The sequence below is a fragment of the Stomoxys calcitrans genome, chromosome 4 (genome assembly GCF_963082655.1).
Source record: "Stomoxys calcitrans chromosome 4, idStoCalc2.1, whole genome shotgun sequence".
Taxonomy (NCBI): domain Eukaryota; kingdom Metazoa; phylum Arthropoda; class Insecta; order Diptera; family Muscidae; genus Stomoxys; species Stomoxys calcitrans.
In genome coordinates, this window is record NC_081555.1 from 183,520,045 (window position 1) to 183,656,156 (window position 136,112).

The window sequence follows — 136,112 nt, forward strand, 5'->3', positions numbered from 1 at the left end:
ACATTGAGCAGGCACAAAAAAATTCATTGAAATGTTGGCTTAAAAAAAATTCGAGGTATGTCTAAAACTGGGTAAAAGTTTGTTCTTAGAGAATTTTTCACTAAAATTTAGCCTAAAAAAATCATTAAAATGTAGTTTTTGGAAAAATTTTATTGAATTTTTATCGTTAGAAAATAAATTTTTAAGATTTTGATTAAAAATTTTTTATTAAAATTATGTTTTTTGAAAAAATTTTCATGAAATTTTGTTTTAAAAATAATAAGATGGGAGCGGCCGTGGTTGCAGTTTTGTCGTTGGAGAATGTTACACTGAAATTTTTCAAAATTAGTTTAGAAAAAAATTTATTAAATTTTCATGTTTATTCAGAACCAGCTGAATCGGGCCAGCTCGGCTGCGCCTTCATTTACTTTATATGGAACAAAACTATCTATCCAAAATCGCACCACACATCTCTGAAATCTGGCGTTTCTTAAAGTTGGGGTAAGGGGGAGAGTCCGCGCAAACACGCTAACTTTCGAAGAAGTAAAGCTACCCACTTGAAATTTTCCACAAATACTTCTTATTAGTGTAGGTCGACTGGTATTGTAAATGGGCCATATCAGTCCTTGTTTTGATATAGCTGCCATTTAAACCGATCTGGGATCTTAACTTCTTGAGCCACTAGAGGACGCAATTCTTATCCGATTTGGCTGAAATTTTGCATGAAGTGTTTTGTTATGATTTCCAGCAACTGTTTTGAGTATGGTTCAAATCGCTACATAAACTGATAAAGCTGTCATATAAACCTATCCGGGGTCTTGACTTCTTGAGCCTCTAGAGGGCGGAATTCAACAATGGAGCCTCTAGAGGAGGGCACAATTCCCATCCGATTTGGCTGAAATTTGGCATGACATGTTTTGTTATGACTTTCATCGACTGAGTATGTATCAAATCGGTCCATAACCTGATATAGCTATCATATAAACCGATCTGGGATCTTGACTTCTTGAGCCTCTAGAGGGCGCAATTCCTATACGATTTTGGTTAAATTTTGCATGACGTGTTTCGGCATGACTTCCAACAACTGTGCCAAGTATGGTCATATAAACCGATCTTGAATCTGGATTTCTTTACCCACTAGAGGGCCCAATTTCTATCCGATTTGGCTGAAATTTTGCACGAGTTGTTTTGTTATGACTTCCAACAACTGTGCCAAATGTGGTTCAAATCGGTCTATATCCTGATATAGCTGCCATATAAACCGATCTTGGCTGAAATTTTGTACAACGGCTTCTTCAATGACCTCCAACGTACGTGTCAAATATGGTATGAATTGGTCTTTAGCCTGTTATATTGTAGCTCCCCTATAAACCGATCTCCCTATTTTACTTCTTGAGCTCCTAAAAGGCCCAATTCTTATTCGATTTGCCTGAAATATTACACATGTACTTCAAACTGTGGTCATTCATTCTTTCCTTTTATCCTTTGTTTATCTAAAAAAAGATGCCAGGAAAGAACTCGACAAATGCAATCCATGGTGGAGGGTATATAAGATTCGTCGCGGCCGAACTTAGTACGCTTTAACTTGTTATATATGAGATTTCATTACAATTTGTCCTTAAGAAAAATAATTTTGAGGCGGCTCTCTCAACTATCGCTAAACCAATAAGAAGTTATTTTTGTGATCTGGCGACAAGCGACTATTTAACGCCTTGGCTGTTAAAAAAATTTTCAATTCTTTCTTTCTATTTGGCTGACTACAGTTTTCTGTTGCTATTCAAATTAAATAATGTAACATTATCGTTAATAAGAGTTCATAAAAATATCTGGTGCTTTCTAGGTTTTCCGTTCACCCCTTGAATTAACATTTTATTATCACGAAAATGATGTGTAAGAATTTCATACGTTTTTTATCATAAGATTTCTTACATAAACCAAAGACATTTTTCACCACAACAAATTAAATTTGGTTTCTTGTTTATGGGATAATCGGGTGTGTTCTGCGGTTTCACTTTCGCTTTTCCCCTCAAATCAATTAACTATAGTCACGGAAATAAAAAAAAACAAAATTAGTTGTTTGTGGTACAATACTTTCTTGATTTTATTTAGGAATGCTTATGATGAAATTTAATGAAAATTGTACACCTTATTTGCGTGATACGAGGGTTTCCTTTTTTATTTCGGGATTGGACAACCCTTGTGTTGCAATCTGCCAACTGACAGCTCTATTGTAAAGCTTGACATTTTTGAGGTTATACGTACTCAGAACGTTTTGACATATGAGCGTTATTTGTGTGGTTTACAGTAACTCAAAATATTCATCTCCCTCCAAAAATGGTATGGTGACTTTAACCGAGGTCGAACTTCAATCCAAGACGAATTTCATGAAGGTCGTCCAAAATCAGTTGTTGTTCCAAAAACCATTGATGCTGTGACCTATCGTGAGATTGAGACAACCTTAGGCATTAGTGGAACCAGCGTACATTCAATTTGTCAATCGTTCAAAAAAAGGATGGTGTCGATTGATCGAAAGAAATGCTCCAAAAATACGAAACAACTGCATTTTTGAGCACTCAAAACATCAACATGAGTCATCCGCCGAATAGTCCTGACTTGGCACCGAAAGACTTCTTATTATTCCTGTACGTCAAAAAAATAAGTTTTTCGACACCTAAAGAGGTGGTTGATGCAAAAGTGCATAGATCTTTATGGGGAATAATTTGAAAAACAATAAAGCGATTTTCGATGATTAATACTTGTTTTTGTGTTCTCTAATCCCGAAATATAAAAGGCACCCCACGTAATAACAAATTGATTTCAGGCGAAAAGATTCGAACAAGATTTTTTAGGGCTAAAGTGAAAGTGGACCCAGAACACACCAGTATATCAAACCTTGGCAATTGAGTTTCTATTTTTGTTTCTTTTGTATTGAACTTAATTTCATGATTTTAGCTTCTGCTCTATCTTTCCTTCCAAAAACTGGGCTGGAAACATTTTCAGTTATTTCCATTCGGTACAACCTAATATACAATTGATTGTGTAGGTGTATTGTTTTGGGGCAAAACACACTCACGCATACATATATCCAAAACAAATACAGATTCAATCTACATTCTTACTGCCAGAAGATGAAACGATTTGAAAGTTTTCGAAAATATTTGCCATGGAGAAAAAGCAAAGGAGCCAAAGAAGAAGAAAAAAATCATCCCAAAAACGAAAACGAAAACGACAATGAAGATGGAAATGGAAATTCCTTTGTTAACCTTTAAAAGTTTACATATTTTTCATAAATTTGTTCGGGCAAAAGTTTTTCATTCAAATTTGATCTTTTTTCTTACTTAAATGGCAACGTCGGCAACGACTAGCAAAAGTTACGTCTTTTAGTCAAACGACCGAAAACCCATCAACAGTAGCCAATTTATTTTGTTTGCCTTTGGGGCAATTGACCAACCAGCCCGGCCACTTCAGAGTTCAACAATCAAAGTGTCTATATTCTAAGTGGCAATTTAAGACTTGTTTAAAGTCCCTTTACCACAATCAATAGAAATAGGAATTCCTCTGACAAAGCCAGCTTTTCTCCACCACCAGCCTAGCGGGTGGTGCTCGAATTTGGGGGGGGTGGGTGGTCATGACGTCGTATTCTTGGTCTAAGGAATGCGAAATAAATTATGTGCCTACGTAAAAGTGAACGAGCAAAATGGAGCAGCAGAACTTGTTGTGGGCACAATGCATGGAATGTGAATTGTTTCTGGTGTAACCTGGACAATGCAAAGCTTTCTGGGGCAAGTTTGAAAGTCGGCAGGATAAGTACATAACGGCCTGATGGCAGGATGGAGAATTGAGTTAACATTCCTAGACACACACGCAGCACACCGTTGCGAAAGAGGAATAGGCAATGAGTGACTACTGGATTACAGTCCACCTCCTTTACCTTCTGTCTCCGTAGTCAAAACGTCTGACTGGCACCGAGTTATTTTGTCATTTGTTGTTTAATGACTTGGAAGGTGCTTTGCACCATTGATGCTACATGAGTGGGTGCTTTGCAATATGGAAAAGATACCCATACCTTTGCAACATCTGGCAGGCGTAAAGTAGCTAGTTGGGGACCACGGTCTTTTCTGCGTATTCTCCAAGTTATTGTCTGATGTGACGTTGATTTTCATGAGAATGAAATGCAAAACATGTCTTTACATGCCATTTAATATTAACTTCGTTATGTGTAAACGCAGGTCTGTTTGAATGCAAATTGACCGTAAGAGACAGTGTAACAGCCAAAGACTCAAAACACTGTGTAACAACATTAAAAAAAGCAAGTAAGAATGGGACAAAGTTGGGCGAAGCCAACATTTTGATACCCTACACCACATATTTATGGCAGCTATATCAAAACTGCACAAATTTCTATGAAATTCGTCAGTCATCAGAAGTGTTATAAGAGAAACCTTCGTGCCAAATTTTGTGCAGATCTGTTAAAAAATTACTAAATTTTTGAGTGTTATTCAAAATCGGACGAAAATATATATATATATATATATATGGGATCTATATCTTAATCTGAACCGATTTCTATTAAATGCAATAGCAATACCGGGAGTCATAAGGGAATCCTTTGTGTCAATTTTCGTATGAATTGGTTAACAAATGACCAAATTATTGCAATATTAGTCCACATAGAACGAATATATATATGGGAGCTATATCTAAATCTGAACCGATTTCTATGAAATTCACTAATAATGTCGAGACTTATGAGAGAATCCTTCGTGCAATATTTCGTGAGAATCGGTTTACAAGTGACGATGTAATTGCAATTTTAGTGCAAATCGGAGGAACATATATATGGGAGCTTTATCTAAATCTGGGCCGATTTCTTTGATATTCATCAATAATGTCAAGACTTATAATAGAACCCTTAGTGCAACATTTCGTGAGAATCGGTTTACAAGTGACGATATAATTGCTATTTTAGTCCAAATCGGACGAACATATATATGGCAGCTATATTCAAATCTGAACCGATTTTTTCCAATTTCAATAGGCTTCGTCTCTAGGCCCAAGAAAATGCTTGTGCCAAATTTGAAGACGATCGGATGAAAATTGCGACCTGAACTTTGTACACAAATTAACATGGCCATGTCCTTCTGTCTGTCCGTCTGTACTGACAGAAGGACATAGCTAAATCGGATCGGAAATTGATTCTGGGTCGATCGGTATACTTATCAATGGGTCTGTCTCTCTTCCATTTGGGAGTTACAAACAAATTCACTAAGTTATAATACCCTGTACCACAGTAGTGGTGTGGGGTATAAAAACAGTAGAAAAAGGCTAAAGTCAAGCGGAGCCGAATACTCCCACCCTGTTGATGGAAATCTGAAGCGACTTTGGCGAACATGTATGGACGTGTTTACATGTATATGAGAGCTATATCTAACTCTGAACCGATTTTTACCGAAATCAATAGCATTCGTCCTTGGGTCAAAAATGTGGCATGTGCAAAATTTTGGGACGATTGGACTTGATAACAAAAATACATGGACTAACAGTAGAGGTGGGCTAAATCGAATTACAAGGTCATTCTGAGTTGATCGGTATACTTAAAGGTATGTCTCTCACCTCTCCTTCTAAGCGTTGCAAACAAATGCACAAGTTTTAATACCCTGTATCACGGTGGTGGTGTAGGGTATAAAAAACAAGTAAAAGCGTGCTAAGTTCGGCCGGGCTGAATCTTGGAAACACACCACCATGGATTATGCTAAAAATTTATACAAAATAAATTTAGTTCAAGGGCATAATTTTATTATACATACCAAACTTCTGTTAAACCAGCAAAAACTAAAGCTTCTAGGAACCGAACAACGAGAGATCGGTTCACATGGGAGCTATGTCAGGTTATAGACCGATTCGGACCGTACTTGGCACAATTGTTGGAAATCATAAGGGAACACCGCATGCAAAATTGCGGGTTAGGTATATAAATCGGGAGAGAGGTTTATATATCTAAATCTGAGCCGTTATGGCCCATTTGCAATCCCCACCGACCTACATCAATATTAAGTATCTGTGGAAAATTTCAAGCGGCTAGCTTTAGGCGTTCGACCGCTATCGTGAATTCGACAGACGGACGGACATGGCTAGGTCGACTCAGAACGTCGAGACAATCAAGAATATATATACTTTATGGGGTCTTAGATAAATATTTCGATGTGTTAAAAACGGAATGACTAGAATAGTATACCCGCATCCCATGGTGGTGGGTACAAAAATAAGTAAAATCTGCTAAATCCTGCCCGGTCGATCACACAATTTGAATTTTCAAGAGAGGGCAAAAATTGTCCAAATCGGATCTTAATTGAATTTGGCTGGCCACTGTACTATGGGGTGAACACGGGGATTAACTTTTACCTTTAAAAAATTTTTTACTATCACGTGGATGTTGATTTGCGTGAATATGTAGGCTATGGGGAATTCGGGTCTATTCCTCCTCTAATAGGACCCACGTGTTTAATTGACTTCAAATTAAAATCTTTCACACAATACCTGCAATTTTGTATTCGAAGGAAATCTGTTCCCCTGTAGTTGGCACCTCCTGTTTTATCTCATTTTTGTGCAATGGTCATAAAATGCGAAGTTTCCAATTATCGGGTATCCGATCATCCAGCCAGATTGCGGAATGACTGAACCCATCCGGTATTAAATAGCTTAGCTAGCAACTCGTCGGATCCTGTTGCTTTATTATTCTGTAGTCTTGGTATTATTCTGATCGTGGTGAGCTTATATTTCTTTATTTATGCAGCATTTTACCCAAATATTTTGGGGTGCTACTAATCCAGTTGAATAATTGTGTTACCTAGTGTAAATGGAGAAGTACGAAGGAGAGCAAAATGATGATGATGATGACGACTACTACGACGTTGTCACATCAAAAAAAATCTCTATTGTCTTTGGCACACTCAGTGGCACATGGCATTCACTCATTCACTCAGTGTGCTACAGGGACATGCACACTGGAACATACTTAAATACGAATGTACGTACGAATTTGCATAGGAGACACAATTACATCAAAAGTGGCGATGGATGATGACACAATGCCACATGGATTTTGTTGCCGGTTCCGGGCCAACACCTGTTACCAGTTCCATGCGACATCATAAAATAACCGGAAGCAGCTAGGGCATGGGAAAGGGGAAGATTTGAAAGAAGTCTTGCTGCCAACAACACATAACACCTACACACAACCTTACCCATACACACACACACACACAGTAAAGTGAAGTTATAATCCAGAACAACTTTGGGATAATTTCAATGTGCTACCTCATGCATGACAATGAATGTCGACTTTTGCATGGAATGTGAATTCTAAAGCAAATAAATTCCAAATTGTTCTTTAGCTCTTCTTGGCTTGGCTTTTATGTTTTCGAAAAACTTTTGAAATGCGTTTTTGTTGTTAGAATAACATTCATCCCACACTCGGGATGCACATGTGTACAATGGGGTGTACCGAAACGAAATGTGAAATGTACATTTGATTAAGAACCATCTTACTGTAACAGAAGGGGCAAGATCTGGGCCAAAATGAGGCTATAAAGTCAGTCGTTCTCCAATTTACTGTTTTCCAAATAATTTTGTAACCTGTCTTGCAACATGTGACCGAATGTTGTCATAATGGAAGATTATGGTCTCGTGTCTGTTATTCCTGTCGTATTTGGTATACATCTCTTGCGATCGTCCGACCCCATTTTTCTCCTAAAATACCTATTTGAGGTATTTTAGGAGAAAAAGCGCCACCTAGACTTGAACGCAAATTTTAATGTCATATTGTAATCTACTCCCAAATACCTTTCATTTGAGTCTCATATAGCCATGGTCGGCTAATATGTCCATTTGGAGGTATTTGGGGGTGGGGCGACTTCCCATTACTTGAACCTAAAGTTTTATGCCATATTTGTAATATACTGCCTAATACTTTTCATTCGAGTTCCATATTGACATGAACTTCGAATATATCTGTTTAGAGTACTTTTTGGATTGGGGCGGCCGGCTGGGTACTTGGACCAAAATTTTAATACGATATTCGTTTTCTAGTCTCCAACACCTTTGATTTGATAACCATATTGTGCCTATCGGTCCACTTTTGGTTTTGGTTGGCGTTTTGGTGGTAAGGGGGTGGGACCGCCCCATCCGATGTCTAAAAATTATAAAGCCTATGTTTCCTTCCAGACTAACATACACAATCTGTTAAAATTTTAAGAAAATCGGTTCAACCTTTTTTGATTCTACGGAACAAAAAAAAAAAACGAGTCCCATATAGTCATTATGGGTCATATGCCCATTTAAGGCATTTTTGGGAGGTATGGTGACCCCATATACTTCAAACTGATTTTCTATGCCAGATTCGTAATCTATTCCTGAATACCTTTCATTTGAGGCCCAAATTGACATGAACGTCCAATATGTCTTTTTGAGGGTATTTCGGGGTTGGGTCGGCCCGATGGGTACTTAGACCAAAATTTTAATACCATATTCGTATTTATTTTTCCAATATCTTTGATTTGATATCCATATCGTCCTGCTCGGCCCACTTTTGATTTTGGGTGGTGTTTTTGGGTAACGGGGGAGGGCCCGTTGTTTTCCGAAATCAACAAATTATAAAGCATATTTCTCCTTTCTGCCCATATTCGCAATCTACTCTCGACCACCTTTCATTTGAGTCCCATATTGTCATAATTGTCCAAAAAACCTATTTTTAGTGGTTTTGGTGTTACTTGGACCCAATTTTTAATATGAAATTCGTACTCTACTCCCGAACACCTTTCATTTGAGTCCCATATTGTCCCGATCGGTCCACTTTTATTTTTGGGTAGTACTTTTGGGGTAAAAATAAAAAATGGTAAAAAATGGATTTGACACGAAAATCCGGTTTATTGACATAAACCATGAGAGATTAATGCCATATGTTGTCCAAATCAATTTTTTTTTAGTTGTATAGCCAATATGATAGGGTAGGTTAGATTGAAATGATGGTGCAAATATTAATCCGCCCTATGCCACTATTGACATACACCTAAGCCGGTGAACGGCTCATTGTGGGGTCCAAATACTGAAAAAGTAACGTCCATTCTAAGTTGGTTAGAGTCTGGTATTATGTTCCCACTTAAGTGTCGGTCTCTGTTAGCCGCTACAGCCGAACAATGAAATAGGGAGTGCTTTAACATGGAATCCTAAAAGGTGTTCGATCGATTTACACCATACTTGATAGTCATAACAGAACTCTCTGTGTGTAAAAATATCAGCCAAATACAGGCGGATGCAGACTTGTTCTAAGGAAAGCGTACTTTCGACAAATGGACGGATATGGGTAGATGTTCTGACGAAGAAGTATGTATTCATAATTTTTTGTAGCAAATGGAATGATGATTTTAGAGTTTACGCTATCCAACGGCTGAGGTCACATTTTATGAGTAAATAATAATATACAGTTATGTGCGAAAAAATAGGGACAGTGGCTCGATAGACAAATAATGGATTCTAAAGCGCGTAAAATAAGAGCAAGAAGAATGGTTTATAACAATGTTTGTATGTAGACTGCAAAAACAATTTCCGTTACGAAAAGGTCAAACATGTGCGGTTTTTTTACTTGTTTGTCATTTTATGTATAATATCATCATTTAACGTGTGAACGTGTGAAAAATAATAGGGACACTTCTGGTTTTTCAAAGAAAATAAAACGTTGTCGATGTATGTGAACCAAATACAATTGAAGCTAGAAAAAAGCTAACCATTTGAAAAAATTAAATCACATATAGATAAATATTGGGTTGCCCAAAAAGTAATTGCGGATTTTTTAAAAGAAAGTAAATGCATTTTTAATGAAACTTAGAATGAACTTTAATTAAATATACTTCTTTTACACTTTTTTTCTAAAGCAAGCTAAAAGTAACAGCTGATAACTGACAGAAGAAAGAATGCAATTACAGAGTCACAAGCTGTGAAAAAATTTGTCAACGCCGACTATTTGAAAAATCCGCAATTACTTTTTGGGCAACCCAATATAATCGATATTGACACATAAAGACATAAATCGAGCGGCTGCTGGAATTAACTTGTGGTAGGCAAACTCTTTTAAAATCCAATATACCGTTTTCTTTTGGATTTAAGTTTGACGCTAAAAATTAGCAGGCTATGAACTGTAGGCCCGACAGACGGGAGTTTAGAGAGCAACACTACTATACTGTAGCAATCCCATGGCAGCCGGTTGTCCGTACCGGATTGACCCGATGGAATCATTTATCGGCTAGGGCAGCCGGCCCACACTGCTACAACAACAACAACTGTAATGAAGATAGCATTTGCCACGCTAGAAACGTATACTGAAGGCGTGTCTTTTAATCCATCTGTTTTGTGATAACTTCACTTCAGTAATCAATTGAATCCTTCAGTTTTTGGTAATATTCATTCATTAGCTCTACTCACTCCCCTTTGAGAGAAATAATGTAAAGAAAAATTGCAAAATTAGAAAAAGAAAGGTAAGTTTTAAGTTACTAGCTAGTAACCAATTAGTTATTTATCGGTCTCTTGTGCTCAAAAAGGGCTTGAATCACCCTAGACATAGAGTTGGGTTAGTTCTGGCGAATCGAAACTGATATAACTATCTACGAAGCTAAAATGAGCAACCAAAATTTATCTGAGTTGGACAAACGTAATCCTCAAAGTTGATTTTTAACGATATTCCACAGATTTTCAATCAAATTATGTTTTGAAACTTTTGGGCCACTCCTGGACAGACATTTTATTGATACTTTACCAAGTTTGTCTGTATTGAGAAGTGCGTTTTAAGCTGTTATCCTGTTGGAAAATTTATCGCATTTCTTCAGATAATGTAAGGATACAATTCTGTTAAATATTAACTAGAGCTTTAACCCATCTCATTACATGATATTATCCCCTACATGAACTATTAAACAAAATATTTTTATTGATATTCCATTGCAGGATATTGTCCGGCTTTAGATCATTGTTTAATGCTTTCTATTCAAAGAATAGTATAACAAAAAACATTTAAAGGTCAGCAAAAAGTGTGTGACCTACACCAATGCGACATGCCTTTCGTTGGGTTTGCCTTAGGCTGAGCTCTTAGCTACCATTTGACGTTTAAATTGTTCGATTATATATATGATGTGTGCAACGAACTTTGCGACTGTCTTCTTGATTCAATATATTGGGTCGATGTGAGCAAAATTCCTTCATCTCTTTGTGGTGCGAATAAAACTGTAACACCTAATTCAACGACATATTTGTGTTCCATTGTGGCGTATACGCATTATTTTAGAAAAGTCACATTCATTATTCGACAATTGTACCAAGCATTGTATGACGATCACTTAGAGTAATATGTCGTTGAATTAGGTGTTACAGTTTTATTGTTTGAATATTTGAAAGGGTGTTACACCTTGTAGGTGCATGGTTATGGGAAAAAACGGTTTTAAGGTACCTAGATGGAATAAAAAGTTGTTTTTATCAATCGGAGAATATTTTGTCGCTATTTTTAAGGTGTAATATATCTTAAAACTACTAACCCAAAAAAAAATATTTTTAAACTTACAGTGGCAAAGATAAGTCCACATACCCTTTCGTTAATGGCATCTACGTAAATTGATAGTTACGTATAATTGATATGAGTGAGTTTACCCAATAAATTGTAACTAATTATAAAACTAGAAACCATGGGGAACAACTTTAGCAACATTCGATATTTGGTATACCAACTATTTCGTACAAAAAAGTCGTTTTGTAAAAAGTGTTTTTTAAAGTGGGTATGTAGACTTTTCTTTACCACTGTATATCTATACCATATAGACCAATCTTCCGATGTAGTGCTTTGGGCACAAAAAGACATATTTTTCATTCGATTTCGATGAAATTCGAAAGAGTAAATAATATAAGGGCCCTTTACATCCTTGCTGCTGAGTATGGTTTAGGTTGGACCATATTTGGATACGGTTGCCTACGGACAGTTCTCCCCATTTAAGATCTTGAGCCGAAAAAAACGCATTTTTCATCCGCTTTTTCTGAATTTTGAAATAGTGGCCATATTCGCATATATTGGGTTGCCATAGTCGGCGTTGACAAATTTTTTCACAGCTTGTGACTCTGTAATTGCATTCTTTCTTCTGTCAGTTATCAGCTGTTACTTTTAGCTTGCTTTAGAAAAAAAGTGTGAAAAAAGTATATTTGATTAAAGTTTATTCTAAGTTTTATTAAAAATGCATTTACTTTCTTTTAAAAAATCCGCAATTACTTTTTGGGCAACCCAATAGATGTCATAAAGAGTGATGTCCAGATTTCAAGTCTTGAGCCGTCAAAAAGTACATTTCTCAGCAGATTTCGCTGAAATTTGGAAGAGTATGTGTCATTAGGGGCCTACTTATTCTTGCTTAGTATGGTTCAGATCGGAACATAATTCGATACGACTGCCATTTAGACCGGTCTCCCAATTGGAGGTCTTAAACTTAACATCCGATTTCGGTGAAATTTGGAAGAATGTGTTAGACCCCTCGACATCCGCGTTGAGGTTGGATCTGGATAATTAATTGAGGCGAATGCGAGGCACTGCAGCCATGGGCACAGTTTTGGATTGACAGATCCCTAGTATTGCCCTTTCAAAGCTAGAGGACAGAGTGGGCCTGGGGGTCTACATTGAGAATCCAGGGGCTGAGATCTGTTTTAGACTGCCTGACCATAATACGGTCCTGAAGGCGGAAATCCGGGCGATCACGGAATGCGTGAAGTGGCAAGGACGTCGAGTGTGAACATCTTTACCGCCAATAAAATTGCCCTCACGAATAGTCTTGCAGTGTAAGAAGGAGATTTACGCCTTCTCTGAGTATGGCAAAATCCGCATCGTTTGGGTGCCGGGCCATGAAGGTGTAAGGGAAAATGAAAAGACAGACGATTTGGCGGTGAAGGCCAGAGGACTGCCGGAAACAAACTTGATTAACACGAAGACTTTCATATCGACGCAGTCTGAGTTAAGGGAGTGGGTGACGAATGCGCATGCAACATTGAGGTCGGTAGAACGGTGAAAATATTATGGGGGGGATCCAGATCGTGAGAAGACGAGGCTATTACCGAAAGGAAGCAAGAAGGAGATCTGTATAGCTATTGGTATCATAACGGGACACATAGGGCTACGAGCTCACTTATGCGGCAAGTGATAGCATGTGTAGGGCATGCGGGGAAGATGATGAGACGTTGGAGCATTTCCTTTGCCATTGCACGGCTTTCGCGTCTAACAGATACCGTTACTTAGGTGGAGACACAATACCAGACATGAACCAACTTAGGGGAGTGGTATTGAAAACAATTAAGGATTTTGTCAGTAGAACGTAATGCCTAACTTAAAATTTTTTTAGAGGTTACTTTATAGTTTTTAGAGCGCACTACAAACCGATTACTGGCTTAGGTGTATGTCCATAGTGGCATAGGGCGAATTAATATCTGCAACCTCTTTTCAACCTAACCTTACCTAATTGAGCATAGATCGGACCATATTTGAATATAGCTGTCATATAGAGTGATGTCCCAATTTATGGACTTGAAACGATAAAAGGCGTATTTCTCATCCGATTCTGTTGAATCTTTGAACAGTGAATCGATATCCAGCTGAAAATTGTTTAGATCGGCCCATATTTAGCTGCATTTTAAAAGCACCTCAAAATTCGACATGCTCGGGGTGACCAAGTTTAACGCTCCATGAGTCAGCCCCCGGGGGCCACTAGGGTCAACAAACTTTGCACACTGAAAATCTCAACATTGACTATGGTAAGTTTCGAGTTGATAACTCTATCCGCTTAAAAGTTCTATATTTTAAATGTTTTTTACATCTACTACTCTAGATGTCATTCATGGGCCACCATTATATCATTCAAAAGGTGGCATATTTAAGACGGCGGGGAGATTTTTATCATTGTGGATGAAATAAATTAAAAAAAAGTATTTCGTTTTGGCGCTTCTCTTTATTTTGATCACAATTCCAGCAACAACAAAAAATGTTATAACTAAAAAGTTTCCATAATTTGTTTCAGAAACATCACCACCTGCGCATCCTGTAACTTTTTAATTAATGTATTTTCTAAAAGCTTTACGTTTTGTTTTTACTATGTAGGCTGTGTAAGCAAACTATTTGTTGCATAACTGAAAAAGAAATTTTCACCTTTCATATCGGTATAAATTGCTTTAATGACCCAAATTGTTAGAATCAGCATTGATTTTTTCATGGAATAACTAAATAGAGAAAAAGCCTCCGAAATGCATTCGCAAATAAATACCTAAATGCCAATGAACACACATATTCTAAATAATTTATTACAATAATTGTTTATTTATTATTTTTGGTAGCGGAGCAATTTACCTTCAGTGGACAGTGGCCGCAATTTCAAATGCAATAAAAACACAAACAGCAGGCCATAAATATTTTCTATAAAAATTAGTTGGTTTTTATTTGTATCTGTTTTACACAATTTATGAAGTTTAGCACAAATACACATGGATACGGAAGGGTACATGGGAGGCTGTGTCTGTGTGTGTGTGCTGTGTGTTGGGTGGGCAACATACAATGGGTTTGGTTGTTTGATGATAATTAGCATAATTCATATCATGGCATTTTTCGATTTATTTCCATTTTAATATTTTATTTTATTAAATTTATTTTTAATTTTAATTAAATTTCTATATCTATGGCACAGCTTTGGCGGTGAAGAGAACTTTAACACATTTCAATCTACCCATCTCTCTGTGTGTCTCTCTCTCTCTCTCGTTACAAAAGTGATTGCTTTTGATTTGGGCCCGATGGGCGTATGTATGGTTGATCGTTGCTGCAAAAGTTCCTTTCAGTTGCCAAACATTTTGCGGTTAATTTTTTCACCGGTTTTACACAGTTCTCCATTCATCATTTGCATTCCTTTTATGTGCTTGAAGAGGAAGAAACTTTTTGCAATAAATTTCCATTTCCGCTGTGTGCTTGCCCCATTTTCCTTTTCCACGGCAGAATCACTTAACGCCAATGAAATTAATGCAATGAGTGAGTGATGCAGCCGCCTCACTGTTGTGCGAACAAACGGCTGCTAAGACCCTAATGCAAAGGAGGAGCGAAGACTGTGTAAGCCGGCTTATGTACGTACAACAATTGTGCCTAGGATGGAAATGATGGACAGATGAGTTAATTTTTCGGATTCGTGTTGGGAGCATTGTTGTGCAAAGGAAAGGATTTGGTATCATTTTAAGCATAAAAAGCATTTACGTTTTAATCTCTCCATTTACAGATGTGAATGTCTATTATTAAAAGTTTTCGCTTCGTATTTTTATTGTCAGCAGGTTTCGGTATTCATTCGTATTCACATTTTCATCTCCTTTTCCTTGTGTTTGGTTTGCATCTGTTTTTATTCTTTCTTTGTTTTTGTTTTCGTTTTTTTTCTTTTTTGCAAATTAACAAAATGTGATGGTGTTGTTTTTGAAGCTTAACTGTACAACAATGTCGTTCGATAGAAATGCGTTTGTATTGCCAATAAAACTGTAAAACAATAAGTTTGTATAGTGTATGTGTGTGTGTGTGTGTGTGTCTGTTTGAGTGGGTTTGTGTGTACATACAACTGCCAGTATATTTGTCAGCTTGGCTCTGTGTAAATGTGTTGGTGTGGTGTGTTACATCGCTAAAAACACTGTCAACACTGCTTTTTTTTATTTCATTCTTGCTATGGGGGCATGCATGCTCCGCTGCAGCGGCACGAGGGACACATTTTAGGATTGGAAAACGATGACAGCGCAAATTGCGATTCTAATCGCTTTGAGTGAGTATTATGGAAATAGCATTTTTTACACATTTGCTATAGGTCTAGTTGAAAGGTTGAAAAACTTATATACATGTTAGGGATCGAGTCCAAGGGAGGCCGCCCCAACCCCAAACGGACATTCTGTTCGATCGGGACAATATGGGATTCAAACGAACGGTACTTCGGAGTAGAATCTGAAACTTATATAAAAATTGGAGTCTATTGCCCTTACCCAAAATTATGCCCCAAATGGACATGTATACCAAGCGGGACAATATGGGTTTCTAATGAAATGTATTTCAGAGTTAAATACGAATATAAATTATTTTCAAATTTGCAACATGACCAAGGGGGCCGCAAACACCAACGGCCTTAGCTAGTTTATTTATAAAATTTTAAGCTAATAAAAAATGTTCGGCATTATTCGAAGGGTAAAACAAATGTCTAAACTGATTTTAATGAAGTTTATCGTAGGCTTTGGCTAGTTGGCTAATAAAATATTCCATAACAAATTTCGTGCAAATCGATTCAAAAATTGTAATAACTACGACCTTATAGGTGTAAATCGGGCGATACATATACTTGGAAGCTATATCTAAATCTGAACCGATTATTATACCCTGCACCATGGGATGGGGGTATACTAATTTCGTCATTCTGTTTGTAACTCCTCGAAATCTTCGTCTAAGACCCCATAAAGTATATTCTTGATCGTCGTGACATTTTATGTCGATCTAGCCATGTTCGATTGTCCGTCCGTCCGTCTGTCTGTCGAAAGCACGCTAACTTTCGAAGGAGTAAAGCTAGCCGCTTGAAATTTTGCACAAATACTTTTTATTTGTGTAGGTCGTTTGGGATTGTAAATGGACCATATCAGTCCATGATATAGCTGCCATATAAACCGATCTGGGATCTTGACTTCTTGGGCCCCAAGAGGGCGTAATTATTATCCGATTTGGCTGAAATTTTGTACAACGGCTTCTCCCATGACCTTCAATATACGTGGCAAATATGGTCTGAATCAGTCTTCAGCCTGATACAGCTCCCTTATAAACCGAACTCCCTATTTTACTTTTTGAGCCCCTAAAAGGCCTAATACTTATTCGATTTCGTTGAAATTTTACACATAGACTTCTACGGTGGTCTCCAACACTCAATTCAATTGTTTTATCCTTTGTTTGTCTAAAAAGAAATACTAGGGTATATAAGATTCGGCCCTGACCGAACTTAGCATGCTTTTAATTGTTACTTAAATTCACAGCGTTCGCCGTTGAACTAAAAAAAGTCTTGAGTGGAATACCCTGTACCACAGTAGTGGTATTTTAACTTAGTGCATTTGTTTGTAACACCCAAAAGGAAGAGAGATAGACCCATTGATAAGTATCCCGATCGACTCAGAATAATTTCTGATTCGATTTAGCTATGTCCGTATGTCCATGTTAATTTGTGTACAGAGTACAGGTCGCAATTTTCTCCGATCGTCTTCAAATTTGGTATGGGCATTTTTTTCGGCCTAGAGACGAAGCCTATTGAAATTGCTCGATATTGCTGGTAAATTTCATAGAAATCGGTTCAGATTTAGATATAGCTCCCATATATATGTTCGCCCGATTTGCAGAAATACAGCAATAAAATGGTCATTTGTAAACCGATTCTCTAGAAATTTGGCGGGAACGATTTTCTTATGACTCTCGATATTACTGGCGAATTTCATAGAAATCGGTTCAGATTTAGATATAGGTCTCATATATATATATCGTCCGATTTTCGCTCCTAGACCCACTGCATGCGCATTTAGTGACTAATCTTCCCAAAATTTTGTACAACGGTTTCCTCGACGACAATATCCATAAAGTTTGGTCGAAATCGGTGTAGATTTAGGTATAGCTCATATATATATGTTCGTCAGATTTTGGATAATTTTTTTGTCATTTGTCAACCGTAGTTATAATATTTTGAACATATTTGCTTTGTTCGAAATTTGATACAGGAATTTTAATAATCAATTTGTATACATCCGCCGAGGTCCATCAAAATTGGTTCAGAATTAGATGTAGCGCCCTTTTGTTTTTATAGGGCAGTAGTAGGGTATTATAAAGTCGGAACCGCCCGCCTTTTGCCTTTCCTTACTGTTTTTTTAATTTTTTCCGTAGAGCTGCTTGCTTGGAAGAAAAATAAAATAATTACCAACACATTTGTGGTCAAATTTCAATCCTCTTTGCATATTGTCCAATTGACATTTAAATTATGTTCTCATTGTCTAATAAAATTTCGTACCTTAAACACGTGTGTTAGAAAGTTAATACTCTTCCACAATTGTAAACCTGCAATAATAATATATGAAGCGTCAACAGCAAGGGTCAAGGGAGATATGTGAGAAGGTTAGCCCATACTCCATGGGATCTTTAATTTCAAAATTAAGGGTGAATAAGGTGATTCAGAAAAATGGATGAAATCTTTATTTGAATCGATAGTACGTACCGTCCATACAATTTAATGTAAGATTATTTCATGACAATGTTGACTGTGACTGCGCCTCAAATGATCCATCCGCTTAGTCCAGTTTTGGCATACTCTTTTCAATATTTCGGCCTGTATCTCACGATACCAATGCGTCAAATGAAGCGGGCTTTTCTTAGACATCATGAGCCTTAACATAGCCCCATAAAAAAGTCTAAAGGCGTTAAATCTCACGGTCTAGGCGGCCAATTGACCGGTCCTGAATGCGAAATAAAATGTTCACCGAACACCCTTCTCAATAAGTTACACGTGATGTGTGGCATGTAGCACCGTCTTGTTGAAACCACATGTCATGCAAATCAAGCTCTTGCATTTTGGGAAAAAAAAATGTTGGATATCATCTCACGGAAGCGCTCACCATTCACAGTTACGTTACGATTCGCATCATCTTTGAAGAAGTACGGTTCAATGATGCCACCAGCCCATGAACCGCACCAAAGTGTGACTTTTTCTGGATGCATTGGTAGCTCTTGCAATGTTTCTGCCTGATCTTCACTCCAAAATCGACAATTCTGCTTATTTACGTACCCATTGAGCCAAAAAAGAGCTCAGTCGCTCAATGAAAGAAGGACGCGATGAACTTTCTTAACAAACCAGGCATTTTTATAATAAAATTCAATAGATTGCAAGCGTACAATTATAGACCAAACTAAAAATGTTTGAGAGTGAAACAAAGCGTACGTGAGCTGTTCAAACCAGTGTTGCCAAAAAAGATAATAGCTAAAAAATCACCTATATTAAGTATGCGAATTGCATACTTTTCTTCTTCTTTTACTTACTTTTTCTGTTTTTGAAAATGTTCGCTACGAAAGCAAAATCCATCACGATTTTATACCAACGAGTCCATTAAGCATTATCCAAATCCACATAGCCAAAGCAGCTTGGTTTATGACATTATTTTACCGAACTGAACATTCTACCCCCATACTTGCGTTTAATTTTACATGCATTTCCATAGTTGACGACTATTTTGTATGCGTGTTGGTTTTTGTTTGTTTGTTTGTTTTTTATTCATTCTGTGTTTATTTATTTATTTATACACAATCAGTCACATTATTTTGTAAAATAAATTTACCTAACTATACACTGTACAGAGGAGAGGGTGGAGGTGTGGCGTGTGTTTACACAATTGTTGGTTGTATTTCTTTTTCACTCTCAATTATTCAGAAGAAGAACTCGTATTTGTTTTGTTTAAAAACAATTTTGTATACATGTTTTGTTTTGTTTTGTTGTTTTTTTTTCATACTATAAATAAATATTAAAATATTATTAAAAGCTCATTAGAGGTGTTATCATATACATGTAGGCGTTCTCTTTTTTTTTGTTTGTTTGTGTGGGTATTGGTGTATGTTGTAGTAGTCGAAGTAGTAATAGTAGTATGCCTTTCTATGTATAAATGGGTATGGGTAGGTTGGTTATTACATTATACTTATTTATGCTCGTATTTTAATATTTGCTTTGCAAATGTTTTTTTTTGTTTTGTTTTGTTTTGCTTCTAATTTTGTTTTAATTTTGTAGTAGTCAACGCTTTTCAATATCTAGGGAGGGGGAGGGAAAACGCAAATAACTTAAACTAAACGTTCCATATATATTGTTTTTATAACTATTTTATTATGGTATATGTACAAAACAAACAATCAAATGACTGACTAACTAACTTAACTAATTTAACTAACTTTTCATTCTGTACAGGGACTTGGGGAGGGAGGAGAGGTTCTTAACTCATTTCGAAAATAATATAAAAAAGAACTTATGCTACTCTTAGAATTAAATTCTATGGAAATAAAAGATATCTTACTTAAACAAATATCGGCATTTTCAAACACGCCCTTGTATATAACTGCATATAAATATATCTATTTTTATTTATTTAGTTTAGTATGAATAACCCTGGCTTTTGCGTACTTTCATTACTATCGGAAGCCTTTCAATGAAAAATGATTCGATAATGTGTCAGGGTAGTAAAATTGAAAGAGCATGAAATAAATGAAAAATCTACATATTGATGGACCCTTTTTAAATGCCACACACTGTATTCGCAACTGTGTTTGTGTCTCGAAAGTCTCGAAACAATTTGTTTAAAAATGCTGTGCAATATTTGTTGGCTGGGAACTCCATTGAGTTTATATTTCGAGTTGAATATGTTTTGCATAAATTTGAAACAAGTGTACCATACCACTCGAAAGCCCTTTTGCCCTTCTAAGAACTGCGAAATATACGAAGAGATCTTTAGCGCCAAAATCATTGCCAAATTCAGACATGGATGTTATGATTTTCAACAAGTTCCCCTTGGATGAGGCCAAATTACCGCACACGTGGTCTAGAGTGCTTTCGTATCAGACGAAACTTTATCTCCCATTAAATGTCATACCACTTCTAAAGACATTTTCATGTCAAATTAAAAAAATATATATATAATCGATTCAAACGTTCGCGTTCTTGACTTTCAAAAATTCTGGTTCAATGAAGAAATGCAGAATTCAAAATTGGGAGATTTTACGGTTTAAAGAAAGCGATAATTCGGCCCAAATGAATACAAACTTAAAATTTCCCACGAAAATCTCATAGACAAAAAGTTGAATTTCCTTATGTCAATGCGCCAAATTCAAAATTTAGTTTATCGAATTGTAGAGCGACATTATTTAATGAAGTGTTTAGTAAGATTAGTCGACGTTGTTTTTAAGGTCCTCGACTGAATTCGAACTCTGGCTTCAGAGTCTTCAAAAACTTGGAAGGAAATTTTAGCGGGATATTGTCCCACTGGTGAGCATAAGCAACGGTTTATACACAAAATTGTCACCGGAGACGAGAAGTAGTTTGTCTGTGTCAATATAACAGATTCCTATGCCAAGGTCTAAGCAAAATCTGTATACAAAAAAAGTAAAACTTTATGCAAAAATAACGGTAGTCAAACCAATACAGCACAGTAAAAGAGGATATAAAGCAGAAATGTATCCCTTACAACAGGTCCATACGCAAGCGCACAAAAACCCCAACACAAGGTACCAGGTAATCCTTCTTCTAGCTTGCAACGGTGCTTACACCCTCCAGAATCTCAAATGGAATGCTGTTTAGCCAAACACTAGAGACCTATGTATCCTCAACCGGCACAGGATAGCTGTGAGCATCACACAGGCCGGAACATTGAGTTCCGATTTGTATGGTTTTCATTGCTATCACGAGAAGCTTAGCTGTAAGCTAGCGTCCACAGGTTGCGGATAGTGGAATGCTCCATACGGAGCGGAGAGTCTCGGTGAGAGGTCGAGCGGCACCGGCTCTTGTACAAATGCTGAGTGCCTATGATGCTCGATATGACAAGGCGAGTTATTGGCGCGTTTAAATAACCAATGGCCACCCTGTTCCCGAGGCGATCGGTCCTTTGGACCGAAACGAGATTGCAGAGGATCGCCACCTCCACATGAAAATGTGGTTACAATAACAATTAGAGACCTCGCGCCTATGGATCCTCAATTTTTTCGCTCGTTGTCTAACGAAAGGCGCAAGTTTCGACACAAAGTATTTAGGATTTTAAAATGGCCTGCCAATTTCTGTTTCAGACTGATGTTCGGCTAGGTTAGGTTAGGTTTACAAGCCAGTATTAGGATTGTTGAACGCTGAATGCTACTCACATTATCCTTAACCTTCTTTTAATCGAATGATGCTAAGTCAGTTCAAGTCTGATATCATATCAACATTTAAGTGTCGGTATTTTATAAGCCCCGAAAGCCGAGCAATGGCATAGGAAAAGCTTCAACGTCTCGTCTTCTACTACATATACGCACGCAATCCATATACGCACGCAATCGCTGCAACCATTCTGCATAAATGCGGTCCCATAATAATGCCGAAATCCATGCCGATCCGTCTTCCTACCACTTAGTATTAGATTTGCTTTCTGGTGCTCAGCATTGGCAAAAACCCAAAAAAAACAAAACGATGTCCTTTTGTTATTTAAGGCAAATTTACCCATGAACATTCCATTAAGGGGAGAAGCTTTTACATGGCAAAGTAACTCACAAACTTTGACAGTATTAAAAGGGAATAACCCCTTCCATTAAGAACAGAGGCAAACTTCTCACATATCAATGAGTACTGATCGATTCAAGTTTGAGATCAATGACAAGGTGCCTCTATTTCACAGCCGAGTCCGAATGCCGTGGCACAGTGCCACACCTCTTGAGAGAGAAGTTTTTACATGGCAAGGTAACTCACAAATTTTGAGAGTATTAGAAGGCGATAACCATCGCAGAAAATGTTTTATGGTCTTCTCGCCAGGAATAGTCATTGGTGATTGTAATTTTTTCGGCAGCAATGAAATAGTTCAATTGCAGTGATCAGCTAGAAGATAATCTTGGCCAGCTGTTATACTCATTGAAATTACACACCTTAACAATTATTGGGTAGGTATTTTGGATAGATACTTAACTTACTTTGGAGGCCACCGTAGCGCAGAGGTAAGCATATCCGCCTATGACGCTGAACGCCTGGGTTCGATTCCTGGCGAGACCATCAGAAAAATTTTCAGCGGTGGTTTTTCACTCACAATGCTGGCAACATTTGTGAGGTACTATGCCATGTAAAACTTCTCTCCAAAGAGGTGTCGCACTGCGGCACTCCGTTCGGACTCGGCTATACAAAGGATGTCCCTTATCACTGAGCTTAAACTTGAATCGAACTGCACTCATTGATATGTGAAAAGTTCGCCCCTGTTCCTTAGTGGAATGTTCATGGGCAAAATTTGCATTTTTACTTAACTTTAGACTCCTTCATTGTGGGTACCATTTAAAAGTTAAATCTAAAAATAAAACTTTATTACAGCAATTTATATTATGCTCCCTTTATTCTAATGCAAATTGAATACCTTGAGGAATTAACGTTAAGCACTCAATTTTGTGGAATTTAAATTGATAAAATATGGCCCTCTGCACATTATCGAATTTATGCTCTTTATATGTTTTTAGCTTATTAAGCACAATAAAAGATCCTAGCTTAGTACGCACACATACATACATACACTCAAACATATACAGGGCATATGCTTGTGTGTCTCTCGGCCTGTCGGTCGATGGGCCCACATATTTGTAGGTAAAACAGTACAAAACACCCAGTAGGCAAATTAAATAAAATGTTAACGACATCAACTGTCATATTCACGCATATGTCGAGTAAATGTGTGTTGTAAGAGCTTTTCTGTGTATGTGTGTGTATGCGAATTTGGGTGGGTGAAATTGTTTAGGTTTTTTACTTTGTCTTTTATTGTTTCAATGGTTTAATATATTTTATTTTATTTGGTTTGGTTTGGTTTCTGTTCTATATCAGCTTTATCGATTTATTTAAATTGCCACTTTCGCAGCCAAACAGGAGTTGTAGTAGAAGTAGATGTGATCAATGTGCACATGGTGGATGCGTACGATACGTACTCGTATTGTTCTAGTACATGGCTTTATATGAACATAGCGATACACATACATTGGGGTAGTCACTTTTTGAGACAAACAAAAAGAAGAGAAATACACTAACAGCAACAGCAAGATGGATTATTCAAGGAATAATGAATTGGAGATAATTCAGCTTGTAGTGATGGAAACAAATGAAAAATGTGTTGATAGTTTTCCACAATATTGTGTCTTAGTTCATCAACTTTCCATGAAAATTTAAAAGGAGTACATGAATCAGCGTCTGCTTATTAGTTGCATATTCCAGCAAAATCGAATCATTAACAAATGTAATGTAAAATCATGCAATCATGTAGAATTGGGTTATATCCTCCCTAAGATTACAGAGGTTAAAAGACTCAAATATAAGGTGACAACCGTATTTGGAGATCCTCTACCAATGTCAATAATCTTTTGTATTGCTCAAATCAATAGATGTAAAAGATAGACATCGTTAAGTCATCAACACCAATAAAATATACTCCGTAGGTTGGGCAATCGATATTTTGATGTTTTGCAAACGGAATGACAAATTGAATATACACTCCACCCAGTATGGCGATGGGTATACTAGATTTGTTGGTTGAATATCTAGCAACAACAATATGTTTTTAGTGGAGATTTTTGACAATGTTTAAGAAAAAAACTAAAACTCGGTGCCCAAAGGGTCTTTTACAGCCCCAGCACAATTTTTGCAGCCTCAAAGTTAGTCACATCAACTTTGAGGGCCTACCAATAGGTTTCTGAAAATTTTGCTCAATATCTCGTTCAAGACTTGGCAATAAATTTGAAATTACTAAAAGATATATCTCTAATTTAAACAAGTAAAAAGGCATTAAGTTCGGCCGGGCCGAACTTTGGATACCCACCACCTCGGGTATATAAGTAAACCCCATATCATCACAATCCGGTGAAAATTGGATAACTTGAGCACCCAAATTCGGCACGGACGTTGAGTGGTCTAATAAATATAAGTCACTATTCAATTTTGTAGAACAAAATATTGGTCTTTTTGGCAGATATGTCCAATTATAAACCGATCTGTACCATGTTAAGGTCGGGTACCGTGAAAAACTCACTGTTTAAAATTTCAGCGAAATCGGGTAATAAATAAAGCTTTTATGAGCTTCAGACCCCCTTATCGGCAGATCGGTCTATATGGCAGCTATATCAAAATATAGTCCGATCAGAACCATATTTAGGTCGGATGTTGGAAGGTCTTAACCTACTCACTGTTTCAAATTTCAGCAAAATCGGATAAAGTTTTTATGGGCATTAGACCCTTTATCGGAAAATCGGTCTATATAGCAGCTATATACAAAGATGGTCCGCTTTGACCCGTTCAAGAACTTAACCATCGTGCATCAAAAAGACGTATCTGTGCCAAATTTTAGCTCAATATCTCAATTTGTGGAGGCTGTACAATGATTACAACAGACGAACGGACAGACACATGGACGTCGTTAAATCGTCTTTGAATTTTACGATGATCCGAAATATATATACTTTGTAGGGTCGGAAATTGATATTTCGATGTTTTGCAAATGGAATAATCCTACGGTGGTGGGTATAAAAATGGACTTTTCTATCACCATGTTAGGCGAAAACGCAAAATGAAGCGAATACATCTTTGACTTTACAAAGAACTAATTTTCAACGCTCTGAAGTTTGGGAAAGTGCTTTTCGTGGAAGTGAGCCAATTCAAATGTCCCGGCAGCGACCGGAAAAGCTTTTCAAAAAATGGGTAACCCCAATGTACATGTGCGTGTATGTATCATTGTGTAATGTAACATAGTATGTGTTAGTGTGTTTGTGAAATCACGTATCGAGCACAATAAATGTGGATTGTTTAATCATTGCAATAGATATACTACCCCTCCCCCCACCTAAAGCTTGTTTCCATCACTTACATCTCTCCCACATGGTAGATACAACATCCGTTTCCCTATTGCATTTCCGGCATTATTCTAGTTAGTATCTGATGTGGAAAATTTTACAACAATGAAACACTTTGTGTTGTCATCTCGACATCGTTGCGAATGTTCATTCGTTCTTGTACATGTCTGTTGGTGGGGGAGGGGTTGCGTAAGTAAATGCATTTGTCTAGGCAAATACACACTCACTCGCCTTACCATCATTCGTTAGAACAAAAGTTGGCCAGGTAGGTTGGATTATGATGATGTTCTTAATGATGATGGTGATGAGGGCTTTCTGTTCTACTCAACGATCGATGGATGGTTCGCTTCATTAAACATATCGGTAGAAGGTCTAAAGGGTTTGGTGGTTGTTGAAATTGGTGGTGGCATCGACATCGGCGGTGGTGGCTGAGTTGGTAGTTTTAGTTTGTGGTGGTGAAAGTCGTAGTGTCTTCTTATCATCATCACATGCTCTTCCAAGCATTATGACAACTTGAATGCTGCTCGCTCTTCTGTCATCTGCATTTGTGAATGCATTTATTATTATTATACGCTTTCTTTGTTCAACTGTTTTATCGTGGCGGCAGCATTCAAAGTTTCCTTTCGACGTTTCGCGCTGTTCGGGGCTCCTAGCTCGTTCTGTTGTTGCTGTTGGTGTAACACATTGTTGCTGTCGGTTTCCTCTGCTTCCTCTTCTTCTTCTTCGGCGTAACGCATCATGTTATTGTGACGATCCATGGAGTGACGTTGATGGCGTTGCAATTGCATTTGTCCTTGTTGTTGCTGTTTAGGTTGGTGGTGTTGCTGTTGTTGCTGTTGCATGGATGTTCCATCGTCATCCTCCTCCTCATTATGGTTATTCTTGTCCTTATTGTTATGCTTGAATTGATAGTTGTTGTTGTTGTTGTTGCTGTTCATGTTATTGTTATTACTGCTGATTATGTTGGAAATTCCTGGAGCGAATGTCTCATTGATATTATCCTCTTCCTCTTCGGCATTGGCATTCTGCAGCTGATGGGGTGACATTTTCAACACTTCCTTTGCTTTATTTTCCCATAGCCTTCGATTGGCTTTTAGCTGTGCAATTGATGAGGATTTTCGTCATTTATTATGTGAGTTTGAGTATGTGTGTGTGAACGTTCGTTCATCATTTTGCATCCATGTCCATGCCAATCGGGGGAAAAAATTGATTTCAGAAATACATAAAAGAATAAGAAAATCATTAATGAAATTAAATTCGACATTGGAGCGACGAGAAGTGCGGCTACAAACATTGGCGCATTTATATATGTACATCGATATAAAGCAACAACACAAATTCCCCACATATGAATGCACATACATACATGTGTATATGTATAAGAAATAATAAAACTACATATGTACATACATACCAGCAAGGAATGAAATAATAAAAACATAATAAATAAATTAAAGAAGGCCTCTATCGTATGCGTGTGTTGGTGTGAGTGTGCGGCATTTCATTCGGCATCTCCCTGGCTTTCATCAGAATCTCGTTCTCGTACTTAACAACCCATGACTGGGCCAATTAAAGAAACGCCATTTATCTATTCGAGCACTCAAAGGATAATTTGCGTATGTGTCAATAATACATGCATACATACATATATTCACACACACACACACACACTATCGCTCAATTTACACGCCACAATTCCATTTGCGTAAAATGCATTACCTCAATTAATTTAAATCATTTATGATGTTCGCATCTGCAGCTGTTCGCTTTGGGGAGTTTCAGAGCAGCTATTGAATTCGCTGTTTGCAATTAAATTTAAAAAAGTTTTAAACGGTTTCAGTTTATTATAGCCACGCTGAAATGTGTAATAATGGACAGGGAAGAAAAAACGATCTCGCCGAATATTAAAGTGCAGTGGAACATACCACTTGAAGTTTCACGACCATTGTAGAATTTTCTGAAATTTAAGATATAAAATATTCATACGCATCTCCTGGTGTCAATATAAAAACTCCAAAAAACTTCACGTAGATGACTCAGAAATATCTAAAAAGTTCACGAAGATGATGAATGCAGTACCAACGCTATTTATATCGAAACGCCCAACCGATTCGATAGAGTAACTGTTCTTAAAAAAATCCGACAATAGTGGCATGTGCATCGATATTTCTTCTTTAGTGTCAGAAAAAATTTAAACTTCGTTACACTCAAACAATTTTGTTGGTAAAAGCAGCAGAAATGTTTGTTTGTAAAGAAATCTGATCTGGCGTACATTACAGTTTCCTGCTGTATGTACTACACTACAGGGCAAAGTGAAAAGATTCTGAAATTTGAATTACTTCCACACATTTTTGCCTTTTAAATGACTAGAAAAATATTTTCACACAAAAAAATGTGGCCGTTTTGAATTGGTAGCACTTTGTGATACCCTGTATATATACAACTAAAAACGCAATAAGTTCGGCTGAACTTTGCATACCCATCATCATGGATCTTCTGTGAAGCTTTTATTGCTGCCGAGTCAGAGGAAGGCATAAAAGCTACATACCATACTTTTCAACTATTCATAGCGCAGTTGTTGAAAGTCATAACAAAACACGTCGTGCAAAATTTCAGGCAAATCGGATAATAATTGCGCCCTCTAGTGGCTGAAGAAGTCAAGACCCCAGGTAGGTTTATATGACAGCTATATCAGGTTATTGACCGATTTGAGCACAGTTGTTGGAAGTCATAATAAAACACCTAATGCAAAATGTCAGCCAAATCGGTTAAGAATTGTGTTCTCTAACGGCTCAAGAAGTCAAGATTACAGATCGGTTTATATGGCAGCTATATCAAAATGTGGAATGATATAGCCCATTTACAATCCCAACCAACCTTCACTAATAAGAAATATTTGTGCAAAATTGCAAGCGTCCAGTTTTACTCCTTTGAAAGTTAGCGTGCTTTCGACAGACCGACGGACGGACATGGCTAGATCGACTTAAAATGTCATGACGATCAAGAATAGGTATAAATTAGGGGGTCTAAAACGAATATTTCAAGAAGTTAAACACAGAATGACGAAATTAGTACACCCCCATCCTATGGTGGAGGGTATAAAAAGATTAGTAGAGGAGAAAAGTACCGACCGACTGTAGTTAGCTTAAACGCTGAAGGGACTACTTCTCCCAAGCCCCATTGGAGAATTTTCAACTGCTGTGCATTAGAATGGATTTCTGAAATTGGATAGCACGACGTCCGCTTTGCATACCATCACCGCACATATTACCAAAAGTTTTACGCTTCGAAGATTTTCGATATGGTCAGCTCCGCTTTTTGACAATATCTAGCAAAACGTCCCTCCAGCCGCACATGAAACGCTGTATTAAGTCTACTAAAAAAAATTAAGAGTGGAAACAAGGTTCTTTAATTGCTTGCCGGTAGTATTTACTATGCAGATGAAGAAGTGTTTATGTATTTAATCCATACCACTACTATAATATAGGGTATGGAAACTTTGTGCATTTGTTGGTAACACCCAAAAGGAAGAGAGCTAGACCCATTGAAACCGATTGACTCAGAATCACTTTATAATTCGACTTAGCTATGTCTATCTGTCCATGTTAATTTGTGTGCAAAGCATAGGTCACAATTTTGATCCGATCGTCCGATTGGCACATACATTTTTTGGCCTAGAAACAAAGCCTTTTGGAAAAAGGCTCAGATTTGGATATAGCTTTCATATATATGTTCGTTTGGTTTTGACTACAAAACAAAAAACAAATTTTGCCCATGAACATTCCACTAAGGAACAGGAGCAAACTTCTCACATATCAATGAGTGCAATCCGATTCAAGTTTAAGTTCAATGATAAGGGTCCTCCTTTTTTTAGCCGAGTCCGAACGGCGTGCCGCAGTGCGATACCTCTTTGGAGAGAAGTTTTACATGGCATAGTACCTCACAAATGTTGCCAGCATTAGGAGGGGAAAACCAACGCCGAACTTTTTTTCCGGATATTCTCGCCAGGATTCGAACCCAGGCGTTCAGCGTCATAGGCGGACATGCTAACCTCTAGCGCTACGGTGGCCTCCACAACTCACTTTCCTAAATTTTGGCGAAATCGGAAAATAAATGCGCCTTTTATGGCCCCAAAACCTTAAATCGAAGATCGGACTACATGGCAGCTATATCCAAATCTGGACCGATCTGAGCCAAATTCAAGAAGAATATCGAAGGGCTTAATTTAACTCACTGTTCAAAATTTCGGCGATATCGGACAATCAAAGCGCCTTTTACGGTCCCAAAACCTTAAATCGAGAGATCGGCAGCTATATTCAAATCTGGACCGATTTGAGCCAAGTTTAAGAAAAATTTCGAAGGTCCTAACAGAACTCACTGTTCCAAATATTGTCGACATCGGACAATAAATGCGCCTTTTATGGGCCCAAAACTTTAAATCGAGAGATCGGTCTATATGGCAGCTATATGCAAATCTGCACCGATCTGTGCCATATATCGAAAGTATGTCGAGGGGCTTAACTTAACTCACTTTCCCAAATTTCGGCGAAATCGGACAATAAATGCGCCTTTTATGGGCGCAAGACCTTAAATCGAGAGATCGGTCTATTTGGCAGCTTTATCCAAATCGGGACCGATCTGGGCCAAATTGAAGAAAGATGTCCAGTTGCCTAACACAACTAACACACTGTCAAAAATTTCAGCAAAATCGGATAATAAATGTGGCTTTTATGGGCCTGAGACCCAAAATCGGCGGATCGGTCTATATGGCTGCTATATCCAAATCTTGGCCGATCTGGGCCAAATTGAAGAAGGATGTCACTGTCCCAAATTTCAGCAAAATCGGACAATAAACGTGGCTTTTATGGACCTAAGACCCCAAATCGGCGGATCGATCTATATGGGGGCTATATCAAGATATTGTCCGATAATCCATCTTCGAACTTAACCTGCTAATGGACAAAAAAAGAATCTGTGCAAAATTTCAGCTCAATATCTCTATTTTGAAAGACTGTAGCATGATTTCAACAGACAGACGGACAGACAGACGTACGAACATGGCTAGATCGTCTTAGATTTTTACGCTGAACAAGAATATATGTACTTTATAGGGTCGGAAATGGATATTTCGATGTGTTGCAAACGGAATGACAAAATGAATATACCTCCATCCTTCGTTGGTGGGTATAAAAATATCACTACGTATGAACTATTATGCTCTGTGATTATTACACTTCCGACCGCAAAAAAAAAAAAAATAGCACACCTTATACCAATTTAACAACAGTCCATAATGAACAGTGTAGCATAATTTAATATAATAGGCTTCTATTCAATTTCATTTATCATTTGGGCAGCGTAGTTCTGTGTGACTGGAATCAATTTTCAATTTTTCTATTTTTTTTTTTCTCCTTTTTTGAATCCTCATAATAATCGCTTTTACGCCACACATGCGAGTTAAACAAATAGGCATTTACCATAATTTATTTAAATACAAATTGCGTATTGTTGTAGTGGTGACGATGCTGATGCTACGTCACAGCTCATAGAACTGGGGCTAGAAGTGTTTATTTTGTTTTATTGATTGGCCAATTACAACGCCGGGGAAACACCTATATGCCTATGCGAGGATGTAGATGTGTGTGTGCCTTTTGTGTAGAAGAGCCTAGAAAGGGGGAATCTAAGCCTACATATTAGATTGCCAAGGAGTGTTGGGGGCATTAAAGCTAGGGAGGGGGATGATTTAATTTGTGAATCCGCCATAAACACCAACGCACAGCCAAAACCACAATCAACCACAGTGCGGCGATACAGGAGCAAATGGCACCCAACCATTTAACAGCGGTGGCACCAGAAGAGGCCGTGGAGGCAGCCGCAGCAACATAAAAACAACCCGCAGACATTATTGATTTAATATTGCCCACCCACCGCCTAACCGCCGCTCTTAATGGTATTTGTTTGTATTAATTAAAATTATGTATTTTTATTACAATGCTTAATTGTGTATTAACACATTGAGTTAACAGGTCACGAGGGGCTGCCATCCTGGCTACAAGTCCTTTGTCGGAAAATGTGAAAGCATCAGACAAAGGCAGGGGAGTGCGTGTTTATTGGCCAACGGCGCATGAATGTTAACTCAATTTGAGCATTACGCAAGGAATAATTGCTTATTAACCACTCGATCTCCTTAATGACAACAAAGGGGCATAACTTTCAACAAAAAGCAAAAGGTATCATCATTAACATATTATGCCCGTATAAGTCCTTAAAATGCCTGACATATGATTGTGATAAAAGCTAAAGGCACATTAAACGATATAATGATCAGATTGCTGAATGAAGACATTTTCACTCATACTCGGATGGTGCTATAGTCTGAGGAAAGAGTTCATTGGGAACATTTATCAAACATACTTTAATACACTGACAAATTTTGTGCTCCTATTTAATGATTCGATCCAAAGATCAGGCATTTTAGTTTAAAGATGATCAACTTTCCAACGTTTTAAGGAAACAATCCATTTGGTGAAACATATTTTCCTTCATATTAAGAAGAGTTTTTGCTAGGTAAATAAATCCTTAACTTTGCGTCTTGTTATTAAAGACAAAAAATCTAAAATAAAGGTCAAAATATCGTTGAGAGTTAGGAAATTGACCTTGGGACAAAACAAAAGTTAACCCCAGTTAGAGACGCAAAATAGCTTTACAAATAGTAGCGTCTTTAAATTTTTAACTTTTTTTGGTTAAGATGCTTAGTTTAAAAAAAGAATTTTTCAAAACGTAATAGTTGGACAGTCATCTATGAAGTAAAATAAAAATCAATTAGCAATCAAAATTTGAAACGGGTGGTCATGTCAGTTAGTAAATAGGAAATTAAATTTAAAGATATCATCTTTGTTTTAAAGTTTTGGTTCTTTGGCTCGTTTTCATTGCTATAATCCTTCAAATAAGAAAACAACTAAAATTTGAGGCCAACTATTTTTCCCTTTCAGTGCAGGTTTGAAAACATCATTGATATGGACTTTTTATGTAGTTTATCAGATTTTTTTTTTTTTTTGCTTTTACTAGATTAACGTATTTTTTTTAAGAATTTAATGAATGCTATTTTGCCAACAATTATTGACTTTCGAATGAGAATTAAAATTAAATTTGCTTCATCGCAGAATTTAGATTTATAAATGAAGTGACCAGGTGGATAAGAAGAATTGGTCACGGCTGATCCAATTTGTTTTTTTTTATGCAGAGCACGTTTGGTGTTATGGCAGATGCAATAAACACTACTTTGGGTGTTAATTAACTTCTGAGTTAGTTAATCGAAAGCATGAAAACACAATTTTCATTTATTTAATTGGCTGTTTGTGCATCGCCACATTCTAAATAGGTTTTCACAAAATGGTACAAAAAATTAAGTACGCAAAAGAGAAGTAAGTGCGGTCTAAAATCGGGCAAAGCCAACCTTTTCATATCCTACACTAATTTGGGTGTAATTCCAAAAATGCTTCAAAGGAGTCCGTGGTGTATAATTTATCAATATGTGGGTTGGAAATATATAAAAGTGACAGTTCTTCACATACTCACTTTATAGTCCAATGGTATAACACAGTGGACGCAAAGGCACAGTTGTCGGAAGTGATACTAAAACACCACGAGCAAAATTTCAGTCAAATCGGATAAGAATTTCGGCCTCTAGTCTAGTCTAAGTCTAATCGGGAGATCTGGTTATATGGCGGCTATATCACGTTATGGACTGATTTAGACTATACCAGTTGTAGGAAGTCATACCAAAACACCACGTGCCAAATCGGATAAAAATTGCGCCCTCTAGAAGCTCAAGAAGTCAAGACCCAAGGTCCGTTCACATGGCAGCTATATCAGGTTATCAACCGATTTCGACCATACCCGACACAGTTGTCGGAAGTCATACTAGAACACCACGAGTCAAATTTTAGTCAAATCAAATAAGAGTTGCGCCCTCTTGAAGCTCAAGAAGTCAAGACCCAAGATCGGTTTATATGGCAGCTATATCAAAACATGGACCGATTCGGCCCATTTACAATCCCAACCGACCTACAGTAATACAAAGTATTTGTGCAAAATTTCAAGCGCCTAGCTTTACTCCTTCGAATATAAGCATGCTTTCGACAGACGGACGGACATGACTAGATCGACTTAGAATCTCGAAACGCTGAAGAATGTAAATACTTCATGGGGTTAAATGCATATTTCGAGGTGTTATAAACGGAATGACGAAATTAGTATACCCCCATCCTATGGTGGAGCGTATAATTAGCTATTTCGTACTATTTTACACTTGTTGGTATCAACATGTACAAATTTCCAACTACATATATTGGCGAATTTCAGAGCTCTAGCTCAAATTATAAAGAAAGTACAAAAGGGTATTAATTGTGGCACAAATTAAAAATTTTCTACCGTTTTCACTACTTATTTTCAAATTTTTCTTTCAACACCAATTATTTCGAAACATCAATCATTGATGCCAAATTTGGAGGTTTTCAATTCATTCGCCAAGTGCGATACACACTTAATTCGTACTACTTTGTACTTTGTAGGAGGCCACCGTAGCGTAGAAGTTAGCATGTCCGCCTATGACGCTGAACGCCTGGGTTCGAATCCTGGCGAGACCATCCAAAAATATTTTCAGCGGTGGTTTTTTTTTTCTCCTAATGCTGGCAGCATTTGTGAGGTACTATGCCATGTAAAACTTCTCTCCAAAGAGGTGTCGCACTGCGGCACGCCGTTCGGACTTCGGGCTTTAAAAAGGAGGCCCCTTATCATTAAGCTTAAATTTGAATCGGACTGCACTCATTGATATGTGAAAAGTTCGCCCCTGTTCCTTAGTAGAATGTTCATGGGTAAAATTTGCATTTGCACTTTTTGGTACCAAAATTTTGAAAAACCATTATGTCACCCTGCTTGCCTAATTTCAGAGATTTAGCTGAATCCGCAAAGAAAGCACAGGTACTATTACCTGTTATAGTACTTAAAGTATTTGTTACCGCATATCATTTTTAGCAAATTTTTAACTATTTTGTATTTTTTTTTTTGCACTAAAATGTACGAATTTCGAACAAAAACACTATCTAGTCATCCAATATATTTATATATCCTAGATGTATTTGGATGCCAAATTTGAGAGCTCTATATCAATTCGTTAAAAATAGCAACAAATGGAGCCAACTACAGTTCACTTCTGGTACGATATTTGAAACTTTTTTTTTTATTTTGAGACGCTGTTTATTTTGAGTCAAATTTCATTATTCTAGCCCTTTCCGTTCACGCTACTATTTAGTACGTCTGAGTACCTACACGTATGAGCAGGGCAATAATCAATCAGTCAGCCATCCAGTTAATTGCGTCTACATTTTTTATATAGAGAAGAAGATTTGTGGATCAGCAGTAGAGATTTCTAAACAGTTTTCACGAAAATTGTTTAGTTAAAAAGCGATAACAGAAAAGTTAACGATATGCTATTCAGTATCAGTATCAATCATACTTGATTTTCATAATATAAAACCAGTAAGGAAAGGCAAAAGTCGGGCAGTGCCGACTGTATAATGGCCTCCACCTACCCTATAATTACAATGTGGGAGCTATATCCCATTCTGAACCGATTTTGATGGACCTCGGCGGTCAAATATGTTCAAACTGTAATAACTAACCAAAATCTGACGAACATATGGGAGGTATATCTAATTCTTAACCGATTTCAAGGAAACTTCTCAGAAAATGTGGTAGTCGTCGAGGTGCAGCGTAGTGCAAAATGTTGGCAAGATTGGTAAAATAATGCGCTTGCAGCGGCTCTTGGGGTGAAAATCTGGCGATATACATGTATGACAGCTATATCTAAATCTAAGCCGATTTCTATGAAATTTGTCAGTAATATCGGAGTCTTAAGAAAATGCTTCCTAACAAATTTCAAGAGAATCGGTTAACAAATAAACATTTTATTGCATTATTACTGCAAATCGGACGAACATATATATGGCAGCTATATCCAAATCTGAACCGATTTCTATGAAATTCACCGGTAATGTCGAGAGTCATAAGAAAATCCTTCCTGCCAAATTTCGGGAGAATCGGTTAACAAACGACCATTTTATTGCAGTATTACTGCAAATCGGACGAATATATATATGAGAGCTTTACCAAATCTGAACCGATTTTTTCCAATATCAATGGGCTTCGTCTCTAGACCGAAAAACATGCCCATATCAAATTTGAAGACGATCGGATGAAAACTGCGACCTGTACTTTGTACACAAACATGGACAGACGGACGGAAGGACAGACAGACAGACGGCATAGCTAAATCCAATCAGAAAGTGATTCTGAGTCTATCGGTATACTTATCAATGGGTCTATCTCTCTTCCTTTTGGGTGTTACAAGCAAATGCACTAAGTTATAATACCCTGTACCACGATAATGGTGTTGGGTATAAAAACATGAACAAAAAGTTTTATTTGAATAAATTGGTATTGATAACACTTTTCCTCCATGCGATTAAAACAATTGTTCACATATTTTATAGCATCCTCTTTGTGATTTTCGCTTTTTTGAGTGGAGTTGTCATAGAAAAACAAAAGATAACGATTTGTGATGACGAGAAATTAGAGAATAGCATAATCGTTAGTGCACACGATTTTCTTTTTGTCGAAAATTTAACCAAACAATTTTCATTATAACCTACAAAATCGCAATACAGGTCTATATGCTACAAATACCGTTTCATTTTTATACAACTGGCCTAAAATTTTGCATAAGAAGGTAGTTAGTTATGCCCATAATTACTAAAAATAACACTGCGCTTGAGCTTTGTCCCCCTCAATGGTGCGCACACAAAAACCGAAATATTTTATTCTGTTTTCACATTGTCTGTCTCAAATATCCCACGTCATGATTATTTTATGTCATGCTGGGATCTATAGACAAAGAAACCAAACGAAAATATGACGGGAGAGCGGGGGGGCACGTTCATAAATTTGAACATTTCAAAAGTCATTAGAACACTGAAAGGCAACATCAACAAAACTCAATTGACTATCATATTCCCTCGTACCAGTAACGCAGCAGAAGTTGGACTGCACTTTCACCAATATTCGCCACCCGCCCGGGCGTCCGAGAGGAAAACCCAAAACTCATGGAAAAGCAAAGGAGCACAACCGCGGAAGAGAAATGAACATGGGAGATTACTTTAAACTACATAATGTCGTTAGGTTGAACATCACTGAGGCACAGCAGCAGAAGTAGCTGCAACAAAAGCGCCGCCAACACAACACAATGTCAACATTTGTTGGGAAAAACTTTTTCCTTCGTTCCTCAACAGTCAGGGGAGACGAAGAAGAAGAGGAAGCAGACAAACAAGAAACAATGCAAAAGAAAAGGAAAGTTGAAATTAAATGAAACATAATGGAACATAATATGAAAATAAAAGAAATGGATGGCTGAATGGCACAACACGTAGAACAAACAAAAGGAAGCAACATTCATAAAGGACCAATCGCAAGGATTATGGGGGGGGCTAGGAGAGGGCGAGGCGAGGGCGTCAAGCACAACACAATGGGGATTTCGGGAGAACACACGGACCGAACTCAGTAATTGAACACACATACAACAAAGTGAACCAAACTAAATGGAGCAAATCACAAAACAAGCGCACAACAACAAAACAAATCAAGAAACCAACAAATGAACCAACGAAAGAACGAACGAACGAACGAATGAGCAGAAAAAAACAACAACAAGAATTAGATTTATTGTAAAAGCCACTCGCACACACACGCACACGTACCTTCGATGTATTGTCTTCCACCCAGGCGTCTGGCTTACCGTAATCCGGCGGATTGGCAAAGGGATCATAGCCCAGCACCGACAGCATGGGCGCAATGTCGGCCATATCGCGCACCACATCTTCGGGTATATTGCCCACCCACTTAGACAGAGCTTCTAAGTTTACAGGTTTAATCACCTGGTCCGATGAACGTTCCACTCTGCAAGAGAGAAAAAAAAAACACACACACATACAAACATATAACAACAATAAAAAACAGGTGAAAAATAGGAGACAAAAAGTTAATTGCTTCGTTAGCCATTTCGCTTGGAGACACCATGAATTGGTGGCCCGTACCTGTAACATTTCAGTTTCGCCAAGCGCAAACACAGACACAACCACAACCGCCAACAGAGACCTATCTCGCCGGGCTAGTCTGGTTCGGCTCGGCACTCGTCGATTTGAACTTTTTCTTCTATTTCTGTTTCTGCTTCTTGTCCTTGGCCATCAAGAGCACACTCGCAACCCGTGCCGAGAGTCATAATTGTAAATTATGGCAGAAGTTAGTTAATGATATTAAAATACTGAAAGGTTCGCAGCACCAAATGCAAGATGACTTAAAAGCCCACGAACCAACGCAAGCTAGCGACGACATGGCCATGGCCATAGTGGGATGAATAGCGCTGCCTTTTGGCAAAGGACATACACTTCGCACAAAAACAAAAAAAATGTGCCGAACGTTGTAATTGCTCTGTATAGAAATTAATATGGAGACTTTAAGTCACATTGCTACGCACAATTATGCATAGCTAAGTATCCACCTCAAGTGCTTCTACCCCAAGCACTATTGAAATATTTGCCTGTGCTAACTTACTACTTTACTGTTATTTAACCTTCGCAAGCCCAAAACCCACCCGGGTGGGATCTTCAATTTTCAAACATCGTAAACTCGGCGAAGTTTTGTTAAATCGAAAATCGCTTTGAACTCAGTGGCTAAATTTGTTTTCTCTACGAGAAAATAAAAAAATAATGTAGAACCTGGTTGGAGTGGATGTTGTATTTTGCGGTCTCCTTCAATCTTTCTTTCCACAAGTATGAAATTTTGGGATTTATATTACAGTTTCCTCCAAATAAAATAGTTGATCCACTCGAGTTGGTTTTGGACCACGACGTACACTAAAATCTTTGAACCTGCGAGGTCTAAACTATTGGATTGCCCAAAAAGTAATTGCGGATTTTTCATATAGTCGGCGTTGACAAATTTTTTCACAGCTTGTGACTCTGTAATTGCATTCTTTCTTCCGTCAGTTATCAGCTGTTACTTTTAGCTTGCTTTAGAAAAAAAGTGTAAAAAAAGTATATTTGATTAAAGTTCATTCTAAGGTTTATTAAAAATGCATTTATTTTCTTTTAAAAAATCCGCAATTACTTTTTGGGCAACCCAATAATATTCAACATAAACACCACGGCGAAGCAGCATGAGGTTCATTATTCGATTCCCACCAAATATTTCATCAGCCGCTAGAAAAACATAAATGCGGTTTTAAAATTGCTTTAAAATAGTCTGATCGCGAACAAAACTAAAATGTTCACCATTTTCCTATCACAATTATCAGAATGCTAGGATATGTAAGTCTAAACTGAAGTCGACCGTGGGTGTTTGTGTTACGAGTTACGTTCAATGAATTCTCTCTTTTTAACTCAATCATTTTCTGCCTCCTTTTTAGCAATACAATGGTGTCGCTACTTACTTTGAGAGCGGAACTCCATTCGGTTTATTAATGAACTCCTCATGATGTAGAACAGAATCATTCCAAGGGACATCAAGAAACTCTAATATTTTACGCATCCATTCTTCAGGATGTAATACCAGTTGCTCATAGTAAACCTGAAAGAAGATAAAAAAATGTCAAGAGATTAATAGAATTTGTAATGTACAGTTGAACCTCGATTATGCGGTGTTACACTGTAAGATATAGCAACTGTCCACAAAGCTGTATTGATATTCAAAGACTTGGCGAAATCATGTCTGCTATCTGAAGCCAAACGTTAATTTACGATAATTGAAGCTTCGGAATGCCCCTTGAACCAAAGTCGGATTTAAGCATGTGCAATTCGGTGGAAGAAATGTCACTGTAACTTTTTCAGTTATCAGAAAATTTACATTTGAGTATGCTTACACTTATCTAGAATTAAAAGCACTTTGCACTTCTCATCCAAGCCAATGGTTTGTAGATTTTGATTTACTTCATGAGGCATATGATAAAATTGATTTATTATTTTTTATTACATGTCTTTTCTTTGCCTACATGATAGTTTTGATTTCTGATAACAAACCAATGGACTGTAATCTATAATCAGTTCTAATTTTTGCTAAATTGAAAAACTTTTCGTGCTCTTTTTTCTCTTTTGTTATTGGAGTCATTTACTCAACTTTGACTCCTCAAAGTTCCCAATACCACTGTGCGGCGCTCGCTTTCAGGCGTCAAAGTCGAAAACGTTTTAACTTGTCCGCGTTGCTTTTTGGAAAACAAAGCTCACCGCGCTCATTCTGTTTTGGCCTTTATAGTTTGATTGTGTTATACTTGGTTGGAAAATGACAAACGGCTATTGTTGGCGAACTCAAACACCTCAAAATAAAAAAAATAATTATGTATTGGACCATATTAATTCGTTATAATGATACTGGTAGCGTTACCAAACGCCATGGTGGTGGACCCTGCAAAAACACCTAGTGGTTCGGCGGGAATTAAATGAAACCCATGCTGTTGTGGCAGTCAGTTGCTCAGAGATCTGAAAATATCCCGTGGAAGGATGCCACATATATTGACACACGAGCACATGGTAAATCTTCAATGTTCCAAAAGGTATACGATCTTACACCAAAGCAAAATAATGTTAGACTTCAAAGAGCAAAGGAGTAGCTGACAGCATACACTCGGATAATAATTGCAGATTCTATAGGCTCAAGAACATATCGAAGGCCTACTTTATATGGAGCTAAATCCAAAACTGATTCGATATGGCTAATTTGCAATCTCAAACGACTTACATCAATAAAGAAGTATGTGTTGAAAATTTTGAGTGGCTACATTTGCCAGTTCGACTGCTATCGTGATTTCCACAGACGTACGGATATGGCTAGATCGAGTTAGAATGTCAAGACAATCAAGCATATACGTATATACTTTAGGGGTCGTAGATAAATATACACCCATCTAATGGTGGTCGGTATAAAAATAAGGCGGAATGGATGCTCTTAAGAAAACTATTACACGGGAATGACCCATAATACATGCGGATTATAGTCCTGCAAGCTGCATCTCGGTTTATGACCGACTCACAGCAATAGTCAAGCAAAACCGTGGTCATATCTAGCAAAAGTTAATTGTTTCTGAAATTTTTATTACATCCACATATTTTTGCCTTTTTAATCAACAAAAAATGTTTTCACAATATGTAAGCTACCCTTGTCAGCTACCCTTGTGCCAAACCAAGGGTTATATCCAAAAATTTATTAATCTAATCAAACCCCAAATCATGTTGTTTGCGGAGGCAATTAATGAAAAATAAAGAAAATGATAACACAGAATTTTAGAAATGATAACACAGAATTTTGAAAATAATAATAAAAAGAAGTTTATTAAAATATTGTTTCAAAAGTCAATAACTTTTGACAATTCAGATTGTTAGCTTGGGGCCGCAATAGCGCAGAGGTTAGCATGTCCACCTATGACGCTGAATGCCTGGGTTCGAATCCTGGCGAGACCATTAGAAAAAAATTTCAGCGGTGGTTTTCCCCTCCTAATGCTAGCGACATTTGTGAGGTACTGTGCCATGTAAAACTTCTCTCCAAAGAGGTGTTGCAATGCGGAAAGCCGTTCGGACTCAGCTATAAAAAGGAAGCCCCTTATCATTGAGCTTAAATTTGAATCGGACTACACTCATTGATATGTGAGAAGTTTGCTCCTGTTCCTCAGTGGAATGTTCATAGCCAAAATTTGCATTTTTTATTGTTGGCTCGGGTGGACGAAAAATGTAATTATCATGTCCGCCTACGACGCTGAACGCCTGTGTTCGAATCCTGGCGGGAACATCAGAAAATTTTTAAGCAGTGATTATCCCCTCCTAATGCTGGCGACAGTTGTGAGGTACTTTTCCATGTAAAAACTTCTTCCCAAAGAGGTGTCGCTCTGCGGCACGCCTGGCTATAAAAAGGAGGTCCCTTACCATAGAGTTTAAACTTTAATCGGACAGCGCTCATTGATATGTGAGAATTTTGCCCCAGTTATTCCATCATGGGCAAATTTGCACTATAATTACCTAATGTAACGAGTTACAATACAGGGCTTATTTTGTCATTCGTGGGAATTTGACAACCGATCATTCCCACATAAACCGATCCCTAGACAGCTTCTTATCCTGTACACGTCATTGAGACATCGCGTGGCATTAGTTTCTTTATAAATTTATGATAATGATAAGAGGCTTGGATTTTAAAGTGTTATCGCATTTCTATTTCAATCAATTCAATTTGGTTTCCACTTAAGCTTAGTGTCACTCCTAATGATAATTGTAAGCCGGCTGCGTCACTGCCTTCAGCCCTCAATTGCAAGATGGCCGGGGTATATTTTTGCTTATCATCTACCAAAAAGACATTTTATTAATTTAAAACCAAATCAAGAACGGAAAATCTTCGCCGACAGGAAGGCTATCACCATCATCAACATCATCGTCATCATTCACAATGAATTTAGTTCCGCCTAAGCACTCCTTGTGCTCATCATAAATCATTGGTGATTTAAAGAAATTTATTATCTACTCCAAAAGAAACGGAAAGAAAGCAGCCAAGGAAGTTGTTATGCCAAATATTTATTTGTCGTTGTTGTGGGTATATTTTATTCGGTTTTGCAATAAAAGTCTACAGCTAATTGTTTCATTCTGAACTGCGTCATGTGTGCCAAATTCCACAATAACCAAATTCATGCTAAAACTAAAGACTGCAAAATACCGCCGTACACAGTTATTGGTATGGATTCCACAAAAATTCAAGATATCGATCCATAACACCATGCAATAAATCGTATTGAAATTACATGTCGGCTGTATATGTAAATAATGTTAATTTAACAATGGTTTAAACTTGAACTAATTCAATATAATCTCCTTGAAATGTCGAACTCTTGCATTTGAATACCCTTCACCATAAGATGGGGGTATACTATATTTGTCAGTCTGTTTGTAACACCTCGAAATATGCGTCTGAGACCCCATAAAGTATATATATTCTTGATCGTCATGTCATTTTAAGTTGACCTAAATGGACCAAATCGGTCCATGTTTTGATATAGCTGCCAAATAAACCGATCTTGGGTCTTGACTTCTTGAGCCTCTAGAGGGCGCAATTCTCGTCCGATTTGATTTTAAATTTAGCACGAAGTGTTTTGGTATCACTTCCAACAACTGCGCTAAGTACGATTCAAATCGGTTTATAATCTGGTATAGCTGTCATATAAACCGATCTTGGAACTTGACTTCTTGAGCTTCTAGAGGGCGCAATTCTTATCCGATTTGACTGAAATATCTCACGTGGTGTTTGGGTATCATTTGCAACTACTTTGCTAAGTATGGTTCAAATCGGTTCATAATCTGTATAGCTGTTATTTAAACCGATCTTGGATCTTGACTTCCTATCGCCCGATTTCGCTTCTTGAGCCCCTTCAAGGCGCAATTCATATCCGAATTAACTGAAATATTACCCAATGACTTCTAATATGGCCTTCAACATTCAATTTACTTATAGTCCGAATAAGAAGGACCGCTCCTAAATTATACTTAAACATCTTTCGCTTAATTACCATATTGGATAAGTGGAACCGAGGGTAATTCTAGTAGGTTTATATAAAAAGTATGGCACATTTTTAACGTTCGCGTTCTCCGTTTATTTCATATTCGATTGTATTGTTGCGTTATGTTTGTAGTCATATCCTTTATTGAATTGAAAATTGGAAATATTTAATTGGACCAACTTTTTTTTGGCTGCAGATGAAAAACCAGTAAAGGCAAAAGTCGGGCGGAGCCGATTGTATAATACCCTACACCTATAAATTGGGGCAATAGATATATGTATATCAGAGCTATATCTAAATTTGAACCGACTTTTTTCACATAAGTGCGAATGCGGTGATAAATATATATGGGAGCTATATCCAAATCTGAACCAATATTAATGAAATCTTGCAAATAGGTTAAGATCAGTATTAAAACTATCCGTGCCAAATTTTGTGTACTACGGTCATTTAAGTCCAAATCGGCGAAACATATATATGGGAGCGAAAACCAAATCTGGACCGGTTAGGTCAATGTTAGCAACAAAACAATCCGTGCCATATTTTGGGCAGATCAGTTGAAAATTGTAGTTATTACGGCCATAAAAGTGCAAATCGGGCGATATATATATATGGGAGCTATATCTAAATCTGAACCGATGTTGGTGAAATTTTGGGGATATGTTAAGATCAGTAACAAAACAATCCATACCAAATTTTGTGCAGATCGGTTGAAAATTTTAGTTACCACCGCTATTAAAGTGTAAATCGGTCGATACATATATATAGGAGCTATATCTAAATCTGAACCGATTTCGATGAAATATTGCTCAAATGTTAACATCAGTAACAAAACAAGCCGTGCCAAATTTTATGCAGATGGGTTGAAAATTGATACATATATATGGGAGCTTGATCTAAATCTGAACCGATTTTTACCAAAATCAATAGCGTTCGTCCTTGGGCCAAGAAAGTGACATGTGCAAAATATAGTGAAGATTGGACAACAAACACGAGCTGTTCCTTGATAACAAGAATACATGGACTCACCGACGGACGGACAGAAGGACATGGCTAAATCGAATCAGAACGTGATTCGGAGTCATTCGCTATATCTATCAATGGGTCTAGCTCTTCTCCTTCTTAGCGTTGCAAACAAAAACACAAACTAAAATACCCTGTACCACAGTGGTAATGTAGGGTATAACAAAGATTACTTATTTGAAGGCTATGTCGCATAAAAGTCCAATACTCCCATATCGCATAGGAGTTAGTTAACCCCCATCCTATCTGCTGGACCAGGACAATACTACAGGGTAGCTGACGCAAGTACTACCTTTTTTTTGTGAAAATCTTTTTTATTGACTCAAATGACAAAAATGTGGGGAAGTAATTAAAATTTCAGAATTTATGAAAGTTTTGTGCGATATGGCCATCTCTTGCCTCGACTATGTTCGGTCAAAAAACTAGTTGCAGTTTTCATACTTTTTAGTCCTTATCTTTCATTTCATTTATTTATTTATTTTTTTAACAACATTAAATCTAATAGGTATAGTACAGCCTTATAATAACACTCATATATCCTTCTTGCCCTCTAAAATATCGAATGGCACCTGACTAATTTGATAGACACTGTGTGAACGGAATAAAGTGCGCAACATGCTTTTGTTTCCATTCTGGTTTGCACGTGCTTTATGTAACGGTGTCAAGTCTTGTTGTTGTCTCCGACCGAAATGCTTGCGTGCTCACGGCTTCAAAGCATGTTCCAAATTGTTTTCCCGATTATAAGTCGTATTTTTTAGGTGCCCCGGTAGCCATGTTGATAGTGTGTTTGGTTTGCCAGTGCGGGGGTTGTGAGTTCGATTCCCACCGGAGACCTTGGTCTGTCGCTACTATGGTGTGATAATGGACTAAAAATTGTCTTAGTGAGTGTACTATGACGCCCGGCTCGATGAAAACTATTTGAGAGTGGACATCGGCCGTCACAACTGCCCATACAATCACTTAAAATGGAACATTACTTCTGGTGGTCTTTCATAGACTCGATCAGTTAACGTATTGCTCAATAGGGAAATTTTTCTCGTCAGAGATCACAATGTTTGGAAATTCATCACATTCCTGTAAACACAGTAACTCTTTTTGTTACAACAACAACAAAAAGGAGTTTGTTGTACACTGAGACGGAAGCCTTTGCCGACGAACGACTTCATCGGGTCAATCCGGTTGGTACAACCAGCTGCCATGGAATTGCGTTTAGTTCATTGCTTGGTGTAAGATCGTATGCCTTATGGAACTTGTAAGGCTTTACCTTGAGCTCGTTTTCGAATATTTTTCTAAAATGTTGGATCTTCGCCAAAATATTTTCACATCTTTAGCCGTTTGATTGCCACTACGATCATGTATTTCATGGATCACCGACCACCTTCATGTATTTCATGGATCACCTACAGTACCGTTATAACGATTTACTGTGTGTCGTTATAACGATTTACTGTGACGTGCTTGAGTTCGCCAACAATAGCCGGTTGTGATTTTCCGGCCAGATATATAACACAACCCCACTTTTAGACTTGAAATCCATCCCGAATATCTTTTAGTTTAAATAAATTCATAACCAATTGCTTTGGGCATGTAATTGCCGTTTTCCAGTGTGAATTTGGTAACACTTCGTATCACCTATCCTGTAGTATAAATGGCGGACAAAATTCTACTGAAAGGCGGATAGGAGCAATTGCATAATTTAGATTATATTGCAATTACATATAGGCTTTCTTTTCTTTTGAAACGTTTGTACTCTTTCATAGTTTAAAATTTGTTGCGTTGGGACGGTGGCTCATTTGCCAGGTGCCATTTAAAAGCAAAGTCTTCATGATACTTAAAATCATTGCATGAAATTGCAGCAGTATCAACCCAATTGTTATATTTAAAAGTGATGCCAACATATTTCAAATTGGAGACAATTTAAAGGCCGCTGATTTAAATTAGCATTGCGCCATGTATACACAATTCTGGATGCAAATATATTCGAAAACATTAAAACATTTTTCAGCGTTAAGAATCCCTTAACCAATACCGGTAACATTAAGCGACATTTTACCAAGTATAACAAATGAGCTATGGAAAACTATTTTTTATCCTCCACCATAGGAGGGGGTATACTAACAATGTCATTGTGCTTGTAACACCTAGAAATGTCGGTCTAAAACAACGTTAGGTATATATATTCCAAATCGTTATAACAGTTTAAGTCCCATATAAACCCATCTTCCGATTTTACTCCTTGAGCCTCTAGAAAGCACATTTTTATCCGATGATTTATGCTGTCTATGGGGATTTTTTTAATTTCTGTCCATAAAGAGAAATCGTGTAAAGAACTTAACAAATGTGATCCATGATGGAGTGTATATAAGATTCGGCCCAGCCGAACTTAGCATGCTACTGCTAGTTTATAGAAAAGTTGAAAAATGTAGATTTGTATGTCGCATAGTTATCATTGTTTGTTTGCTACGCAGTTAACTTTGATTTGGTGTCTTCTAAGAAAACTAAACAAGGACAAAACTGCCACAACTTGAAGTAAAAAAAAATGTCACTCAACTATTTGAATAGAACATAAAGTTGTATTAAGATACATCTCATGGGTCCTGAAATTGCTTCTTAGGTATTTCCCAAGTTATTTGCTTGCTTACTTGCTATCCAGTGAGACATTTACTTTCCTTGAAAAATAAACACTTTAGCTCAAGTGTCTACAAACTCAAATCTAGTCGAAGCCATGGACTTTAGGGCTATAGAAAATTTACAAATATAATTTATAATTTCAAATAAATTTTACATTTTAATAATGCTGTTGCATTTGCAATTTGTAAATGCTGCTGCTTGAGCCGATTCCAGTGCAGGCAGCGTTAAATTGGGTTTAAAGAGCTTTAAATATTTGCCAGGCTTTTTTGCATTTCCGATCTGGAAAATTGTCCGGAAGATTGAACAATGGCAGCAGACATCTGCTTCTGCTGTGGCTTGCTTCAGGCGTTACTGTTGCTGCTGCTGCTGCAAATGTACGCAATATAAAATACTTAATTAAATGTTAATTAAGTTCAAATATACGGAACAATTGACGGCATAATTAATTGGCAACTCCTGCTACTGAAATTGACAAACTTACTTACTTTTCTCTGCAAGCCTTTAGCAAGGCTGATAGCCATGCTGGTGATGGAGGTGGTCGCATGGCTGTTAAAGTCCAACTACAAGTTTGCATAAAATGATAGTTATCTACAAGGCACAAACACATACACATAGACTTGGAACATAACAAAACACATACATACACATTTACTAGCCGCACCATGTTGTACACAAAGTAGTAGAAATATTCATGGATTGCTGTATGTACTGCATGTCTAGCTCCTATGCCCTTCCGTGCGAGGCTAATAGCAATGCTTGCTAGGATATTAAGGTCATTTTGTTAACAATTTCCGCACAAAAGAAATTAATCGCTTTAAAACTACGCTGCATTTAATTCTCAATCAAAATATTACACAGGACCCCGAGAGCACACAACACACAGATACTAGGTTTGGTTTGCTATGAGCGCGAAAGGGGTGACAAGGCGCTGATGCACAAGCATTTTAAAAAATGTTCATAGCAGGACAACAGACAGTATGGTGCCCGACAAACATACTGGATCGATAGAGCAATAACAAACACTAGATACAGTCAGCACCAATCTACGCATAGACACACACATACACTGGAGGTCAAAATATTGGGTTGCCCAAAAAGTAATTGCGGATTTTTTAAAAGAAAGTAAATGCATTTTTAATAAAACTTAGAATGAACTTTAATCAAATATACTTTTTTTACACTTTTTTTCTAAAGCAAGCTAAAAGTAACAGCTGATAACTGACAGAAGAAAGAATGCAATTACAGAGTCACAAGCTGTGAAAAAATTTGTCAACGCCGACTATATGAAAAATCCGCAATTACTTTTTGGGCAACCCAATAGTACATAATGAACAACTGTGGTACCAGTTATTGTAATGCTAATTGGCGCAGTACTTCGCAACACCCCAAAAAATTCCTAGATTGTGATAACTTTTAGGATTTGTTACACTCAATTTAAAGAACTCATAAAAGGCTTTTTTTTAACCCAATTTTATCGAAATTTGGGACAGGGATTTGCCCCTTGACACTCGTGCTAATATTAAAAAAAATAAAAATTTACGCATGAACATTATATTGAGGAAGCGCGGGGTAACTTCTCTCATATCAATGAGGGCTGTCTGAACGACTTGCAGCAAAACGACACGAATTAATTACACGGCTGTGTATCTAAGGTAAATACCTTCCAAGTGTCGCCAGCACTGTGAGATGATAACCAGCGTCGAAAAATGTTCAGATGTTTCTGCCGGGATTTAAAGCCAAGCATTCAGCGTCAAAGGTGGACATGCCAATCTCTGAGCTACGGTGGCCCCTATAGTAATATACAGTTGCCATTTAAACCTATCTCTTGCTTGAACTTAGGAAGCGCAGATAGGTCTGGTCAAACCAATTTTGAATTTTATGACTTCCCCTACAATGCAGTTAGTATTTTTATTAAATGTATAAGTAAAAAGAAGGGTTCTAAGTAAATTAAAAAAGGAAAATATTTCGACACTAGATGCTAATGGAATCGACATTATATGCTAATGGAATTAATACCTACGGATTTGAGCGTACATGGCTACACCACAACATACGTTTCGCAATTCTGGTACTGTCCGCAGATTTTAAACATTTATTTACATTTTTTGGCTAAAAACAAAGCTAACTTAATTTGAAAGTATGAAATTTATTGATTGACGGAAATATTTTATTCTTATTTATGTATGTTTTTGTACCCACCTCCATGGGATGGTGGAAGTGTCACTAACGGCCAAACGAATAAAAATATCCACTTGAAATTTTGCACAGGCACTTCTTGTTGATGTAGGGATTGCTTTATCATTTCAGGTTTGGATATAGTTTCCATATAAACCGATCTCCCAATCTGAGTTCTTGAGCCTCTAGAAGCGGCCGTTGTTGTCCGATTTGGCTGAAATTTTGCACGAAATGTTCTTTTGGTGCGGTCCAAATCGGTCATCAACCTGATATAGCTTCCACATAAATTGATTTCCCGATTTTGTATCTCAAGTCCCCTGGAAACCGCAATTATTTCCCGATTTGGGTGAAATTTTGCATGGAATGTATGAATAAGACTTCCAACATCCACACTCAATAAAATTTTTATTCGAAACAACAAAAATGTTTGCTAAAACAGCAGTTTTTATCTGATGAAAATGGAAAAGCAGACATTACTGTTGTTTCAGCAAACATAGGGCTGCTGTATTAGCAAACATTTCTTACGGCTATTTCAACTAACAAAAAGTGCAGTTTTGAGTACACAAGTGGTTGCCTGTTACTTGTTTAGGCATATTTTAGAAATTTTGTTGGAAGAGATGATTTTAATTTGTGAAATGTTACTGTAAAGAAGCTACCTGATCCATCCATTGGTATACATTTCGAAATGTGGCTGAGCTAGATCGCATTTTTTGTTATTGCTCTACTAGTGTGCGCCAAAACTGGCCAAAACTGGCATGGCCTTTTGTTTCTAAATTTAAAGAAAAAAGGTTATGGAAAGTATACATTCATCCACTGAAAAACACATTTACATATGTGCTCTAATTTGATACCCTCCATCATAGGATGGGGGTATACTAACTTCGTCATTCTGTTTGTAACACCTCGAAATATGCGTCTAAGACCCCATATAGTATATATATGCCATGTCCGTCCGTCTGTCTGTCGAAAGCACACTAACATTTGAAGGAGTAAAGCTAGCCGCTTGAAATTTTGCACAAGTACTTCTCATAAGTGTAGATCGGTTGGGATTGTAAATGGGTCAAATCTGTCCATGTTTTGATATAGCTGCCATATAAACCGATCTTGGGTCTTCTTGAGCCTCTAGAACGCGCAATTCTTATCCGATTTGACTGAAATTTTGCACATATTGTTTTGATATCACTTCCAAAAACTGTGCTAATTATGGTTCAAATCGGTTAAAATCTGATATAGCTGCCATATAAACCGATCTCGGGGCATAGTTGGATATAACTGCCATGTAGACTTATGCATGTCATAATTTAAGGTCTCGGGCCCATTACATTCGTTGGCAATGAATGGTTCAGCACTGGTCCACTTCGTCTACCAAACTGTGTCGATTGGACAATAATTTGATATATCAGAATATACAGGGTAGCTGACTCGAAGTGTCACCAAGTTCACACTGCTTTTGACAGACGAAGTGACATGGCTAAATCGACTTAGAATGTCAAGGTTGTCAAAAATATGTGCTATCTATGGTCTCAGTTCAATATTTCGAACGGAATGACGAGGTTGTAAAAAATGTCTTTCGTGATTGAGTTCAAGCGTAATAAAGTGATTGTGCTATATTTGGCTGGAAAATCCTAACCGGCTATTGTTGGCGTACTCAAACACATCAATGTGAACAAAAAGATTGGGTATTGCAAAATAAATTTTTATAATGATACGACATGGTGGTGGGCAATGAAGGCTCGAATACAATGGTTAAAATCTTAAAATATCCCATAAACAAAACATATACAAATTAAAAAACGAGCCAATGTAAAACCTTGCGAGTTCCAAAAGCCACACGATCTTACACCGAAGCAAAAAAAAGTTAGACTCGAACGTGGTGCGTTTGCACGAACGTGGTGAATTTTCGAATATCAAGTTCTCTGATGAGAAAAAATTCCCAATTGGGCGACGATGACGCTTTCCAATGGTAAAGGTAATACTGGCGTCAAAGTAAATGCGACTCATCCGGAAAACTTTTGGAAGCTGCTTTGAAGCCGCGGGCACTAAAATATTTCGATCAAAGATCGAGAACGTACCAACAAGACTCGGATCCGTGTGACATTAAACACCAGTGAACCAAGAATGACCAAAAAATTTTCCAATTCGCCAAATGCCGATCCTATGAACTTTTCTATCTGGGCCATTTAGGAGATCAAGGTAAGCTCAATAAGCCATGGCAGTATGGATGCACTGAAGAAAGCCATTATAAGGGAATGGGCCAAAATACCGAAATACCAGCGGATTACATTGTGCAGCTTGTAACTCGTTTTTTGATCGACTCAGAGCAATAGTCAAGTAAAAGATGGTCACATCGAGCAAACGTTAATGGATTCTAAAATTGAGATTACTTCCACATAATTTTGTCATTTGAATTAATAGAAAATATTTTCACACAAAAAAAAAAAATGTGGTCGTTTGAATTGGTTACTGATCGTGTCAACAACCTTACAAAAAAACGTCTTTGTTTCATACTCGTATAGGCTTAGTTTTCTTATGATTGCAATAGGTTAGATGCATATCCTTAGAGGTGGGTATCTCAAACATATTTATTTAATATTCCTTTATTCAATATTCCTCATTGTCTGGCATATGATATTTATATTACAGTTTTATAGGATTCACTTGAAACAACTAAATTCCGTTAAGTTCATCTCGTAGAGGAATATCTAGTTTTTACACGCATATTTATGTTAGACAAGTTTGTACTTGACTGTTCGAATGCAAATGTCTGTAGGCAGCTGTGAATATTTCGTTTGGAAATTATGTTGCAGTGAATTACACTCAAGAGGAAGCAATTTAATTTACACAGCGAATTCGACTTAAAAAAAAAAAACTGAAAACTTAATTGATTAAAAAACTGTTCTTGATTAATTATTTGGGGAGCAACTATTTGAATTTTTCACAATGAATTTTCATTCTCGTGCCGCGAAAGTTTTACGGGATGTTCAACGAAATTACTGCACATGAAATGGGAGGGTACTAACAACCGCACACAACTTACCATCATACAACGTTCCCTGCCAATTTCTCGACATTGGTCATGCATGACCTCGATGGCATGGTTCCATTTCTGCATACACTGCCGATAGCTGGTTAAGTCAAAACCAGTGATTGTCACCTTGCGTGAAATTATCGAATGAACTGTGGCTCGCCCATCCCGTACCATAAACAGGAATTTGGCCTAAAACCAAGAAGTGGAATAGAAGCACAAAAAAAAATACAAACAAATTAAGAGATTTCACCACATGTGTGTAAGGAGGGTGAGTTAGGTGGAACTTACATTGGGAAAGAGCTCTATCACATAGGTGCCCATTTTTAGGGTCAATGGGTCTTTGTTACAAAGCCGTGGTGCGGGATCGCCATGCTTTGCTATGATCTCTAAGCAGAATTGAGCAATGGCACTGTTCATGACTTCTTTGGTTATGCCTGCTTCTACCAGTCGCAACGACTCCTTCTCTGACTTAAGCCAATGCGAGCGGAGTTGTAGTATTCTAGGAATCACACGAGTTTCCTGGCCACATCTGGAAAAGAGAAAACCAAGTATAGGTCGTTTAATAAGAATGCGAATAAGAATATATTAATGATAACAAAAATGCAATTGGTAGACATTTTCCAAAGAACTACATATATCAGACGCAGACTATTGATAAGGTGAACTTGAAAAATGTTTGTCCTAAATCAAAAGATTCGTTGTTTTCCAGTTTATGTCTGTCAAATATGAAAAGAGCACATATTCGTATTCCTCATGTACAATATTTGTCATATTTGTTGCCCACTCATTGCCCACATATTAGCAAACATTGTCTGCTCTTTGGAAGTAGGTAATTTTGTTGCCATTAAAACTGCATTTCTAGTGTTATAACAAAAGGTTTGTAATTACTGAATAGCAAGCTAACTGTTAAAAAGTGTGTTGTTTGCTAAAAATATTACTCAACAGAAGAATCTATGACAATTGTTTGGCACAGAATACCTGCCTGTTGAAAGTAAATACACACATGCATGGAGACTGAATGGTTATGTACACTTGAGAACAAGACGAATGCACCGATTTACCAATAGCTGCTGTAGGTTAGATACACATGGAATAAAGTCGCCCGTTCTGGCTTGGCTTCTTCTCATAAATTGAAGTGGACTTTTGTAAACATATGAACACTAGTTAAAGTAATAGCTTGACAATGAAAGTGTTTAATAAAGTGAATATAAAATTTGTAATTTATTTATTTACACCCGCCCAACAAGAATATAAGTGCGGGTAATATTGGGTTGCCCAAAAAGTAATTGTCGGTAATATAGTAGTAATATAGTCGGCGTTGACAAATTTTTTCAACGGCTTGTGACTCTGGAATTGCATTCTTTCTTCTGTCAGTTATCAGCTGTTACTTTTAGCTTGCTTTAGAAAAAAGTGCGCGAAATTTTGTTTACATTTGTTTGTTTGGCGTCAATTTTAATATGGGTACCACATGTATTGAAAGAAATTCATTTAACAAACCGAATCAACGCTTGTGATATGCACCTTAAACGCAATGAATTCGATCCGTTTTTAAAACGAATCATAACTGGAGATGAAAAATGGATTGTTTACAACAACGTTAGTCGAAAACGATCATGGTCCAAGCATGGTGAACCAGCTCAAACCACTTCAAAGGCTGATATCCACCAAAAGAAGGTTATGCTGTCTGTTTGGTGGGATTGGAAGGGTGTGGTGTATTTTGAGCTGCTTCCAAGGAACCAAACGATTAATTCGGATGTTTACTGTCAACAATTGGACAAATTGAATACAGCCATCAAGAAGAAGCGACTAGAATTGGTCAATCGTAAAGGTGTCATATTCCACCAGGACAACGCTAGACCGCACACATCTTTGGTCACTCGCCAAAAACTCAGTGAGCTTGGCTGGGAACTTTTGATGCATCCACCATATAGCCCTGACCTTGCACTATCAGACTACCATTTATTTCGATCTTTGCAGAACTCCTTAAATGACAAAACTTTCGGCAATGATGAGGCTATAAAATCGCACTTGGTTCAGTTTTTTGCAGATAAAGGCCAGAAGTCCTATGAGCGTGGAATACTAAATTTGCCAGGAAGATGGCAAAAGGTTATCGCACAAAATGGCAATTATATATTTGATTAAAGTTCATTTTAAGTTTTATTAAAAATTCATTTACTTTCTTTTAAAAAATCCGCAATTACTTTTTAGGCAACCCAATATCTCCAACAATTGTACATAGTAAACACTTAAAACTAAGAATCTATAGCTATACAATACATCACAGATTTTGAATAAATAATTTACTAACGGTAAAAACTAACATTTGTGGCTTTGGAGATTTGAATATAAAAGAAAAAACAAAAATTACTTTATCAATTAAAGAGGAATTAATAGACTTATTTGATCCGAAAAAGAAATTAAGGTAAGTATATAAGAATAAAAATAAACAGATGAGTCATAAAATTCATCAACCTAATGCAGTAAAATGTTTCCAAAGTCTGGTTTTAAATGTTGTCGTGTTACTGAGTATTTGCAGATCGTTATGAAGTGAGTTCCAGAGACGTACAGCGAATATGAACGTATGCCATTCAGAAACAAGCCTCTGATGAATTTTGGTAATGATTTTTTCACCTCTAATAGATCTGGCGAAATTAATGAATCCATACAGATATTGTGGTGCCTGCGTGTAGATCAGTTTATGCAGGCAAGTTAGCGACCTCAGGTACAACAAGTGCTGTAAGGAGACGCATATAGGGATAAAGAGTATTCAGGGATGGAGTGGCGCCGTCTCAAGCCAAATATATAACGAATAACGCTATTAAAAAAGGTGTTTAGCTTACGTCTACTTACCGAGTCGCAATTAGCTTTAGAGAATGCCAAGAAAAAGATAAGTCTTTGCCAAAAGAGACCTAACCCGCAGCGGAGTAACCCAGAATATCCCTACCCAACGAATGAATATCCCTAACCAACGACAGAGATATGATTACTCCAAGTCAGAATGCTATTAAAAACCACGCCCAAGTTCTTTGCATGAGGAACGATTTCCAATCTAGCGTCGTTAATGAGTATACCGACATTACATGAAAAACGAAAAAACAACACACTTGGACTTAACAGCGTTGAGACACAGGCCATTGGCTTTCGCCCACGTGCTGACTCTTGACAGATCATGAATAAGCAAACGTATATTTTCAGCAATCTCATCCCTCGGACTGCCGATATATATCTATACATCGCCAGCGTACATTTGTACCTCACAATAATACAATTGACTCGCCAAGTCGTTAGTGTACAATGAAAAGAGAACAGGACTCAGAATTGATCGTTGAGGAATACTTTTTAAAACAAGCAGAGGCGACGATACAGAAGACTTATAACTGACGGACTGAGTGCGGTGTGACAGGTACAACAAAATAAGACGAACGAAAGATGTCTCATCTTATCACATAACAAGGAATGATCCACAGTGTCAAATGCCTTAGAATGGTCAAGAAGAACAAGGAAATTTATCTTGTTATTCTCCAAATTGACCCTGATCCTCTCAGTAACCTCTGCCAAGGCAGCTACGCAGCTGTGGTTAGGACGAAACCCGGACTGTCTCACATATAACAAAGAGTTTTCGTAGACTAAGGACGACATTTGCAAATATAGCAATTTCCCAAAGACCTTTGACAAGTAACAAAGAATCGCAATTGGTCTATATGCCTTGGAAATAAAATCCTTTTGAAAACATAGGTTACTTGACTAATAATAAGGGGGAGCAAGAGTCTTACAAATCTAGGATCAATGCCATCAGATCTGACAACATCTGAATTATACTTTCATCAGATCAGATCAAAAAATAACTGTTATTATAATTTTTTTAAAAAGAATTTATTTATTCATCCATAACTTTTTTGTTCCCTTCAAATTATTACTAGCATCGTCCTGTAACTCACCGAAGTAATGATCTCAGATCCATCAAAGTATACGAGGTATGATAAAAAAAAACCTTAATTTAAAATTTTTCAAAAAATATTTATTTGGTCAGCAATAACTATCTTGTCCACTTCACAGTAATTCACTCAGATATTTGTTCCAACTTTTCCCATTTTTCCAATCCTTTAAACACATCTGAAACGAGCTTTTTGGTTACACAGTTGTAGTTTCTTTGATCCATTTTTTTCGAATAGTAAAAAAACGAAGAGCACACCGAAACACGACTAACCTCGAAAACAAACTGACAATCCAAAATGTCTGATATTACCAACATATATAATATACACCAACAATACAGAAAAAAATGGGAAAATCGAACATACGTAACTCACGAAATTTGAAAATAACGCCTATTTTTCTGATCAGATCTCGTACACGTATGTTAGCTAAAAAAATGCCTGCACTCCTAGCAGACCAATATGTTAGTTATTGTAGCAATTATGTTTCATCAGTTCAGCGGTAACATGTATCCGTTATTTTAGAAGCTTTTGTAGTTGAAATAGAAGATTTTGTTAGCTAAAATAGCCGAACGAATTGATTGCTATAACAAAAGCCATATGTTTGCTAAAAATGCAGTCATGTCTGCTTTCCAAATTTCAGCAGATGAAAACTGCTATCTCAACAAACTTGTTTTGCTATTTTAAATAATAAATTTCATTGTGTGCACTTTTTTATCCACTTTTCTTTTTTTACCTTACAGAAAAAATGTCATACTCAAACCTACATCCGGGTTTCATTTAAAATTTTATATGTATCAGACGGTTGGTACAATTCCTTTAGAAATGGAATATTTGAAAGTAATACAAGAGATACTTGACGTCTGATAGCATCTTTAAACTTTGGTAAGGATATCCAATTTTACAATTTGTTATAGTGAAGGATTTATTGCTTGAAATAAAAGAATTTTCATTATAAATGGTAGTACATTAGCTCCTCAACTTCGATTCTTACTATGAAATCATCTGGGGACTCATAAAAGCTAAACTGAAGATTTGTTTATCTGGCCCGATTCCCACCAGTGGCATGAAAATGGATTACAAATTGCCAAAGTGAATCTGTAACGGGTTGCCACTAAAACGTTACGTTACGTATGTATGTGTATCCTCAAAGCTCCAAGTGTTCAAAGTGAAATAAAATAAGAAATAAATCTCGGAAGCCACATTACATAGTTTTTTAGTGTGGTTCACAGTTTCTTTCAACTTGATAACATTTAAAACAAACACAAATCAATTAAATCTAAAAACTAAATTTTCGTAGAACGTGGCTTTTTCAGATGAAAGATATCTATTTTAGAAAATGTTAAATGAAATTATGGCAGGTATGCCAAATTAACCTGGAAGGAATAATTGAATCTTTGGGCTGGCGTACAGATGCTATTGTTCAACAATGAAATTCCAATTTAATTTGTGTTCGAATGTGACAATCAAAACCAACCGTGGTGCTCTCCATTCGAGTCGATGGTATTGGAAAACAGAAATGAACTGAAGCGCATATCATCAAAGGTATTGACCACATTCCAACGCGAAAGGCTGAAACGCCAGAGAGGTGCAAGAAAAGTCGTCATTCTTTGGTAGATGGTAAACTTTGGCTCTTGCCGTTTGCTTTAGCTGATGATTTGTTTTGGAGCAAAGAATATGCTGTCTTGGGAACAATAGACCTTAAACAAGCATTCACGGGGGATTTTGGAGAACAGACGTTCCTTTGCTAAATGTAGAAGTGAATAGAAAGAAATATGCTGAAAGGCGCACCAAAGACAGCAAATAAACATAGCAATGAACAAGGCTCAGCAGCATCAACCTAAAGCGAAAAGAGCCATTTCCGTTGTCTATCCTTGCACGCTTCCCTCATCTCCTTTCACTTACTCATACAATGGCATAGAGTAAATAGAGTACCCCAGGAACTCAGGCAGGCAGGCTGTGCTTCCATTCAAGTTCTAATGCAAAGCAAGACAAGAGCATTCAGACTTGCACGGGAAAGATGGTGACAGAACAGCAACAGCACAGAACATTCCGAGAAAATAAAGCCAACAAGAAAACAGAAAAAAAAAGAATAACACAGAGCACAACACAAAACAGGAATCCTTTCAATTGAATGGCACAGCAGCTGAGCTCAATGTGTTTTAATGGTCTGTTTGGATGCTTCTCCTGCTCCTGTTCCGTGCGGCTGCTGGCGCTTCCCTTCTCGTTATTTTCACACAATCACACGCTCTTGAAAATAATAGGGCAGCTCGTTTATAAAAAAAAAAATCAAAAATACACGACCTAATATATATATTTTTTTGAATTTCAATTTATCCTTCGTCGCATACTCATACCATCATAGAATTTCTTTGATCCATCTAAAAATTAAATTGAAAAATATTAATTTTTCTTTAGTGTTTTGTTACGCAATCCACACTAATATACACTGACATCATTTATGGAATTTTTATCCGCATTTATCCAGCTATAAATATACCCTACTCTGGGTAATCATAAATGTTATTTATTGCCGATATTATAAGCAGGCCAGCAAAATGTTTATAAATATTGTCAAATATTTCATGAATGCTCGCATCTTTCTTCTTCTGTTTTCTTTTTTGTTTTGAAAGGCTTCGTTGCACATTTTTTATTACCAGGTCATTAATGTGACATATGGGAAAAATCGCAACTCCCTATCAAAGACCACAACACCACTCACAATTTATTCCATTGCGTACATTGATGCATAACATAGAAAAAAAAAAATGTGAAGCAAAGTAAAATATAGAAACCATCAAGAGAAGGACATAGGGAATGCCCTACATCAATAGATAGAGCCACACAAAATAAGAAAAATATATTTGAATTGAAATCGGTATGTTGAACGGTAACAACCTTATTTTACCATACAAATGATTTCAAATTCTGTATTTTTCGAAAAATCTTATAACTGAATCCAGTAGCACCTCGAATTATTCATCGACAGCTTCATAAAGTCGTAAAATCATGTCCGTCCGTCCATCAAAAGCACGCTTACTCTCAAAGGAGTAAAGTTAGACGCTTAAAAGTTTACACAAATACTTCATATTAATGAAGTTGCAAATGGGCCAACTCAGTCCATGTTTAGACACCAAAGCATTATCATTTCTTTTCATTTTCACAAGGCTCTCCAGATTTGAGTTCGTGCGATTTCTTTTTATGGGGTTTAGATCTGGTTTATCGACCACGGACCGCATACCACATCCCAAGAACAATAGTCGAGACGCCACACTATGGGCGAAATGATAGATTTAACGCCTCAAAACTTGTGGCACTAAGGGTAATTTATGTTTCGTTCTGCTAATAATTTTGTTTTTGATTTTGATAAAATTTTCAATTTTTTTTTATTTTTGGGTTTTTGTGAAAGTTGCAAGAATTTTTCATATTTTGAAAGATGCTTTTATACATATCGCCATTTATACATAGTCATTCTAGTCTAGTTATTCCGTTTACACCACCTTGAAAAATGTCGTAGAATCTATAAAATGCATATATTCTTGATCGTCTTGATATTTTGAGTAGATCTGGCCATGTCCTTCCGCTCAAGCATTCCAATAGTTCAAAAATAAGTACTTATGCCTAGACAAGTTGTCAAAAAATAATGACATATGATCTTAGCTGAATGTTGCTTAAAAATAACTACTTAAATTCAAACATGTTCGCGCCTTTCCCCACCACCATGTTCTCAATGCTCAGTTTCTTTAAAGAAGACAAACTTTACCTTCAATGCAGCCGAGACTTGAACCAAGAAATTCTATTTATAGATTATTCTAACACATGGGAGTGATTTTAGAAGTTTTGTCACACAGAGAGGAGATTAGAAGATTTACAATGCAAAGGTCCCGAGTTCGAATTTTGGACCAGCAAAATGATTTTGAAATTTTTAATTTATTTAAAATTACGCCCACAGCATGCGGAACAATCAACAGATTTGTGGGGAGGTAGAAAAGATAAAAAATATTTTTATACCCACCACTATAGGATGGCGGTATACTAATCTAGTCATTCCGTTTGTAACACGAATTTTTGATTTCGACCCCATAAAGTATATATATTGTGGATCGTCTCGACATTCTGATTTGATTTAGCCATGTGCGTCCGTCCGTCTATCGAAATCACGATAGCGGTTGAGCGAGTAATGCTAAACGCTTGAAATTTTGCACAGATACTTCTAATTGATGTAGGTTGTTGGGGATTGCAAATGGGCCATATCGGTTCAGATTTGGATATAGCTCCCATATAAACCTATCTCCCGATTTGACATCTTGAGCCCTAACAAGCCGCAATTTGTGTCCGATTTGGATGAAATTTTGCATGTGGTGTTATGTTATGACTTCCAAAAACTGTTCCAAGTACGGTCTAAATCGGTCCATAACTTGATATAGCTTTCACGTAAACCGAGCTCCCGATCATCCTTGTTCGATTCCTAGAAGAATGTAGAAAAAAATAAAATTATGCCCTTCAACTAAATTTATTTTGTATAAATTTATAGCAGAATCCATGGTCGTGGGTTCCGAAGATTCGGCTCGGCTGAACATGTAGTGTCGCTTTGCGTATTCCTGTTGATAACTCGTTATATATATCAGCAGCTAGTAAATCTAAGGATAATGAGTTATCCATTATTTAACATGCCAAAAATAATGACATGTACTTACCAAGTGATATTAAAAATATAGATCAACAACGCTATTTTCCCGAAAGCCTATGGTCTCCTCTGGAAATGCCTAGAAAATTGTTTACCGCTCAGATCAAAAGTTAAAAAGTAATTCAAAATATTTTATTTTTTGCATGTAGATCCCGAATCCCTAGAATGCGCATGTTTTATCTGATTTGGCTGAAAAATTGCACATGGGGTTTAGTAATGAGTTCCAATATCCGTTCTAAGTATGGTCAAAATCTGTATAGCTCCCTTACCAAATGCAAGTCATGGTATAAAATTCGGCCTAGTGTAGCATATGCAATGCAAATTTTGCCCATGAACATTCCATTAAGGAACAGGAGCAAACTTCTCACATATCAATGAATGCAGTCCGATTCAAGTTTAAGCCCAATGATAGGGGGCTTCCTTTTTAAAGCCGAGTCCGAAAGGCGTGCCGCTGTGCGACACCTCTTTGGAGAGAAGTTTTACATGGCATAGTACCTCACAAATGTTGCCAGCATTGGGAGGGGAAAACCAGCGCTGAAAATTTTTTCTGATGGTCTCGCCAGGATTCGAAACCAGGCGTTCGGCGCTATAGGCGGACATGATAACCTCTGCGCTACGGTGGCCTCCAATTTTGTAATATGTAAGTTACCAAATCAAAGTCCAGCGCCCATAACTTTAACTTAGCTGCTTAATTTCAGTTCCTTGAAAATGGTTGAAATCTTTTTTTTTTTTTGAAATTATGTGAAAAATTATTGAATTAAATTTCAATGGTTATGTTTAAGAAATAAATGGTAATCGTGAACCCGACTTTTATTTATTTTTTTTTCTTAAAGAGTAAGACAGCCTTCGTTCTAAGTCGCATGCTTGAATCCTAATCAAAACAAAATGCGAAAAGTTTTAAATAAAATAGACTAACCAGAAAATGCTCACCCTTTCATTAGCCAGTTTTAATGCTTTATCATTATGGAGCTCTAAAAAACAACTGTGCTATAACATGATCTAATCTTTTGTATATGTACTGCGGAACTTCATTCAAAGATGTATGGAGTTTCCAACAAATCATGTGTGTGTGTGTGCGTGCATCCCTGACTTGTCACACAGGCTGGATATTATTTTTACTCTCCAGAAAAATAAAAAAAAAAGAATTACAGCGGTCAAAAAAAGTATTCATCATTCAATGTTTTTTTTTTAATAAGTCTGCAAAAGACAATTGGAATAAAAACATATTAAACTAATGATGCAGTAGTGCTTGTGTGATATATATGTACACAATTTCATTGTTTTTAAAGAAAAAAATAGTATTTATTGGAACAAAAAGGGCCATTTTACAGCTGAACACAAAAAATTAAACAAAAAAAGTATTCATCATTGCAAAAAAACAAAAAAATAAATAACATAATTTAAAAAAATTAATACTTTGTTATTCGACCACCGCGTCTTATAACTTCTTTTAAACGGTTTGACATCGATTGGACTAATTTAGCGGTTATATTTTGGTCTATATTAGTCCATTCCTCCATTATCACCTGTTGCATTTGACTCTTGCTCGAAAAATTGCGCGTTCTCAATTTGCGTTCGAGATGTTCCCAAAGATGTTCAATTGGGTTCAAGTCGGGACTTTGAGGAGGAGTTTTAATGACTTTGGGGCAGTTATACAGCATCCACATCTTGGTATTTAAAGCAGAATGTTTGGGGTCATTATCTTGATAATATTGAAAGTTATTACCAAGCCCAAGTTTTACAGCACTATCTTTTAAATTCCTCTTTAAAATGTCAATGTAATACTTATGATCCATTACTCCATTAATAATTTCAAGATTTCCCGCTCCTGAAGCCGCCATACACCCCCAAACCATTAAACCACCTCCACCATGTTTTACAGTAGCAACTGTGTTTCGTTCTTCAAGCTCTGTATTTGGTTTTCTGTACACTATGACCTTTCCATCGCACCCAAAAAGATTAAACTTGCTCTCGTCTGCAAAAATGACTGTTTTCCAAAATGATTCGGGCTGTTTTACATACATTTTTGCGAAGTTTAGCCTTTTCACTCGGTTTATTTTATTTATAAAGGGCTTCTTACGTGCAGTTCTTCCTCTGTAACTATGCCTTTTGAGTGTATTTCGAATTGTTTGTGTAGTAACTTCCTTCCCTAAATATTCCATAGTGTTTTTACGAAGAATGGTCGCATTTGTCTTCGGAGTTTTCTGAACTTGCCGCACTAGCCAACGCACATCTCCAACTGAAAGTGCTTTTGGTCGACCAGATCTTGGTTTATTGTCAACAGATTTCGTTTCTGTCCACTTTCTGATGATGGATTGTATAGTAGATCGTGGTCTATTTAATATTTCACTGATAGTTTTTTGAGTTAAACCATTCCTGTGGTGTTTTATTATCAAAACTTTTACCTCATCAGAAACCTCGTTTTGCTTACGACCCATTTTGACAAAAACTATATTTTCAATGAAATTAAATATTTGCTGTCAAGGGCAAAGCCTCCTTTACTAAATAAAACAGAAAAGGGGGATTCCCAAATAATATTTGAATTTGACTTTGATGATAACACATCAATGATGAATACTTTTTTTGTTCTGTTTTTGGTGTTATTATATAAAATTGCATTTTTTGCGCTAATTAAATTTATTTTTTGAATTTATTTTAAAACATATTACGAAAAATAAACTATTGCATAAAACTGCATTATTTGTTTACTTTAAATTTTCTTCAATTACCCAAAATAAGTGAATTTATTATCAATTTTGCTAATGATGAATACTTTTTTTGACCGCTGTATGTATTTCTTTATGTCTAGATTTATCTATGAATGGGTTGAAGTCTACTTCCTGATAGCATCAATAGGCCCGTCCACCGCCGCCGCCGCCACAAAGGATACGGTGCTCTTGCTGTCGTTTAAGACTAACTGCCATTTTCCCCCTCTTTTTCCGGTATTTACTCAGCGTTAACAGAGAGTGACACTTTTATTAGATTTTGTTTATCTTTCGCACACCCACACCCACATCTATCCGGCATTGAAGCATATGTATGCATATACTTACATATCATCTCAAATGTGCTAATGTATGTATGTTTTAGTAGGTGGCGTGGCATGGTGTGGTGTGGTGTAATATGGTGGTGTCGCATGGAGACACTCTCCCACTCATTCATACGCACATACATACATATGAATATATGACATTTCATAAAAGTGCTTTCATCATTCGCCTTTATTAGATTTACAATCCATATTTACACACTTTGTTTTAACTTCGATGTTTCTTTTTGCGCTGCTGCTGCTGCTTTTGTTTTCTTTTTTTTTCTTTTTCTTTTTGTTTGTTGATGTGTCTCTTTTTATTTTTGCCCCTTTCAATTCATAATCTTCGCTGAGACAGGGTTGGATTTCAAATGCTTTTAAGGACATTTTGAATGGCGAAAGCATTCAGTGGCAACCGGAGATGGCGGCAAATACTTTCTGGAATAAATTTACAGTTAAGGCGATAATACGTAAACTCTAATGCATTTATCCCTTCGGAAATGTATGTTATCCTTTAAATACATTTTCTGTTCATAAGAGAAATCTCCGGAGATAATCGAGAATATTCTGAATTCATGCAACCAAATATATTTTTGAAGACAAAAAATTTAACAAGCTTAATGGAACTTAATTGGTATTGTATAAACATTTCACTAGTGTTATATAAAACATTTTCTGCTGTTTTCATATGCTACATGTTATAAATACTTTGAGATGTTGTATATTTCACCTTATATTTGAATTTTTTTGAGTTTCAAAAAGCATTTATGTCAAATTTTCTAAAACACAATAATTAGTAAAATCATATATATGCTTTTAAATCAAAAATATGTGTGTAAAATTGTCACAAATGTACATAGACATGTAGGAAATATGTTAACAATTGTTTAGAAGTTCAAAAAATTTAAACATTTTCCTGCAATGTTAAAAAAAATTTATTATGAAAACAGCAAAAAGTGCTTGCTGATATCAGAAAACTTCATTCTTATAATTTTTATAGCTAATCGTAATCCACTCCTCTAATTCCCATTCTATTGATAGTTTATCTAAAATGTTTATATCTTCACTTTTAAATGACTTTAATTAAAACAAAAATGTTATGATCGAGTTAAAAGTCCGTTTATTAGTATTTTAAGAAAAGACTTGACTTTATATGGCCAATGTCAATTCGTACTCTACTCCTAAAACCCCTTTATTTGATACCAAGATTGACGGCACTTGATATACTTGGTCCAAAAAGTTGGATATCAATTCGTACGCTGCTCTGAAATATCTTGAATGTGAACCTCATATTGTCTAATTAGGTTACATGTGCATTAAGTCCTTTTGGGGTTTAGGCTTTCCGTAAGATGAATCCATATTTTAATGTCTGGTTGATACCATACTTCTAAATCCCCCTCAATTGAGTCCAATCTTATCATGATCGTTGGTTTTAGAGGCTGGGATGACCCCCAGGCACATGACGTTATATTTATATGTCAGATTCGCGATACCTTCCATTTGAGACACCACATTGCTTTGATCACGCCTTTCGTCGCATTACCTCGAACAACCCCAAAGCGGACATGTACTTTTTCGGTATATTCGTGGAAAGGCGACCTACCACGTATCCTGTTTTTTCATCACAGAATCTTTATTCACTGCGAACATTTGCAGAAAATAGATTACGTTGTCTATATGGACATACAAACAAAAAGAAATATTTTTTTACATAATAAAGACATGAGCCCATCACATATTGCAAAATACTGCATCCTCTCCCCTACTTCTTTAAACTGTCCACCAATTATTTCATTCATTGAGTACATAGTATTGCCACACAATTAATCACTTTGACTGAGCAGAATCATTTATAATTGGCTATCTTTTTATTTTCACTTTTATGTTTAAATAAAATAAGTGACATCCATAATAAAATAGGAGGCCACCGTAGCGCAGAGGTTAGCATGTCCTCCTATGACGCTGAACGTCTGGTTTGAATCCTGGCGAGACCATCAGAAAAAATTTTCAACGGCGGTTTTTCCCTCCTAATGCTGGCAACATTTGTGAGGTACTATGCCATGTAAAACATCTCTCCAAAGAGATGTCGCACTGCGGCACTCCGTTCGGACTCGGCTATAAAAAGGAGGCCCCCTTATCGTTGATCTTAAAACTTGAATCGGACTGCACTCATTTATATGTGAGAAGTTTGCCCCTGTTCCTTAGTGGAATTTTCATGGGCAAAATTTGCAAGTGACACCCATCCACTTACTGCATACGACCTGTACTGTGCTCACAAAATGTTTTGTCTTGTTGTGTAGGCTCCCAATAGATATACATACAAACAACAACAAATTGCAAATGCCACACAAAGCCGAGTCTTTAAAAATTGGCTGACCAACATGCCGAGTACGGCTACGCACATCGCACTCTCACAACACACTCACCGACTATAAATAGTGATACTTTTTCTCTCGCACGATTTTTTTTTCTCTCACCACTTATACTCCCACCGATGGGTTTGCATTCCAACCCATAACAAAAGCATTAGAAAAAAAACCAACAACAATTTCTTCTTCTTCTATTGAAAATTAATTTTTCATTTTAATGGCTTTTCTTTAAGAAAAAATTATTTTCTTACATATTCGGCGCTTCTCTGGAAAAATATCTTTCGATTGATGCCCAATTCATTAAAATTCATTTAGCCGTTTGGGATTAATACGTATCACAAAATCGACTTTAGGGTGGGTGATTTTTAGCTATTATCTTTTCGGCAACACTGGTTTAAACAGCTCACACACGTTTCGTGTTTTGTTTCACTATCAAACATCTTCAGTTTGGTCTATAATTTAATAATAAATCGTCTTACAAACGAACAACGCTTGCAAATTACGGAATTTTTTATCAAAATGCGTGCTCTGTTAAGAAATTTCATCGCGCGCTTCTTCCATTCCATCGACGATGCTCATTTTTGTCTCAATGGGTACGTAAATAAGCAGAATTGTCGATTCTAGAGTGAAGATCAGCCAGAAGCATTGCAAGAACTACCAATGCATCCAGAAAAAAGTCACAGTTTGGTGCGGTTTATGGGCTGGTGGTATCATTGGACCGTACTTCTTCAAAGTTGATGCTAATTGTAACGCAACTGTGAATGGTGAGCGCTTTTTATTTTTTATATTTCAAATCAAATCAATAATATCTTGTGATGTAAAGCTTTATTTAGTGTATTACACACCTTTTTAATTGCATACCCTCAAAGCAATTCCACTCTTTTTGTTTGCTCATCTTTAACATAAAATGCGTAAACATTCTCTAAAACTTTTTACATTTATAAGCAAACACCATTTTAAGCCTACACATAAATAATAATGCCAAAATAAAAACTCCCATATCTTTGAAATACTAAGAGACTACTTTTATGAGCTCGAACCTGTCAAAACTTTTTCAAATGTTCCATTCACAAACAGTGAATAAACTCTTATGCATGAGACACCTCTCATTAAATTGAAAAATGGCTTTCGTGTTTTCCTTTCATTGTGACATTTTTCCTGCATATTTTCTGAAAACACAAAATATATGCAATTAAAAATGCTTAAAAATGAAACCATTCAAAAAATACTTCAACTTAGGATTCTCCTACGTATATGGCACACTATGCCACGAAAGGAAACCAAGGCAATGATATTTTAGGCCTATGGCTTTTGAATGAAATTTAATTTGGGACCCTGTGAGGGGACGTGAACTTTGCATTGTGGAGCAGTTTAAAGTCTATACAAATATTCACTCCTTTGCTCGTAACTCGTTACTTTTGTGACACTATTAAAGGTTTATGATGTTTATTCAGTTTCTAAACTCTTTCTTTGGCAGGCGGGTCTTTTTTTCTGGTGTCTCTTCTTCTCTATTCCTTTGGTATTTTGCTAAGATTGCAGTGATTTTAGAGTGAAGATCAGCCAGAAGCATTGCAAGAACTACCAATGCATCCAGAAAAAGTCACAGTTTGGTGCGGTTTATGGGATGGTGGTATCATTGGACCGTACTTCTTTAAAGTTGATGCTAATTGTAACGCAACTGTGAATGGTGAGCGCTTTTTATTTTTTATATTTCAAATCAAATCAATAATATCTTGTGATGTAAAGCTTTATTTAGTGTATTACACACCTTTTTAATTTCATACCCTCGAAGCAATTCCACTCTTTTTGTTTGCTCATCTTTAACATAAAATGCGTAAACATTCTCTAAAACTTTTTACATTTATAAGCAAACACCTTTTTAAGCCTACACATAAATAATAATGCCAAAATAAAAACTCCCATATCTTTGAAATACTAAGAGACTACTTTTATGAGCTCGAACCTGTCAAAACTTTTTCAAATGTTCCATTCACAAACAGTGAATAAACTCTTATGCATGAGACACCTCTCATTAAATTGAAAAATGGCTTTCGTGTTTTCCTTTCATTGTGGCATTTTTCCTGCATATTTTCTGAAAACACAAAATATGTGCAATTAAAAATGCTTAAAAATGAAACCATTCAAAAAATACTTCAACTTAGGATTCTCCTACGTATATGGCACACTATGCCACGAAAGGAAACCAAGGCAATGATATTTTAGGCCTATGGCTTTTGAATGAAATTTAATTTGGGACCCTGTGAGGGGACGTGAACTTTGCATTGTGGAGCAGTTTAAAGCCTATACAAATATTCACTCCTTTGCTCGTAACTCGTTACTTTTGTGACACTATTAAAGGTTTATGATGTTTATTCAGTTTCTAAACTCTTTCTTTGGCAGGCGGGTCTTTTTTTCTGGTGGCTCTTCTTCTCTATTCCTTTGGTATTTTGCTAAGATTGCAGTGTTTATAAAATATATAACGTCCCTCTCTCCATCTCGCCATCCTTTATGCAAATGATATACACCTACACAGCTGAATGGCAACATGCATAGCGATGTGTAGGCCAGGCAGCATACATCCGCACCCCCCAGCCCAGATGCCTTTGTATTAGGGTGAGTGTAATGAATATTTCAGTTGGAATTCGTGTCTTAAAACTCATATAAAAGCAATTGGGAAATCTTTGTAAAAGGCACACATCGAATGAATTTCGATAACAGAAAAGGATCAACATGTTTATGTTAAATGAAAGAAAAAAATTAATTTTGTGACTTGTAGCAAAGTTTTCCATGGCTGACTGGAAAACTTAACCCTAGGATGGGCAAACATTTTTGTCTACGTTGTTAAGCGGATATGATCTGACCAGACTACAACGTTAAAAGCGCTATAAAATGTTAATGAATATTTTGAAATTTTTGTTTTTGCTTTCAAAATGTTACTTATTTTATTTATTTTTTAATTTCGATTGTTTAGAAGATAACAAAGGACAAGCAAACGAAATTATGGAGATATAGTAAAGAAAACAACAGAATTCTGCCAAAGAGTAGTCGGGATATGGAAACTATATCAGCTTATAGACCAATTTAGAAAGTACTTGTCATGGGTATTCAAAGTCATAACAACACACTCCGTACAAACTTTCAGCCAAATTGGATAGCAATTGCGATTTCCAGGAGCTAAAAATACCAAATCGGGAGATATGAGAGCTATATCAGGTTGATGACCTATTTGGACCGCAATTGGCACGATTATTAGAAGTCCCAAAAGAACATTCCGTGCAAAATTTCAGCCAATGGGGCAACAACGGCGGCTTCTAGAGGTCAATGATACCAAATCGAGAGATCGTTTTATATGGGAACTATATCCAAATCTGAACCTACAAAAAGTCTATTTGCAAAATTTCAAGCGGATATATTTATTCGTTCGGCAGTTATCGTAACTCCCACAATCCAATGGTGGTGTGTATAGAAACAAATCAATAAGCTAAAAAAAATGTAAATAAATGTTTAAAATTTGTTGGCAGTACCAGAATTTACTAAATGTACGTTTTGGTCCAGTCAGGCCATGTCCGCTCAAATCCATGGATATTTATTAGCATATAGTGTCCAAAATAATTCAATATTTTCTCTTTTCATAAAAATAATTTATGAATTATTGGCAAGCCATAAAAGTCAAAATGGGTCTGGCAAGACCAATCTGCGCTACCAAAGGGTTAAGAAGGCAACAATCACCGCTTCGGATTATTGTTTGGCATCTCAGGATATTCCAGTCGACTCGGAAACCAGCTTGGATTATAAGAGCTTTTGGATCGGATACACTTGACGAGTCACCATGGTGCAGATGACGCTGAACGCCTAAAGAGAATTTCACAAAAATATTTGTTCAACGAAATATTCAATATTGTAAAAATTTTCTCCTAAGAACGGCTCGCCGGATAGCGACACCACTTAGTAGAGTTGCTTACCGATTACCTAAGGTAAATACCTCAAAAGTGTCGTCAGAGTTAGTAGGCGATAACAGCCGCCGACAATTATTTCTGATTTTCTCGGCGGGATTTGAACACAGGCATTCAGTGCCAAAGGCGGGCATGTTAACCACTAAGCTACGGTAGAAATACGAAGTATCAGTACATACATTGACCCTAACAACCCGCAAAAATAACTTATAAGGAAAAAACTATGGTCACTAATTAAAATCACACAAAATTTCACAATCTCATGACAGACGGTTGTACGTAACGGATTGACCCGATGGAGTCATACGTAGGCAAGGGCTGCCGCCTTAATCTACAACACACTGCTATAACAACAACAACATACAAAATTTTAAGTTGATATCTTTACACGTCCGACTGCTATCGTCATTTTTACAAACGGACGGACGGACGTTGTATACTTTTTGGGGTCGCAGATCAATACTTTGATATAATGCACCATTAATACACCAATCGCAGGTGGTGGGGCGTAGCGATATCTCACCCAAAACGACAAATGTCATATCACCCAATTTCTTCCAATGTTGATTGCTTTTGTACACTTTTGGACAATATGACCGACTTTTGGGCGCAATGACATTTTCTGATAAAAATTTGGGTTTGTAATAGAATTGGATATGACATAACACCCAACTAACTGAAAAATAATTAATGTCATAACACCCCATTAAAATTTGTCCAAAATAAACAAATGACATTAAACCCAAAAATCGGTTGTATAACAAAACTTCAAGTACATATCTACTTATTCACATGAATATTTTCTTTGCCAATTTTTATGAAATTTCAGTCCACGTTGACACTTCGTGCAAAATTTCAGTCAAATCGGACGAGAACCGCGCCCTCTAGAGGCTCAAGAAGTCAAGACCCAAGATCGGTTTATATGGCAGCTATATCAAAATATGGACCGATTTGGCCCATTAACAATCCCAACCGACCTATACTAATAAAAAGTATTTGTGCAAATTTCAAGCGGCTAGCTTTACTCCTTTGAAAGTTAACGTGATTTCGACAGACAGACGGACGGACGGACGGACAATGGCTAGATCGACTTAAAATGACATGACGATCAAGAATATATTGGGTTGCCCAAAAAGTAATTGCGGATTTTTTAAAAGAAAGTAAATGCATTTTTAATAAAACTTAGAATGAACTTTAATCAAATATACTTTTTTTACACTTTTTTTCTAAAGCAAGCTAAAAGTAACAGCTGATAACTGACTGAAGAAAGAATGCAATTACAGAGTCACAAGCTGTGAAAAAAATTTTCAACGCAGACATTATGAAAAAACCGCAATTACTTTTATTATTTTATAGTTACTTCAACAAATTGCTATTTTTTGGGTTTAGTTTTAAACATTCTGTATGGGATATCAAAACTCTGGTTAATATAATTAAAACCAGAAGTAACCATGGGGTTTTGCAGCAAATAAATCCAAAGAAGCAATTATATATCCATTTTAGGTAAATTATATTTTAATTATTTTATATTTAGCTAAAATAATTATTTTTTTGTTCTGTTTTCATTTTAGAGATTCTAGAAGAAGATTGCCTAGAACAATGAAAAAAAAAACGATTTCAAGGATACGAATAATAACTCATCTTAAAAACAAATAAATGTTTCAGATAATTTATTCATAAATACGAATGAAAAGTGAAGTACAAGTGTTATTAAGCAATTAAATTTGTATTTTTAGTTTTATTGAAACTTGAGCTCCTATGTATCCTGCTATGATACCGAAAACTTCACTGACCTCCTGCTTGCTTCCTCGTCTTCTCACAATCCGGATCTCCCCATTAGATTTTCGTCATCCTGCCGACCGTTTCGCTGTTCCACAATGTTACATGCTTGTTCGTAGCTCACGCTCGTAACTCCGACTGCGTCGACCCGAAAGGCTTAGGGTTAACAAAGTTTGCTGAAACTGAGTTCAGATATCCCAACTTCTTGAAAATTTTAACTTGGTTTTATTGCACTCGCATATACCTAAACTAAGGAATTGCGTATACAAATGGGACAATAAAAATCTTAAGCGCAAATCATGGTTAAATTTTCTTCCCCCTTTTCAATTTTTATTCATTTGAGGTTCACTTTTTTTGATTGTATAGCATCCAGCGTAAAAAAATACACTTCCATTATCTTATGAAAAAAATTCTAAGGCCTGCAATGATGAAAAACTCCAATGATTAATCCTATTGTGCAGTCTTATCAGCTGAGTTTTTAATTATGACTTTGTTCAGAATGTATGACCTTCCATTTCACAGGTTGTTACTTAAATTGAAACAAAGAAACGTTGCTCAAAGCAAATTTTCACGTTTTCGAGGTTCTTTGTTGATTTCCGAGAATTATATCTAAAGAGGATATTTTTGTTGTTTCACTCTAATGTCACCAACGTATGTATGTATGTGGATTTTTGTACTTGACTCGTTTCTATGGGATTGTTGTTAAGTTTCTAGGACACTGTGTGCTACAGCAGCAGGAGCAACGGCAACAGCAGAGACAGAGATGGAGATGGAGGCATCAGCAGCAGATGATAATACGACTTCCTTTGAGCCTCCATTACAAAGTAAAATATTGTTCCATGAATGGCTGGCATGTGCTTTGTGGTTTATGCCAGGAATCGCTCTATCGCTCGCTCTCTCTCTCTTCTTGCTCCCTCTTTATCCACATATATGCTTGCACAAATTTGCAAACGAAAGTATGGGTGTGTGTGTGTGTGTGGTAAAGAAAGAGGCATTCAGGCCTGGCAGTAAAATGAGATTATGCGAATGCAACGAATGCAGACTCTCAAGTACAATGGCGTACATGATGTGCCCCCATAGGTGGGGGCTCCCAAAACCACATCAAATTGTTGCCAATGCGGTGGGTAGACGAAAGATAGACAATCGCTTTAATGTGTTGGTGAGCTGGAACATGAAACAGACAGAATTCCTTTTGATTAATCCGCTAGTGGCATATTTGTATCCAATTGCGACCATCCCCCATTGCGTCAATTCCAGATAATAGTTGGCAAATGCACACATTGCGATTGCGACTGCCACTCCTCCTGGAGGGTACTTCAAAGAATATTTAAGTATTAATTGCCATATCTTTTTTTGTTGTTTTTTTACTTCTGAATCCTTTGCCTGGATTCTGTTCTTCCTACAAAACAATTTTTTGGTACTTGTGTAAAGCGAATGATACGACGATATCTTTGGCCTCTCGACCCAATTGCATCAATGCGGCTAAAGTTGGCAATTGCGCGCTTCGTTGGTCAGTTTTATGTGCTTGCTTTCGGCCACAACAAAGGACAACACATGAAATGCGGACCCCATACAAACACACAGCTTATTGGAAGGCTGAGATATGGTACACAACATTTGAATTGGATAGTCCTTTTTGTGTACGAGCACATCCCGAATAGCAAATATCCGCCGGAGTCTGATTCGGGGGGCATGCTACGCGCCATGGTCAAAGTTGAAGAGCATGGCCCAAAACTTTGACCAGAAGCAGGAAATGGCATGGTTACTAGGCGAAACGTATATATTAACAAAATAAAATGTATTTGACTTGTGCCGTCCTTATGTAAGGACAATGCCTTTTTGTCTGTCCCTCGCAGCAATGTTGAAAATACAAAGTTTTCAAATTGACGATGGATGTGCACAATTTAAAGCATAAACTTTCTCTGTACATTTGTGTCCAATTTATAACTAAACGTTTGCCATTCAACTAACCAAAGTGATGTGGGTAGGGGTTGAGAAAAAAAACGCACTATCCATAATGTTTATGTCCGGTTCGATTAGGTGAGTTTCAAGCATTGTATGGATTTCGCTGAAGATCAAAGTTCGACAAGCCCAAAAACTAAAAAGACAACATTCAATATCATAACAGGGAGAGTGCATACAAGCGTGAAGCAAAAAGTTTTATTTTTACCCTGAGAAAATATTTTGGACAATAGCCGTCCACCGTTAAGTCTTGTTTTCATTTTGAATTTAGAAATAATAAGGCAGCGTAATGTGCTGTTGCTTTGCACTTGGACAGATTAAAGCCGTCAGGAGAAACAACTTAAGGGATTAAAGTCTCACTTTTCACTACTCCTTATTTATGCAACAATAGTGATGACACAAAGTTTAAGAGCAACGTCTCAAATAACTATCCAAGAAAAGAGCTAAAAATCACAAAACATTTTCGATGTTTTTGACAGATAAAAAAGGTTAGTGGTGTTTTGGTGTTGTCTTCGATTTTTTACTCTTCGAAAAAATGGATCAAAGAAACTGTTATAAGTTTTGTGTGTGGATTGGAAAAAACCGAAAAAGTATCTGAGAGGGATTAATTTGAAGGGGACAAGATACTTATTGATGAATACTTTTTTAAACATTTTAAAATAACGGTTATTTTCTTATCAGACCTTGCATACTTTGTTGGGTTTCAGATCGTTACTAAATTTCCCATGAACATTCCATTAAGGAACAGGGGATACCTTTCCCATATCAATGAGTGCTGTCCGATTAAAGTTTAACCTCAATGATAAGGGGCCTCCTTTTTTATGCCGAGTCCGAACGGCGTGCCCCAAAGCGACACCACTAGGTAGATAACATGGCAGGATACCTTACAAATGTGGGATTAGTTGGGCGATAACCACCGCTGAAAATTTTGTTGATGTTCACGCCGGGATTTGAACCCAGGCGTTCGGCGTCATAGGCGGACATGCAAACCTCTGCGCCACGGTGGCCTCCTATAAGATCATGAGTTCGATGAATTACAAACGGAATGACGATGCTAGTATAACTTTGAAGGAGACACGATAGTTACTAATGAATAAATAAATAATTTTCAAAAATAAAAATAATAATAATAACAGTTATTTGCGTACTTCTCACATATTAATCAGTGATGTCCGTTTAAAGCTTAAGCTCTATGATAAGGGGCCACCTTTTTTTATGCCGAGTCCGAACGGTGTGCCGATACCACACAAATGAGCCAGCATTTGTTAGGGGGATTACCACCGCTGAGCATTTTTCTAATTTCTGATGTTTACGACGAAATTTGAGCACAGGCGTTCGGTGTCATTGGCGGATATGCTAACCTCTGCGCCAGGGTGGCTTACAAAAAATTTACGAATACAACATTTATTCAAAGAAAAAACCAACTAAAAATGCTCATTGTGTAAACTTTCCTAATATTACTCTTTCCACTCTGTTGAATCACATATTCATCCAGTCAAACCGTACAAAAACCTTTAGATTTATCAGGAGTAACTTGGAGAATGACGAATTGAATTTGCTTGTTCTCCTCGACCATTCAAAGGCATTCGATACGGTCGATCACACTATGTTGGCAGCAAAATTAAAAAACCTGTTTCATTTCTCGTCTTCGTCTGTTCGTTTAATCATGTCATATCTCTCCAATCGTACCCAATCCGTGGTTTCGAAGTCATCAGTTTCTAGTCCCTTGCCTGTTATTCGAGGAGTGCCCCAGGGTTCAATCTTGGGTCCTATTCTATTTTCTTTATATAGCAACGACCTGCCAGACCAGCTCTCATTTTGTAAGACCCACATGTATGCTGATGATGTGCAGGTCTATATAAGTAGCACGAAGGAATGCTTAGACGACCATGTCAGGATGCTGAACCATGACCTGTCCAGAATTTATGAATGGGCAAATGCTAATGGCTTGTGCCTTAATCCTCTCAAGTCGAAGTGCATGGTTATTAAGAAAAGGGTTTCACGTTTCACTTGCGATCCTGTTGTTGTTGTTGCTAATGAGAGGTTAGAGATCGTGGCTCGTGCAAAGAACCTGGGGGTGACTTTCAACAGTACCTTGTCGTGGACAGACCATATTAATGCTGCTGTTGGTCAAGGGTATTCAAAGCTTCGCTCGCTTTGGTCCACTCAACAACTTACTCCTCTTTGGGTAAGAATACTTTTGGCAAAGTCATATATTATACCTAGCCTACTCTACGGTTGTGAGCTATTTGCAAACTGTGATTCTCGAAGCAGTCGTAAGATCGATACTTTCTTCAACAGTGTGGTACGCTATGTATATGGTCTTCGTCGACGAGACTCCACTTTCCGTTTCTCCAGATCCTTATATGGTGTATCATTTCGTGATGTTTTGCTCATGAGGTCATTGACCTTTTTACATAGGATAATATATACACAGGCACCATCTCATTTATTTGAGAGAATCAGATTTGCAAGGTCGAACCGAGGAAACAAATTGATTCCAATGATACACCGTAGCTTAGTCTCTCAATGGCATCTATTTATATTCGCCGTTCAGCTCTGGAACTCTCTCCCGCACGACCTTCAAACCATCAGTAACGTTGTAACATTTAAAGGTAAATTACTAGATCACTTTAGGGATTCTAGATAAGTCTTGTTAAAAATAAATATGCCAAGTGTTAATTTTGATTTGTGAGCGGTAAATAATTGTATACCAATATTTCTCTTATTTTTGATTTATTACTCAAATTAACATCCTATTTATATTTTGTTAGTTTCAAGCTTATTATATTTGATTTTTTTTTTTTCTTTTTTTTTACATTTATTTATTTATACTTTGTCTAACATTGTAACTTTAAAAGGATTAATTTCCCGTACTATAATCATAAGAACATGCGTTCTTGTTGTGCGGGTGTCAATAAATTACAAATTACAAAAAAAAAGATGCCACTTTTTTTTGCGCCCTAATATCTATGAAAGTAAGAAAATCTGGAAAAACAAATCAAAACAGAATACGTATTCAACCCACTTCTCAATACGTTTTCACTTTTTTGCAGAACTTTTGAAGATTTACGAGGGTTGCCTTTTATATTTCGGGCTTGGATAACCTTGTGTTGCAATCTGCCAACTGACAGCTAAACCGTAAACCTTGACATTTTTGAGGATATACGTACTTAGAACGTTTTAACATACGACCGCTATTTGTGCTGTTTATAGTAACTTAAAGGATTCATCTCGCCTAAAAAATGGAATTCAATAGTGAACATTTCGTGCGATTATTTTTTACAACTTTCAACGTGGATTAACTCAACAACAGTGCATCGCTGAACTTAATTTAATATTTGGCGATGAAGCACCATCAAGGACCAGTGTTTATCGATGGTATGGTGAATTCAACCGAGGTCGTAGTTCACTCCAAGACGAACTTCGTGAAGGTCGTCCAAAATCAGTTGTTGTTCCAAAAAAAACCAATGATGCTGTGCGCCAACTGATAATGCAAGACCGTCATGTGACCTATCGTGATATAAAGACAACCTTAGGCATTCGTATACATTCAACATTTCATGAATATTTGACCGTCAAAAAATTTTTTTCGCGTTGAATCCCACACAATTTATCAATCGCTCAAAAAAAAGGCTCTTGTGAATTGGTCAAAAGAAATACTCCAAAAATACGATCGCGGTGCTTCAAAACACGTCTGTGATATGATGACAGGTGATGAATAGTGGATTTCGCGTATGACTTCGAAAGTAGACAGCAGTCGACTGTATGGGTGTTTCAAAATGAGCCAAATCCAACAAAACTTGTTCAAAAAAAAACTGGATATGTCGCAATCGTACCACTAGTAAAACGCAGAACAGTCATTTCTGAGTGGTACACAACCAATTGTTTGCCAGTTGTCTTCCAAGAAATCAGGAAAACCAACCACCGAAGACGAATTACACTTCACCACCACAATGCGAGCTCTCACACATCGGCTCAAACAACTGCATTTTTAAGCACTCAAAACATCGATTTGATGAGTCATTCGACGCAAAGTCCTGACTTGGCACCGAATGACTACTTTTTATTCCCGTACGAAAAAAATTAAAATGAGAGGTCAACGTTTTTCGACACCTGAATTTGACATCAATTTTCCAACTTTTAAGAAAACATTTCCTTTAGTGGAAAATACATTCTTTGATATTAAAGATTTTATATTTCAAATGGTTATTTGAAAGGTCCTTAACTTTGCGTCTTATTATCAAAGATAAATATTTATAAAAAGTATTGTACCACTATTGCTTAAATAACCAATTGGGAATACGATGTCCCTTGTTTATGCTTTCGGGTGTACTATGAAGAACTAGGACTGTTTATATTGAGAATATTGCAAATAAAGAAGTGGTGGAATATGTTAGATGGAATGTCATAAATATCTTCTCCGACAGCCAATAAATCACTGTGAAAAATGTTTCTGAATTTAAAAACCGCCCTCGACTGTAATGTGGTCTAATCTAGACATGAAGAGGTCTGCCGCTTTGCTGTCGCTGGCTAGAATAGACAGCTCAGTCATTGTGTCCGTCATGACAGGCCACTATCTGATCGGTAAACATGCTGACTTACTGAAGGTTACAAGTAACGACTTCTGCAGAAGCTGTAAGGACGCTTAGGAAGAAGCGAACATCTGCTGTGTGCGTGTCCCGGACTAGCAGTCAGAAAGCGTTCCACTTAGGTTCTCATTTATTTGAGAAGTTGTCTGATTTAACGGATAATGTGAACATTCGCAAGCGATCTGGATGGGTCAATGGTAGGAACTCGAAGGCATCTTCGTTCTCCTATTCCTGTGGTGTCACAATGGTTGAAAACATCAAATTGAGTCTGAAGACAGACCTAACCTAAGACCTATTAGAGATAAAAAAAGGTGAAAATAACGTTGAAATTCACTAAATTGATTTTGGGACAAGACAACCGTGCACCTTAGTATGGCAACCTACTGTTCAAATTTTAAATGAATTTATTTCGAACCAATGAGGTTAAGTATTTCCCTAGTGCCAGCCCAAATTTTTTTGTTCTATTTCTTCTATGGCCCTGAAAAGGAAGCAAGTTCTGCGGCTATGACAAACTTTTCCATGTGGTTATCAAACAACACGTTCGCCATTAACAATCGCTGCAAAAACCCAATATCCACTTTTTGGTGTCCATTAAATGCTTCTTGGCGCCCTTTGTTGCATCCCGCCCGGTGCTTGAATCCATCCATCCACCCACTGTCGGAATACACGTTGATCTATAATTTTTACTTCCCATTAAAATGTCATCGTTAAAGCTGCCTGTATTGTCTGTCGTCTCCGTTCATATCCTCTGGCCCAACTAGCGCCTGATGGTGGTTGTGCCTCAAAACCAAGAGCAATTGTTGGCGCTGCCGTTGGAGCAGTTACAATCAATTTAAGCCAAGCAATGACTATGCTGCTCGCAATTGAAGACGAAAGAAAAAAAAACACTGTGTGATTTTTTTTTTATTCATGATGCCCCATTATTTCCCGATTTTTCCCCGGGAAAGTAGATTATGTTGTTGTTGGATTAGAGTTCTTTATCGGTGCAATGGCTTTGTTGTCATCGAAGCAAAAGTGCAATGGATGACAAAAAACATCGTTCCGAAACTGATGGCGATGGAAATGGTGGGTTCGTGGTGGTGGTGATGTAAGTGGAAGTGGTGCCAGTGGCATTGGCGGTGACGCTAGTGCTTGTGCACATTTGTATTGAGGAGTTAACACGACAAACATCCTTTTGTTCCTTTTGGGCAAAAGCACTTTGTCTGTGTGCATGTGTGAGGGTGAGTGTGGCATGAAAACAATTTCGAGCATTTGACATTATATCCTTCGATGTATGTAAATAAAAGTCCATTTATATCTCAATTGAAGAAGTCAACGAAAACACATCTGGGGATTTAACTTTGCCAGGATATGAAGGAATTTTATTTAAAGGTTGGCACAGATGCCAACTTTCATGCGATTTAAAATGAATTCATTCAAAATAAGCCATAAAAGAAATGAATTTAAGATGAAGAAACAGAGTGGAAATATTAATTGTAGGAAAAATGGATGGGATATGTATTAAATAACACTGGCCTTTATGAAAAGATTGGAAGACAATTTTGTTAATGGACTAGAACTTCTTTGTTACACCCCATAGGAAGCGAGATAGACCCATTGATAAGTATACCGATCGACTCAGAATCACTCTCTAATTCGATTAAGCTATGTCTGTCCGACTGTCTGTCTTCCCATTTTAATTTGTGTACAAACTACAGGTCGCAGTTTTCTTCCGATGGTCTTCAAAATTGGTACAGGCATGTTTTTTGGCATAGAGACGAAGCCTATTGAAATTGGAAAAAATCGTTTCAGAAATAGATAAAGCTCCCATATATATACAAATTCGTCCGATTTGCAGTAATAATGCAATCAAATGATCATTTGTAAACCGATTCTCTCGATAATTGGTAGGACGGATTTTCTTATGACTCTCCACATTAATGGTGAATTTCATAGAATTCGGTACAGACTTAGATATAGCTCCCATATATGTATTTCGCCCGATTTTCACTTCCAGGGTCACTGCAAGCGCATTTATTGACCAATCTAACTAAAATTTTGCACAACGCTTTCCTCGACGACTACCTCAATATCTAAAAAATTTGGTCAAAATCGGTTCAGATTTAGATGTAGCTCCCATATATGTTCGTCAGATTTTGGCTAATTTGCAATAATGTTGTCATTTGGCAACCGAAGTTATTACAGTTCGAACATATTTGCTCGAAATTTGATACGGATTGTTTAATAATCCAACTGAAAACATCCGTGGAGGTAAATTAAAATTGGCTCAGATTCAGATATTGCTCCAACTTGGTACCTTACTGGTTTTAATTTACAAAATCCGATATTTCAATAACAAAATTCGGTAATATATTGAAAACACATATTACTGATGAACCCACAAACAACATTTGCTATGAAAGCAAACAAAATATTTTGATATACAAACGGACATTGAATGTTACCGTTGCAATTTTTTGAAAAAGGTAAAAAAAGAGATTTTTTTTGAAAAAGGGTATTTTTTCAAAAAAGGATCAAACCCTTTTTTATTTCTACCATATTGTTTGACCCATATACACTGAAGTTGAAGGCCAACGTAGCAAGAGTTTAGCTTGTCCGCCTTGATTGGGTCTGGCAGGGTGCACTTTTATCAAAGCTTGTCGCTTTTGGTGTCGGTAATAACTTCGTTCGATTTATATCGAGCTTTCTCAGAGATCGCACTATACGTGTTGTTGTACATGGTGCGCCACAATGCTGTCCTATCCCCTTCCCTTTTTTTATTTTCATTAACGATCTATTGGGTCAAACTTCGAATCCAGTCTACTCATTTGCCGATGATAGAAGTCTGTGTCATTCATATTCATTCGACCATAGGCCCAGTCCTCAAGAAATTGTGGACAGTAGGCGCATTATGGATGAGGCGCTCTCCCAGGATTTGTTGGCCATTTCCTAGTGAGGTAGAATGAACAGAATAGACTTTAACGCACAGAAGACGCAGTGTTGTTTCTTGTCTCACACAGCGATTCACTGACCCACTTCAACTAGATATTGAACAGTCACATGCTCTTGATGTTCTGGGTATGAAGGTACAATGTGATGTTCTTTGGTCAAAACACGTATTTGAAGTGTCGAAAGATGCATTCAAGTGTTTGGGCCTTCTTAAGCGGTGCAAGAAATATTTCACCTCTTCCGATCTTCTCAATATCTATACTACTTACATCAGGCCGAGGATGGAATATAACTCTCATATATGGGTAGGAGCTCCAAAATCATCCTTGGAGCTACTTGACTGGGTTCAACGGAGAGCGATGGTGTTGATTGGGGACAGTAGAGTATCCAAATCTATAGCTTCTCTTGAACATCGTCGGAATGTGGGTAGCGTTGTATTACTCTATCGTTATTTTCATGGCGTGTATTCCAGGGATATTCGTCTTCTTATCCCTGACGTTAGGATGTTCACCAGGAATACAAGACTTGCCAGGAACTCACACCCGTTTGCAATTCATTGGCCAGTCGACCGAACGATACATTACCGAGAAAATTTTTCGCCCGAACCATTCGTATGTGGAATCGACTTCCGACTTCCGGCTAATATCTTTCCCACTGACATTAACGTTCAGAAATTTAAGACTAATATCAAAAAACACTTTCCCCCCTCCAACCCTTAACTTTCCTAATTGCCAACGCAATGCACTGCATATGTGTTTTTTCTTTATAAAATTAACTGATATCGATAAATTAGCGAACGAATCGAATACGAACATGTTATTAGATTTGATGGTGAAACTTAATAGACAACACTACATCGTTACAAGGCATAAGAAGAGTAAACCAAGAAGAATTAAAGCATAAATTAAAAAAGGTCACAAGAAGGATCCAAATTACCCTTTGGGGTCACAACGGTGACGCTGATTGTAACTTTTATGTGATTTGATCCCACTGGCCATCTTTTGTTTGGGTTGCATGAAGCAAAAGGTATCGTTAAAAGCCACGTAGAATTTTTAAGCTCAAATATACGATAATTCGGCACATTAACGACATTGAGAAGATGTGGACTATCGGAAAATGCTATCTCATTGAATCTGTGGTGAGCATTTGGCCGGTACTATATTTTAGAATAAAATAAATATTGGAAAAAAAATACTAGAATTGTAAACATTTTACTAAAACAGCTGAATTGCTACTGGGATGGCAGCAGAATTAATAGCGAACATTTAGCAAACAGTTTTTGCTATTACGAGCAGACTCTGTTTTATTTATTTATTTATTATGTTTGCTCAAATATTAGCCAAGTCATAAGACCTTATTTGACAAATAGACTGCATTTACGGAGGCCACCATAGCGCAGAGGTTCGATTGTCCGCCTGGGTTCGAATCTTGGCGAGAACATCAGAAAACTTTTTGGCGGTGGTTATCCTCTCCTAATGCGGGCGACATTTGTGAGCAGCCTTGTCGCACTGCGGCACACCGTTTGGACACAATAAAAAGGAGGCCCATTATCAGTGAGCTTAAACATGAATCGGACACCACTCATTGATATGTGAGAAGTTTGCCCCTGTTCCTTAGAGGAATGTTCGTGGGCTTTGTCTTTAAGTATAAATATTTAAAAATGGATGAATAACTTCTCAGGCGAGACAGCTTTAATGAAAAATAAATAAAATTATTAATAATAAATTATATGTAACACAATATGAATTAAAATAAAACAATGAATGAATTGATGAATGATTGACTGCTCGTTTTCTATTAGCGTCATGAGAGATTAAAGTTACAGTTTTTGTGAGCTTAATTTAAAGCGGTGATTGTGTTAGTGATTGCGGCAGATGATAATAATTTTGTTTATAAATTATGAACTTATAGAAAATTAGAAAAATTTTAATCGTTATTAAGGAGTTTATGATATTTTTAGGCTACAGGCAACTACTTGTCATCTAAACACAGCAGAAAATGTTTGCTGTCTCAGCAAAAAAAATTGCTGCTGTTTAAAATTTGACGAGGACAGCACTTTTAGATAAGAGGAAATTGTCCCAGCCGTTACCAAGTGAAATGTTCGAGAGAAAATGTTAATAACTTGCAATCTAAATGAATTGTTCTTTTTATACCATTCCGGCCACAACGTTTTATTCCACATTTTAGTATCGGAGCCAAACATAGCTAGTAACAGAAGATTTGGTCAGGTAGACCCCATAGGCATAAAGGATGTCAAAATGTGCCGATTAAAAGTGACTCAAATGGGAGAATGATTTAAAAAGACATCCTCAATGGCAAGTTCTGTCAAATATTTCAAAAATTAAATGTCGGCTGATCGCTTGACACACCATATAAGTGAATTCTGGGAGCCAAATTAGATTTATTAAATTTTTAGTGTACTATTTTTAGGTTGGTGTCGTATATTTAGTTCCACTGGGCGTAATGTTATCGCCATGCTTTTCGGTAGCTGGTTGAAAATCATTGCATTATTAAAAACAGCGATTATTACTCGCATTCTTCCTCATGTTATTAAATAAACATCAACGGAAAATGTTGCAAACTATGTTCAGATATATGGCATGGAATTTTTTTTAATGGAATTTACATTTTACCAAAACTCTCTCTTTGCCACCAGTGCCACATTCCGTTTGGTGCAGCGCAAATATTCATTTAAAATGACCAACTTAACCCGCAAAAATTTCCAATGTAGGAATGTGTGTGTCTGACTGGTTAGATATATGGGTCACCATAAAAGTACCAAAAAACCAAGTAGGGGAAGGCAATAGTCGGGCGGGCGGTGCTGAATGTACATGTAAGAACCTACACTATAGGCGCCCCGGTAGCGGAGCTGATAGCGTGCTCGGATTGCCAGAGTGGGGTTCGATATGGGTTCGATTCCTACCAGAGGCTTTAGTCTTGCGCTACTGTGGTATTATAATGGACTTAAAATTTTTTAAGTGAGTCTGTAAAGGACTGACACAGTTTCTTTCTAAAGCTTAATTTCTAATCATATTTTGTGATAATTATTTCCCTCATTTCATTGAAATTTTATATTTGTATACCCTACAAACCTACTGTGGTACAGAGTATTATAGATTTATGCATTTGTTTGCAACGCTAAGAAGGAGAAGAGCTAGACCCATTGATAAGCATACCGATCGGCTCAAAATCACTTTCTGATTCGATTTAGCCATGTCCCTCTGTGAGTCCATGTATTATTGTAATCAAATTGTCCAATAGTCACAAAATTTTGCACATGTCACTTTTTTGGCCCAAGAACAAACGCTATTGATTTTGAAAAAAAATCGGTTCAGATTTAGATATAGCTCCCATATATATCTTTCATACGATATGGCTTTTTAAGGCTGTAGAAGCCACAATTTACGTCCGATCTTTACAAAATTTGGCATTGGGTATTTTATTTGAGGTCTATATATGTGTGCAAAATTTCATAAAAATCGATTCAGATTTAGATATAGCTCCCATATATATATTTCATCCGATTTGAACTATTAAGGCTGTAGAAGCCACAGTTTTGGTAAGATCTTCACCAAATTTGGCGTGGAGTCGTTTTTGCGAAGTCTCAATGTATGTTGCAAAATTTAATAAAAATGGGTTCAGATTTAGATTTAAACTTGCCAAATTCGATCGGGTTTTTCTTGGGTACCAACCAACATGGATTCTGCTAAAAGGGAAATAAATCATGTAAAAATTGTGGCATGTAGGCGCTCAAGATCAGTTAAGCCAAATGAGCATCCCATTTCTTAATTAAGGGCTATACGAAGCCTAAATCACAACCACAGACGATGTTAATTCAATTTATTTGTTTTTGTTTTAATTGTGGAAATGCCCATATGTAAGTGTTCGAAATGAAACTAACGACCACTACAGCGGATAGTGATTTAATTAGTCCTGCGTAGTGATAAGACCTATTCCATGCCATTTTATTTTTTTGTTTAAACGCAAGTTTTATTGATGTGTGTGTGTGTGCGTGTGTGGGAGTGTTTGCACTTGACGTTGTTTTTAAGGCACCATTCGTTATTGTCCACAGACCCATTGTGATTGCGATGCCAATGTCAGTGGCCGCCATGGCGATGAGGACAAAGGGGACGGCAGTATTGGATGGCAACACAAATCCGCACAATGCTCGACTGTTAACTGTTGATAAAAATTAAAGAGATAACTGAGTGACTGCGAGTGTATACTCGTCGTTTGGTGTTTGTTTACTGCCTGCTCTTTAACGTTGGCCAAGTGCCCACAATCTGAATCGAAGATCCTTGCTTGTCGCCACAGTTCCCCAACTCCTCAACTACTCGCAATTCGCCTACTTAAAAACCCACCATGCACCACACAACAAACAAAAAAACAAAAAAAATTATAAACAGCGAGAAAACATCAACACATTTGTAGGGGAAGTTTGTATTGTTCTTTGGATTTTCGTGCTCTCCACATACAAATTTACACTCCAAACGCACATTTCCACATACCCCCATGCACCCCAAAGTCCCCTTGGTTAGTTGGCGGCAGTTAAGACTTGTGTCGTTGCGCTGGGTGATGTAAGGTCCCCAGAGATTCAATGGATGGTGGCTACAATGGCGTTTAAATGCCAGTCAAAGTCGCAGTACGAGTGTGAGCCGAATGTTTGGTGTAACGCTTCTGTTTTTTTTTTTTTGTTTTGTTCCATGCCTTGGCCTCTTCTCGTGTTCCCTCAACCAACAAAGTGTTTTTCCACTCTGTGTTTGTGTGTTGTTGTGTTTGCGTTTAATACCCACTCGTACATGGCTTTCAACAAACCAACAAACGAGCGTCTTAATTAAAAGAGAGGGAAACATAATGAAGTCATGGCATGCATTTAAAGAGCGGTTTTGAGTCGCCAAAACACATACCAAAACTCTGGTGCTCACACACACACACACACTCACAAACAGCCAGCTGCTACACATATGCACAATCGTACACAGCCAGAAGTATTTACGTTTGCGAACAAAATGTGTGAAGATTTTTTTTTTTTTTGTTATGCCGGAAACGAAATGTTTGTTTGTCATAAAAACGCTGTGAGTGAGTGAACAAACGTTGCATGCTTTTAGGGGTTCGCGAAAAAGTTCAACTACTCGTTATTAGTAATTGTGGTAAAACAAAAACGGCACAAGCACCAACATCACAACAATTACAGCAGTAGCAACAACCACAAAAAGTAAAAACGAATAAAGGGAACAAGAACACGTCGTTATTACTGCCACCCAATAATTCCTCATGTCAGATGGGATTTCGCCTTGTTTTTTTTTTGTTTTTGATTTGGCTCCCAATCAGAGCTGATGATGCCTGCTTAAGGAATGGAATTGGATTTTTTGTTTGCAACGCTCTTTGGTTGTTTTTCTTTGAAATTCGTGTCGCGTTTCAAACCTGCGATATTGTATTCAATACAGTCAACACGTTTACATTAATAAAACCAAATTAAATGAACATAACGACATTTGGATGTCAGCGATAGAATTGCGCTGTAATACAGCTTTCAAATTGGAATATAACCAATTTAACCTAAAAAACATTCAAAAACCATATATGTATGCCTGCTTATGTGGGGTAGTTTTATTATCTTACAATATTCAATAATATTGACAGAACAACATGCAGGTTGTGTAAAACAATAACAGACAATAACAAATAAAAATAGGCCACACATTGCAAATGTAAATACGGCTCATTGAACAAATACATTATCAATTTTTCACTGAAAATAAACAAAAACACAAAAATGTTCAAATTTCAGTGGGGAATGTTGCACAACACTGGCTAGTATCCATTCAGTTAAATGAAAAGTTGTAGTTGTATTAAACACAGATCGATGCTTGAAATATTTGAAACGAATTAGGGAAATGTAAGCAATGCGCTTTGTGCAGCATGACCAAGCATGGGTCCACCACCATTGGAAAGCATTTCTCATGATTTACAAAGAATTTTACAGCATGTTTCATATTTAAACCATCTGCCGGAATTATATTATTTATAAATACACGAAAAAAATAAAACGTTTGGGATATTTTTACGACAAATAAAATACTTTATTACGAAGTTTTTCTCTTATTGTAACCGAATAAAGTTTCCCTTCAATATATCAAACGTTGGCCACAAACGTACCATTTTTGAACGTAACTAACTTTGATTGTTGTAAACCCTTTAGCAGCTTCCCCTACGGTAAAATTATCCTTTTTTTGGTAAAACTCTTTAATTGCAAAAGTTCCTTGATAGCCGCAAACGATTATTCCAGTGTTCTCTTGTGTCTTTCTTACTCTCAGAGAAAGCATGGGTATTTGATCGTATAGACCAACGATTGGTAAAAATGTACTATTGCGCATTACACAAGAACGCAATCCCAAGTAGACCCATGGGCTTGCAAATAATTGCAATTGTATGCTTTGTATTTTTAACCTTTTTTGTTTTGACTGAGTAAAGAGCAGTCAGTATATCGGACACCTAGGTAAACCCGGAAAGTGGCAATTTTTAAAGTTTTGCCTTAGGTTACGTTCATAAGAGGATGCAGATATTAATCTGCCCCATGCCACTATAGACATACACCTAAGCCAGTAATCGGCTAGTTTCGCTTTAAGTACAAAATGCTGGTATGTGCAATGTGCAATGGCTACGCAACAAAAATTTCTTAGGCACATACATTGTTTGTTGAAGACTCTATAACACGGTATGTAGGTGTCTTATGACATGTCAAATTTAGCACAAACAGAGTTGTGCATGTCGTGTGATACAAATGAAACTAACATATGAGAATCACTTTTCAAAATATCACATGTAATATGTTAGTTTAGAGCATAGACTATAGATTTCTTATAGATGAATTTTTACTCTCTCAAATGGTAACCACGAACAACGATTACAAAGCTGACGTTTTCTTTTGTTTCACACTTAAGAGTCATCTAAGAGAGGAGCAAATGGAATTGGGTGAACATAAAAAATGCATAAAAGCACAAGCTAATTAACAATGCGAATCTAACAAGAATGCTAAAAAGTAATTTGTAAAAATAATTTAAATTTTAAAAACAAATGCCACAAGACAACTACATGCCGTGGAATAGCGGCTTACATTAACGCGATAGAGACATATTCATCCCAAATTCGGTATTTAAATGTGCAAAAACAACAACTCCCATTAGAATGTTTTTGTTTAATTTATGGCATAACAAAAACAGCAGATCATAATACAAAACCACAATGGATTGGTGCGAAACTGAAAGGATTTTAATTGTCTACCATAACATCAAAAAAATTCTAAGCACTGAAAGAGTTCGAATTACCAACGGAGATTTGCTTAAAATTGGTAAAATATTGGTTTTGAATTATGTTACAACATTAATTGAACTTGGTAACCTTTTCAGTAAGCATAATCTATTTTAAAATTAAAAAGAATAGACTCGTACATATACATAAGCATGACGTTAAATAAATTTATAAACAAAGAAAAACTAGCTAAAACCCCGAATAACATGTTCTGTGTTTCAAGAATGAAAGGTATTGTCAGGGTAAAAATTTTTTTTTTGTCTCAAATTCGTGCAAGAATTTATCGCAACGAAAAATTTACTTTAACTTTCCAACAAAGTCCGTCATTTTTTAGAAAAGAAGTTTGCTTGTCGAAAATATCTTTTATGTGAAACGAATAATTTTCGGTTTCGCAAATAGAGTACTAAAAAAAAAAACCTGACTCCCAAATTTTTTAATACTGAACAGCGTCCAATGAAATAGACTAAAGTTTCTGCTTCTCGTAGATTACCCAATGAGCATTTTTGGAGTTGAGCATTCTTGGAGTTCCAAGATCTTCCATTGTAATACAGGTACATATTTGTAAAGGGTTTTTCAAAAAGTGGTTATTTTGAATCACCCGGTATTTCGGTAGCTGTCACTTTTGGAATTGAAAATATCTAAAATTCCTTACAAAAATGGTGAAAAGCTTGCAGTCCCGGTTCGAAAGAAAATTCCCTCGACTGATGACCATTTCCACTATGTTGGCTATTTCAACAAGCGAAATTATCGCATCTGGGACTCGAAAAACCCAAGAGTTATTGTTGAGAAACATCTCCATCCTCAACATGTATCTATATGGTACGGTTTGTGGTCCAGCGGGGTTATTGGGCCCTATTTTTTCAAAATGATCAATAGTGTGAATGAATTGCGCTATCGAAAGAAGATTTATGATGTTGGACAATGTTTACATTCATCAAGACAACGACGAGACGTGACACACAAGCAACGAAACCATTGCTCTTCTACGGGCCGTATTATCCCTGGAAGAGGTGATCACATTTGGCCACATAGATCTTGTGATCTAGAACTCCTTGCGACTTCTTCCTTTGGGGCCACATCAAAAATAAGGTGTACGCCAACATCCCAGCGTCTATTTATGACTTCAAAGATAAAATTCGTGAGGCTATAGGACAAAGGACACCCACTTTGCAATTTGGTTGTGGAAAATTTCATGAAAAAGATATGGTCCTGTAAGCGTGGTCGGGTGGCCATTTAGCGGATTTCTTTTTTCATGATTAACGGCATACCTTCCTCGTTATTATAAAATAAACATCCAATCATTTGGCTAAAAAAAATGAAATTTTTCTTTGAATACTTAATTAACAGCTCATACTGAAAAAACCTATATATTCGGTTTGCACTTTGCCGCGCTCTTTCTAAGTAATTAATAAAAGTATTGCCTTTTATTTAATTTAAAATTTTTTTGATGTACTCATCCAATATTTTTTATTCATTTTTAATTTTCTGTTATCAATGTTATACGATGGGAGTTGCCAATTGTAGTCATAATAGCAGGCTAGATTTTTGTTTGCAAGTTTTGTTGCAAAAAATATTGCTGTTTCCCATGGAAATGACACGGACCAACTTTAAATAAAAAGGTCTTACACCTAGAAAATTATTTGAGATTCAGAATTTTCTTTGAAAAACAAAAAGCTAAAGTAATCTGCGGAGAGATTTTAAAATAAATCCACTTTAAAAATACGAACACTAAATTGAAAGTATTCTAAGAAAAAAGTGAAAACAGATATCTTAATGGTTTGCTCTGCGTTTTGCAGATAAAAGTATCGTTAAAAAACCAAAAATAATTACTGACCAAAAATTTTCACAGAAATATCCAAAATACCCATTTTGGGCTAAGATAGTTTCTACATCACCACTTTTATACTCTACACCACCACTGTGGTACAGGGTATTATAAGTTTGTGCATTTGTTTACAACACTAAGAAGGAGAAGAGCTAGGCCCATTGATTAGTATACCGATCGACTCAGAATCACTTTCTGATTCGATTTAGCTATGTCCGTCTGTCTGTTCATGTACTCTTGTGATCAAGTTACAGGTCGCATTTATTGTCCGATAGTCATGAAATTTTGCACAAGTCTCTTTTTTGGCCCAAGGACGAACGCTATTTTGAACGAAATCGGTTCAAGTTTAGATAAGCTCCCATATATATCTTTCATCCGATATGGCTTTTTAAGACTGTAGCATGGGGTGTTTTTTTCAACGTCCACCTATGTGTGCAAAATTTCGCCAAAATCGGTCCAGATTTTGATATAGCTGCCATATATAAATTTCATCCGATATGGAATTTTATGGCTATAGTTGCCACAATTTTGGTCGGATCTTTACAAAATTTTGCACTAAGTGTTTTCTTTGAAGTTTCAATACGATTGCAAAATTTCATAAAAATCTTTTCGAATTTAGATATAGCACCCATATATATCTTTTACCCGATATGGAGCTTTTAAGGCTGTAGTAGGCACAATTTTGGGCAAATTTCTACAAAATGTAGCGTGAGTTGTTTTATTTAAAGCCCCAATGCGAGTGCAAAGTTTTATATAATCGGTCTAGATTAAGACATATCTCCCATATATATCTTTTGTCTGATATGGTTTTTTGGGGCTGTAGAATCCGCAATTTTAATCCGATCTTAACAAGATGTAGTACGAGGTACGATGTATTTACTTGGCGCCTTAATAAGTGTCCAAAATTTCATAAAATTCGGTTTAGATTTAGGTCCCCGATATATCTTTCATCCGAAGAAACCACAATTTTCGTGCGATTTTGCATGAGACGTTTTATTTCACGTTCCAATACGTGCGCAAAATTTCATTAAAATCGGTCCTGATTTAGATATAGCTCCAATGTGTTTATTTTATCCGATATGGACTTTTAAGACAGCAAAAGCCACAATTTTGGTTACATCTCTACACTATAGGGCATGAGATGTTCTATTTGTCATCCCAGTATGTGCCATCAAAATTGGCACAGGTTTCGATATAACTCCCATATAATCTTTTATCCGATTTGGCCTGTTAAGATTGTGGAAATCCAAATTTGTTGTCCTATCGTAGGAAAATCTAACTAGGTTCTATTTGATTTTTCAATAGATATTCAAATTAAAATCTGACTAGATTTCGAGATAAGTTCTACGTATACCAGGTGGTGTAGAGTATTACAAGACGGCTCCGCCCGAGTTTTGCCTTTCCTTACTGATTTAGTAAAAAAATTGTATTAATGGGTTTAGGGGACATATGGAGTAAAAAAAACATAACCCCAATTGGGGGATCTGGGCTTTGGAATTTGAGAACTCGAGGGGTTTTTCCACTTTTTTAATAAAAAAAATTGTCTATTTTGAACTGCATATAGAGGGTGATATTTTAGCTATTTTTTTTGGCAACAATGGTATAAACAGCACTCGCACTTTTCGTGTTTCATTTCACTGTCAAACATCTTCAGTTTGGTCTATAATTTAATCGTGAATCGTCTTACAGACGAACAACACTTGCAAATTATTGAATTTTATTAACAAAATGTGTGCTCTGTTAAAAAGTTCATTGCGCGCTTCATTTTTGGCTTAATGGGTACGTAAATAAGCAGAACTGTCGATTTTAAAGTGAAGATCAACCAAAGGCATTGCAAGAGCTACCAATGCATTCAGAAAATCACAGTTTTGTGCAGTTTATGGGCTGGTGGCATCATTGGAACGTACTTCTTCAAAGATGATGCGAATCGTAACGTAACAGTGAATGGTGGACGCTATCGTGAGATGATATCCAACTTTTTTTTTCCCAAAATGCAAGAGCCTGCCTTACCACATGTATGTTTCAACAAGACGTTGCCACATGTCACACAGCACGCGTCACAAAGGACTTATTGAGAGGCGAATTCGGTAAACATTTTATTTTACGTTCGGGACCGGTCAATTGGCCGCCTAGATCGTGCGATTTAACGCCTTTAGAGTATTTTTTCTATTTTTTCTAAACTCACCATGGTATGAAAAAATGATACATACACACACGGTGATTTCAATGCATCAAAAGTTATAGAAGAAATCAACCACTACTGTGAAAAATACTTGACAAGGTTAGGCAACCACCCAACTCTATTAGCACTCTGTCTCCTCGATGACAGAAATAATTAGGAAGTCTTTCCTTTGATCTCAGACTTAAATAATTATTACTATAAATAGAATTATACTAAACTATTTCGAAATTATATCAGGGATTTAACTTACTGAAGTAAAATACTACCTGTCAGTAATCATGTAATGCCATATAGAGGACTTTATATAAAATTTGTTTATTATCAGATTGAGAGATTGCAAGAAATTGAAAATGACACAAAAAAAATGTTATCTTGATTTCGACAAGATACGCGGACAAACGGACGGTTAGGGGCTAAATCGATATTTCGAGGTGTTTTCAACGGAATGGCTACTTCAGCATACTCTTCTGCCTATGGTGGGTGGGTGTGAAAAGACTCCCCTCATTAATATGCAAAACATTGGATGGCATCACTCCTCGATATGAGCAAAAGCTTGTAATTCCCATAATGAAAACGAATTTTATAACAAAGTTGCACCATCATTTAAGGCAACTAGAAGGAAAGGTACCTTTGGCTAAGTTGATGAGACGCACTTTGGGGAAATCATCGCTCGTGTAATATGGAAAACGGTTGTTGTTGTTGTTATTGTTTTACTTTGTGAACTGCTTATATTATTAATTTGTTTTACTTAAAGTTCCATACTTTAGTAAACTTTCAACTTTGATTTGTTTACACACAATTTTCGGTAGCAAAGTCTAAAGTTGCTACAACGCAAAAATTTCATGTTAACATACTTGCATGTGCCACGTCCTGCCAGCCATGGTCGTTAGCCCCCTGACAAGGATATGAAAAGTCTATTGCCAGGCAAGGGAGGTTTATGGGGCCTCCGCCCTCATCCGCACCAATGGCCCACAACTAATATCAATTGGGTTTGATACCAACATCAACAACAACAAAGAAAAAAGAGTGAAGCGGATTTTTATATTAACCGTCGCTGAACAGTGCCGTGGGCACCACCTTAACATTCGCTCTTCAGCTCATGTCCGACGTGATTACAATTTTTGCCGGAGTGGGGGTAGTTGCCCATGTTTGTTTGACTGTTGAGGCCGGCTAGGCAAATAGCAAAAGGCAGAAACCCTGAACCCCATCCAAGCAGACCACCACTGGCAAGTGTCATGCGAAAATAAATGTGGAATGTTAAAAAGCTTTCAGGCCACAGCTAGGGATATGGGATTGGGCCAGGGACTGAGCCTCGACTGACTGAGTCTGACTACCGGAAGCAACGTCGCGTATCTTGGGGCCGTCAAAAATAAAATAAAATCCGCCGCGGCAACATATTTCGATTTTGTTTTGTAGGATGTGTTTTGTATTCCTCATTTTTACATTTTTTTTTTTTGGACAACAGGCAACAGACAGACATAAAAAAACACCCCCCACACACAAACGCACAAGTACATAAATAATCTTCTGGGGGAGAATTATCAAGGGCTTTTACGAATGTTCCAAAAACAAGCTGAAAAAAATTGGTTATATTGCATATAAGGCTGTTCCACTGCGGGAACCACAACTCAACAACGTTTGCTCGTTGGAATATATCAGTGCTTTTAGGAATTCTCGTATATGGACTTTTTTTATGATTCTTTTCGTTCTTTTTTTTTTTTTTTTGGGACAAAAATTGCTCCATAAATACTGTTTAATATGCAAGTTTGTTTGTTTTTTGTTGCGGTGGTATTTTTGTTTTTCTTTTTATTTTATTTTGTTCTGAACGTCCCTTGATACATGGGTTTCTAGTTACATGTCTGCCATTCTTTCAAATAATACTTAAAAGCAAATTTGCAAACATATGGAGTCATTCATCACGAATGTGTACAGCAGAAAAGCCTGAATCTAGTCACCAGTCCCCTGAGTGTTGAACGGATACAAATATCGCTGCCACTCCCCTCCCTTGCAAGTAAGCCCCCACCATCCAACAACGATATATGTTGACGGCCATAAACGAAACCAAAAAAAAACCCAAAAATGCAAGCAAAAAAAACACAAAAAACTCGACAAAATATCAAATTGAATTTTTTAGAGATTATGATGATGTATTCCTCACTAACTGGCATGTGTTCTTCGCGTAAATCCAGCAACAGTTTTTTTTGGCTCCTCGCTGCCATGAAGCAGCTTGAAATTCGTGGGAATAGTTTCACTACGCTAGTTTCCATTTTGTTTTTGCCTAGGCTAGCAGATGGGCCATTACAAAAATGAATCATTGATTGAGTTTTATTTAAAGTCTAGCCGCCATTTTACATTGCAATGATATTGACATTCTCTGTGTGAGGGACTTTCAATTTACTTTCATGTCATCTCTTCAAGGTTAGCCAAAAGTAATTTGATTCCGGACAAAACTGAATTAGGTGGAATTCTGATATGAGCATTCATAAGGAGCAATAAATAGCAATCACTTCCAAGCAATTGATTTTTCTTTCGCTTTTTCATTTTTTCCATTTCAAAAACGCCACAAGGCATTTCAGTCTTAGTTGTTGTATCAAAAATGTTTAAAGATTTAAGGGGAATTTAAAAACGGATTAACTTTGGATACCCACCACCTCGAATATAAACATTGACCACATTTCGCTAAAATCCCAAAACAGTCATATTGCAATAGGTTCCGTTTGGACCAGGCTCGGCACGGACGTCGAAGGGTCTAACCCAAATCCCATTTCAAGACCGTAAAACGGGATATTTGTCTATATGGCAGCCATCTCCAAATATAGTCCAATCTCCACCATATTCGGTAGGAATATTACAGGTTTAATACAACTCATTGTGTGTTACCGAAATCGGGTAATAAATGCACCTTTTATGGTCCCAAGACTCTAAATTGGGACATCAGTATATATGGAAGCTATATACAAATATAGACCGATCTAGCCCATATTTGGCACAGTTATCGAAGCGCCTAACTCAGCTCACAGGGTAAAATTAAGCCTTTTACTGGTTCAAGTCCTTAAATCGGGAGGACGGAATATACGGCAGCTATATCTAAACATAGCCTGATCTATAGGGTGATTTTTTAAGAGCTATAGGAAAGTTTTTCAAAAAAAAGAACTATTAAATTCAAAAAAATGCATGAAATATTTATTTGAATCGATAGTACGGTCCATATAATTTAATTTTTGAAGATTATTTCATGCAAATGTAGACAGTGACTGCGCCTCAAATCGTTCATCCGCTCAGTCCAATTTTGGTATACTCTTTCCAACATTTCGGCTGGTATCTCACGAATAACAGCTTCAATGTTGTATTCCAATGCGTCAATTAAAGCAGACTTGTCTGTATAGACATGAGCTTTAACATAGCCCATCAAAAAATAGTCTAAATGTTCACTAAACTCGCCTCTCAATAAGTCCATTGTTACATGTGATTTGTGGCATGTGGCACCGTATTGTTTAAAGTACATGTCATGCAAGTCAAGCTTTTGCATTTTTAGCAAAACAAAATTGGATACCATCTCACGGTAGCTCTCATAATTCACCGTTACGTTACGATTAGCATCATCTTTAAAGAAGTACGGTCCAATCATGCCCTCAGCCCATAAACCGCACCAAACTGTAACTTTTTCTAGATGAGTTGGTAGCTCTTGCAATGCTTTTGGCTGATCTTCTCCTAAAAATCGACAATTCTGCTTATTTACGTACCCATTGACCGAAAATTTAAATTCGAAATGAAATGAAAAATGAGTGCAATGTTGTTTAATAATTTGGAAGCGTTGTTCGTTTGTACGACGATTCATGGTTAAATTATAGACCAAATTGAAGATGTTTGAAAGTGAAACAGCTCACTGTTTAAACCAGTGCTTCCAAAAAGAAAATAGTTAAAAAATCAGTCTTTATATGTTCGTCCGATTTGGACCAAAATTTCACTTATGACGTTATTCTCACGAATTGGTTCAGAACTGGATATAGCTCCCGTATATATGTTCGTCCGATTTTGAGTAATTTGAAGCAGGTTTGTTTGTATAGACATGAGCTCTAGCATAGCCCCCCCAAAAATAGTCTAAATGCGTTAAATCGCACGATCTAGATGGCCAATTGACCGATCCCGAACGTGAAATAAAATGTTCATCGAACTCGCCTCTCAATAAGTTCATTGTTACGCGTGCTGTGTGGCATGTGGCACCGTCTTGTTGAAACCTCATGTCATGCAAGTCATGTTCCTGCATTTTTGGCACGAAAAAATTGGATTTCATCTCCCGGTAGCGCTCACTATTTACAGCTACGTTACTATTCGCATCGTCTTTGAAGAAGTACGGTCCAATGATGCCACCAGCCCATAAACCGCACCAAACTGTAACTTTATCTGGATGCATTGGTAGCTCTTGCAATGCTTCTGGCTGATCTTCACTCCAAAATCGACAACTCTGCTTACTTACGTACCCATGGCAAAAATGAGCTTCGAAATGAAGTGAAAAATGAGTGCGATGAACTTTTTTAACAGAGCACGCATTTTGATAATAAAATTAATTCAATTATTTGCAAGTGTAGTTCGTTTGTAATACGATTCATGACTGTGAAACAGCTCACGTGCGTGAACGGTTTAAATCAGTTTTGCCAAAAAGAAAATAGCTAAAATATCACCCTTTATATGTTCGTCCAATTTGGTCCAAAATTTCACTTATATCGTCATTTGTAAACCACTTCTCACGAATTGGTCCAGAACTACAGATAAAGCTCCTGTACATATGTTCGTCCGATTTTGAGTAATTTGTAATAATGTTGTTTTTCAACCGATGGTCACGAAAATTGGCATATATATTTCGCATATAACTGTTCACATTTTTGTTAAATTTTCTAAAATATATAAATTTTATAAAATATATACATCGCCTGTTTTGCACTTAAAGAGCCGTAGTTATTACACTTTGAACATATTGGCTCGAAGTTTGATGCGGATACTATAACCCATTTGAAAACCACCACCGAGGTCCATTAAAATTGATTCATAATTAGATATAGCTCCCAATAGGTACTTATGGGGTAGGTGTAGGGTATTAAATAGTCGGCACCGCCCGACTTTTGTCTTTCCTTACTGGTTTTGAATGAGATTGTTAGAAAACTTGTCTTTTGTTTAACAAATGAAAAGAAAATAAAAAATAACCGACAACACACTACTTGACAGACACTTGTATTATAAATTCGTTAACCTCTTTATCAAAAATATTCATCTGTGTTCCTTAACTGCTCAGCTCAAAGGTTACAGCTTTGGTGACTAAACTAATGCATTAAGCCTTAGAGCTGCCATCAATGGAAAAGGACCAAAGAAGAATAGAATATGACAAAAAAAATTTATCTGCATATTGAAAAATGTCAAAAACATGTAACAGCAAGTAAGGAACCGCAGTGAATTTTCTAAAGATGGATAAATTTTAAAATTGTGGGCAAAGATTAATTGATGATTGTTGACAATATGAATATGTCAACAACAAACACACAAATCTATTAATAACAAAAATACGGACAGAAAGAAAAACAAGTAAAAGCGTGCTAAGTTCGGCCGGGCCGAATCTTATATACCCTCCACCATCGATCGCATTTGTCGAGTTCTTTTCCCGGCATCTGTTCTTAGGCAAAAAAAGGATAAAAGAAAAGATTTGCTCTGCTATTAGAGCGATATCAAGATATGGTCCGGTTCGGTCCACAATAAAATTATATGTTGAAGACCTGTGAAAAATGTCAGCCAATTCGAATAAGAATTGCGCCTTTTGGGGGCTCAAGAAGTAAAATAGAGAGATCGATTTATATGGGAGCTGTATCAGGCTATACACCGATACAGACTATAATAATCACGTATGTTGATGGCGATGGGAGGCCACCGTAGCGCAGAGGTTAGCATGTCCGCCTATGACTCTGAACGCCTGGATTCGAATCTTGGCGAGACCATCAGAAAAAAAATTTTTTCAGCAGTGGTTTTCTCCTCCTTATGCTGGCAACATTTGTGAGGTACTATGACATTTAAAACTTCTCACCAAAGTGGTGTCGCACTGCGGCACGCCGTTCGGACTCGGCTATAAAAAGGAGGCCCCTTATCATTGAGCTTAAACTTGAATCGGACTGCACTCATTGAAGTTTGCCCCTGTTCCTTAGTGGAATGTTCATGGGCAAAATTTGCAATTTGCAATGGTGATGGTCATGAGAGGATCCGTCGTACACAATTTCATTCCAATCGAATAAGAATTACGACCTCTAGAGGCTCAAGAATTCAAGACCCAAGATCGGTTTATATGGCAACTATATCAGGTAATGAACCGATTTGAACCTTATTTGGCATAGTTGTTGAAAGTCATAATAAAATACGTCATGCAAAATTTCATTTCAATCGGATAAGAATTACGCCCTCTTGAGGCTCAAGAAGTCAAGACCCAAGATCGATTTATATGGCAGCTATGTCAGGTTATCGACCAATTTGAAACATACTTGGCACAGTTATTGGTTATCATAACAAAACTCATCGTGCAAAATTTCAATCCAATCGGATAAGAATTGCGTACTCAAGACGCTCAAGAAGTCAAGACCCCAGATAGGTTTGTATGACAGCTATATCGGGTAATGGACCGATTTCAACCATACTCAGCATAGTTGTTGGAAGTCATAATAAAATAACTCTTTTCAGGCAAATCGGATAATAATTGCGACCTCTAGAGGCTCAAGAAGTCAAGACCCAAGATCGGTTTATATGGCAGCTATATCAAAAAATGGACCGATATGGCCCATTTACAATCCCAACCGACCTACACTATTAAGAAGTATTTGTGCAAAATTTCAAGCGGCTAGCTTTACTCCTTCGAAAGTTTACGTGCTTTCGACAGACAGACGGACGGCTATACTTTATGGGGTCTCAAACGAATATTTCGAGTAGTTACAAACAGAATTACGAAATTAGTATAACCCCTTCCCATGGTGGAGGGTTTTTTTTTACTACTCACTGAAAAAATGAAATGAATGAAAGAAAATAAAAACCTAAGGAACTTATAACGAACGTTAACGCAAGGCGACTTCTTTGATTGTTCCCCACCACAGATTTGTATTTCAAAACATTTTACAGCTTATCAAAAAATAAATAAATTGGCCTCCTATACAACATGTTTCTTAACATTTTCTCCTGACAAATTTAAAGATGAAAATTCATGACACACAACACGTATACTCACCTCACGTCTGGATGTGCATCGAGCATGGCTCTCATAAGTGTGGTGCCAGATCTGGGTACACCACCAATAAAAATTAATGGCATTTCTCTACTGTACGAGTAGACTTTTTGGTTATCGCTTTCAACATATTTCTGAAAAAAGGAAAATCAAAGAATAAAAAAGCATAAAGTTTTGTGACATTTATATTTTTTACAAGTCATTCTGTAATTTTAATAAAACCTATTCCTAACGAATTAATTGAGTGAAACTTAAACAAACTGCAATTAAAAAGAGATGATGTCATTTAAGATATAAAGTAAAAAACTTTATCTGTTAACAAGTATTAGCACAAAATACATAATCCTCCATCCTATTATGGTGAACACGAAAACAAACGACAAACTATGAACGTGTAACCACATTGACAATGCAACCTACTTTAAAAGAAGTTCGACAGTTTGCTCAAAATGCTCCTCAACAAATGTGAATATAAAGCAAAATTATAAACTACACCGTTAAAGTTAAAACATAAAACATTTCATTTGTCCAAGTTGTATGGGAGAAATGCTTAGCCCATATTTATTAGCTAGCATAACAACAACAAACGATTGCATCAGATAATTTATCGAAAATACGTATAAAGGTCAACCAATTATATTTATTTTTAGCTGGACTGTTGTCGATTGTGACGGGGTTGGTGCGTGCCAAACACACCCACTACGGGAACGTGTGAAAAGCGGAGGAGTGTCAATAGTCAATATAGCCATAAAAACGCAGATAATTAAGACTCATTTATTTGGCTCAAGTGTGCAAGAACCCCAAATTCAATACACAGAACAATCATGCAAAGTCAACATGCACACAAAAAAACAAGTAAAAAGGCATTAAGTTCGGCCGGGCCGAACTTTGGATACCCACCACCTCGGGTATATATTTAAACCAGCTTTCGTCAAAATCCGTGAAAACGCATACCTTATGCCTCATAGCAGCTACATGAGCCGATTTAGACCAAATGGGGCCAATACTTTAAATCGAGATATCAGTCTATATGACAGCTATATCCAAATCTGGACCGATTTGGACAAGTTTCAGAAAAATGTCGAAGGGCCCAACACTATTCACTGTCTCAAATTTCGGCAAAATCGGACAATAAATGTGCCTTTCATGGCCCCAAAACCTTAAATCGAAAGATCGGTTTATATGGCAGCTAAATCAAATTCTTGACCGATCTGAGCCAAATTGAAGAAGGATGTCGAAGGGCCCAACACAATCCACTGTCCCAAGTTTGGGCGACATCGGACAATAAATGCGCCTTTTATGGACCAAAAACCTTAAATCGAGAGATCAGTCTGTATGGCAGCTATATTCAAATCTAGACCGATCTGGACCATATTGAAAAAGGATGTTGAAGCGCCTAAAACAACTCACTGTCCCAAATTTCGTAGAGATTGGACAATAAATGCGCTTTTTATGGACCCAAAACTTTAAATCGAGAGATCGGTCTATATAGCAGCTATATCCAAATCTGGACCGATCTGTACCATATTGCAGAAATATGTCGAGGGGCTTAAACTAACTCACTGTCCCATATTTCGGCGACATCGGACAATAAATGCGCTTTTTATGGTCCCAAAAACTTAAATCGAGAGATCGGTCTATATGGCAGCTATATCCAAATCTGGACCGATCTGTGCCATATTGCAGAAGTATGTCGAGGGGCTTAAACTAACTCACTGTCCCATATTTCGGCGACATCGGACAATAAATGCGCTTTTTATGGTCCCAAAACCTTAAATCGAGAGATCGGTCTGATCTGAGCCAAAGTGAACTGGGATGTCGACTGCCCTAACACAACTCCCTGCCCAAAATTTCAGCAAAATCGTATAATAAATGTGGCCTAAGACCCTAAATCGGTGGATCGGTCTACATGGCAGCTATATCCAAACCTGAACCGATCTGGTAAGAATGTCGAAGGGCCTAACACAATTCACTGTCCCAAATTTCATTAAAATTGGATAATAAATGTGGCTTTTATGGGCCTAAGACCCTAAATCGGCGGATCGGTCTATATGGAGGCTTTATCAAGATATAATTCAATGTAGCCCATCTTCGAAATTAACCTGATTATGGACAAAAAAAGAATCTGTGCAAAATTTCAGCTCAATATCTCTATTTTTAAAGTCTGAAGCGTGATTTCAACAGACAGACGGACGGACATGGCTAGATTGTCTTAGATTTTTACGCTGATCAAGAATAAATATAAAGGGTGATTTTTTTGAGGGTAGGATTTTCATGCATTAGTATTTGACAGATCACGTGGGATTTCAGACATGGTGTCAAAGAGAAAGATGCTCAGTATGCTTTGACATTTCATCATGAATAGACTTACTAACGAGCAACGCTTGCAAATCATTGAATTTTATTACCAAAATCAGTGTTCGGTTCGAAATGTGTTCAAATTTTGACAAATTTTGTTCAGCGATGAGGCTCATTTCTGGTTGAATGGCTACGTAAATAAGCAAAATTGCCGCATTTGAAGTGAAGAGCAACCAGAAGCCGTTCAAGAACTGCCCATGCATCCCGAAAAATGCACTGTTTGGTGTGGTTTGTACGCTGGTGGAATCATTGGACCGTATTTTTTCAAAGATGCTGTTGGACGCAACGTTACGGTGAATGAACACATTTCGAACCGAACATTGATTTTGGTAATAAAATTCAATGATTTGCAAGCGTTGCTCGTTAGTAAGTCTATTCATGATGAAATGTCAAAGCATACTGAGCATCTTTCTCTTTGACACCATGTCTGAAATCCCACGTGATCTGTCAAATACTAATGCATGAAAATCCTAACCTCAAAAAAATCACCCTTTACTTTATAGGGTCGGAAATGGATGTTTCGATGTGTTGCAAACGGAATGACAAAATTTATATACCCTCATCCTTCGGTGGTGGGTATAAAAACTCAAATCTGTTTTTAAGAGGAAATTAGGTTATTGCCTCGAATTTTGAGTATCTGTCTCTCTTATAAAACTCAAACCAGGAACTAAAATTATTGAAAAATTATAGAAAAAATAAAAATTAATAACAATAACGGCGGAATTTATTTTATGACTGTACAAATCCGGGCTAATTTCTCTAATTGAAGCAGAAATGGAAAAAAGGCAGAAGTAGTAGTAGTAGTAGTAGTAGTAGTAGTAGTAATCTTTATTTTCATTATTTTCTTTTTTCAATACAATAATGTCTAAATAAACTTAAAATAAAATAAAAGCAATATATTAGCGTATTTCAGAGTTAATCCATCAAAATAAAGATTTACGGCTATGACTTCAAGTCGTCAGCCGGATTTAAAGAAACATTTTCAAAGCTGTGTTTAAGGGACATTTTAGTCTATGCTTAATAGTATTAGGCGTACTCGGTTAATATTAGCTTTCGGTATTGTAAGGCATTTTTGGTATATTTTATAAGATTATCCCAGTCTGCTACCTCTCTTCCATCTAAGATGCTAATTAATTCAGGTTCTGTCAGCGTCGGCCTGTGAAAGAAAAGCATGCGTTGGCTTCTTAGTATGGGACATACGGCAAGAAAATGGTATATTGTCTCTCTCTCCCTCAAATTGCATAGCGTGCACAAATCGTTGTCAACCAAATTTAAGCCTCTTTGATTAGCCTTGAGGTATATCAAATCGACCCGTGCTTTAAATATCCACGTAATGTCCTTAACTTTATATTCGCCATTTAGGTACAAACACCCTCTTGTGAAATCCAGGTTTTTATAAAACCGTGACCTGCTTTGTAAAGCTTTCTGCAGCAATCTTTGCTTGTTAGCTTGCGATAGTGAATCTATGATGGAATTAGTCATACTGTTCCATTCACCTTGCGTTATATTTCCAACCAATGGTTGCATATCCAGCTCATTTAGAATGTCGTTTAAAGCTTTCACCCAAAATATTTGTTTCTGGACCATTATAAGTGTAAGTTTATGCGGCAGTCTATCCCTTTTATATCTGTACAACGTACTAGATATATACTTCAAATGCAGTCCCAGTGTGTATAAATGACTTTCTTGTAAGTCTGTTTCCATATAGAGAGCATAATTTGGTGTAGAGTCTGGCAAATTAAGAACAGTTTTTAAGAAAAAACGCTGCAATTGGTCAACTTCTTCAAAATATTCATAGCCCCAGACCTGCGCTGCATACGACTGTACCGATCTGCAAACCGCCATGTACAAGTTCCATTTATCTTGCAGGGATATTTCGTCTTTCTTTAAGAAGTTTTTCCATGTTGCTTTTATAGCACTTTTAGCTTGTGTTGTCCGGGACTGAATATGCTTCAAGAACTTCATTTTGGGCGTTAGTACCACCCCTAAGTACTTATATTCTGATACCACTTCTAATGGTTCTGCATGGAAGAACCATTTATCCTGCTGTGATAGTCTTCCCCCGTTTCGGAATACCATGATTTTAGACTTCTCAGTGTTGACTATTAAGCTCCATTTTTTACAAAATTCTTCCAAGTTTGCTATCATTTGTTGCAGGGTAGTTGAATCCTCCGCTAAAATTACTATGTCGTCAGCATACAGCAGGGTTTTTATGTTTATGCCTTCTATATCTACACCTCCTTCCAGTGCATCGCTTAAGTCGTTTATATAAAGAGAAAATAATAATGGCGATAGTAAGCACCCTTGTTTTACACCAGATTCTGTATCAAAATAACCAGACAGCTCTTCTCCAGTCCACACTGCTGACTGAGTGTTTTGATAGACAGCTTCTATCATCTTTATAAATTTGAAAGAGATGCCAATCTGATTTAATTTGTAGAAAAGTAAGTTTCGTGAAATTTTGTCAAATGCCGCTCGAAAATCTACAAAAAACGCGTAAACCTTCTTCTTTTCCGCCAGCTTGATATTGACCATCGAAGCTAAATTATATATATTGTCCACCGTAGAATAGTTTTTTCGAAAACCTGCCTGGAATTCAACCAATATATTGTTTTCTTCAACCCATTGTCCCAGTCTATCATTTAGTACACCCATGAATATTTTAGCCACGGAATTCATAAAGGATATACCTCTATAATTCGATGCATCATCGAGTCTGCCTTTTTTATGAATAGGGAATATAACTGTTTTCTGAAATTCTTCCTCAATTTTGCCCTCGGTGTAGATCTTGTTGAAAATTGCTGCAAGCTGGGTCAGGAATTCATCAGTAGCATTTGAATAGAATTCATAGGGAATTCGGTCTTCACCTGGCGCCTTGTTCGGTTTTGTTTTGGCAAGGGTATACTTAATTTCCTCTAATGTTATGTCTTTATCTAGAATGTCGTTTACGATCAGTGCAGGTGCGTAATGAGCTCTCAAAGACGATTGTTCCTGCCTGAGCAGTTCCATAAAATGGGTTCTAAGTATCTCTGCGGATAAAGTATGACTGATACGAAAGTCCTGGCCATTTAACTCTCTTACTAAACTCCACCATTCTTTTGCATTCGATGTATTATTTAGTTTCTCAGAGATATTGGCGTAGTACATTCTTTTAGATACTTCGCAAATGTCCTTATATCTTTTTTTTGCGCTCAAATATGCCTGTCTATCTGTTTCCGACGATGATTTCCGAAATTTCGATAAGATTTCAAATGTTTTCCTTCTTGCCCAGTAGCATCTATCATTAAACCACTTTTTCTGTGGTACGTACTGCTGCGCTTTGTTTTGCTGAACTGCCGATGCAACAATTGTATTTGTCATGTGCTTGAGACATGTTATATTGTTGGACATTAATTGTAAGCTCAGATTAGCGGTGAGGTTTTCCTGGTATTGCAATTTATGACTATCTTTCCAATGCAGCTTCGGTAGTAAATTGAGCCTATTTTGTGGGACTACTGTGTTGTTTAGCTTTAGGTTAAGAGTTATTGGCAAATGATCTGACCAGATTTTGTCTACCACCTTGAAGCTTTCCACATATTGAAGCATGTTTATGGATACTGAGCATATATCATTTACTGAGGTTCCGGTGTTGCTCAAATATGTAAAATTACCGTCCTCATCTCCTAATGTTTGGCCATTTAGAATTACCAGGTTATGTTCATTGCAGTAGTCGATATACCTTCGTCCATTCGTATTTAATTCTTTATCTTTAGACTTTCTCGGCCCAGTACATGCGTGGAACGAATCTCTATATAGATCAACAATGCCTTGTTGTGATTCGCCTATTCTAACGTTTATATCACCTAGCACTATAAGGTTTTCGCATTTCATTTCTTCCATGAACAATTTTGCTAGGGCAAACTCTCGTATCCAGTCTGAGCCCCTTATATAGAGTGGAACTATCAACAGTTGAAAATTTTCTGTTATAATCTGTAATCCACAGAGTGTCTGATTAAGAATAAATGTATGCTTTATGCCTGCTTTATTTAAAGATTTTTTCACTCCTACGAATACTCCGCCGATAGCACGACCAAATCTATTTATTTTTATGGCATCTACCCAATATATTTCATACTCGGGGAAGTATTTTTCGGTTTGAGATCTTTTTTGTGCTGTGATATGTGTTTCTATGAGGATAATGATTTCAAACTCCTTTAGATAGTTAAAAAAATTAGGGAACAAATATTTATTTGATACTCCGTTTACATTGTACGATATAATTTTAATTTCCATATTATTTTGTTTTTTCTTTGAGCTTTGTCTCCCTTGGAGATCATCTAGTTTTTTGACGCAATTTTTTCAAAAATATTATTGTAGAATGCTGTTGTCAGTTCATTCCCATATAATTCTTTTAATACGGACTCCCCCTCTTCTCGCCCACACATTAATTTTCTTTCGCTGTTCCAATAGAACCACTTGTTATTGATGTTTAATTTATCATCTCTAACTACGATTTTATGTTTTCTTGATTCTTCGAGAATTGACTTTCTTATGAGCAGCATAGCTATCTTGTTTCTCTGCCTTCTAGGGTTCAGATCTCTTTCAATTGAGATTGCAGACCCTGCTAAAGCTTTAGTATTTTTCAGAACCTCAACTACTGCATTTTCATTTGGGAACTCGGCTATTACAGTTTGCAATCCGTTTCGTTCATAAAGGGTTCTTGCCGAAGCTATAGGGGGGTTGATGTTTAGCATGTCATTACATATCTGTTTGACTATATTCAGAGCAGGCTTATCTTTTGAAATATTTTTAAAGACAAGCTTTGTGTTTTGTATTTGATGCTCCAACCATGCCACATTCCTGTCGCTTTCTTCCAGTTTGTTCTTGAGCAATTCCACTTCCTGTTTTAACTGAATATTTTCAGTCTTCAGATTGGCAATTTCAGAAGTTGCAAATGATATACCGGCTTTAACATCTTCCATATCTTGTTTGGTGGGCAGATTCTTAATTTTCTCTTCAAGTATATTATTCATAGTGAATTTCATAATTTCCATATGGCAGAATTTAGTTTCAGTATGCCGGTGTTTGAGTTTTATTGTGGAAGGCAGCTGCTTGCCAGTTCTGAAGTTTAGGCGCAAGAGAGTTTAAAATACAAAGCATCAGGCAGACATACTGATTTAGAACATACAACAATTAGTTTAAGTTAATTCAGCAAAGAAAGAGACACCATGTTAACGTAAATTGAGAAAAAGCTTTCTCTATGTGACAGAGAAAGGTTTAAACCGGTGACCGCTTTGTCAATTTAATGGTATCTAAAAATTCATTTCATAAAGTATTTCAAAAGGTCATCTCTTAATTTCTAAGGATCAATAATTTGTAAAACGGAGTTCAACAATGACTATTTCAGCATAGTGCTTTCAACGGCGGGATATAATTATTATATACTGAACTTTTTGAAAGGCACAGTAACGATTTCGAGTCTTAGAGGTGGGACATAAAAATAAGGATGTTATTTTTTTAATTTATGTCCCTATGTACCAAGGCACGCAGCCATCCTAATCAATGCTGGCTGGTGGACTGAATATAATTCTTAAATTGGCAATTTATTACTACACTCAACCAAATTTGATATTTAAAACAGCTAAAACAGTTTGCTGAAACAGTTTGCTAAAACAGCAGTTTTTGTCTGCTGGTGATGGGAAAGCAGACATTACTGCTGTTTCAGCAAACATAGGGATATTGTATTAGCAAGCATTTCATACTGCTATCTCAACTAACAAAATCTGCTGGTTTGAGTATACAAGTCTGCTGTTACTTGTTTTGAATACTTTAGGTATTTTTTAGCACTTTTTTAGAAATGTTGTTGGCAGAAATGATTTTAATTTGTGGAATAGTACTGTAAAGAAGCTACCTGATCCATCCATTGGTATACATTTCGAAACGTGGCTGAGCTAGCTCGCATTTTTAAACCCTCCACCATAGGATGGGGGTATACTAATTTCATCATTTTGTTTGTAACTCCTCGAAATATTCGTCTTAGACTCCATAAAGAATATATATTCTTCATCGTCATGACATTTTAAGTCGACCTAGCAATGTCCGTCCGTCTGTCCGTCTGTCTGTCGAAAGCACGCTAACTTTCAAAGGAGTAAAGCTAACCGCTTAAAATTTTGCACGAATACTTCTTATTAGTGTAGGTCGGTAGGGATTGTAAATGGGCCATATAGGTCCACGTTTTGATATAGCTGTCATATAAACCGATCTGGGGTCTTGGTATGAGCCGCTAGAGGGCACAATTCTTATCCGATTTGGCTGAAATTTTGCATGAGGTGTTTTATTATGACTTCCAACAACTATGCTAAGTATGGTTGAAATCGGTCTTTTACTGATATTGCTGTCATACAAACCTAGGTGGGGTCTTGAGCGTGTAGAGTGCGTAATTCCTATCCGATTTGGCTGAAATTTAGCACGATGTGTTATGTTATGACTTCTAACAACTTTGCCAAATATGGTTCAAATCGATCCATAACCTGATATAGCTGCTATTTAAACCGATCTGGTATCTTGACTTCTTCCAGCCTCCAGAGGGCCTAATTATTATCCAATTTAATTTTTCAAGTTTTTTGCCTGTTAGGGCGAGATCATTAAATTTTACAATTTTTGTTTGTTTCTCTTTCGAGACAAGCTCAATGATCGGAGATGCATATGGAAAAGGAAAGCCAAAGATAGCAACACACACCAACCACTATGGGACGCGTTTCGTCTTTGGTTAGAAGACTTTTCAACCATATTAGGTGTGATGGCTTCAATGACCATGCGTTGGTATATTGTATTTGAATCGTATTAATAGCGAAAACGCATCTATGATACAATAATCACATTAACCAAGCTCGACAACCCTGCATATTAGCTGTACTTTTTCCGATTTGGCTTAAATTTTGAGCAACATGACCTTCAACACATATATCAAATATGGTCCGAATCGATCTATAGCCTGATACAGCATAAATAAACCGCAATTCTTACTCGAATTGGCTGAAATTTTACGCAATGACTTCAACTATGGTCTCCAACATTTAAATCAAATATGGTCCAAATCGGATCTTAATTTGATATAGCTCCAATTTTACAGCAATTCTTTTCTTTTATCATTTGTTTGCCTAAAAAGAGATATCGGGAAAAGAACTCGACAAATGCGATCTATGGTGGAGGGTATAAAAGATTCGGCCCGGCCGAACTTAGCACGCTTTTACTTGTTTGTTATTGCTCTACTAATGACTGATATGGCCTTTTGTATCTAAATTTAAAGAAAAGGTGTTATGGAAAGTATGCGTTCAGTGATGATCATAAACATCCACTGAGACACACATTTACATATGTGTTTTATTTTTCCTTCTAACATCCCCTTCATAATTAAGCAGCAGTAATTTTTAGCAAACAACAGACTTTTCAGCAGTAATCCTGCTACTCTGAAATTGCTGTAATAGCAGAAACACTGCTACAATAACAGCAAAATTAACTACTAATATTCAGCAGACAGTGTTTGCTATTTTCAACAAACTTTTTTTCTATGAGTGTAACGAAAAAACCCAATTCTTATAGATCAATTATTGACCGCAACACAACTTCAGTTGAGTAGCCACATGGCAAAATTTATTATAGCAATTTTCATTTTTGTATTGTATTGCATACATTTTATACCCTCTACCATAGGATGGGGGTATATTAATTTCGTTATTCGGTTTATAAAACAAATTGTATATATTCTTGAAAGTGCTGTTGTTGTACTTATTACCATATATTAGTTGCACCGACAGTTATGAACACGATAACGGAGTAATAAAAGTGACGAGCGACTTTAGCCACCGAGCAATGGATGCGATGTCATGTGTACAAGGAATATGTTGAACAGTTAATTCATTTTCAATATTCCACAAATTAAAATATTCCCTTCCCATATAATTTATCATGGCCATTAGCTCGACTCGCTTTGGAAAAAGCCCTAAAATTTTGTATTTATATTTAAAACAACAAAGTTGAAAAAGCAGTTGAAAATGTTTGTTAAAACAGCAGCCCGTTGTTTTTGATTTCTTGACAATCAGTAGGTGTAATAATTGGTCAGCCGAATACGGAATGGCCCGTAAAACCCTTTATTAGCGGAAGATAAAGGAAAATTACTGGGTTGCCCAAAAAGTAATTGCGGATTTTTTAAAAGATTATTTTATTTATTTTTCACTTTTTTTCTAAAGCAAGCTAAAAGTAACAGCTGATAACTGACAGAAGAAAGAATGCAATTACAGAGTCACAAGCTGTGAAAAAATTTGTCAACGCCGACTATATCAAAAATCCGCAATTACTTTTTGGGCAACCCAATATAAGCCTTTAAAGATCAAAAGGCTCTTCAATCAGACGATTGCAAAGAAAATAGGGAGATTCTTAAATGTTTTTGCAAAAAAATTTTTAATTTGGGTTTAGATTATAGCACAAAGATGGATCCTGGATAAACCCCAAATGTCAAAAAATCGCTAATACTACTGACAGCTTGCCGAGCATAAGCGATTGCATCAAAAATAAAGAACCCGTCTACAGTCCCAGTCTCTATCAGACTCGTTTAACAAGTTTTACTGTCAAGACCAGTGACTTTTGTGAAACCTAAACGAATAAATGGGTGTCATTGACTCATTCACTCAAACGGCGACCACTATTATGTTTAAAATTTTAATTCGTTTAGCCTTTAAAGCTGTGAGTGAGAAAAAGCTCAAAATTTGCAAATAACATCGTAATATAATAGGGAAACCCTAAATGAGTAGTATACTTTCAGGGGTGCCATATGATATTACTATACATACACATAAATAAACATGTACCCACTTTTGACAAATAATGGTCTACATTGAATCGTTTTGCTTTAACGTCTTAAACGTTCACACTAGTTGAGATGTTTTGGAAATTGCATTTTTTTCACACTCCAACATTAATGTTATGATGTAGAATTATTTTTTCTTGATTCATCAGCAAAATTTTGTTTATCTTCTAGCTTTTGTTTGGAAAAATTCGATTTTTATATTTTGACATTATTCAGGGTTGTGTTTATTTAGCACAATTTAGGCATTTATTTGGGCTCACATGCTTTCAATGACTCGTTTTTGTGGCAAACAAGTCGTTTGCCTTTATAAATTGTAAAGGAAAAACGAGCCGTTTTCAGAGCATATAAAGGGAAAACGAGTCGTTTGTTCAAAACCGCTTTGGTCTAAACATAGTATAAAAGAAAAATATAGAAAGACAATTTTATCCGAAATGATTTGTCTAAACACAAACAAAGCATAATTGGGAAGTCATGCACTTTCTATATTAAGGATAAATCTGTATTTTTATTAAAATGAAATTTAAAGATTTTTTCAAAGCTATTTTTTGTGTTTTTTACCCCAACAGGTTGATCTATTCGTTGAAGAATAAAATGCTAAATTGCCATTTTTTAACCTTTTTACAATTTTTTGAGGTAATTTTTCGCAAATAATCGACATAGAAGCACTTTCTGATTCGATAATCCATGTCCGTCTTCCTGTCTATCCGTCCGCCTATCCATGGTGATTTGTGTACCAAGTACATTTGCAATTTGCTTTCTAAGGAACTGTACCCTGCATCACTACCGTAGAAATGAAGCAGGGTAAGGATCGACTAAAAAACTCTTGCTAATTTGGTTATGGAATATCCGTCTGTCTGTGTTTGCGTTCCATACTGCTTGCCCGTCCTCCCGTTTTTTGCTAATCAGTGTGCAAGTCGCATTTGTTATCCAATCACAACGAAATTTACGAGTTATCGTTTTTTTAGCCCAATGACGAAAAGTATATGTTTTGGTGAAAATCGGTTCAAATTTAGATATAGATTCCATACATCGTCCGATTTACTTTTAAAAGATCCTAGTAAATAAGATTTTCCACAGATTTGGACAAAATTTCTTATGTAATCTTTTACGCATCTATCGAAGTATATAAAAATCGGTTCAGATTTAAATATTGCGTTCATATAATGATGATCCAATTCACACTTATAACGTAGGTATTAGATAGTAGACACTTTCCGACTTTTGCCCTACCTTAGTTGTTCACTTATTAATCCTTTAAACACTAACCGAAAAATTCGCAAATTCGGTGGGTTTGACAAACAACTAAATGTTCTATTTTACTCGACAAGTAAAATACCAGTGAGCGTTTTTCTCATTTTCATTCGCATGCATGACTAAAATTTGAGTTGCTGGTCCGCAATTATAAAGCGAAAAGCTTAAAGGTTTATTCGCTTCATACATTCGCATTTAGCGATCGCTAAATCAATTTCTTTCGAGTAAACTACGAATGAACGACAAAAATAAAATTAATGGTCTAAGCAGTTAATGTCTTCAGATCACCTTTTTTTGCGAAAAGATTGGCTTGTCCTGCATGAACTAATCTTCATTAAGATAAAATGCGCATACGTGTATGTAATGCCTTTAAACTGTAGATCACGAAAATGGTCATTGTTTATTTTTAATAGATTTTATCACTGGAACTAACCAAATGCTGAACTACCCTAATACAATCTATTCTCCTATCTGATGATTCACATTCAATGCTATACGTGATTCAAACGTTATCATCGCAATTGATTGGAAACGCCGTTGGTGCATGACAAATGTTCCCAGTTTTCACAAATCAAGCGAAACTATCAGAAATCTAATTAAGAACAACATTTGAAAAGGTAATTATCATCATCATCGATCTATGCGATTTGCAGACTTGTTCTTGCGTTAAAAAATGTTTGCAGTCAGGACATACAGAGAAAGATGCCATGGTCACGTGAAGAAGAGGGACAAAAAGTTCAAATCATTTCCAAATAATGGCATCCATTACTCAGAACATTCTGGTGGCACTTATACCCCCAACCTACAGTTTCCAAATTGATGTCGAAGCCAAAGTAACCAGCCTTCATCTAAATCCTGCCCCAAAAAAATCGTCTTTTAATTGTGTGTTTTTGTAAGTCATTTGGACAATGGAATACTTCAGGCCTATGGGTATTTAAAAAAAAAAACAGCAACAATAACAACAAAGTTTATTATAAACGACTTACAACGAGATTCGCATTTCCGATTGCTTTGGAGAATGAACGCCATAGAACAACTTAACACCACTACCCCACTAACTTAATACGCACTCGCCCAGCAACTCACATTCGCACACACCCATCAAGACCACCTACCATGGCACATCCCAAAAGTTTTCAAAAAACAAACTACCTGCAAATGGGAGTGCCACCCGGCACCAACTAAAATGAAGTGAATGTAACTTTTGGACAAACACATCCACTTAGTGAATATAAACGACACTCACTTACTGGCCTTTTGTGTGCAAATCTGTTGGACATTGGCTACGACGAAGCATTCTCAGCAGATGCCCCGCGTCACCGGGGTGTGGGAGGTCGAGGACACTAACAAAGGTGTTGCGGAAGCTTAGACAAATAATCTTCAATTTTCAAAAAAAAAAAAAACCAAGGCAAACATTATGGAGCAAGCGAGTGGAGTGGAGCTTCACTCCTCGACAGAATAGGAATCGAATTAATGTTTGCTAAAGAGATATTTGGGATTTATCTTCGGAGTTTACCTTTGCGTTCCTTCGTGTCCGTTGTTTCCTTCCAGGGCTTGGGCATTTCTCCTTCAAGTGGAAATATTAAAACTTATCCAAAAGATACAAAAAAAACCGACCAACTACCCTCTACCATCACCACCACCACCACCATACACAGCGCCAAATGGATGAGGTGTAAAGGTGCTGTAGCGTGGTGGCAGACTACGGGCTACAGAAGACAAACAAAAAATTTAGCTAAGCCAAAGTCACAGTAACAGACACATACACACACACACACACACACAAGCGAGCGCAACGGAAAAGGGAAAAAAGTTTCCCATAAGAAGTGTGTGCAACAAATTGAATCTCAGCCAGCCACCAAGTTACCACATAACGCACTCCCAGCGCTCCATGAATTTCTAACGTAGAAAATCTCTTCTGTAGCACATGCTCCCGCACTCATTCATTTTCTTCCATTTTCGCATATTTGCAGCAGGGGACAAGAGATGCAAGGGCAGAGAAAGAGAAAATCTTTGGTGCTCAGATTTTGTTTAACTCCCTGAGCACCACTTTACTTCAAAGGACACTACAACACTTAAGTGGGGTAATGTGTAGTGATGCGAGTCGGTATCCCAGTATTAAGGTCAGCCAGGTAACCTTAGATGGATGATCCTTTGGTACGGGCATCTCTGCTACTGGCTACTGTCGTCATACAGATAGTCAAACGGGGCTCGGCTCACAAACAGAAGAAATTCTATTTTGTCAAATGGATGCTGCTGCTGCTGCCGGAAGACGCTCGGGTTAGGCGAATTTAATCAAAAAGTGTCATGTGTTGATTTTGTGAATGTTGCTGCTGCCCTAATGCTTGAAACGCTTGAGTTGACAGTTACAGTGGGATAGAGATAATGCGTCTACAATAGACACAAATAAAGGAAAATGTTCAACAGTAAACTAAGCAACGATCATAATAAACTCTGGCAGGAACGTGGCAAGTTCGTCAGGATCGAAGCTCATACATCCTTGGACAATTTTTACTTTTTGGAATTAGACAGAGCATGCTTGGCATAGAAGTCATCATAGATGACTTACTTTGTTGGCCGCTAGCAAAGGCATTGAATGTCAAATTGGGAGATCGGTTTATATGGCAGCTATATCGGTTTATGAACCGATTTAGACCACACTTGGCACACTTGTTGGAAGTCATACCAAAACGACATGTGCAAATTTCAACCAAATTTGACAAGAAGCCCAAAAAGTCTAGTTGAGAGCTCGGTTTATATGGCAGCTACATCAGACTATGGAGTGATTTAGACCTTACTTGGCACAGTTGCTGCGAGTCATCAAAACGATTTGAACCATACTCGGCACGGAAGTCGGAAGTCATACCAAACGCCAAATGTAAAATTTCAGCTAATAAATCAAATTGAGAGACCGGTTTAAGTGGTAGCTCTATCAAAACTTGGACCGATATGGTCCATGTGGCCCTCCACCATGGATCGCATTTGTCAAGTTCTTTTCCCGGCATCACTTCTTGGGCAAAATAAGGATAAAATAAAAGATTTGCTTTGCTATTAGAGCGATATCAAGATATGGTCCGGTTCGGACAACAATTAAATTATATGGTGGAGCCAATTCGAATAAGAATTGCGCCCTTTGGAAGCTCAAGAAGTAAAATAGAGAAATCGATTTAAATGGGAGCTGTATCAGGCTATAGACCGATTTAGACCATGAGAGGATCCGTCGTACATTTCAGGCAAATCGGATAATAATTGCGACCTCTAGAGGTTCAAGAAGTCAAGATCCCAGATCGGTTTATATGGCAGCTATATCAGGTTATGAACCGATTTGAACCTACTGATAAGAATTGCGCGCTCTGGAAGCTCAAGAAGTCAAGTCCCCAGATTGGTTTATATGACAGCTATATCAGGTTATGAACCGATTTGAACCCTACTTGGCATAGTTGTTAGACATCATAACAAAATGCTTCGTGCAAAATTTCATTAAAATCGGATAAGAATTGGGTCAAGAAATCAAGACCCAAGATCGGTTTATATGGCAGCTATATCAGGTTATGGACCGATTTAAACCATAAATGGCGCAGTTGTTAGATATCATAACAAAACACGTCGTGCAAAATTTCACACCAATCGGATAAGAATTACGCCCTCTAGAGGCTCAAGAAATCAAGATCACAGATCGGTTTATAGTAGCTATATCACACCCCCCCATATGGTGGAGGGTATAACAAATAAAAGCCTGCTAAGTTCAGCCGGGCCGAATCTCATTTACCCTCCACCATGGATCGCATTTGTTCAAGTTCTTTGCCCGGTATCTCATTTTAGACAAACAAAGGATGATGGATACGAATTGATTTGCTATTAAGGCTACATCAAGAAATTTAATTGAATGTTGGAGATCATAGAGGAAGTCATTGGGTAAAATTTGGGCAAATTCTAAGATCGAGAGATCGGTTTATATGGGAGCTGTATCAGTCTATAGACGGATTCAGACCACAATTCACAGGTATGTTGAAGTTGATGATTCTTATCCGATTCAGCAAAATCGGATAAGAATTGCGCCCTTTAGAGGCTTATGAAATATAATCGGCAGATCGATTTATATGGGAGCTATATCGGGATATGAATGGATTTAGACCATACTTGGCTTAGTTATTGCGAGACAAAACTAAACACCTTACACAAAATTTCAGCCAAATTGGATAAGAATTGCGGCCTCTAGTGACTCAAGAAGCCAAGAACCAAGATCGGTTTATATGGCTGCTATATCAAAAGATAGACCGATATGGCCCATTTACAATCCCAACCGACCTACGCTAAAAAGAAGTATTTCAAGCGCCTAGCTTTACTCCTTTGAAAGTTATTTTTCGACAGAGAGACGGACGGACCTCATCCCATGGTGGAAGGTATAATAAAATAAAATAAAATGCAATGAAAAAAAATAAAATAACATAAAATGAAATGAAATGAAATACAAAGATAATAAAAAAATAAGAAATAAACTAAAATGATATAAAACAAAAACTTATAAAAAAAAATTAAATCAATATTATTGTATCCCTTGATCCCACATTTGGAATCGTTTTGGGTAGAGTTGGGTTTCACAGTCCATTCAATCAATAGAAAATTTCTATCAATTTATTATTAAAAACTTAAATTTTGTTAAAATTTATCTTTTGATTTTCACATAAATTCTACAAATTTTATCTTAGTTTGTATATGCTGGAATTGGATATGTTTACCGAAATCAATCGACACTAACCACTAGTTTTTCATCTATTTGTGTCTTCGTTAAGGAATGTTCAGTATTAGCCCACTGTCAACGTGCAAATAGAACACAAAAATTATAACCGTTTGTAAAATTTTAAAACAATTTCACTCAATTTAATTTCCCCTTAAATTAATGAGGGAATTTTCAGCAAGAACGAGACTGACAAAGTCCATCTTCGACAAGATCAAAACTTCAAGAGCGACTACAAATTATTTAGTTGAGTGAAATATGGAGAAAAGACTTTCATGCCTCATTGCGTGCCCAGATGTGATACGAACCAATATGAAGGGTAACGAAGACAAATTGTCCTGTTCGCAGGCAGGCAGGAAGGCTCCAAGAAACTAATCTTCTTAAAATTTACAAAAATGCTTCTACTTCAAACAACTTTGAACTTTATCATAGCAAGTCAGCGAGCAAGCGAGTGTTCTAATTAAGCACCAGCTGTGTCCAAAAGTCGGTAAAATTGTTTGACAAAGGTCTTGTTTGCCCACAGACTTCATAAACTTGCTTGAAAGGGATGTGGGAACTCTTACGATGTGACAAAGGTCTCACAAAGGTTGCAAACACTGACAAAAATCCGACAGCAACAAACGCTTTATGGAGCGGCAAACGGATATTTGTTTGTGGAAACAAATACTCTGATGATTTTATGTGCAATTACAGAGGATTTTTTGTCGTTATTAAAGAAGCACGTCAACGCTATAAGGACATTTTGGGGAGAAAAACGAAAGCCAAATGAGCTTATTTGCGAATTTGACCTTTTACAGTATTATCGTGAATTGATTCAAATACATGGAATACATATATACAACACATATTCGAACATGTTAAATCAAATCCAATATACAGAGAGTGGCAAAACACAGATGTCTGCCATATCATGCTTTAATTAGCAGTAAATACCAAGAGCAAGTAAAGCAAGCGGTGCCATTATACCCACATATATGGAAGCTTTATCTAAATCTCAACCGATTTTAAGAAATTCGTGAGACATGTGTAGTTAAGTAAAAAAAATCAAACTACACTAAATTTCGTGTAGATCGGTTCAGAAATGTGGCGTAACTTCCTCGGGGCGATACAAACAAACAAACAATCACTGTGACTTAATAATTCTAGAATTTTTTTATAAATTTGAAATGCAATTAAACCACCTCCTTAATGAAAAATCGCTTAATTGAAATAAATATTAATTGTAAAATCCTTTAAAAAAGTTTTGTATTTAGTCATCGTTATGGCGACCAGTGTTGCCACTCAAGAAAATTATTTCCTAATAAAATTTAAGAAAAATCCTACCAAATTTTATTTGCAACACATCTAAGTACACATTTTTAACGCTACAAAGAACTAGATCGTCGTTATATGTGTAGACAATCTAGGCATATCCGTCCGTCTGTTTGTTGAAATCACTCCACAGCCTAAAGTTCAAAGATGGCCTAAATCTTAATATAGCACCCTTAATACCGATATCCCGACAGGAAAATAAGTCGCTTTTTTTCCTCGATTTCAATGAATAACCGTACCGAGTTTGGTTAAAGCGATCTCCCGATTTAAGTGTTGAGTCGAGAAATGTAAAAATTGTTCGCTGTTACAGCGAATTTTGGTTAAATGAAACACATTTCAATTATCCAGACAACAATTAAACATCGAATAGTTCAAACGAATTTCCAATAATTTGCTGTGTTAATCATTAAAACGGATTTGACTTAATACGAATGGCAGCTATATCAACAGTGGTAGAATGCAAATTTGCCCATAAACATTCCATTAAGGAACAGCGGCAAACTTTTCACATATCATTGAGTCCGGTTCAAGGTTTAGCACAATGATAAGGGCCTCCTTTTTATAGCCGAATCCGAACGGCTTGCCGCAGCGCTAAGTTGTTACATGGCATAGCACCTTGCAAGTGTTAACAGCATTAGGAAGGAATAACCACCTCTAAAAAACAAAAATCTATGTTCTCGCCAGGATTCGATTCTAACATCTACTCTATGGCGGCCCCCAATATCAATAGTGATTTCATAAGTTGCGATCTGTATACGATAATTAAAATAAACAGACAGACAGACAGCCGGACAAACACACAAAACATGTCGCAAAGGTTTCTATCCACAAAATTCAGTATGTTGCATTTCATTTCCACTTTTAAAGTATTGTATGTTAAATATTTTCTTTCAGTGTATAGTATAGTGTAGCTTGAATTTGACTATTTTAATCTTTGTAATACAAAAATACACTTTGCATAAATATTAAAACAAAACGGCAGTGTAGAAAAAACTTACCATATCTCCACGCATCACTGCTGCTGATTGTCCGGATAGAGCTGAGGCAGGTACTGCTTCGTCCTTGAAGAAACATATTGGACGTAGTTCCGTAAATTTAAATAGAAACATTGTGACAACAACAATTCCAAGCATGACCCACAGGGTGGTCTTCTTATTGCGATAAGGCAGGCGCATGATTATTTCTTTGTGGCGTGCCTTTCTTTTCCCACACAGAAAAACAACAACAAGCAAGGCTCTTCCACTTTAACTACAACGCTACACAACTATTAACTACAAATAAGCTTTGAACATTTAGCTATACCAGCGACAACAACAATAAAATTTTGATTTGGTGAGTAGTATGACATCAGCAACATGGATCATATATGTATGAGCAATTGGTTTCGAATCTATGATGATGATCTATGGCTCCTTCAACCGCAGCTCTGATGGCTTCTCTTTGGTGTTATCTTCACAAGCGATTTTTTGCAAACGATCATTAGTGTTGTACAAGACAGGATGTGGGATCCAAATGTCACTGGAATAACGGTGGGTGTATCATTACGCTAGGACTACTTGGATGAATGGCTTGTTACATGAGACACACAATTCAACTGTCACACTTTTTAATTGGATATATACTTGATAGTATTCGTACTTTAAATGCAACAATAAGTCAATTATTCAGAGTGTCAATGTATAAATTCCCAATGCTGAGTTTGACTTCGAACATGCCAACACCGAAAATGTTCAATTTTTGTAGACTACCTGAAATGAGACAAATGAGATGGATATTTAATGCTTCTCTTTGTTTTTTTGGAGTGCATGATACATGTAATAAAGGAGCATGGCAAATCTGTTATATCGGCCGTACAAAAAGAATGGTGAATACTATATTTCTCAAGAAAGTGTTAATTTAGATTGATTGTTGGAATAAGCAAAAATCGAAGACAAACCAAAATGCGTCCAAGCAAAACTACTGTTAAAAATTAACTAAACTCTCAAAATGTCATATCTTGTCCGCATAAGTAAGGGATATGAGTAACAACCACAAAGAAAATGCAGGTATACAGGATAACAGATCTCGTATTTTCTCAATTACGCTTTTTGTCTTTATTGTATCAGAGGTTGGTAGATATGGATGAACAAAGCAGTAGATGTGTTTTGCACTGTAAAGGTTATATCATCTTTTATGTTCATAACGTAAGCTTATACAAAGTAGATATTTAGAAAGAAACTTTACAATATCATTTATAGTTTATTATGGAACAAAAGGTGGAGTTTCCAATAGAATCATAGATAAAATACAAATTAAAATGAAGTACCTGAAGCCACAAAAATATGGCAGCACTCTGCAAAATAAACACAAATAGTATGATGATATGAAAGAGAAAAGTTTCAGTCAATTTAGTTTTCTCAGTAGCGCAGAGGTTAGCATATCCGCCAATGACGCTGAACGCCTGGGTTCGCAGCCTGGCGAGAACATCAGAAAAAAAATTTCAGCGGTGGTTATCCCCTCCTAATGCTGGCGAAATTTGTGAGGTACTTTGCCTGGTAAAAATTTCTCCCCAAAGGGCTGTCGCACTGCGGCACGCCGTTCGGACTTGGCTATAAAAAGGAGGCTCCTCATCATTGAGCCCTACACTCGAATCGGACAGCACTCATTGATATGTGAGAAGTTTGCCCCTGTTCCTTAATGGCAAATTTGCATTTAAATGGCTCCCAACGAACGCAAATTTCATGACTTTCTACTCAGAAAGCTTGTTTCGCTATATTATCTTAATATTACAGTATTTATCTCTTAGTGCTTAACGAAGATCAAAATTATATTTACTGTATGAGGTCGAAGATAGATATTTCGAGGAGTTACAAACAAAATGAGGGGATTAGAATGTTCTCTACTGAATGTTGGTGGGTATTACAAAAATATTTATATCTCAACTTTTAATAAACACGAAGACGCCAATATAATTTTGAAATTTCACGGTGCTCGTAAAATCAATATTTATTTGTGATATGAATGAAAGTAAAATCATCCACGTATCTTTGGTGTTTGATAAAAGAACATGCCACGAAAAACGAAAAAAAGGAAAGTTGGAACAAAACACAGATGAAATAGAAAATCCACAAGAAGTCTATGAACTAGTTGCAGCCAAAGGTGCTCACAGAATGAGCTCATGCTTATTAGCAGAAAGAACTAGAAAATTTGAATGATGTAGATGACGCTTAGAAATAATAGACACTCCTAGCAACGTGAAAAATAGCAACGAAAGGAAAGAATATACAAATTCTTAGGCATGGATTATTTCGATGCAAAAGTTGTAGCGCTGAAACTAGCGCATTTTCGATGCACTAGAGTAAGCGGGTGCTTTCTACTCCACTTACAAAGATGGACGTGTTGTTTTTGAGTTATTAGCGCGACCCTTTAACGAATTTTAAACAAACTTGGGAATAATACAAACAAATCAGTGGAGTGGTAGTTATTTTCTATTTTACGTTTCTAAAAGCGATGATTTACATACAAAATGAAAGTGCACTAAAGTAGGACATTGCTATATAATTTAGAGCGGCAGTGGAACTTCCCACACAAAACTGCGAAAATTCAGCAAGTTTATTGCTCGATAAAAAAAAAGATGCGGACAGAATGCTCATAATCTTCGCGGGAGGATAAACGAACGGTTAAGATGAATTACTTAATAATGAACAAAATGGTTTAAAATTTAGACACACGTATACTACACACTTCGGAAGATCTTTGCTTCACTATTCTTCAGAAAGTAATACTTTATTTACATCTATTCGGTTCTGGAGATTTTTTGGCACGTTGGTAAAAAAAAAGCAAAATTTCGACACCATCTTCTTCTTCAAATTGGCTTTCAACGGCGGCAGAAGCGGTTCGGGACATCTGCGCATTCTCTGTCTCAGTTTGCCAAGTTCGAAAATGCAGTTTAGGCTTGAGTACACCCCGCATATTGGTATTTAAAACCAACATCGGACATTTTTGAACGAGAGAGAGAAATAACTGGCCGAAAAAAAACTATGGCCATCGTTTACCAACCTCTAATCCAATATCGAAGAATTTTTAACAAAATTGCATTTAAACGTCATAAGACCTAGAAAAATTCAACTATTTGTCGACTTCGAAATATTCTTGAAGGGAGAGACGCAAAAAACCATGAAACAATAGCTGATAGTACGCAATGAAGCAACAATATGTGTATGGAGTGACTGGGAAGACATAAACGAGAAACAAAACGGTAGAGTTATATGGAGTTAACGAGGTTGTACAACAGACAAGACCCAACAGCAGAGGCCATGTGATCTTCTTAACCGACAACACAAGGCGCCAATCGATTTACATCAATAATAGGTAAACTTACCACACTGTTTTTATAGGTCATGTGTTTTTGCTTTACAATACATGGCTCCCAATTTGTAGTCTGGAGCCAAGAAACGGTTTGTATATGTTTCATTACTTTTAAATTACACCCTATATCAAACCACGTATTAATGGTGAGATCAAAAAATTAAAATTTATTATTGAAATTTATAATACCACGGACTTAGTATTAAATTTTAATTCAACTTTTCCTAACGGCAAATAAATATATCCTCCATCAAAGGGGGTATATTAATTTCTTCATTCCGTTTGTAACGCATTAAAATATTGATTTGAGACCCAATAAGGTATATACATTCTTTATCGCCTTGATATTCTAAGTCGATTTTGCCATGTCCACGTCTGTCCACGCTAATTTTCGGAGGAATAAAGCTAGGCGCTTGAAATAGTGGACAAATACTTCCTACTAGTGTAGGTCGTTTGGGATTGTAAATGGGCCATATCGGTTCATGTTTTGATATAGCTGCCATATAAGCCGATCTTGGATCTTGACTTCCTGAGCCTCTACATGATGCAATTCTTATCCGATTTGAAATTTTCGGACTTTAACTTAATATAGCTGCAATAACATAAAAATTCTTGTCCATTATTCATTGTTTGCCTAAAAAGAGATACCGCGCAAAGAACTCGACAATTGCGATCCATGGTGGACGGTATATAAGATTCGGCCCGGCCGAACTTAACACACTTTTACTTGTTATGTATTATACTCTGCACCATAGGATGGGGTTTTACTAATTTCGTCATTCTGTTTGTAACGCCTCGAAATATTCGTCCAAGACCCCATAAAGTATTCTTGATCGTCATGACATTTTAATCTAGCCATGCCCGTTCGTCAGTCTGTCTGTCGAAAACACGCTTACTTTCGAAGAAATTAAGCTAAGCGCTTGAAATTTTGCACAAATATTTCCTATTAGTGTAGGTTGGTTGGGATTGTTAATGGGCCATATCGGACCATGTTTTTATGTAGCTGCCGTATAAGCCGATCTTGAATTCCTGAGCTCCCTAGAGGCAGCAATTCTTATCCGAGTTGTCCGAAAATGTATGAGGCGTTTTGTTATGACTTTCAACAACTGTGCTAAGTATGGTCCAAATCGGTTCATAACCTGATATAGCTACCATAAAAAAATCTTCTACATGCGCTCGGTTATGTAAAGACGATAATTTTAAGAGAAATTTGTCTCGTCAAAGAACACGATGTTTGTAAATTCGACATTTTCCTGTTGCTAGCAACTCGGTTTTTGACCGATTGAGAACAAAAAGTCAAGGCAATTGTTGGTCACATTGAGCAAAAGTGAGTGGGTTCTGAAATGTAGATTACTTCTACATTTTTGCCATTCAAAACCATAAAAAGATATTTTCACAAAAAAATGTAGTCGTTTGAATTAGTAGCACTTCATGTCAGCTACCTCGTATAAAATATTTCATGTATTCCCACGATAAGTAAGGCCTACTTGTACAATGTTAATTTTCTTAGTCTTTGAAATATGGTAACTAAACATGGGCAATTAACATGAGCTAAAGAGTACGTTAAGGAATTAACTGGTATTTACAATAAACCTATTTCTCACAGCAGTTGGTAGACTACCTGCATTCAAACTCACTGATCATTTAAACCAGTGATGGACACACCAGCCCAGTTGATTGCGTTTGTATGAGGAACAGTTATTCTCCAGTAATCAACCAAGTGGAGTAGCTATGTAAAATTACAACAATGCGTCGGCAGAATGAAGACACACGAAGTTGCTTACACTGTACGTGTGCTTCTATTCGTTTTTCCCATACAAGGCGGTTGTGTGTTGTTTCCCATCTCTGATTTAAATTGACTGAGTGGCATGTCGAGATAGCGATAAAATGTTTACATCACTTTATGAAGTTCCAGTGATCATTCATATCTTGATATAAATACTCATGTATCGAACTTATTTTTGCTATTACTTAAATTAAAAAGAAATACGTGTTCGCCAAATTTGAATTCTAAAGGTTTAAATTCAAATGCGTATCTATGAGCGGCCCAGCTTTAAAATTAAATAGGGCATTTTACGTAATTTTTACAAAAATTTCATTTAAAAAATATGGCTTTGCCAATATTGACCTTCTGCAACTGGTATGAGTTAATTAAGAAGTTGATCTGTCCTTTCAATTTCACATCTTTCATCTCTCATACAATGAGCGCCATTTTATTTGCTATTAAGGTGATAATCGGAACCATTTTGCCACTCACCCTAATGAGAGGCGAGGCGAGGCGGAGAGTTTCACTCGCCCATTTCCATTGATGGTGGTCGGTAATGGCGTGGTAAACAAAACGTCTTTTCCAAATTGGCCAAATAGAAAAATAGCAATTTTGTTCAAAATCAAATCATTGTGAAAGTTCATTGAATTGGACATGGCGGTAAACAAAACAAGACTATTGATTTCATATCGGTTGCCATGGAGTGAATGCATGGGTAGACACCCAAACGGATGGATGGATGGATGGATAGATATATAGATATACTACGTGGATAAATGTGGAGAGATGGAGAGCTGGGGGAGTTAGCGGTGGCTTTTGACTGGCATGTGCCACGGCATTTGTGTTCATTCTGGTGTGTAGAAAGCTAGAACCATTTCAAATCCACCGACACGCTTCAATGGTCACACGGTGCCTAGACTAGACTTCGGATGTATTTGTTTGGGTGTTACCATCATTGGCGGCTGACTGTTGGGCGCATAAAGTTTATGCATCTAATGGGCGCCATTGATTGTTGTGGTAGTGCTGAAGCTGAGAGTTTATTTACCTGTGCCCGCAAAAATGTTGCAACTGTAAAGGGTCATAAAATTGTTGTGGATTTCGGCCAAGCAACAAAGTCTTGTTCGTGGCATTTTACTCTACAAGTAATAACTTAAATAGATAAAAATATGAAAGCCCTATGGTGGAAAGGGATAAAAGTCAAGAGTTGGATGCGTTTGCATTTCATAATATTGACATAACAAATGTTCGTCCATGGGGTATTTTTATGGGTGAACTAAAATCAAAACTGTATTCCTATATGAAAGAAAATGCCGTTCAAACTGGTCGTAAGAACAAAGGTGTGTTTGTTACTCTTCTAGAAGACTATGTTGATTAAATGTGTGGACCGTAGCCCCGTAAAAGCAATTCGCATTGAAGATTTGACTCAAGAATCTGAGACTATTTCCATAATGTCTGGTTGTTTAAACAGTGTAGTGCAACGTCCCTCGAGCCACGTCAAAATTTCAACGTCTAATGAGGCGGTTGAGAATATTGCAAATCCTAATCCTTATCGACATCTTCGTTTTGTTCACACAATGCCTTCAAATTCGGTAGATGCAAATTTGATAGGGTAGACAGATTAACCGTATACATGTGAACCAATTTGGATATCTTTCAGGCCTCCTTTTCCATACTCCATACATACTTTATATCCTTGTCAATCCGGCGCTAGATTCAAATGTCGATGCCGGCATTCTTAAATATGCTATCTAATTCAATTTTATAGTCGTCAACATAAAGTTTTTGCTAGAAATTCTACATTCAAAAAAAATTTTAACTTTAACACTAGTTAAAATGAACTATATTTCAGCAAGATTGAACTTGAAGAAGACAAATTTAATATGAAACATTGCAATTATAAATCAAATAATACTCTACCATTTGTTGTAGCCAAGAATTGAGCCGTCTGTTTACAAAGCAGGCGCTCTGCGCATTCCTCCATATCACTTACTTTAAAATTCCACCGATTTGTGGGGAGACAAAAAAATTAAAATAACACATCCTTAATATAATTTTTTCTTCAATTTGTTAAGGTAAAATTATAAACTCTCCCTGACTTTCAAGATAACTCACTAAACTGTAGATTCAAATTCATGACCGGAATTGAGAACAATTTTATAACTATCAGTTAGTATTAAACTAAAATTCAATTTGAATACTTTGGCGTTATTATCTTCAAAATCATATTTTAATTTTTTTGTCTCCCCACAAATCCGTGGAATCCGTCTATAGTCATGATAAATTAGCTTAATTTGTACAAAATTAATTTTCTATTTCTGTAAGAATTTTTATTTGAGCGTGGGTTAATATCATGAACTAACATGTATTATGTAACAAACTTACATTTACGATAAGCATTTTTCTGAGAGTATAGGTGGCGCCTTGAACATTAAGGCTCATAGGGTTAATATGATCGACATAAGCGAGCAAAATGTTTTATTTGTAAAACAGATGTAGGCTTATAAACGTTGTACTAAATGTGTCCCTATTTTTTCCGGATGATCATACTGCAGAGACTTACAAGCAGCTTTACAGGTATTCCAATCGCAGACTACGCTTTAAACGCTTTTGAACTATTGAAATCTGCCTTGTAATCCACAAATATGTGGAAAATATCGAATTGATTTTTTTTTGTAATTTCCTGCATCTTGTGCGATGTGAATATCCAGTTGATGGTTAAATTGGTGTTCACTCACTGAAATAAAACCTCACAGTAGCATTAAGTTGCTGCTGTTTATAGTAACTTTAAGAATATCAGATTAGATTGCCTCGAAGCTCTGAAAGCCTTAGTTACATATGATCGGAAAAAGCTGTGTAAATTTCTAGCACCAATTTCCTGCGTTGACACACTCTTACTCACCAACACCTGTAGGTGGTATGTAGCAAGGAATACGAAAACATTAATTTCCTGAAATCCTTATCGAAATGACTGTTTGAGACAACAACAACAAAAACTCCCATCGTATATCCCTAAAGGTTAATCTCCAAAATGATGCTGTGTGGACAAATTGGCCACACTAACTCAGGAACCGGAGACATCCACAGATTAGAGCAAACAGCCTGTCTGCCGCAATATATGCTGCCATTTCCATTTTCTTTGGCAGATAACAACAATCCGGAATTCCCCGGCAGATTACATGTGCAGAGGGACTATTCACGAGTGATGATACAATTAAGCAAACCTAATGAGTAGAACTTGCACTTGGCTGTGTGTGTATGGGGGGGCTGTTCTCTGGAGACAGGCGATTTCCAGTAACATAACAAAATGTGAGATGTCACATTTTCCCCAACAAGATGCTGTAATCCAAGTACACAGGACAACATACAACAGTTACAAAACCAATACAAGTCCCTGTGTGTATGTCATTGCGAGTGTGCTAGTGATGAGGCTCATGTTCATCGGTGATATCCCATTGAGAGCATCCTATTTTTAATATCGAATCGAATGTCGCAATCGAAAATCCCCTTTCAATGTACATAGGCATTGGCAAGCAAGACTTGTAGTGAATGTCGACTGTTATTTGCGGTCGCTTATATCTTTCAAATTAAGGAATGATTGCCACATTGGTAATGTTTGCTCTGAGATTTCGATATTAAGGTCAGAGATCCCCAACGTGGTTAGTTTCATGCTTCGCTTCCGGTATTTCTTTGGCGAGCATCTGAACCAAAAGATTCTACAAACAAACCGCTGCTCCACGTCCGTACCGCATGAATATAAATGCCACAACAACAACACATCCATTGTCAAACTTACATATATACATATGTATGCCTTTGGTGTATGTGCGCATTTGTTTATACCTACGCACATCCTAAGGATGTTGTACGTCCTACTTTAATATTAAACCAAATATTAGATTGTCATGATTTGCATGAAGCCAAAAAGCCAGTAAGAATCAAAACTCTAATTTCAAATAAAGGAAAACCAAAAACGACATTACAATAGTACATTTTATGATTTCTACGATCGCAAATCATTTTCTATATAAACGTAGGGACTTTCCATTCCCGCTCATTCTCATTAAATATTTTTCGATTTCCCAGAATCTCTACCACCCACTTTGGATTTCACAAACGCTTAATCAAGAATGAGAGATGAGATCATCGTAATTCAAAAACATTAACCCATTAGAGCATAATGTCCGTTTTATCGGACGTTTTTGTTTCTTATGCTACGTGTTCATTAAATGAATATTGTGAAAAATCATAAAGAAAAGATATTGAACACATGCCTTTAAGCGATTTTAGACTGCTCGCCCGCACCACTGTAATACGTAAAAAATTTTTTTCTCCGTATGAGTTAGTTATATACAGCAAATTCATTCACGAAAAAGTTCACCAAGTCGCTGATGCTGATGCAAAAACGCAACATTTGTCTGAAATGGATTAATATTCCGGAGCAGACATGTCGACTTAATTAAAAGTCTTTACATGTAGAATATGAACCTCATATCTTAGTTTAGTTTTATAAGTTTTACAAGCTCAAAGAAAGGTAGGTGAAATTTGAACTGGCATTAGCTTTCGGAAAATATCTGCTAAAATTAATATAAGTTTAATAAGTTTAAAATTGGAAGGGCATAATCTTATCTATGTTAAAAAAATGTATACGCGTCCGTTCCAAATTCTTTCGATTGTCTGTCATTGACAAATTAAGAAAATATGCGTTATTAAAAAAGTAGTATAAATTGTATTTATCTGCATGTCGTTAGATCATATTTCAAAGTCTCGTAAAAATTATCTTTGTTTTTTCAACAGATTTTTATCGAAATGTTATTTGAGATTATTTTATTAGAGGCCATCGTAGCGCAGAGGTTAGCATGTCCACCTATGACGCTAAACGCCTTCTGTTAGCAGGAGGATTTCACGAGGTTGTTATTCAGCAGCCATCAGTGTGTTGAGGAATGGTGGACTAAGAATGCCTGGATTTAAACTACTCAAGGGTACGGGGAATGGGAGACACAGAGCCTGTATTCTTGCAAAGAGTAGTCAAAAGGTTTTTCTTCCTCCGCCGCTAAGCACTGATGATGCAGTTGTAGCCAGCCTTGAAATAAATAAGCTGGCTTCCTTAAATATGGCACACGATTCGGAGATGCCGCCTTCAAAACTTAAGTTGCTTGTTGAAGCCGCTTTTGTAGGGTAAAAGAGCCTCATTGTAAGCAGTGATGCTAATGCACATTACCAGATATGGGGAAGTTCGGATGTAAACGAAATATACAAAATATATTTTATGTTGCAATCTGGCGATTTGTAATAAAGGAAAAAAACTTACCTTTATTACCAGGAACATGCAGGAGGTATTATATATTACCTTTACATCGAAAGATATAAGCGCAAGAATATGCGACTGGGAAGTGTTGGGTGACCACAGCTTCTCTGATCGACGTTATATAAGTTACAGCCTTAGACAAAATACTGCAAACGTGGTCCCTTGGCTTAACAAAAAAAAGCCGCATTGGGATTAATTTCGGCACAAATTCTGCACGTCTATCCCTTCTAGACCAGAAAAGGAAGTCGACTATAAAGGCCATAGACATAATGGTCAAGCGGATCACAAAGGCCCTGAATGACTCGCTTGTATCAGCATATCCTAGTGCCAAGCCAAGCCAAACAGTGACTGACATGGTGAGCTGAGAAAGGCTCAGAACAAATTCTGCTGCTCATAGGAGGATACATCTGAGATAGACCTATTACGGTGGGGTATATTCAGAAGTCAAGAAATGTATGGACAATGTCTAGTGAGGAAACACTAGAACTACTTGTTGATACACATTTCCCGGGAAATTCTCCAACGGACGTCGGAGGTTATTGGAGAAATTGTGTATGTGCCGGAAACCTTTGGGCGATAAGATGTTTCGAACAGGGCTGCGGAGTCGAAGTCGGACTATTGAGCCGGAGTCGGACTTTGGCTCGGAGTTGAGCATGCTTGCCCCGACTCCAAACTGTTCTCCGACTTCGGCTTAATATCATCATGAAGGAGCTGGAGTTTCTAGACATCAATACTACCGCAAGAAAATTCATTAATAATAACGGCAGGCCTGGGATCTGTAGATGAAAAAAGATGGTTCAGCAGAGGAACGCTTTAAGGAGGTGTACTGTCTACTCTACTTTCTTTTCAGCAGGAGATACAAGTTATTTACAGTGGCACCTGTCTCCTTGGGAGGCGCAAATGCCAGGGTGTTTTACTAGACAGGAAATTGAACTTCAAATCCCACATTTTCGAAAGGGCAAAAAAGGCAACTCTTGCCCTACACACCTGCAAGAGAGCTATTGGCAAAAGTTGGCGTGCCATGCACTGGGTATATACAGCAGTTGTTAGACCTATAACGCTATATGGTATTGTGGTCCGGTGGACGGCGCTTCAAAACTTGGACTGGTCATATCGAGAAGGTTACCCGACCTCTGCAGTGTGTATCAGGCGAAGATCTTTGCGATTAAAGTAGTGGTTAAGATGGAATAAATGATGGAATGATGATGAAATGGCTGGGGAATGTATTTCTAAATTCAAAAACCGCCCCGACTATCGCACATCTTTCAACGAGATGGCTGAACAGTTCAAAATTCACCTGATGCCGGACCACAGAGATATCCTAGGGAATTGTAGAGCAGACGAGCTTGCGAGACTAGGAACTACATTACAGGGAACTGGAATTTGTGGATATGGCTCTAGCGACATGTTGGATAAGTATTCAGGATCGGTTTCGAAGGGCAACGGATGATAGATGATCTCAAAAGTAAGGGTAGTGGACATTCTTAAATTATGTGGTCTGGTCTAGACTTGAAGAGATCTACCGCTTTAATGTCGCTGGCTAAAACGGACGTCTCAGTCGTTGTATACGTCATGACAGGTCACTGTCTGATCGAAAAATATGCTGTCATACTGAAGGTTTCAAGTAACAACTTTTGCAGAAGCTATGAGGACATCGAAGAAAAAGAGGCTATAGAACATCTGATGTGAGTGTGTCCCGCACTGGTAATCAGAAGGAGTTCCACTTTAGGTTCTCATTTCTTTGAGAACTTGTCTTTTTTAGCGGATGTGAACATTCGGCCTTTTTAATGCAATCTGGATGGTTCAACGGTAGAAACTATAAGGCATCTTCCTTCTCCTGTTCCTGTGGTATCACAATGGACGAAAACGTCTAAGTGAGTCTGATTGCAGACTGACACTTAAACCTAACCGAAAACACAAGAGAACATAAGCAGAGGGAACAACAGAATAAATTATAACGACGAAATTTATGTCGAAAGTTTTGTGGTGAACTTGCGAATAAATACTCACATCCTGGGACATGGTCCCTAAAAAGTGATTCGGTAATAACGAAATCTTTTGATTTGCCAATTGATAAACCGAAACGTGAGGTATAACATTATTCATCTTTGACTTTTGCAAAACGCTTCATAGGTAAATCGTGATTTCTCTTAATAGAATTTATTTTTTAAGATCCCATGAATATTGTTACTAAATTGATTCTTATTTCACCACTACACTGAATTATCAGCGCACGTGCTGTGTTCACCACAGTGATTTTAGGATTATGGAGTTGCATAAAACATGGTCTATTTAACGAAAATACACGATGAATGAGTAATAATAAGTACATTCTTAAACAATTGTTGTAGAGCAACGAATATAATTTGTAACGCTTATTTTTAAAATACTCAATTTTAAGTCTATAAAATTAATGTATTTTCAGGCATGTTCAAATCTTTTTCGTTGCAAAACCAAATGCTTAAAAAACTCTCAACTCAACAAGGTGTTGAAACCCACTTCAACTGGTTTGTAATGGAGACCATCAGTTGACTATCATCTAAAGTTTTCATGGAAGAATTATTCCACAACTTATGATACCCACCAATATAAGCTGGCGGTATGCTTATCCTTATTAATATCCAGCTAAGGCTGTTTCTTAAAAACGGCTTCAATATCAGTTTATGAATAGAGCAACCGCACTTAAAAGAGTGCGGTGTCATGCGAAAGTTAATCGCCTCTGTCCAGCGTTCAGTAGCACAGAATGATGTCGATAGACGACATGATCCAATACCTATGGCTTTTCTCGGCAGAAGGATAAGACTAGGTCGATTTAAGAAAAGTCGTGGCGATTAAAAATAAATGTGCTTTAAAAATAGATGTGCTTTAAAAATAGATGTGCTTTAAAAATAGATGTGCTTAAATCTTTTTCGTTGCAAAACCATATGCTAAAATAGTTCTCAATTCAACAAGGTCTTGAAACCCACTTCAACTCGGTTGTAATGGTGACCATCAGTTGACTATCATCTAAAGTCTTCATGGAAGAGTCATTCCACAACTTATGATACCCACCAATATAAGCTGGTGGTATGCTTATCCTGCTTACCCATGTTAATATCCAGCTAAGGCTGTTGCTTAAAAACGTCTTCAATGTCGGTTTATGAATAGAAAAACCGCCCGCAAGAGAGTATGATGTCATGCGAAAGTTCATCACCTCTATCCAGCATTCAGTAGCACAGAATGATGTCGATAGCCGACATGATCCAATACCTATGGCTTTTCTCGGCAGAAGGATAAGACTAGGTCGATTTAAGAAAAGTCGTGGCGATTAAAAATATATGTGCTTTATAGGATCTTAAACCCATATTATGTAATGTTACCAAAGGAATGATAATGTAAGTATAAATCCAACCTTTGCTGGAGGGTATAAAAACAATCAGAGATTATGTGAGGTATAGACTTTTCGAGGTTACGTCTAATAGTTAGAGCTTACAGTGATACTCTCGTCATCCTAACCTAACCTAGTAGAAAATCACCATTGTATGCGTTTGAATCTTCTATACAAAAATGTAAAAGTGTTCATAGTAATAAGTTTATTTGTTCATCATAGACTCAATGATAACAAAACCGATATGCCGATATCAATGTACCGAACACCCTAATGTTTTGTCTCTAATATAAGTACGCCCAAGTGTAGATATATGTCTGAGTGTTTGCGACTGAATGTGTGTAAACAAATGGATAAAATAAATTAGACAACAACACACACGCACACCTACATTCACACCAATCCACATGACGAAGGAAATATGATAACATTAAGCCAACCAAAATGAGCAAAATCGATGTAGCCCATTGATAACCCACGTTAAATTTTCTCCCAAATCCGATTGTTCAGGGTAATCGTTGAGGGCAAACTTATATTTCTCTCTCGGTGACAATACATACAATTTCCCCTAAATTATACCTTTAATCCTAAGCTCATTTTTCCATGAAGATTTCCATTCAATTTTTCTATTTTAAATATTAGCCACATTTCGCCATCACCAACCTGGGAGCATGAGAACTTTAACTAACGATGCGTCGTTACCTCATACCTAAAGACAAGTCGTTCAGCTATTGGTAAATTCTAGCCACAATTTATTTTTGGGGCAATTGATTTTGAATGGCAAGACATTAGTGGTTGGAGAAATTTTCCCACAAATTTAAATGAAGTCATGTCTTAATGCTAATAATACAGAATTAAGAATATTTTTCTAAAAGCAAATAAAAAAAGAACTAAAACATTATCAACAGATGGCGCTTTATTAGGCAATGGATTTTTTAGTATACTTGAATGAAAGATCAACCGTTGGTATAGAAGTTGAAGGTCATAGCAAAACATTTTGCAAAGTGTCCGCCGAATCGGATGAAAAGATTGGAAGAAGGGTTTATATGTTAGCTTTATCAGGTTATGAACCGATTGGGATCATCCTCGTATGATAGATTTATGTCCATACAGATAAAGTTAACTTTAACTAGCAGAGACACAAACCCATTCACTAAGCAGAGCCCTATTACGAGCTTAGCAAAGCTATGCTAACAATCTTACAGAAACAATCTGAAAATAAAATCAAGAAAAAAAATTGAAAAAAACAACAACAATAATGTGTGTGTTGCAATTTTGTAAACAATTATGTGTGTAAAAAAATGCATAACGGACAGACCTATTGTAAAACACTAAAAAGCCCAAACCGAAGAATGCTAAAACTGGAAGGACTACGGGGTACCCACTTATAGTGAAGGAAGCTCTCGATCCCTACAATCTAAATCAAAAAGCAGAATACCCAAAAAGACCACAGTATTTAAGGTATTTGGCATTTAGGGTTAAAGTTAGAATAAACAGAAAACTAAAAGGGATGTGGTGTATCCACTAATAGAGCCCTATTTTTGTTTATTTTCCTTGATTTTATATTCAAATCTTTTCTGTTAGATTATTAGCATAGTTCTGCTAAGCCCGCAACAGAGTGCTGCTAGGTGAATGAATTTATATCTATGCTAGTTAAAATTAACTTCATCTTCATGTTGGGTGTAGAAGATCATAAAAATGAAAATTGCGCCCTCTAAGAGATCAAGATTCCAAATCGAAAAATCGGCTTATTTGGGACATATAATGTTATGGACTGAATCGTTCCTCACTTGCTATGGATCTTGGAAGTCATAATATATTCACAGTGCGAAATTGTAGTTAAAACGGATGAGAACGGCGCCCTCAATAGGCTCAAGAAATCAATTCTGAAAATCGGTTTATAAGACAGCTATATCTAAAAATGGGCCGATGTAGCCCAACCGATCTACGCCAATAAAGTGTATTTGTGCGAAATTTCAAGCGCCTAGCTGTACTCGTTCAAGATAGCATGCTTTCGAAAGACGACAAGTGGACGGACGGACATGGCCAATTAACGGATTCAATTAATATATAATGACGTCAATTAATATATAATGACGTTTAAGATTGTATATAGGATCTTCGACCTAATGTTGAGATATTGTAAACGAAACGACGAAATGGGGGTATACCTCATTCTTTGGTGGTGGTTATAAAAATTAGTCCAAGAGTATGCCATGAATTACAAATTTCACCTTCATACAAATTTATGCAGCCGTAGCGCAGAGGTTAGCATGTCCACCTTGGACGCTGAAGGCCTGTGTTCAAATCCCTGCTAGACGTAAGAAAAAATTATTCAGCGGTGGTTTTCACCTCCTAATGCTAGGGACATTTGTGACTTAACCGCGTAAAACTTCTCTACTACAAGGTGTCGCTCTTTGGCAAGACGTTCAGACTCGGCAATAAAAATGAGGTACTTCAAATCGAATCATTTGAGGTCCCTCAAATTCAACAGCATTTTCTATGAATATAAACTTTGATGAAATTTTTCACGAACTTGTTCAATCTGAGAATGTCCACATTAAAAGTTGTGTGTTGTGTAGCAGATCCAGTTAAAATACATACAACAATTGTTGTGTACACCTGTATCGATGGGAAAACTTTAGTAAATTGCAAATAATTGGACTACATCAAATTATTTCCAACATACTCAAGTATCCAACTTAATATTTGAGGCAGGCAAATAGACACAAAAATATTTATTTAGGCTATTCTGGTGTGGTCCTCGTGTCCCACAACGCACCAACTCGGTGTGTGGGCCACAGCCATGGCATAAGTGTCTCCCTGACCGACTTTGTGTGTAACATCATCAACCCATATCCGATTGT

At 36.9% G+C, this 136,112-nt stretch overlaps 1 protein-coding gene across 1 annotated transcript; it reads right to left on the minus strand.

Moving 5' to 3' along the window:
* Positions 1 to 19,316: 19,316 nt before the first annotated feature.
* Positions 19,317 to 119,638, minus strand: LOC106087975 (protein-tyrosine sulfotransferase). Its single transcript, XM_059367839.1, has 7 exons — positions 119,460 to 119,638; positions 99,962 to 100,092; positions 52,447 to 52,687; positions 52,168 to 52,347; positions 39,204 to 39,340; positions 37,474 to 37,672; positions 19,317 to 26,757 (listed from the first exon to the last, which is right to left on the minus strand). Exons 1-7 carry the CDS (start codon positions 119,634 to 119,636, stop codon positions 26,227 to 26,229), a joined length of 1,596 nt encoding a protein of 531 aa, XP_059223822.1. The 5' UTR covers positions 119,637 to 119,638; the 3' UTR covers positions 19,317 to 26,226.
* Positions 119,639 to 136,112: the final 16,474 nt, after the last annotated feature.

What these genes read in the sequence shown, in the direction of transcription:
- LOC106087975 (XM_059367839.1), bottom strand. Translation starts at nt 119,636, where the DNA reads ATGCGCCTGCCTTATCGCAATAAGAAGACCACCCTGTGGGTCATGCTT. An exon ending in CAGTGATGCGTGGAGATATG is followed by an intron (nt 100,093 to 119,459) that starts GTAAGTTTTTTC and finishes TCCTTTTTTCAG; the next exon opens with AAATATGTTGAAAGCGATAA. An exon ending in AATGGAGTTCCGCTCTCAAA is followed by an intron (nt 37,673 to 39,203) that starts GTAAGTAGCGAC and finishes TCTCTCTTGCAG; the next exon opens with AGTGGAACGTTCATCGGACC.